The sequence below is a fragment of the Uloborus diversus genome, chromosome 10 (genome assembly GCF_026930045.1).
Source record: "Uloborus diversus isolate 005 chromosome 10, Udiv.v.3.1, whole genome shotgun sequence".
In the NCBI taxonomy this organism is placed as follows: Eukaryota; Metazoa; Arthropoda; class Arachnida; order Araneae; family Uloboridae; genus Uloborus; species Uloborus diversus.
In genome coordinates, this window is record NC_072740.1 from 95,662,376 (window position 1) to 95,806,554 (window position 144,179).

Consider the following 144,179-nt stretch of genomic DNA (forward strand, 5'->3'; position numbering starts at 1 on the left):
AGCTAGTTTGAGTGATTACCGAACTTTCTGTAGCGGTCCCCTAGTTTACTTGCTTTTTAACTTAACTAATAGCTACTGTCAGCAAACGGTTTTGTTGCCTAACATTTTCAAATAATCACTTTCAAATAAAAATAGAAATATAGTGTTTTGTTCGATCTCAGTTATAAAATAGTAAAAGACACGTAACAAATTAGTAAGTCGAGGACCGTAGCTAAGGTTGAAACGTTTGAGGGTGATCGGCAAATTCAAAGACGGTTCTGACGCAAAAGCACGAATCCAAAAGATCCGATGAAATAATCTAATGTTTTTTTTATTAAGACTATTTCTATAAGCTTTGTTCTCACTAAAAAGTATGGAACAAAATAAGTGTAAATGATTTCTTGATTACAATACTCAATAATTGCAGTTAATCTTAAAATCTTCATATTAAGGTTAATTCTAAAGCAGCCAATAAAATTTAAATTAAAAATTTAGCGATGAAAAAATATAGGTATAGTAAAAGCTATTCGTACAAATTTGTATACCGCCGCATTTTGTGTAAAATTAGCTCCTGACGTATATGTGCCCTATTTTCGTGGAAATTTTATTGATTAAATATAATTTAAAACACATTCGCGAAAATTTTCAGAATTAAAATATTTATATTTTTTATAAACTCTGAAATTAACTTGGGGTGTCATCTACCAGATGGGTGTCACCCGGGGCAAACTACCCCCTCTAAAGAACTTGAATTTAGAAAAAAAAGCTTTTTTTCTCTCAAGTTACAGCTTTCAAAAATTGAAAGCACACGATTTGATCAATATCTATTTGTTAAACATTAATAAAGGGGCAAATTAAAGATGATCCTTTTCAAATTTTTTAAAAGGGATTTTTAAGTCATCTCACTTTTTAACTCGTAACTATTGGAAAATTTACTTTTTAAATTGAATTTCTAACATTGTATGCGTCTTGAGTTTACAATAAAAAACAAAATGCGACATTTTCATAAAAAGGAATTAGTATTTCAATCTCTGTTTAGAGGTTTTCCCCCTTCCCTTGAAGGGAGAGAGGGAGTTGAAAAAATACAATTAAAAAATAAAAAAAAATCCGGAGTCGGAGTTGGAGTCGGGCGTTTCAAAATCCAGGAGTCGGGGTCGGAGTCGGCCATTTTCCTTCCGACTCCGCAGCCCTGCTGTAGACACTATTACAGATGCTATTAAAGCAACAGTAATTATATTCGACGCACCTTTTAGTTCAAGCATATCGAAAATCTTGACATTTCTTTAATTATCCTTACGATTTTTCCTTCCATTTCCACAAACTTTAGATAAACCGCCCGCTTATGTGAAATTATGTTTCATCAACTTCATACAAATTTAGAATGAAAAAGATGCGGAGTGGCAATATTTGTAGATTAACGATGCAATATTTCGACTGGTACGGTTTGGGAAACTTCCGCTTTCAGTGATGCTAAAGGGAAAGTTCATTCACAAAGCTAATATTTGAACTGAAAGAGAAAATGATACATATGAGCCCTGCGATTCCGTTCCAAAAAATTTCGTGTAGCGGGTTTGGAATTCGCGTCAGCTTCAAATTTCGTCGCAAAAAACTTGCTAGCTATAGCCATTTCGCGTAAATCGAATCGTTGTAGTCTGTTGTTTAAAATTGCACATTGAAGTAAAGTAAGCATTTTTAGTTATGTTTCACATTTCGGATAGTTATTAATATTTGATTATAAATACTTGCATCGTTTGGGATATTTTTCCTATTTCTTTGTTTTTTCTCTTTTACTGATTAAGTGTTGATATATTAACATAATAAAAGTCAATTATTAAATATTGTAAGTTTTTGAAGTTATTCGGTAAAATTGAAAAATGCTTTTATTTCATTTTATCAGTAGCGTAAAAAAGGAGATAATGTCCAGGTCTGGACTCGTAGCTTGAAGCTCAAAATCGATTAACTAGTTCCTACAAAACATAAGTTCCTATAAAATTAACTCCTACGATGAAAAACAAAGTTTTTCTCTTTCGTTAAAAAGATGTTTTTCATCATCTAAATCAATTTTATGCATGTCTATGTAAAATTTAAATCAAATTATGACTGCATCTATCGACATATTCAAAAAACCGAGTTGCACTTCTTGAGTTAAATATTCACTGTCAGGAAATTATTAAAAATTTGAAAGTTGAATTATTTCTATTTTTAAATCCTTTTTTGCAGCGAATATACGCAAAATTTTTTTGGATTGACTACTTGGCTCAGTAAAGGAAAAAAAGAATAAATAATTCTTTGTTTTATTCCATGTTCAAATGAGCCAATTTATTAATTTAAACCATTTTTTGACTTTTTTCATTCAATCCTAAAACGGTGTGTATATATATATTTTTATTTATTTATTTTTTAAAAATTAGCGAAGTAGCGAATGCAAATCAAAAGCAGTTTGTAGTTGCTACATTTTGAAAAAGTAGTTGTAGTTGTAGTTAACTACATTTGCACTTAAGTAGTTGTAGTTGTAGTTCGCTACAAAAAAAATGTAGTTTTCCCAACCACTGTATCAAGGTATGAAGTCGAAATTCTTTTCGTAAATATGTATTGCTTTTCCATGTAAATACTACCTAAATTATTTAAGTTTTGTCTTCAGTAAAGCATTATATTGCTAGTAAGAATAAGAATAATAACGTTGTTATTGCATGTGAACTTCGCAGATTTGCCATAAGAAAAAAAAACTGTAAGGCTGTAAACACTGTACACTGTAAGAAAGCGACGCGAAAAAAGGGGAGAGATTTGCAGTGCTGCCCTCTACCGCTAGACGCTTTTACTAGAAACTATCCTGCTGAGAAGGGTTGTAGGGTGGGTCGATTTTAACTTTTTTAAAAAATCTAAACTGCTTGTGGTGGGAGGAAAAAGTTGTGTATTAGCGTGAAATGCTCGTAAAAAATATCTTGAAATCAAAAGATATCCAGGTCCCCCGGCAGACACTTAGTTTCGACTTTAATGTTTAAAAATACGCCAAATAAAAATTCTACTACAAAGGGTTAAAATGTCGAAATTTTGTTAATACAGTCGAACTCGCTTATAACGAGCCCTGATTTAACGAGAACTCGGATTTAGCGAGGAAATCAAATAGGTTTGGTTGGTACAATGTTAACTCTACGGGAACATAACTCGCTTTTAACGAGTAAAGTCCGCGTAAAGCGAGCAAAAATTTTGCATTTCATAAAGTTCATGCTCCTTTCCACTTCAGAAAAGATTATGTTATTTTTGGAAAAATTCCATAAACATTTTGAATTTCCCCGAAAGTTATAAATAAGACAAAAATCCTGAGAAGAGCAGTCCTCGATATACTAAATGCTTCATCTAAAGTGCAAAAAAGCTTCAAACTAGTTTGAAGCCACGGACGCAAATGACGACGTTTTTCGGGTTACACTACACGTTCATCGAAAACAACAAAAAAGGGACAATAAAACAATGCAAAGTCGACTGTAATACGAACTTCTTCGGTCCGGCGGAGGACTTAAATATCAGACGATATGACAATAGTTTTTTCGTGAACAACCAGCTTCACTGCAATTATTTTATCAATAGGTGGTTAAAAAAATTATATATATATATATATATATATATATATATATATATATATATATATATATATATATATATATATATATATATATATATATATATATATATATATATATTTTTTTTTTTTTTTAAATTCAAGTCATAACTTTTTTAAAAACATGTTTGGCGAATCCTCAAGGACCTGCTGGTGGGCGTAGATATCATACGCTTTCAGAATTAATTTTTTTTTTTTTTCACGAACAAAGAGTCTTACTGGGCCACTATTTTCACTACTGGCGGTTAAAAAACTTCATGCATAAAAATGTAAAAGATTAAAACTAAAATGCTATTTTTTACAAGTTTGGAGAAACTTCAAGGTTCTGGAGGGGGATTTAAATGCATTTTGAAACAACAGTAGAACCTCTCAATAAGGGACATTAAGGGTACCAGACAATTTGTCCCTTAAATAGAGGTGTCCCGTCTTCGGAGGTAGATGAATTGATGCATGCTGTGCACTTAACCGGAACAATTTCGTGATAAACGTAAACCAAGCATTTAAGTATTGAAAATGTTTCTTACAAAAAAATTAATAAAACTAATGAATATTTAAACTGGAAAAAATATTAAAATTTTATTCAGCATTTTGTAGTATCACAGTTTTGTAACTGATTTTCATTAAGAGCAAGAATCTGAGAGAGTGTCACGCTTGTGATTCATGCCATCTCAGATTTTCTCCGAAGAATTACCAATTATTACTTACCTTGTTAGAAGCCCAAATCCAGAATTTTTTGTCCTGAAGTTGAGTTATTCAGTTTTTATGGGCCCCTAAAGGTCACCGCGCGGCAGCAAAAATTGAACGGATTTTTAAGACATGGTATTTGCTATGAACCACAATTGTTGCTGAGAACAATTTGCCTCCAAATACTTTTTATGCATGAAGGATAGAAAGTTCAAACTTTACAAAATGAAGGCTAAATTTGTGGCAAGCTGTTGTCGCAAGGTCAATGAAGGTCACAAAAAAGTGGCATTTTTGACGGTTTTTTTTTTTTTTTTTTGGTCCCATAAAAAAACTTTTTTGGACCACTTTTAAGGTCTAAAAACAGATTACACTTTTCAGTTGCCACGGCAAAAGTACTGTCGCTTGAAAGGTAAGTATATGCACTTTAAAAAAATGCTTAATAAACTAAAGCAAGTTTATTGTGCTTTTAATTACATTAAGCCGAAATAGAGAAAATGTCACGTTTTACTGATATTCAAACTGCTGTAACTCCTTGCGTATTGAAATCCCAACGTATCCCAACGTATTGAAATACTTTATTTTTTTTGCCCTTATTATGCCCTGTTATTGGTCTGACCAAAACAGTTAATTCCATTGAGGAGAAACGCTTTAAATTTTTTTTTAAAAATAATAACCTTGCCTATTTTTGTTGTCTTGGCTTTTTGCTTCTTCATACTATTTGCCCGAATTACTGGTATTTTAATAATATAGTTTGCAATATAAATTGATGCTATATTGCTGTGTGACACATATATGATATTTTTGACTGTCATTTAATTTATCATAAGACATTAATAACATTTGAAATTTGTATATTTAAGTGCAAAGTGATTTAGTCTACATTTTCAATGTTATTATGTTGAAGTTCATGATATTGCTTCAGCAACACATGTCTATGACGCACTTACTCATAAAGGACACATGAAAACTGCCAAAATTTCAGTTATTGAAATTAATAAAGAAGAATGTTCCATTGAAATAATTAAAATATCAGTTATCCAATCATACCATTCGGTCAAATTTGAAAATATTGATATGATATTCTGGAAGTATTTTGAAATTAGTTCAGGGAAAGAAGTTATGTATTGCAAACTTGAATTTTATATAACTGCAGTTTTCAAACACTTCGCTCATTTAGCTCAGAAATCAGAAAAAGAAATTTGTATGTATTGGCCGAAAATTCCTAAGTTTAGTTTGTCCTGCTGACAACTGTACTTGCACATTTGAAACTGCAGATGAATTATCAATTCATATAGCAAGAGGCGACTACAAAATTCCTAAACTTTTATCAGGAATGGATAAAGATAAAAATAAATTTGCAAAAAGAATGGAGACTATTACAAATTTAAAAAAAAAGTTATCCAATTATTAACTCTTCTGAAAGGGCTACTGCATCGAGTAACTATGCAATGTTTTCAAGTCAGGTTTCACAATATGGGTGAGCAGTAAAGCCAAAAAAAAAAAAAAAGTCTCTCGATTAAACCAAAATCAAAAGTAATTTCTTCTTGAGTGCTTCAACAAAGGACAAAAAGGGAAATAAATGTACAGCTCATAAAAATAAATGTACAGTTATAAAAATGATGAACTATTTAACTGTTCGGGGAAAGAAAAAATTTAGCCCAGAAGAATATTTAACACAAGAACAGGTTATGTCCTATTTTGGCAGAATGGAAGAGACGGCTAAATATTTCGATGCTGAAATGAACAGGGGCGGATCCAGAAATTTTTGTAAGAGGAGTCAGGTTTCAAAGGACAGATCTCCATAGTAAAAAAGTATCCTTTAAGCAGGTGTGCCCATTCATCCAACAGAGATGGAGCACCCCTTATATACGGAGCACCCCCACCCCAAATGAGACAAAAACCCTTTCAAACTGCCGCCCCCTCCTCCTCCTAAAGCTTCCAATGGAACCTGCACCATGGATCATATTAACTCAAATTTTCATCATTGGTTACGTTGGAAAAAGCACGCGCACACACACATGTGGTTTGAAATGGAAGAGTGCTCTGAAAAAACGTTAAAATCATAAGAGACGCTTATTCTTTTGAAAATGAACAAAAACTCAAAATAGCAATATTCCAGTAAACGAACCTAGTCTATATTTTGAATTATGATGCGCTGAGAAGAAATACCTTACAGAACCATGTAACAAAAAAGGTTAACATCGATTCCGCGTAGGGGAAAAGGGGGCACATGTGAACATGGTATATTTTATTAGGATAATGCCAAACAAAAAAATCTTGAAAAATTCTCAAATAATGGCAGTATCTACTTCGTCGCCAAACTTTTAAAGCAATAAGCCAGTTTATGTTTTTTTTTTTTTTTTTGTGGCCACTTTTTTGTTTTAGTAGCTGTGGTATGTAATTTTATAGCTGTCTTCTTCACGTGAAACATATTTTAAACTAACTAATAAGCTATACTTAATTATTGCAAACCATTATCTGAACATTCAAGTAAATTTTTGACAATGTTTAAACTTTTTCATTAAACTAAGAGTCCTTTATTTCTGAAAATTAGTTCTAAGGTAGATGACGGGGCACTTGTGAACCATAACATGTTTAGATCACATGTGAACAGTTCCTATATCCTCTCTGTTATATTAATGTTAGTGTAGGGTTATTTTAAGCGCTAAAAAGGTGCAAATATTAAAAACTATTATTTTACTACAGTCAGTTTGTAAATTTTTTGTTAATTATTATTACATTACTATTAAATATTTATTTATTTTATTAGTTTTCATTTTTTAAATTATTTTGTTAGTACATAGTTGGCCAACAATTTAGTTATATAATGTTGACAAGGGGGAAAAAACAAAACAAAATATTTTCCTTTAACTAAAAACTGAGGTTTAAAATAATTTTAAAATCAATCATCTTATTCTGCATGAAGCTTAAACAACAAGAATAAACTCTGCATATTAAAATACTCTTTGCGTTGTGTAGTCTTGTAAGCTTTTTCTTGTCTGCTACGAAAACTTTAAATTTGACAGTAGGTAGAGTTATATAGTTCGGAATTTTTTTTTATATTATTGAGTTACTATACAATTTAAACTGACACAGTATAGGTTACAAAACCTTCAATGTAATTAGTTTATGCATACATAATTCATATTAAAGAGTTTTTCGTTGAAATATGATGTTTTTCCTGAATTTTTCAATCATGTTCCTATGTGCCACAGGCTTGTTCACATGTGCCCCCCTATAGGGGCATACGTGAAAAATTGAGGACATTTTTTTAAAAAATCCGCAAAGTAAAAGAAATATTCTTTTTAAAAAATCTGAAAAAAGTCCTGGGTACAAAGAAAAAAATGTATTCAATCACGCAAATACTTTTGCTCTGAGAAATTGATAATATTTTTTGAGAAATCAATAAATGAAAAATGTTGTTCACATGTGCCCCCTTTTCGCCTACTATCTTTTCAAATCTAAAAAATTGAACTTTAAAAATGATGATAATAAAATTATTGTCACGGGGGGTCAGCTGACCCTTTGACCCCTGCCCTGAATCTGCCCCTGGAAATGGATGACGATGATGAACTTTTACATTTCACAATTGAGGCAGTGAGAAGCAAAGGCAAAATATAAAAAATTTGGAGATAACCAGTACTCATGGTAAGTGAACCTCTCCTCCGTCTTGGGGCAAGAGATGGTACTAGTAGCCTGGTAGTTGCTGCTATACAGCATGACTTAGAAAAAATTTTCAATGAAAGCCTACCTAGGATGTTATCTTTAAACGTGTTTTACTAAAAACTTGAAAATGTCCGCACTTACATTAGGGTGGAGTGGAAAAAAAATAAATTTTTGAATTTCAAAACGCCTGGGGTCCCAAAAGTTGCCTCTTAGCATCAACATAATCCCTTAAAATATTAGCCTCCTAGGATAATATCTTATAGTTTTAAAAACGCCTCAAAAAGTAAGAAATTGCAAAAAATCGATCTTTTTTGAACTTTTTTTACGACACTTAAAATATATAATTTTGAAAATGCTTAGAGGTGTAAATTTTAACTCTATGTAAGATTAATATCTCCAAGAAGTTTTACGTCGATAGAGTAATTCCTTCAAATTTTCTAAAAGCCACAAAATAAACCAAAAAACGAAATTTTTCTTTCATTTTCACTCGAACTTGCAGAACAAAAATAAGTCAAGTGCGCCCAATATAAATATTTTTTACACAGATTCTAAACTTATTTATAAGTTAAATATTTAATTTCTTATTCAGATAATTTATGCCTTTACATTTAAGAGCTTTTGCTATACATCATTTTTGTGTTTTTATACAATAATGGTACAATCCAATTAACAAGCACCCAACAAGAAATAATTTTGTTGACCAGTTAAATTTTTTTTATTATAAAAACATTTGTTAAGGAATTTTCCATTAAGCGAGTCCGAATTAACTAGACTGAACTTGCTTACAGAGCAGTCTTCTTTTTACGGTGGAGTGGGAAAAAAATGAATTTTCGAATTTCGAAATGTACAAGTGATTTTCTTTGCAAATGAAAAAGAGTGAAAAGCATATTGTAACTAATGTTGAATATCATTATACTCTGGCAGGAACCCGGCTCAAAAAACACAGGACATATAACAATTCCGTGCAGAGAAGCTGAAATTAAAGAGTATAACATTATGAATTTCTAAACAAGTAATGAGCAATGAGCAGCCATTTGCCAATTTGATTGTGATAGACCCAACACCATTACTGGTGTGACAGGAGGTGTGATTCGACGTTTAAAGTTAAAACTAAACTAACCCATTCAGTGGTTGATTTTGTGTGCTGTATGCAAATAAACTTACCTTGGATTGAAGCATTTGATGTACCTTTGAATGGAAAACCGAAAGAACACACAAGTCTTTTTAGTAATTATCTGAAAAGATATCAATACCAGCGAAAATTTACCACTACTAATGTTAAAATTATATTCTTAGAGAACGTCCCTTCAACTTTGACTAGAACAGATCTTAGCTCACATGCGCAATATATTCGTATGAAATTTGCCAAGATGTTTCATCTAGAGATTGCTCAAAGAGCAATATACACTGTATACACAGCGCGACCGTATATTTTCACTCTGATTCTCTGAAATGTACAATTTTAATAGACGAGCGGCAATCGTTATCTACCTGGAATGTACTACAGGACGAAATTTTTTAGTAGCAAGATCGCTTGAGCAATTTCCAGATGAAACATCTTGGAAAATTTCATACGAATGTATAGTTGATGGGAGCGAAGATCTGTTCCAACCAAAGTACATGGGGCATTCTCAAAAGAATCTATTTTTTAACTTCACCAGTGGCAGATTTTTGCAGGTTTTGATATCTTTCCTGTTAGTCACTAAAAATATTTGCGGGCCCCTTCGCTGTTCTGCTCAAATTTTGCATTAAATGTCTCAATTAATGAACGTTCATTTGCATACAGCAGACGAAATCTACCACTGTATTTGTTTGTTTAGTTTTAAGTTTTAACTAGAGTGCCTTGAATGATCAGAGTGACGACAAGCACACCCCCCCCCCTGAGAAGCGGGGAAGCGCCTCTGTTGGATGGGTCTCAGAAAAACGCTTTTTTTTGTGAATAATCAGTTTTGTACTGGCATTTCACCTTATGTCTCAAGTGCATAAATGTATGGACTATCAGTTTTTATCATTTTTGGAACTCTAAGCGAGAAATTGATTTAATTATAGAGCATTTATCTGGGGATTTTGGATTCCGATAGTGTTGGCGGGCTTTTTGGCTTCCCTAACGTTGCGGCAACCATTAGCCGTTTCAGGAGCGTTTGATTTTCGGGTTTTAGAAGTTAATTTTGCTTGTAAATGAGTTTCATCCCGTAATATTTTTACTCAAATGAAATACTTATCTGAGAATAAAATGCATCTTGTTTGTAAGAAAAAGAAATATATATTAGTTATTATATGGAAACTATGTTATTAAAGTTTATTCTATGAAGCTGCTTATTATTTATGATTCATTATAGAGAAAATTGAAACTGGTGCACATTTTTATTGTGTACAGACAGAAACCATAAAGGGGGGGGGGATGTGAAACTCAATTCCAATAACTCACAGTGTGAATGTTCAAAATTAAATAAGTTTAAAATTAATTTAAATCATTCATATTCATAGTGTGGGGTATATCCTAAAGTACGCAAATTCAACTCAGTATTTTTCATACTGTTTCAAAAAAAACTCAAGGAATTAGTATCTTTTCACGAAATTAATGTATCATTAAACCAACCCTTCGTAAAACATTCAACTTTACGCAAATTTGCAGTTACCTAGTTGTAGCATTCAGTTGACGATATACTTTTTATTTATTTTTTAATTTTTTGCTAATTTCTTCGAAGATAAAAGTTTTTTTTTTTTAAATATACGTTGCGATAACCATTGGAAGTGAATTGTTTATTTTGTTTAGAATTTATTTGCATTTATACAGTGAGAAACCATACATTTCAGTTATCTATAGCTAATAGTTTGTTTTGATCTTTTCATTTCTTATTTTCGTAAAAATTGGATATAGCAGAAATTAATTTAACTTATTCGTATGCATGTATCTGTACCTGGGAGGGAAAGGGAATTTAGTCACAAAAACAAAGCCAAGAGACGAGTTAGAAAACTTTCTTTTCTGATAATTTTTATTACTCGATTGGATTGCCATTTATGAGCTTATAGAATAAAAATTAGTTCATTGAAATCTTCGCATGTAATTCTTCTTGTACTTCTAAATAGAGTTTAAAATGTTGAGTGAGATAGTGCAAAAGTCTCGATCTCGATCTTGAATCGGGTGATTTGCCTTGAACCGCCCAGCTATAGATATATTATGTTTCCTAATTTGCTTCAAGAGGAACATTTTTTTATTGCACGTTACAATAAGCAATAAAAATTAATTATTTATTTTTCGAATTTTCTCTCGTTGAAAAACAATTATTATAGCTTTTTTTTTTTTTTTTTTTTTCCCCAAGAAGACTCATTTTTAACCCCCGACAAACAATGGAAGGAGGTTATAAGTTTGACGTGTCTGTATCTGTATGTCTGTCTGTGGCACTCTAGCGACTAAACGGATGGACCGATTTTGAAAAAAAAAAAAAAAATGTTCGAAAGGAGAACTAATCGAGAGTGCTCTTACCTAGGCTGCATCTTTGGATGACATTAATTAAACCCGTGTAAAAGTTTTTTCGCAATTTTTGCAGTGAAAACATAGTTAAAAATTTTTTAATTTAATACCAAAATAAAGAGAATTTTTTCCCGCGTCTGATAGCATGTGTTTGGAACTTTCATATTTCATAGAATTCGAATTATAACGTTTTTTAAAAGCAGATTTTAATACCGACTGAGCCTTTATTCACGCGATTGATAAACGAATTCATTGTTGGCGGACAAGGAAATTAAAAGCAATGATTTAAAATGATATTTTAACATGTTGCCAGTTTCTATTCAATAGCAAATAATATGCTTGACATTGATTTTTAATAATATAAGGCTTTTAAAAGGATTTTCAATTTTCCCTCTTGATTCTACAGTTGCGACTCAGTCGGTTTTTTTTATTTTTAATTTTTAAAGTAATGGTCTTCTCTGATTCGTTTCTCTTGTGAAAGTTAAAATTTGTCATTTACTTTGTTTTCATTCACGCACACATAATATGTAAAGAAAATGGTAATGTCGTTTATCATTTTCAATTCGTTTCTCTTAGAAATCTTATGTATGTATTTGTTTTTGGCGGATGATAAGTGAAAAGAAAGAATGGAGAGAAACTCAGTAGCCTCTGCGAAATGCTTCAGAAGCTGAAGTCACGTCTGCTGCCAAAACCGCGATAACGGTCAAAATTTTCTCTCCTCGCATCTGGACGAAAGTTGCGGCCGCGCTTGTCCGGGGGGGGGGGGGGGGGGGGGGGGGGGGGGGTGGGAACAACGCTGTTGTCGCCACTCTGTTCTCAAGGCACTCTAGTTTTAACTATAGACGACAAATGACTCCTCCTGTCGCACTAGTATTGGTGTTGGTACCGTCGCAACCATTTAACCAATAACAACCAAGTTGTCAAGTGGCATTTCATTAGCTGTTAGGAAATTAAAAATGTTATACTGTATAATTTCAGCTTCTCTGAGCAGAACTTTTATAAATCCTGTGTTATTTGAACCGGGTTCTTGTATTAATGATATTTGATGGGAGTTAATGTTTTTTGCTCTTTTTCATTAGCCAAGAGAATCACTTGTACGTTTCGAAATTCGGAAATTCATTTTTTTCAGTCTACCCTAAAAAGAAGGCGGCTCTGTTCGCAAGTAGAGTAGCTTTAATACGAACTCGTGTAATGGAAAATTCGGTAACAAACATTTTGGTAATCTAAAAATTTTAATTCGTAATAAAAAAAAAGTAATTTTTCTTGTTGAGTGCTTGTTAGTTGGATTGTACCGTCAATGTATACAAAAACTACAAAAATGATGCTTAGCAAAAGCTCTTAAATGTAATGTAATAAGTTATCTGAATAATAAAATAATTTTTTTAACTGATAAATAGGTTTAGATTCTGTGTTAAAAATATTTATATTGTGTGCACTTGATTTATTTTTGTGCTGCTAGGTCATGTGCAAATGGAAAAAAAAATGTCGATTTTTGGTTTATTTTGTGGTTTTTAGAAAATTTAAAGAAATGACTCTATCGACCTAAAACTTTTAGGAGATAATAACCTTACATAGAGTTATAATTTGAACCTCTAAGCATTTTCAAAATTATATATTTGAAATTTCGTAAAAAAAGTTCAAAAAAAGATCGATTTTTTGCAATTTTGGATATATTTGAGGCGATTTTGGAACCTAAAGATATTATCCTAGGAGGTTAATATTTCGAGGGTATCCTATTGATGCTAAAAGACAACTTTGAGACCCCAGGCGTTGCGAAATTCGAAAATTTATTTTTTTTCACTTCATCTTAACTTACATCCCTTTGCTTCTCACTGCCTCAATTGAAGAAAATGAAATTGCTGAAAAAGAAAATATCAGGGACGAAATCCACCTTTTCTGCAGAAGCAGAAAATCAATTATTTATCCATTCGTTTTATGACTTTGCGCTTAAGTATAAAAGTTTAAATGTTAAATATCATGTGCAAATTTAAATGAATATTAAATGTGTCACAGAACATTATAATATCAATATATATTGCAAACTATATTATAAAAATGCAGTAATTTAGGCAAATAGAATGAAGATGCAAAAAAACATGACGATTGAAATAGGCTAAGTTATTTTTTCTATCTTCTACTTTCTTTTTTTTTTATTTTTTTTTATTTTAAAACATTGGAAATTCAATTTCTATAGTATTATTGTTCTGATATTTCGGATTTATTTATAATGTAGTGGTAAGAATACAAAAGTCAAGAAATAAAAAAAGAATTTCGTTTTGCTACGAATTATATTACCGAAGCCAATATAGATGTACATTTCAGAAGTTGAATCGATAATGTTTTAAAATATACTCTGTCAAAAACAAAAACTAATTTATTTTACATACATTTCTTATTGGAATGTTAAAAATGTAATAGTTCAAAAATTAGTCGCTTTAATAAGGAAAAAAAAAGCCTTGAGAACAAAAATTAAAAAAAAAAGACACTTTTTTTTTTTTTTTTTACAGAAATTGTCTGGTACAGATACATTTAAAGTGCCGTGCTAAAACACATTCAGGAGTCTTAAATAGAACTATATGTTTGATTTTAGAAAAAAAAAGATTTTTTAATATAATAACATTGAAAATGCTGACTAAATCACTTTGCACTTAAATATACAAAATTCAAATGCTATAAATGTCTTATGTTAAATTAAATGACTCAAAAATATCATACATGTGTCACAGAGCAATATCACATCTCAGCAAAAACAACCCTGTTGTAAAAATTTCCCCGCCAAGAAAACCTTTAACTCTTCTAAATTTTTCTAATTGAGGTAGTTGCTTGGTAAGCAAAAAGCTTCCGCCAAACAAGGTAACCAATTTTAAGGATCTATCCATATTTTTGAGGAGTTGAAGGTGAGAGGAGGTTCTAACAGAAGTAGGTGTGATGAAAGAGGAGAACAGGGAGGATAATAGTTTGGCAGATATTTGGCGGGCAAACTAGATATCATGACTTTTTAAGGCTGAGGGGTTTTTGGTTTAGGATGAAGGCTTTCTTTTTTGTGGGGAAGAGTTAAAGGTTTTCTTGGCGGGGAATTTTTTACAACAGGGTCGTTTTTGCTGAGATATCACATCTTTTTGCACTGATATTATTACTTTGTCTGTATTTTTAAAATTGATAATTTCAAGTTATAAATATTCAATTGAAACAACGTTGTTTTGTGTTTTTAAGGAACAATAATGGCAAGCTTAATTTTAGGTCATGTTATTGTCTGACCAGTAAGATTCTATGTTCATTTGGTGAGAATTGGGCCGTTTAAATTTTATTGCAATCCTTGTAACCTCTCTGTAGCAAAGAAAACTGCTTGGATAATAAAATACAATATTTTAAATCATATTGTTTTCAAGTATTTTACAACTTCGCAATAAATTCTATTACAGCTTCTTTATTTGACGGATTATTCAACATTTTCATGAAGTTATTTTTTTTAATGTAACACGGATATCCACACACATATTTCATATATTTCAATTCATAATGTGTTGTTTGTGAAAAATGCATTGATTTAGAAAATAAGCAAACCAATAAATGTTATTTTTCGCTTTCAATTATAAAGTTAGATGTATCATATTCATATGCGTACAGTTACATATAATTTCGCCGACATTTAAAATTTCTTCCCCCTTAAATATATCAAAACTGAAAAACAGGAAGAAAGGAAAATTCCTATTGGTGAAACTGGGAGGGGGGGGAGTGGGGGGACTGTATTCTAATCTCATTCATTAATGTTTCTCTGCTTAAATATAAACAAACAACATAGAATCTTAAAACAGAAAGCCCAATGAGCTAAGTCCGCGCGTATGCGCAGTCGCTATGCCAAATTTGTGATATCCGCGATTTAAAATCTAGTTACAACTGTTGAACCTGTTTTATTAGTCTTGATTAAATTTCATTTCCAAAGACAACTTTTGAATAATTGTTAGATCTTAGATCTGTTCTAGCATTGCCATTGCAGTCAGAGATTAACAAATCCTATAACCTGAGAGTAGATACACATGCATTTAGGGGAAATTCATGATTTTCAAACTTTAATTACTCCGGTCCATGATGTCCCTGGGATTTAAATTTTTGTTTATGTCCTCAATGGCCCCCCAAGAATATGTATAAAAAATCATTACAATAGCCCCCCGGGGAGCTGCTGAAGAATCCCGGGAAGGTACAATTTGGGGGTAAAAACAAGGGGGGAAGGGGTCAAATGGCACAAAAGGCACATTAGTAGGACACAAGGAATGTGTGTGCGAAATTTCAGCTTGATTCGTCTTTTCGTCTGGGCTGTCAAAGAAAACGAAAACTTTTTTTGAACAGCGATTTTATAACTTAAATTCCTCCCCCCCCCCTGATGGTCCAGGAGATTGCATTTTGGTTTACATCGTCAGGGGTCACTAGAGATTGAGTATACCAAAAATCAACACCGGGGGTCTTCATGGGGCTGAGATACAGAGGGGTGAAAAACACAGAAAACCCCAACTTGTTCTGTCGTGTAAACTGTTCTTTGTCGCTTTTATTTTGTTTCGTCTTTCTTGGCGGTGTATTTGCTTTTGTTGGCTTCTGATGCTTGGTTCTCTTGGCGGCAGGACACTCCCGCGTCCCGTGATCAATTTATATTGCAAACTATATTATTAAAATACCAGTAATTCAGGCAAATAGTATGAAGAAGCAAAAAGAAATGACGACAAAAATAGGCAAACTTATTGTTTTTAAAAAAATGTTTGACGCGTTTCGCCTCAATGGAATTTACTGTTTTGGTAAGACTAATAATAGGGGATAATAAGGACAAAAAATTATTTCAATATGTTGTTCGGGCAATCAGTTACAACAGTTTGAACATCAATAAAATGTGACATTTTCCTATTTCGGCCTAATGTAACTAAAAGAACATTAAACTTGCCTCAGTTGATTTTTTAAGTGCCTTACCTTTCAAGTGTACTTTTGCCGTAGCAACTGAAAAGTGCAATCTGTTTTTGGACTGCAAAAGTGCTAAAAAACGTCAAAAATGCCACTTTTTTGTGACCTTCATTGACCTTGCGGCAAACAACTTGCCACAAATTTAGCATTCATTTTGTCAAGCTTGAACCCTCTATTCTTCCTACATAAAAAGAATTTAAAGTCAAATTGTTCTCAGGAACAATGTTTGCTCATAGCAATTACCATGTCTTAAAAATCCGCTTAATTTTTGCTGCCGCGTGGTGACTTTTAGGGGCCCATAAAAACTGAACAACTCAAATTCAGGACAAAAAAAATCTGGATTTGGGCTTTTAACAAGGTAAGTAATAATTGGCAATTTTTTTGGACAAAATCTGAAATGGCATGAATCACCTCATAATGCTAGGCGTGACAGTTTCTCAGATTCCTGCATTTAATTGCAATTTTGATTTAATATGTTACATGGATTTGTTTGATGTCATATAGTTTACAATGCAAAATACAGTGTGATCACATTTCAAGTTTTCTATAGCAAGCTTGTAATGGCCGGCACACTATCTGCCGGGGCTGAGCCCATATAAAGAAATTTATGAAGTTGAAAAGTATGAATGTAAGTCTCAGAAATTATTTTAGCACCCATACTTCTTTATTTGCATATGAATGTCAAGACACATTTTTCCCAGTTTATTTTGGACAACTTGTGAACCTCGAATTCCAATAAATTCGATAGGTCTAATGCATTTTTACACAAATCTTTTTTGTAATTTTACTCTGTGACTGTCCTTTAAATAGAGTGTCCCTTAATGATAGGCAAATGCATGGAGGTCACTATTCAAAGGGACTGGGACCAGAAAAAGTGTCCCTTAAATAGAGGTGTCCCTTAAAGGAGGTACTACTGTATATATTTTTTTTTAGCAAGCATTTGATACCAATGCATGAAATACACCACCAGCTCAGTCAATTCCAACCGAGGACTGCAGTTTCGTGCTTATTGGCACTCATCAGCCTGGCATAGGAGTGACTGAGCTGGAGGTAGAAAACCTCTTAAAGAAGCCAAGAGTTCCAAACAAACTGGTAGCTAATACAGAATTAGCACTGACCAGACGAGTGACCAAAGCAATGGTTCGGGTTAAACTCGAATATTGAAGGCAAGGCAAGCATATTCAGCAAGTTACCACCCTATATCCAGGGCTAAGGCAGAAATGCATGAAATACACTGCCAGCTCAGTCAATTCCAGCCGAGAACTGCAGTTTCGTGCTCAAAAAATCATCAAAAAAATTTTCAAAAAAATCATCAATAAATTTGATGAAATATGGACAGTAAAGCAATTATTTTTCACTGCACATTCATGAAATCTAGTAATTTATAACTTTTAAAATTTTGTAGCCAAATACAGAGGTGTGAAATTTATTAGACTCAAGGAGCAAAAAACAGGAAAATTGAATGTTCTGGCTTTAAAATAGCCTCTATATCCTTTGCAAAATCCTAAATATGTTTTTTGAAAATAGTCGAAGTACTGTATACATTATTTCGGTGCTAAATTTCCCCTCCCTGGCAGCATCGAATCTCATCTGATAAATTCTGTCATTATGGTCTGTTGTGTTTCGAAAACTTTTTCTGCAGCTGTAAGAGGTGTTAAGTATTTTTCCCTGTATTTTTGCACTAGGGCCACCCAAAATAACAAGTTTATGAGTGATTTTGTTTTGCACAGTGGTTTCATTGAACAGTTTTAGTGTTCGTTTTCATGTTTTTCCCTTCAAACATCGATTTTGGTGAATTTTTATGAAATGAGTAAGCTGCCTGATCTCTCACCATGCAACAAAGCATTGGATTTGAGTACGTTACACCAAAATACCTTTTCACAAAGGGAACTTGCGAAAAAACTTACTATTTCCCCAAAAACTGTCAGCAGAATCAATTTTTCTAACAAAGGAAACATACTAGTTGTTTTAAAGAAGCTGGGAAAATGTGACAGAAAATTCAAAAGGTCTCCAAGGATGGAAAGAAACTTATTTAGATGGACAAGACCAATAGAAAAGCAACTATAGTAAAGACCTTGCTAACAATCTGAAGCATCTTGTGTGGAGGTGGACCCACCATTGGTCCAGCGAAGTTTCATCGCAAATGGGATGCCTGCTCGAAGACCACACAGGAAGGCCTAAATCACCCCAACTATGGCAAAGAAAAGGATTCACTGGGTCAAATATGTTTAAGAGATGCTCTAGAGACCATTAAGTCCTTTTCTTTGCCGTATCTGGGGTGATTTTGGCCTTCTTGCGGCGCCTTCGAGCAGGCATCCCATTGGCAATGAGTCTTCGCTGGACCAATGGTGGGTCCACCTTCACACCATATGCTTCAGAATGTTAGCAAGGTCTTTACTAGTTTATTTTATGTTGTCCTTGACCATCTAAATAAGTTTTCTTTTTATCCTTGGAGACTTTTCGCATTTTTTGCCACAATTTCCCAGCCTCTTTGGAACAACTAGTATGTTTTCTTTAGCAGAAACATTGATTCTGCAGGCAGTTTTTGAGGAAGAAGTAAGTTTTTTCGTAATTTCTCTTTGTGAAAAGGTATTTTGGTCTAACATACACATAAACAATGCTTTCTTGCATGGCGAGAGGTCAGGCAGCTTACACATTTCACAAAATTCACCAAAATCGAAGGGAAAAACATGAAAACGAACAATAAAACTATTCACTGAAACCACTGTGCAAAACAAAATCTCTCATAAACTTGTTATTTCGGGTGGCCCTAGTGCAAAAATACACGAAAAAATACTTAACACCTCTCACAGCTGCAGAAAAAGTTTTCGAAACACAACAGACCATAATCACGGAATTTATCAGATGAGACTCAATGTAGCCAGGGAGGGGAAATTTAGCACTGAAGTAATGTATACAGTAATTCAACTATTTTTGAAAAACATATTTAGACTTTTACAAAGGATCTAGAGGCTATTTTTTAACTGGTATAACCGATTTTCCTGTTTTTTGCTCCTTGAGTCTAATAAATGTCACACCTCCGTAGACATGAAAACATTAAAAGAAAATCCATTTGTACATCATGAAAAATTAAAATATTTTGACAACCTAAAAGCTGAATCTCGATTATTTTAAGATATGTGATGATTGGTTAGAAAAAATCTATTATTTTTTTTCGGAATCGCTTTACCTCTCAAAAGTTGTAGTTCAATATTCTCAATTGGGGGGGGGGGGGGGGATTCTAAATTGACATTTTCAGTTTGCGCATAAGGCTGAAAGTTTGAAAAAATGTTAAAAATTGAAATTTTCAGAAAATAATAAAATTAGTCCTTTGTACTTTTTCATGATGCAATAGCCATAAATTGTCAGCATATAGCGTAGTTTGAACTTTAAAAATATTTTATAGCTTTTACATAAGATCTTTATATGCCATAGATTGGGTTTCAAATTTCAGGAGAATTTACAGCACATGTGCAAATGAAAGATCTTATGTAAAAGGTATAAAATATTTTCTTAGGTTCAAATTACGCTGTATACTGACAATTTATGGCTGTTGCCTTACAAAAATATATAAAAAAATTTTTTATTACTTTTTGAAAAGTTTAATGTTTAGTATATTTTTTCAAATTTTCAACCACATGCGCGAACTGAAGATGTCAATTTAGATTTTCTTTTTTAGTTTTTCGCCAAATTGAGGATACTAAACAGCTACTTTTAAGAGGTAACGCGATTCCAAAATAAAATAATCAATTTTTTCGAACCACCCTAGTGATGAACTGTAAGGGATTGTTCACAAATTGGCAAAGCGTGCTTGATTGTTCAGTGTTTCTAGGATGTGCTTCGAGAAAAAAAGCAGAATATTTGTGAATAATCCCTTATGGTTCATTGCGTTTCGGGGAATCCTTAATATACAATTCATAAGATCGCCAATATCTCTCCAAGGCCATAGCCAGGATTCTGTTTGGGGGGGCGGGGTCCTTAAATTTTCGACAAAAATACGAAAAAGGGACGTGTTGCTATGATTTTTATTGTGCATTGGTAGACATATGGTAATGAGAGGGGGGGGGGGGGCAGAACAGAAAAATTGAAAAAAAAGACAGAGGAGGGGGGGGGCGGAATTATTGGTGGCTTCAATTTTTTCTTTTGAACAGTAATTTTATTGAATTACCAAGAGTAAAAGTTACTTTATCAAAACTTTAAATATTTAAATGTTATGAGGAAATGTTTCCTAAGAAATTTTAATTTATTACTATACAGGGTTTCCACTCTTCCAGCAGATTAAAAAATAAGGCCTTTATATGGCTTTTTTACGGCACATTTTTAAGCTAGTTAGGGCCACTTCACGCCAATTTAACACACCAATTCTCTTTGGTGTCTTAAATTTTTTCATATATATATTTTTTAATTTATCATTCATAATTGATGAGAAATTTTGAAATGCGTTAAAAAGCTCTTTGTTTACTTGACAGCAGTGCTTTAAAATGTTAAACCTGAAGTGCTATGGGAACTATAGAGTTTTTTGATAGCTCATTTTAAAGACAATTATATGCGCATTAATTTAATATGTTATGTAATGAATAATTGTTGAGATTTTTTTTTCATAAAATGTTAAGTTCAAAAATTTTAACGATAATGTCTTTTAAAATTTTTGGACAAAACACATGATTTTTATTGTACTTTAATGAATAGAGATCATTTCAGAGTGGGACCATGAAAGAATCATCAGTTTCAGCAAACAATGTAGGACATATTACTGCAATTTGTGCAAAAACTTTTTACTAACAGCTGAACCCTTCATGGTCCCACTAAAAATGTTTTGACACTTTTATAAATATATGCATTAAAACCAAACAGTATTTAAAAAAAATAATAAAGTATACTATCTCAAAAATGTTTGAGTTTTTTTCTTTAAATTTTGTGGGAAAATTTTTTCCTCGAAATTATTCAAGTTACAAATTAAAGTGAATATAATTCTTTTAAAATTGAGCAATTTTAAAACTGTTGCTTTCATAAAACATGAGTTATAACATTTAAAAGCGAAATTAAAAAAAAATTTAAACAAAATTCCCACATTGTTTGCCACAACTGCTGAGTCATTCACAGTCCCCCTCTGAAAAATGTTGAATATATTCATTAAAATACATTTAAAATCATATTTTTTTCAAAAATTTCAAAAGACATTATTTTAAATTTTGTGAACAAAAATTTTCTTGAAAATAATTAAACTATATATGTAGTAAACTCCCAATTATCCGCATGGGCGGATTATCCACCAGCTTTCACACATTCAAAAAAAAAAAAAAAAAAAACCTTTTTTTTTTATTTTGCAATGATTAACTAAATGTAGATAACTGCACACATTTTTTACTTAACAAGTGCAAAACATGTTTCTAGACATTCCTATTTTTTTCTTCACCTTCCCTTCCAAAGGCATTAAACCATTCATAGTCCTCGAAATCTGACTACTTGAAACCTGATTTTTAGATCTACTTACTGCTTTAAATCTACACTATTCTTATTGATTTTTAAATCTACACCACTTACTAGCATATAATCGAGTGCCCACACCAATCTTGCTTAAAAAACTTCCCTCCCTTCCCCTATGCATTTTTGGTGTAACCTAGCTTGATCTGTTTCAGTGTTACTCTGTTTGCTCCATTTCTCGAAAGGGTGCAAAATCCATTGCTACAATGAGCAATTATTTTTTAGCTTTTACATACATTTTTATACAATGTTATCATTTTAGTAAATCTATTTATTAAATACAGTCGAGTCCCGACTTACGCGAGGGATGCGTTCCAAGACTCCTCGAAAGTCAAAATTTCACGTTGTAGAGAAATGTATGCATACAATTTTTTTTAGAAACATACCAATTTTTTTAAACACTGTTAAACACCCCTTAAACTGCTTAAAAGTATTCCTCTCAACTGTACATTACAGTTTCTTACCTAAATAAATAAACTTTAACTGTTTTTAAAAATAAAAAGCCATGTTCTTCAACATAAAACACTTTAAGTTATACAAAATGAATAATCAATGGGAGGGAAAGACATAAAATAAAACAACACAGCATGCACAGTATGTAGTAATAATAAAATGCTGCACTATAATAGTACTGTTACAGTAAATACAGTAATAAAATTCATGAGTTGAAAAATAAAGATGGTGATGATTTATACTCCTTTCTTTTGCAATACATTTTTAAATACGATTGCTTCGCCTTGTCTTTTATAGCATTTCCATTTATAGCAACAGCCTCTCTCTCTCTTCCTGAACTCTTTAATCCACAGTACAAGAAAAGCTTCCATTTTCATAATATATATTTACCTTGCTTAGACAATATTCTGCAATTTAATATTGAAACTAAGTTCTGAAGTTTATGTTCTAAGCTCTGTTGTTTTGACTTTTACGTATGAAAGACTCACTCATACTTATTTTCGTGCTAAAGTCGACGTTTTGTAGTTATTCAAGCATATCGAGAATCTTAACCTTTTTTTTTGGCAGGAACATTATTTTTCTTCCCTTTCTTCAAACTTTGGAAGAAACAACACACGAAAGCGTCATTCTATTTTATCAACTTTAACAATTAGAATGAAAAATAAATAAATTAAAGATGCTGAGTGCAAACCCCGATTTAGAAATTTTAGGACTGTAAGCACAACAAACCTGTGGGGGGCCCCTTGACTAGCAAAACTGAAGAACGTACTCATACACACACCTTTTTCTCATTGCAGAGGTTTCCATTTCCTTAGAAAAATGGCGTACCATTTAAAAAATTCTGATACCCCCCCCCCCAAAAAAAAAAATCAGTGGTGCAAACTGCACCACTAAATTTCTTCAGGTTGACCCCCATTGACATTTGCATGAATATAGGCTGCAGTAAACAGAGAGTGCAAGCATATTATGTTTTGACATTATCACTGAATACCTTGAACAAAGTCTTTTCCTTTCACAAACCGATCTCCAATTGCTTGTAAAAAGAGAAAAAGTGCTATTTTTTGGGGACCCAAAAATGTTTTCAAGTGTCCCCAAATTATCCTTGGAGAGGAAGTTCTGAAGCTATTTCAACTTCTGAATCAATGTATTTGTAATTTGAAACTAACATAAATAAACTGTTACAAAAGATTCAAACATCGTGAAATATTGTAAATTAACAGAAACAACATAGATGCCTCAAGCAGTGATAGTGCGCTCAGTACTATGCTTGATGTCACTCTATTTTATGCTAGATATCATCCCCAGATACTTTTCTACTGAACTCATAAGCGTTGTTAAAATAGAGCCAGTAATAGCAATTTAATTTTTAAACTTATGCTAGAATAAAAACTATTTAGAAAAATTTTATAGTGCAAAAGAAATGAAAACATTCATTACAAAAATTTTTGCGGCCCCCCAGCTAGGGGGCCCCAAAGCCTGTGCTTCATGGGCTTACACTTAAATCAAGCGCTGGTTGAGTGGTTATTTGATGCACTAACAACGCAATATGTAGACTAGTTTGGTATGAGAGCTTTCGCTGCTGTCAGTGATGCTAAAGGGATGTAATAACATTCACGAAATCAATATTTAGCAGCCAATAACAAAGTCGATACTTCCTTTCAAAAAAAAAAAAAAAAAGAAAAAAGCTTGTTGTCGACGAGGAATTCATGTTAGCTCTAAAATTCGTTACTTGTGGAAAAACTTGCGTTATAGCCTTTTCGCGTAAGTCGGATCGCATTGTAGCGGGAGTCGACTGTATTATTGATCTATCTAAAGCTATTGCATACACTAATATTGTTTTCTACTTACTTCGCAGATTATCCACATATTCGGTTATCTGCTGTTACCATGCCACCCTATTCCACAGATAATGGGGAGTTTACAGAATTAAAGTGCATGTAAGCACCTTTAAAATCAGTTATTATACACCTCAGTTGCTCCCATAGAACTTGAATTAAATGCCTTAAAACACTGCTGGCAAGTTCACCACTTATAAATGATAGATTTTTTAAAAATATACATAAATTTAAGACCTCAAGATCAAGGTTTCTAAAAATATCATTTAATCAAATTTAATAATGTGCAAGTTTTGTTGGTACAGAAAATGATGCGTGTAAATATTGCAATCGCGAAAGATAACGAGGACCTTTAATTGGCCCTCAAGTTGAACATGAAATTGTAATATGTATCACCAATCACTTTTCTTGAGCTTTGAAGGCCAGGAGTGCCCAAGTTTGTAAGAGAGGAGCAAACCTAGGAGTATTTTTAATATTTTGAAATACATGCCAAACTGACATTGGGTTCGGTATCTCATTTTAAACACAACTTCAAAAGACTTTTTTTTTTTAAAAATGCAATTTCAGGCTATATTTGGTAAGTAACACAAGGAAAAGTGTTTGGTTTGCGGACGCTCACCTAGAAATTTTTGAAGTCTAAAAACCGCGTTTGGGGCTGACCCCGGAACATTTTGTTACCGAAGTTTTAAAAACGTAATTTTGGGATATATGTTGACATGTTAGGGGTTGCTCTAACTCGGAAATTTTTGGAAGTTATAGGACCAATGATTGATGTTGCTGGGGGTTCAGGGGGGAGGGGAGGGCTCTAAAATTTTTGACAATAAGACTTTAAAAATGCCATTACAAATTTTTCTGGCTGAGTTTACGAGAAGGAGATGGAAATTTAAGAGCTTTCCCTTCTTAAAACACATTCCAAAGTTCTCTTTGGTAACATTAGACAAGGAAAAGAGGTTCCCCAGGGAAAATTGTTTGCAATTGAAGTCCAAGAAATATGATTTTCGATTAAGCTTGGTACGACGTCATAAGGGGCGGGTAAGCAGCTGCTGTCCTCCCGTAAATTTTCGAAATCAAAATTCTGAAAATGCAATTTTGAGTTACCTTTAGTGATATTAGGAAGGATAGCAGGGATAGGAGCCTCTGATCCGAAAAATTTTCAAAGTTAAGAGCTTAAAACCTAGTTTTTGACTGTCTTTGGTCAAAAGGGTAAAACCCCTTTTGACCAAAACCTCCCTGCATGATTCGACTCTCAGGGCCATTCTGAAGTCAAAAAATAAATAGGAGGTGTATGAAATTGAAGGTCTCTTTTTTTATATCAAATGTGTCTCAAATAAAGGGGGCTGCTGCCCCAGAAAGTTTAAGGATTTGTAGTCTTGAAAATGCGTTTTCTTTGGTAATGTTAGAGGGAGAAGAGGTATGAGGGTAATTTTAAAACCGCAATATTATTATATCTCTAGTTATGTTAATAAAAGGGCAGTTTGGGAGCTCGCCAACAATTTTTTTTAAAATTGTAGCTAGTGATGTAAAATACCCGGGTATTTATTTTTAGGGGTAAATACCAAAATGGGTATTTACCCGGGTATTTATTTCAAAAATTTATATTCAACTAAAATACTTTTCTGTATGTATTCCACTATGTATATATACAGGGTCTATTACAAAACTAACGCAATTATAATTTTGCAATTACAAAACTAAAGCAAATACAATTCTTTTTTAAAAGTAATTTATTGAACAGATTCGCAAACTCCTACCTTGGGCTTCTGCACATTTCTTACATCGTCTCTGCCAAAGTGCTCTGAAAGGTGTTTTTGGGGACCTCCCCTAAGGTCTTCGCGGCTGATTGGATCTCTTCTAGGGATGAAAATGGGTTCGTTTCAGGACTGCTTTAATCGGAGGGAACAAAAAGGAGTCTGTCGGGGCGACGTCAAGACTATAGGGGGCTGGGAGAGAGTTTTCACCTGGTGTTTAACCAGGAACTCACAGATTCGCAGCAGGCTATGGCAAGGTGCTTCGATACGAACTTGCCTCACACTTTTCTCATCGCTAAATCTACACTAATGCGAAATACAGCAGTAGACGACATGTTCAGTTCATTTGCAACCATCTTGATAGTCAATCGAGGATCAAAGTGCAACATTTGAGGAACACGAGCCACATTGTTGTCGGTTTTGCTGGTTGACGGCCACCCAGAGCGTTGTTCATCTTGAACCTCTTCCTGGCCCTCTTCAGAGGTCTTTAGCCACCTAAAAACTTGTGAATAGGACAGAGAAGAGTCTCCGTAAGTCTCACAAATCATTTTGTTAGTCTCCTCAAGAGATTTAGAGATTTTGTTGGTTATGCAACAAAACTAAATCGTGTACCATTTTTCCCGTGTCAGGGTTGATGAGCAGAGGTTAACATTAACTTACGTTTGTCCACTTCCACAGTTCGGATAACCCTGAGACTGGTTTTTCGGAAAACCTTATGGTCCCCCTCACCTAAACCAAGTAGTTTGATTATACTCAGACCAATAAAAGCGGCCTGGAAAAAACCATCGCATTACTTTCAGAATATATCTTGTATAACCAACCATATACAAAACAATAAATTTTTGACCAAAAATTGTATTTTGATCACATATTTAAAGAATTATTGTGTAAAATCTAAGCAATCAAATATGATATTCACATTAAATGTGTTGGATATGCCTAATCAATAATAATAGTCAAATTTCAGATATAAAAATCCATTCTACAAAAGGTAAAAAGCTTAATTGGTTACAAAAAAAAGCAAACTCTTCTCCAATTATAACATTGAAAAGAAAGATTCTTTGGTTCACGATATGTTTCTTTCATAATTTCATCAAGTCTTTTAATAAAAAATATTATAAACTGTGTAATACATATGTATATGTATCAGTTTTACAATTATTTCATATTTAGATTTTTAAAAAAATTCCCATTCATTTTTTACATTTTTTTTTGTAAAATACCCAGTTTTTGGATATTTACACAGGCCTTGGGTAAATACTCAGGTAAATACCCAAAAAATATTTACCTACCCGCTGGGTATTTACCCGATCCACATCACTAATTGTAGCTCTAAAAACGCAGTTTTAGAAGATTTTTGGTGATGTTAAGGGAAGGAGAGATCCCAGGGCCTGAAACCGCCAATTATCTTAATTTTTAGTTTTAAAAATGCATTTTTGACAACTTTTGGTAATGTAAAGAGAGGTGCAGGGGCACTTCCCCAGTTCGTTTTTGAAATTGTATCCTTTAAAATAGAATTGTTGATTATCACCTATTATGGTACGGAAAGGGGGGGGGGCATATTTGGTGTTAACCTACAGGAATTTTTTTGAAACTGAATACGATTGTAAAACCATTGTTGTTTGGTAACGTTAAGGGGACTGGCAGTCTTTCTAAATTGAAGCTCCAAAAATGTAATTTTGGTTGACTTTCAATGATGTTAGGGGAGGAGTTTTCGGAACCTCTCTTTCAGAAAATTTTCCAAATTTAAACCATGAAAACTAAATTAAAGATAATCTTAAATCTTTAATGATTTCGGCAAGACAGGGAGGGGGGTGGCAGAGAGACATTCATTCAAAACATTTTGAAGTTAGCTTAAAACGTAGGTTTTAGAACATCTTCGGTAATGTTAGTGGGACGAAGAGAGGTTTGAGGGCCCTTCTTTGGTTAATTTTCAGGGGCGCTTCAATGTAAATTTTTTTAGAAATTGAAAATTGCTCGAAAAACAAAAGTTTAGACGATCTTTGGTGATATTGGGCAGGGGGGGGGAGGTCTTGAGTTTTTTTCGAGTTGAAGTGCAAAAAAGAAATTTTTGAGAGATTTTTTATAGCATACAAACTTTGAAAATTTCGGGGGGGGAGGGTTTGACCCCCCTTTTGGCTACAGCCTTGTATCTCACTAAATTTTTAAGATATTTTAATAAAATTTTCTCATGAGCTGCCACACCTACTTTGGTTTTAATTATGAAGGACCGAAATTATGAGGGTTATGAATTGCTGTCTTTCACAGCTGCACAGGGAAAAATAATTGTTGAAAAAGTTCATATTCAAGACGGTCAAAATCAAGAACGTGCAAGTCTACAATAATAATAAAGTACAAAATATAAGAAGTGTTGAAAATTAAGGAAAAATTAAAAGTTGTGATGTGCGAGCAGTAGAATCACATTGCAAACAAAGGGAACGACGTTAACAGAAGCAGATGCAATCGGATTTGAAAGTCCAGATTTGTTTTTGGAGTAGTTCCATTTTCCAGTTTTAATAGCTTTTATATTCAACACTGCAAAAGTTTCCAAGATTTACAGTGCTCTTTCATCTACTGTCACACTTGTTCACTGCCCAGGAAATTTTTACGTTACTTTGAATGAATTTCCGTGACTTTTCACGAAAATATTAATTTTCCATAACCTTTTCCAGGTATGAAATTCATTATTTTTATTCCCATAACTTACCAGATTTTTACGATCCATACGAACCCTGATTTAAAAAAAAAAATTCTATTAATCGAATGTTTTCCAACTTAGAACATAGAAAACTTATCTATGATTTCTTAAATGCATTTAAAAATATATTTAGAGTCTTCTAAATATGAAATAAATCCTTTAGTCACCAATACACTGGCATTACACATCGTACTATACAAAATATGAGTTGAAGAGGCATACGACACATCAAAAATGCCAGGGGTGCTCACCCTCCCCCCCTCAACAGGAGAAATATTGCACCCCATAAAATTTTCAATAGGGCAGGGTGTGCCATGATCCTTCTCCCCCCTGGTGGGCACCTATGTAAATGCCACATGTTATCCTTGTTGTGAAACTTTTCACAAAAGATAGTTCTACACACTACCATTAGCCTATGAAAACATTGCATCCTGTTCAATGATGGAATAAATGCAAATAACTGAAAGTATCTCCTCTGCATTCTTTCCCTATTTTCAGTGCGTGGGTAATAAATGCTTACTGTTTGAAAAGCAAGCAGTTGAAAACCATTTACAAAGTGATAAACACTGCCCATTTAGTACTCAACAGTTGAAAAGTGATTCTTGTTGCTCTTCAGATTTTTTATAAATCCCCCCTTCCCCACTGGTTCAATTCTCAATCCTCAGGAGAACTTGCCTACTTCAAAACAATATTTTGCTACTCTTTTGAAGTAAAGAGTGAATACTAGACCATTATAACAGGCTAATGACTATAGTGCAAAAAGCCGTGATAGAGTGAAGGCGTAAAAATGGTATTGACCAGGGATGACTGTATAACAATGACATGATTATGATACAAAAGCATTTGAATTTATTTCAAATGTATGAAAGATCAAATTAAAAAATATATATATAATACATAGTTTATAGTTCAGTCACAATTATGCTCATTTTTAAGTACAATGATTAAAATACTTTGTTGATTCAAAGTACGAAAGACTTACCTAAAATGAAAAAAAAAAAAAAAAAAAATCCAACACATACTGGTATAAAATATTATTTTATACTGAAATAAGAAAAATACTTTGCATTAAAATGACTAGTTATAGTAGAAAACAAACATGTAAGCCCAAAAGATGTAAATTCACTGGGGAAAGGTTTGATAATGAGAATTATTATATTTAGGATTGATCAGTCTATCATTTGGATGTTCCGAGCTCCTTGGTAATTGTAGTAAACTTGAAGAGGTGGACATTCGAGGAGAACAGAAAGAGCAACATGGTTTGTTAGAAGTGCTGCAATTTCTTCTGACTGAAAACCTTCTCCACTGCAGAAAAATGGAAAGAAATGCAATGAAACCCCACAATACACTCATTGCAATATCTGGAAAAAAAAACAACAGCCATGAAACAACTACTATAAAAGTAAAACATATTTACTGAACATTCCAGCACATAACATGCTTTTATAACTTAAAACAGTATTTTTTATTTCTTGAGTGTACTCATTCTATAATGCATACCCATTTCTTTACAAAGAAACCTGAAATATATGCGTCTAATACTCTTATCGTCTGAAGTCTTTCAAATAACATGAAAATAAACTTAATGTAACTCAAAAGCATTTTAGAAAGTGTCCAGCACACAAATGTGAAATGTTTGAGAATATTGTGCAAGCTGTTCAATTACAAATGCTCAATTTTGGAGCCTATTTCTTACATGATATCATCTAATCTGTAATCCAGTTTGTTCCACACATTTTGAAGTATCAAACTGTCAGTAGTTTGAAATGCACCACCAGGGACCGGGGTTTGGAAGTGTGGAGGCCCCGGGGCAACGAAGGAGTGGAGGCCCCTAATCAGGGTTCGAAAAGATCATCATATTTTCGAAAATATCCGATACTTTGATATATATCTGAATATTTTGATATATATGTACCCGATATGTATATATCCGATATTTTCAACCCGTGAAAGTTAGAATATTTTGTAAAAATTTTATTGTAGGGGCCCCTTTGTTGTGGAGGCCCCGGGGCAGTAGCCCCACCTGTCCTCCCCTATATCCGGCCCTGTGCACCACAAAAGTCTTTTTGGGCCATTCCACCAAAAATATACAAGGATAATTTCGTATTGAACATGATGCTTCATATACTTCATAAAAAAATAATAGTTTAAAAGATAAATGAACAAAATTTTGTTGTTTAAGAAATCACATTTCTTCAGAAAAAAGAATTGTCATTATCTGGTTTCAATCAAGACATTTTAAAACCATTTGAACAATGTGCAAACGTCTTTTTAACAAAATAAATAATCACTATGAAGTTTAAAGTGAAACATACCTTTTGCTTGAAATGGATAATCATTTGAAGTAAAACCAAAATCTTCCGAAATTGCTCTTTTAATTACATTCAATATGACATATGCTAGTCTTGTTCCAATGTAATCATCATAGAATAACAACATCATATAGGAGCCAACTATGGATGACCCTAGTATAGTCAACTATAGAAAGTATCAATAAAATTCAAACATCAATAAACAATCATAACAAGTACAATAACTTAAAAGAAACAATAAATAGTTTTATAAGAGAAATGAAACTGAAAATAAAAATTGTTCTTTGATAAAACAAGGAATTTCAAATTAAATAAAGAGTTTTAAATACTTTATTAATACCTCAAAACGGAACAGAAGGAGTCATGAAGAAAGAAGAAGGGGAAAAAAACATGTTTCTCTCTCTCTCTTTTTTTTTTTGTTAGTTTTCATAACTTAAAAATGTTTATCAGCTGTGACACAACAATATTTAAAATTTAGAATATTTTCAAGAACAATAATGCACTCTAATTAAAAAGCAGAAAAAAAAATGGTTAAACATAGACAAAGAAGTGCCAAACAAATTTCAATTTATTATTTGCAAAAAATTTTGATGATAAAAATTAAATTATTTATGAATTACAATTTATATAAAAAAAATATTCCTGCTTCCTTGCAATCTCCATATTTTAGATCAAGTTAACACCAGCTTTTAAGTACTCATGTTTTAAAATGGCTTCCCATAGAAATTAAAACGTGAACAAAAATAATCCTTTTGAAACATAAGTAAGATAAAACACTTCAAATTTAGACACTTATAGTGAATTATTTGTAGATTTATTTATGAAAATAAATTTGTAAGATTAAGCTTTGCAGATAAAACAGTATTTCCAACTATTTTTTGGCCCAAATTTCCCAAACAAATTGCAAAAAACAATTAGAATGCATAAAAAGTCAGCAAGTAATAAATACATAATCCATGCATCATATTGATTGTTTGCATAATTATTTATTACAAAGTATGCTGATTGAGGCAATTATAAATCTGTACTCGTAAAACAGGGTTTTATGGCAGGGGTGCCCACAGGGGGGGGGGGGGGTATTATGGTGCAGGTTGCGACATCCAAATTTTTGGGGTTATTTTTTTAATTTTTTAAATTTATTTATTTAGTTTGTGTGTGTGTGGTATGTCATTGGTGTAGCACAGAACGTTTCTAATAAAACAATAATAATAATATCTATATTGTTACAAATTCTGTAAATAGTAATTATTTTTATGATTAATTTGTCGTAATTTAGCTAAATTTGGCGTTTATTAAATTATCTTTTATCCAGAATTATTGTAGTAACTTAACCTGTAAATAGTTCTTGTAATGAATATACAGCCCCCTGTACATTCCACTGAAGTATGCGGTCCCCCCCCCCCCCTATTTTTCATTGATAAGATTCGTGAATGAAAAAGAAAATCGAAAGCATTTCAAATTTTGTGAATCGAGATTTATAAATAGCCACGGCCAACGGTGGGAGTCACTCGACTGAGCACGGTTGCGTTGAGAGTGTGTATTAGCTCTGTTTATTGTGAGGCATTTTGCGTTGTGTTTTTGCATATTTGGATGTAAATAAATTTGAGTTTATGGTGTTATTTGATATTTGCTACAGTGCTGATGATTGATTTAGTAGTTGTAACTACATTTCCTGTACATAGCTGTAAATAAATCTGTGCTTTTCTCAAAAACTGTGTCATCATTTAAAAAAAAGTTTGAAGTTGTATCACAAACCTTTAACAATTGGCACCCAAAGTGGGGCTTCTTCAGGACTTTCTTGGAGTAAGTGTGACCTTGGACATTTTTTCATAAAGACTGTTTGCATTTGGACTTTATTTTTATGGTGATTACTCGCGCAATGGATGATCAATTAAAACAACTTCTTCATGCAATCAACTCTGTGAAGAGTGATATGGCAGCTAATCAAGAATAATTGAAAAATGAATTGGCGGCTAACCAAGAACAACTGAAAAATGAATTGGCGGCTAATCAAGAATAATCAAAAAATGAATTAGCGACCAACCAAGAACAGTTAAATAGTGATTTAACTGCTAAAATTACTACCAGTCAAGATGAAATGAAAAGTGACCTAACGTCGATGAGAATCATGATGGAGAATCAGCTAACCGCCATGGGAGATAAAGTCGATGCTCTGGAAGAAAAATTTGCTACTGTGGAAGAGCGCATTGTCAATGTGGAAAATAAGATGGAAGAAGAAGACAAGAAATTTACTTCATTTACGGAAGAAATAATTAAGGACATGGAAAGGAGATTGGCGACCACGGAAAGCAGCTCTGTACAGTTTGGTGCTCCCACATCGATTGCTAGACCATTCATTAAACTGGCCACATTTGATGGCAAAACCTCGTGGCAGGTTTACAAAACCCAGTTCGTGATTGTGGTGGAAGCGAACGGATGGGACTCCGCTACCAAGGTCTGCCATCTTGCGGCATTGTTGCGGGGTGATGCTGCGGACATTTTACAGACTCTTCCCGACAACCAGCGCCTGGCTTTCACCACCCTCACATCCGTGTTGGAGCTTCACTTTGGGGAGAAGTGCCAGAAAGATTTCAGTCGACTCCAGTTGAAATCCCGTTTCCAGAAAACAGGAGAATCCCAGCAAGAGCTAGCGGCCGACGTCGAGAGATTGTCTCATCTGGTGTTCTGTGACTGTCCTGCAGATGTTTGAGACAACCTGGCACTTTATCTACTTTATCAACGGTGATCGGAATCCTGAAATCCAGAAGGCTCTCCAGATGGCAGGATGTAAACGACCTGAAATCTGCTTTGGTGTATGCGATGAGATACGAGGTCCCCCAAGAAGCAACCCGTGTGGATCGCCATCTAATCCGGACTCTGGAAGCTGATGAGTCTGATTCCAGGTCGTCCCACCTCGCTGAACTTAAGAGACAACTCGGTGACTTGGCAAGACATCTGAACAGTATAACAGCATAAAAGAAACAAGAGCAGAAGTGCTGGAAATGCGGTAGTGAAGGGCACCTGCGAAGGAGTTGTCCGGCTCGCCAAGCTACGCGAGGGAAGGAAATCACCACCACAAGAGCTCTGCAGATTTCCTCTTCTAGTAGTGGCAGCAATGGACTTTTCATTTACGCACATGTAAATAGGAATCCCCGCAAACTGATTGTCGACACTGGAGCCAGCAGGGCCAGTTTTAAGGGAGGGCAGGCAGGGCTACTGCCCTGGGGCCTCCACAACAAAGGGGCCCCCACAGTAAAATTTTTAAAAAATATCCTAACTTTCATGGGTTGAAAATATCGGATATATACATATATATCAAAATATTCGGATATATATCAAAGTATCGGATATTTTTGAAAATATGATGATTATTTCAAACCCTGATTAGGGGCCTCCACTCCTTTGTTGCCCCGGGGCCTCCACACTTCCAAATCCGGCCCTGGGAGCCAATGTGACAATCATTAGGACAGATGTGGCTCGTGAATTTGGATTGAAACTGTTGTGGACATCGCCACGCGTAAGTCTCCAGACTGTTGACAGGTGACAAAATCAAGATTGAAGGTAAAGTGGACTTGGAAATAGTGTTTGGGAATGCCACCTACCATCATACGGCATTCGTCACTGATATCACGGACCCCTTCATTCTTGGATTGGACTTTTTAAAGAAATATGACTTCACCCTGGACTTCAAGACTAATGAACTGCATTCAATGAGAGAAGACATAGCCATCTTCCACGCAGAAAATGATATAAAATCCGCTCATCAAATAATAGCACAAATGGATTTCACCATACCCCATAGAACAGAATCATTAATACCTGGTTCCATTGAAGAAAGCAATAGTTTTCGATTTGGTTTCATCGAATACCCTAACCCAAGCAAAAAGAGTGCTGGTAGCATCTACGCTTGTGGACCTCTCTTAGGATATAATTCCTGTGAGAGTTGTCAACGTGAATGAAAGGCCAAAGAATATCCGGAAAGGTGAAGTGTTGGCAACTTGTACTCCAGTTAATTGCATCATTAGAAGAATCGATTCCACCATGACTGCGTCTTCTGAGTCTTTGACATTGAAGTTAATTGGGAGTGTACCATTATCAAAAGATCAAAGAATCGCTGCGGAACAATTGGTGGACGACTTCAAGCATCTGTTTTCATCCACATCGGAGGACCTCGGCCGTACAAATTTAACGCAGCATAGGATCGACACTGGAGAACATCCCCCTATTAAGCAGCATCCAAGACCACTACCGTTCACCAAGAAGGAAGAGAATGAGACCCTCCAGAAAGAGATGCAGGAGAATGACGTCATCGAACCCTCATCCAGTCCTTGGGTCTCTCCCATAGTCTTAGTCCGAAAGAAAGATGATTCCACCAGATTTTGTGTCGATTACTGACGGCTGAATAAAATCACGAAGAAAGACAGTTACCCTCTTCCACGGATAGATGACACCTTGGATACTCTTTCTGGACACAAGTGGTTTTGGACCCTGGACTTGAAGAACGGCTACTGGCAGGTTGAGATACACCCTGATGACCGAGAGAAGACAGCGTTTATAACTGGACAAAAGCACCAGCTACGTTCGAGCGTCTTATGGAGACAGTGTTAAGAGGACTTTCCTACGACTCCTGTCTGGTCTGTTTAGACAATGTCATCATCGTGGGACGCAGTTTTGAAGAACATCTAGTTAATCTTAGGAAGGTGCTGCAAAAGCTTAAGGAAGCCAATCTGAAGTTAAGCCCGTCCAAGTGTAATTCGTTCTATCGGGAAGTGAACTACCTTGGTCACTTGATCTCTTCTGAGGCTGTACAAACCGATCCCGAAAAGGTGTCTGCGGTCAAGAGTTGGAGTCGTACGGAAAACATCCATCAGTTGCGAAGTTTCCCGAGGCTCTGCACGTACTACAGGAAGTTTGTGAAGGGTTTTTCCAACATTGCATGACCTTTGCATAAGCTGACAGAGAGCAAGCAAAAGTTTGAATGGTCCAAAGAATGGGAAGATGCATTTCTACGACTGAAGGAGACTTTAACATCAACGCCTATTCTCTCAAATCCTCAGCCTGGAAAATCCTTCATCCTCGACACGGATGCGAGCCACGAGGGCATCGGAGCTGTTTTATCCCAAGAAACTGATGGCAATGAACATGTTATCGCTTACTGGAGCAAATGCTTATCAAAGTTGGAGCGAAATTACTGCGTCACCAGAAAGGAGTTGCTGGCCATAGTCAAAGCTCTAGAACACTTCCATCATTACCTCAACGGTCGAAAGTTTCTCCTTCGGACAGATCATGCCTCATTGACTTGGATTTTGAGATTCAAAAATCTGGAATTTCAGATAGCCAGGTGGATACAGCGGCTCCAGGAATATGACATGGAGATCAAGCACCGAAAAGTGTTGTCTCACGGTAATGCAGACGCTTTATCAAGGGGACCCTGTCCTGAGAACTGCCACAATTGTTCCCGAATCAAGAAACAGTATGGAACCACTAGCCCTACTGCCTATCAAGTGACAGTGACTTCAACATCATCAGAACGTGATCCATGGAGTGATGACCAAGTTTGAAAAGATCAACTTGAAGACCCAGACATAAAACCAATTTTGGAATTTATGGAAAGTGACAGTCGGCGACCTAGTTGGCAGGACGTTTCCATCTTCGGTCCTGCAACAAAAAGATACTGGGCTTTATGGAACTCACTCCATTTATGGAATGGCGTCCTGCAAATGGGAATCTGACGATGGCAAAACATCTAGGTGGCAGTTACTACTTCCTTGATCAAGGATTTCAGATGTGATGAAGGAACTACATAGTAGTGTGACTGGAGGACATTTTGGAGCTTTGAAAACTCTCAATAAGGTTCGAGAGCGCTTCTTCTGGAGCAAGGTGAAAGATGACGTGGAGAAATAGTGCCATTCTTGTGACGCCTGGGCTGCCCGTAAAGGACCGAAGAAAAGAAGTGGAGAAAATCTACATCTGTACAACGTTGGAGCTTCTTTCAAACGAATCGGGATCGACATCCTGGGTCCTCTACCAAGAACTGCTGATGGAAATCAATACATCCTTTTGTTTCCATCGACTATTTCACCAAATGACCCGAAGCATATCCCATTTCAGATCAAGAAGCTACCACCGTAGCAGAGACTCTAGTCCAGCATTGATCTCGAGATATGGAACACCTTTGCAGATTCATTCCGATCAAGGGAGGAATTTCATCTCTGCTGTGTTTAAGGGCTTATGTCAAATTCTCGGAATTGAGAAAACTAAGACAACACCACTACACCCACAATCGGACGGCATGGTGGAGAGATTTAACAAAACTAGAGCTAATCTGAACTTTTTGTGGTGGTTTTCGTGTTTATAGAGTCAAAATACTTTGGAAACAGCTATTTTTGAGCAGGATGCGTTTTTGGTGTTGACTAGGACAGGACGATATCAGAATTTTAATACTGTGATATATCGCTCACCAAATATCTATATTTTCAATATATTGATATATTCTTGAGTGGAGGGGGGTGCAAAAGTTATATTACAAAGCATATAATATCAAAAAACAACAAAAAACATTTCCAAATATAATAAATACAATTATTTCTCTAATTCAGAACTTTCCTGGAGGGGGGGGGGGGAGGAGGGCACACAAATGGTATAGCTTAATGCATAACAAAAGTGCTTCGCAACAAAAAAAGCTTTAAACATTCAATTCAATATTTTGTTTAAATCTTTCAATTTGAGGAGTCTCAATAATTTGAATATACTTTGAACTATATTTCATATGGACGTCTTAAATAATTCATTTTTAATCATTTAATATCTGTTGCTTTAAGACTTTTTACTTCTTAGCTGAGTAACATTAAGTAAAATACTAATAAGAAATCTTTAAAGAATGCAACTATAAATTTTGGAAACTATCCCACCATACACCCATTAAGCACACATAACTATAAAATATACCTTTAATTTATATGTCACTAGCTGCATTGCCTGACATTGCACGGTCTACCTCGAAAATAAAAATTTCGTCTAGTGACACATATTTAACAATCAGGATTGAAAAAGGAAAAAGAATAGCACAAACATTTCCTGTCAATGTGTAGGAAGCACAATCTTATGACTCAAAATTTAAATTTAAACACATCATTGGTTTTTTTCGTAATCATTCTGGATTTTCTGGCGACCCCCCCCCCCCCCCAAGGTGGTCCCCATATACCCCATTTTGATGGAAAAAACATATGTGAATTCCTGAGCATGAAAGGATTGCTGCGCCATGTTTGGAAAAAAATCTGACAAAAACTGGATTTACATAAGGAAAACCCCTTGTGGGGTGTATTTGCACTCTCCCCCCTTTCCTCATAGGTAGGCAAAACCCCTATGACAATTCCTAACCATCAAAGAACCACTGTGCCAAATTTGGTGAAAATACGACGAAAACTGTGAATCTGTATAAAGAAATCCCCTGTGGGAGGGAGGGTGGCCCCCATTGCAAACGAAAACTATCCTGAGTGAATTCTTGAGCATCAAAGGACCTGTCTGCAAAATTTTTGCAAAAATCCAATGTAAACTGGATTTGCATAAGGAAAACCTCCGTTGGGTGTTCCCCCCCCCCCCTTCCCTCATCAGTAGGCGAAATAAATCCCTAAGCATCAAAGAATCGCTGATTCAAATTTGGCAAAGATCCGACGAAAACTGTGGATTCGTAAAAGAAAACCCCCAGTGGGAGGGGGAGAGGGTCCGTTTGCGAACAAAAACTACCCTATATGTGAATTCTTCAGTGTCAAGCGACCTCTATGCAAAATTTTGCAAAATTCCGACGTAAACTTGACTTGCATAAGGAACATCTCCGTGGGGTGTTTTTGCACCCCACCCCCTCCCTCATAGGTAGACGAAAAACTCCCTAAGAAAATTCCTAAGCATCAAAGAACCGCTGTGCCAAATTTGGCAAAGATCTAACAAAAACTGGATTCGTAAGAAGAAACCCCCAGTGGGAGGAGAGGGGGGTTCTGATTGCGAACGAAAACTTCCCAATGTGAATTCTTGAGCATTAAAGGACCTCTCTGCCATATTTGGCAAAAAATCTGATGTAAACTGTGAATTTGTATTAATAAAATCATTATTTGGTTAATCAAAATATATAATACACTAGCTTACTACCCGGCGTTGCCCGGGTGCTTCTCAATGCAACATATCTTTTAGATAATTAAATGGATGAATTCTATCTAAATGACAGTAAAAAACAGGGGTGCCCACAGGGGGGGATTATGGCGCCATCAAAATTTTTGGGGGGGATTTTTTTTCCCAGAACTTTTTTTCTTCTTTAGAACATGAAATTTTTGAATTTTGGAAAGGAAAAGTATTTAAACTCATTCAACAAGAAATAGATGCATTAATAATACCTTTTTCACGTACTCTTCAGGGCCGTCGCCAAGAGGGGGGGGGGTTGCAACACCCCCCAGTTTTTCAGAAGTGGGGCCGCCAATTTCATTTTACTGATGAAAACGAACGAAAGAAAGAGAAACTCTTCGTGGTTTTAAAAAATTAAAATAGTAATTATAGATGAACAATTGCAAACATCAATAGTGACAAAAAGTATTTTTTCTGTAAAATTTGAAAAGAAAATGTAATATTTTAAAATACAATTTAGGGACATCCATGATTCTCCTTTATTAAGAGTATCTAAGTAAGGTCCGCAGCTAATGTACGCTTCAAACATTTTTATTATCGCAAAAAAAAAAAAAAGATTCAGTACAGTACACGCTTCACTAGGCCGCAGAGTGGGTATGCCTGCCTAGTCGGAAACTATGGGCTCGGCTCAAATTAAAGTATTGTGCATAGAGTAAAATTAGCATAATGATAGGGAGGAAAGGCGACAAAACTAACATGGTGCACGCCTTGTCTCTCGGCGGCCCTGGTTATACAAAACTATGCTTCACGATTCTTCAGTTAAAAAAAAAAAAAAAAAAAGGACAGCTTTATTAGAACAACCCATAGGATAGGGTTCACCGAAACATTACCATATGTAATTTTTTTTTTTTTGATGAAAAATTATGTCCTGAAAATCATTGCTAGTGGAGAAAAACGTATGGGTCTCCGAAATAAATTTGAAATAGAGAGAAAAAAAATAATAACAGTTAAATGTAAAGAGAGATTCAAAGTATTGTAATGAATACTCACACCAAAAGTTCTAAATTTTTGAATGTAAAAATCGTAAGTAAATCACAGCTTGATCAAGAGATGCAGACTTAATATTTAAAATAAAATGAAGTGGAATAGAGACCTAAGGTATCGCAGAAAATTACCACATCCGTTTAAAATGTTAAAAGTCCTTTTTCCAAGGCCGTAAACGCTTGTATTGCAAGAACGCTAAAATATTAGGGGGGAAATTGAAAGTTTTATTATGGAAAATCCAAGCAAATAATCGTGTTTGGCAAAGGAAAATTGAAGAAAATATTACCACAATATGTTTATCAGTAATTAAAATTGGCAATGAAGATAGGGGGGACGTAGCCAAACTGAAAGGAAGAGTGGGGAACTCCAAACCCTTCTTTTTACGTCCCCCAAACCCTTCCTTTTTGAAAAAATCCCGGAAAAATGTTCTCAAACCCCATCCTTTAGCCTAACGTCCTTAAAGATGGCCTACAACTGAGTATTTAGGACTGCAAATTCGAAAAACCATGAGAGTGCTCCCAATGTAACCTCCGAGATACGCCCTCTCAATTAAGCATTTATCCTCATTCAAGGTGGAATAAATTTCGTCTTTTGGACTTTAATTTTAAAAAAAAACGCCCTAAGTTGTCTTGAAACTGTGGTCCTCCAAATATTACCGAAGATCCTCAAAAATTTCATTGTTAAGGCTTCAATTTAGAAAATTTTTCGGGGGAGAGATCTCCAAAACCTTCTACCCCTCTAGCAGTATTAATTGCTTTAACTGAATTTCAATTTTGAAAATTTGCCAGGGGAGGACTCCGAATCTCTCCACCCATTAACATTAACAAAAATCTGCTAAAACTGCGGTTTCTACGGATCGAATTTTTTTCCGAGAGAATGCTTCTCTCTCTCTCGCCAACATCATCGAAAAATGTCTTAAATCTCGCTTTTAGTGCTTCAATTACAAAACATTTCTGGTCGTGAGCCCCTTCAAAACTCCCCCCCCCCCCTCCTTTCATCGAAGGCTGGCTTAAATTACGTTTTCGGAGCTTTGATTTCAAGAAACTGGCGGTGCACTAAATTTTAACAAAAAGTCTAAAGTCGCTTTTTTAAGACTTCAAAATTACAAAAAATTTCGGGGGGGGGGCACATCTCTTTCTCTTAATGTCACCATAGATCGTCCGAAACTGCATTTTTCGAACTACAATTTTTTTATTTTTCCCGGGGGAGAGCTCCCAGACCTCCCTTTAAGTGTTACAATCAGAAATAATTCACAATTGGAAATGCGTGCTTGAAGTTTGCATTTTGAAAAAGTACAGAACTATGACCCCTAGTCTCTTCCTCCCTTAACATCACCATACATCGTCTAAAACTGTGTTTTTCAAATAAGTCTTGAAATTTCCCGAGGGAGAGCCCCCGGACCGCCTCTTCTGTACACATAATTAAATATAACGTACGATTGTGTTGGGAACTTAAATTTGGAAAAATTATCGGCAGAAGCTATCCTGGAACTCCTCTCCCATTTCTCCCAAATTTAAAATATATTTTAAAACTGCGTTTTTATGTCTTCTCATTGCGAAATAATGCAAGAAGGTAGCCATCCGACACCCCCTAATTCAGACCGAATATTATCCTTACGATTATTCATATTGCTAGTACTTAGGTCTAGTAATATGACTATCCCTGCTAAACCACAGAAGCCAAATCTTCTCTCTCTCTCTCTGCATATTCGAACATGCGTTTAAAAAAATAAGGGACCGTCAAAAGGCTGGACAGCTGAAGAGCTAGAAGAGACCCCCTCCTCTTCTAACTTCTCAATGTATAATAACAGAATATTTTGGTTTCTAAGCTTTATTTTCAAAAGTATTTTGGGGCCAGCGCCTGAAACCTGACATTTCTCCGTACATCATTAAAAATAGACAAAATGCGTTTTTAGTTTCCTGATTTTCAAAATTTACTCGGAAATTTAAATTTTGAAACATTTTCGAGGGAGATTCCTAAATCCACCCGCTCACCTAATGTCTCGATAGCCCGAAAATTGAGTTTTTAAAACTTTATTTTAATAAATTTCTGGGGAGTTATTAATGCCCAATTTCCCAATAGGCAGAGTAGGCAGCTGCCTAGGGCGGCAAAATTTTTAGAGGCGGCAAATTTTGCTTTAACGACACATTTTTTAAATAAATTTGTTGTTCTTGAAAGTAAAATAATAGCATTCTTTCATTTTCCACAGAGACAATTTTTTCTTGTAATTTAATAATGATTACTTTCACACATCTTATGAGAGTCAAATGTTTTTCAATCATGGTATTTGCAGAATCGTTATCAAAATTTGCCGAATAAAAACTTTTTTGGGAGATCACTGTGATCGGTGATTTCATCGGGGCGCCTCAGAATATGAAACGCCATCATGTTTCATAAGTTTGACAGTTTGAATCTGGGGAACCCTTTTTTACGGTTTTTTGAGTCAAGGATATTTTGCTTCTTTTAGGGAGGGAAGGGGTGGCAGATTTCAAATTGACCTAGGGGCGGCATGGAGCTAAATTTGGCCCTGGGGAGTTTGTTCAAAAATTTCGGATGACCCCTCCCAAAACAATCGGCTGGATCCACCACTGCACAAAGGTCGGCTACAATTGCGATTTTAAAACTTCAATTTCAGAAAACTGCTTGTCCCCCAACAACGTTTTTAAGTCTTTAATTTTGAAAATTTTCCAGGGCCGAGCCCTAGGATCTCTTCTTTCCTTAACATTACCACAGATAGTCTGAAACTGCGTTTTTAGAACTACAATTTTGAAAACAAAGGAAAGCCCTCCTTAACACAACGGTAGACTATTTACAATTGCGCTTTTGAAGGTTCAATATTGAAAAATTACCGGGAAGAAGGGCCACCAAACCTTTTATTACCCTAACATCACCAGAGATTGTGTAAAACTGTGGTTTTAAAATTACAATTTCGAAAATTTTTCGGGGAGAAACTCCCCGGACCCCCTATCTATGTGACAATAAATTTCTGTTTCATGGTTCATATTGTATACATCTAGTAATGACTCCATCCCAAGCCAGAAAGTTGGTCCAAAGCCCATGTAATTAATCATACGTAAAAAAAAAAAAAGTGTAGCAAAATTCAAGGGTACCCAAAACTTGTTTACTCAAGGTCCACGTTTTAAAATTAGGGAAGTCAAGGCAGGTCAACAATCCAACAACATTTCAGTTCAAATGGTATTTGTTAGCGCTACTCCCCCCCCCCCCCCCGTGAATTTGACTCGAAATTACACACTCTAAAACCTGTTGTGTTTAACCCAATTCGAAAGCGAGAAAATTTTTGGGGGGGATTTTGCGCCATTGAGCTTGGGGGGGATGGGCACCCCTGGTAAAAAAACTGCATTCATACCACTCTAGGCACAAATCTTCAAAACACTGTAAATAGCACAGACATTCGAGTATTTGCAGAAAAAATAGCATCAAGTAGAAACGAAAAAGCATGAGGCATGTTATCGGGGTTCTGTCAACGATATTCTTTGGTTCTGTTGTGTCCACAGGCATGTTGTCTGCGGTTGAATCAGCCGGGCGGTACATCCAATGTCTTAATGCAGAGACAAATGATTGTCTTGCATATCTTGTGAGACAACCTTTTACGTGATGCTTCGAATACGAAAACCGGTTGGCTACCTTTGAAAGTTTTTTTTTTACCCCAAGACATTAAAGCATGCTATAGTACTCTTCACATACATTTTATTCTGGAAAAAAAAATTATGGAATGTCTTCCTAAAATTCAATGGCTTTTACCAGTTAAAAATATGGGTAAGATACGACACGGTTACAATATTTTCAGATATGAATGTCATCCTCAATGGCCCAAAAGCTAAACATGATGGCACTGTGATAGTCCACTGTACAGAAATTAAGGAATTCAGTTATTGTTATTAATATCCGTTAACATTCCGTTTTACAGATTTTCTGACGGTGTTTTTACTTTCAAGGTTTCACGTGTTAGGTGGACTTACTTTATAAATTTTTGTAAGTCTTCAGGTATGCAAGCACATTCCGTAGAAAACGTTCACTTAGTCTAAATAACTTCACAAAATGTGTCTGTTTGCCATTTCCATGGCGATTTAGTGGCATGCCATGGAGTAAAATTCGATAAGTGTAAGTTGCATAAAGAGACGTGCGTCAGCCACATTTTATTTTCTTATATTTATGTCAAATTTCTATTTTCTTAGGTAAAAATGACCATTCAGGGGTCTGTCCAGGATTTTTTACAGGGTCCATTTTTTGTGAAAAATAAAATAATTTTGTGAAAAGTGAAATAATTTTGTGAAAAATGAAATAATTTCGAAAAAAAAAAATTTAAATTGTTAAGTTGAAGTTTTAGAATTTAGAGCGGTCACAAACTGCATCATTTAAACTTAAAGTAGAGTGTTTTCCTCTTCTATGTTAAGAATATCATTCTGGGATGTTTTTCTAGTATTTGGCGGGGGGGGGGGGGGGGCGGCATCGCTCCCTCAAGTAGCAATATTTATCTACCATTCTACATTATGTTAAATTATACTAGAAATATTTCTGTACAGCATTTAAAATAATTGTAACAAAAAAAATTAATAAATAAATAAAATTCAGATGAGGGGGGGGGTTCAGCATTTAACTTTTTGACGGAAGACACTCTTGAAAAAGCACAGAATTTCGTTTAAAACTTATAAATTCAGTGAATTTAACAAAAATAAAAAGAGATTTAATTTGTTTACTTCTTAACAAACATCAAAAATTCAAAAAATCGGAATCCCATAGCGGATGCAAAGAGATCGCATTTCTCTAAGTGAAGGCATCAAAGGTATAAAAACGGCTTGTAAAAGAAATATTTTTGATAAAATTATTTTTAAATTGCATTTGAGAGTCCTATGATAAACATATCAAAAATATCTGTGGAGAGTTAAAGCAAAAATAAAATTAAACCATCGATTCAGCATTTTAATTTTTGACTAATAAACGAAAATGGAATTTTTCTTTAAAAACTTGAAATACGTGTTCTAACAAAAATAGAGACTTATGAAAGGATTCCGGGCTGTTGTGCCGTGGTCTGAGTGTATATTCTCCAAACGTTTCGGCTGCATCTGCGGCAGCCATCCTCAGTGGTTCCGAGTTCGTAATTTCCAGGGAAGAGACTTCTTGGCAACTGATGCAAGTGTCGAAGTGCTGTCAACATTTATAGGGCACGGGTCCTCTTGGTTCTGGACTGGGATTGGCTGGTGAACGTCTGTCTTCATCGCTTCCTGATTGGAGCTTAGGCTCTCCTTTTCCTGCTCGGGGATTGGCTGCTGGGGATTCAGCTGAAGGTCCGTCCTTGTTTCTGATTGGCTGGAGGTTCTTGTTGTTTTGATCCTTTTCAGTATGGGATGCCAGAGCTTGTTTATCTTTATTCCTTCTTCTTTTTTGTTGAAATTATTTGGATGTTTGAATATCTCGATGGCTTCTCTGTTCAATCTCGCATAATAATGGCAAGTCCTTGAAAGTATTTTTGTCTCTTTGAATTTGATGTCATGGTTCCCCTCACTAAAAGTGTGTTCTGCGACTGCTGACTTCTGAGTGTGGCCTAGTCGGCAATTTCTTTGATGTTCTTTGATTCTAGTGTTGACGCTTCTCTTAGTAGTTCCAATATAGGTAGATCCGCAGGAACAGGGAATCTTGTAAACACCTGCGGCGGACAAGGGATCTCTTGCATCTTTCACAGATCGTAATAAGTCGCTGGTTCGGTGGGTGGGTTTGAAAACAGTCTTGATATTGTGGCGTCGCAGAAGTCTTTCGATTCTATCAGTGACGTCCACAACGTAGGGGAGGTAGGCTGTGGACTTGATCGGATCTTCTTTAAGTGGCTGTTTTTTTATTTTGGGGTGGAAGGCTGTTTTGATCTCTTGCTTTGAAAAACCGTTGGATTGGAAAACATTTGTGAGGTGGGAAATTTCATGCTCGATAGCAGTCGGTTCACAGATTCTGTTGGCTCTCACGAATAAAGTTTTCATTACACCTCTCTTCTGTCGAGGATGGTGATTAGAGTCCTTGTGTAGATAGCGATCAGTATGTGTAGGTTTGCGATAAACACAATGGCCTAGGGATCCGTCATCTCTGCGACTGACTAAGACATCCAGGAAAGGCAACTTCCCGTCGTTTTCGGTTTCCATCGCAAATTGGATATTCTCATGTTGGCTGTTTATGTGAGTCAAGAATCGGTGAAGTTCGTCTTTTCCATGGCTCCATATCACGAAAGTGTCGTCGACGTATCTGAGCAGCAGGTCGGTTGTTTTTCCGCAGTGCTGAGAGCAACTTCTTCAAATTTCTCCATGTAGAAGTTGGCAATTACAGGGCTCAATGGACTCCCCATGGCTACACCGTCTATCTGCTCATAGATGTCATTGTTCCACTGGAAATACGTGGTCGTTATGACATGCTGGAATAGATCAGCGATATCCGGTGAAAATATTTCCCGTACGTTCTCCATGGCTTCCTTGATTGGAACTCTCGTAAAGAGAGAAACGACGTCGAAGTTTACCAAGATATCTGTTGACTGGAGACTGTAGGTTTTGAGCTTCTCTATGAAGTGGGACGAATCTCTAATAAAGGATTCCGTAGCCCTGACATGGGGTTTCAGCAAACTGGCAAGATGTTTAGAGAGGAGGTGAGTACGAGAGTTTATGGCACTGACAATAGGTCTCAACGGCAACTCTTCTTTGTGGATTTTTGGCAATCCATATAATCTGGGGATGAGCGCTTCAGATGATGAAATTGTCTCCTTTGTTTTCTCAGGTAGTGTTGATTTCATAATTAGTGAGTTGGTCTTCTTCAGGATCCTGGATGTGGGGTCACGACGGAGTTTTACGAAACTCCGTCAAAACCGAAACTTTTCAAATGTTTTCCAAGCCAACGGTTTTTCAAAGCAAGAGATCAAAAGAGCCTTCAAATGTTTTCCAAGCCAACGGTTTTTCAAAGCAAGAGATCAAAAGAGCCTTCCACCCCAAAATAAAAAAACAGCCACTTAAAGAAGATCCGATCAAGTCCACAGTCTACCTCCCCTACGTTGAGGACGTCACTGATAGAATCGAAAGACTTCTGCGACGCCACAATATCAAGACTGTTTTCAAACCCACCCACCGAACCAGCGACTTATTACGATCTGTGAAAGATGCAAGAGATCCCTTGTCCGCCGCAGGTGTTTACAAGATTCCCTGTTCCTGCGGATCTACCTATATTGGAACTACTAAGAGAAGCGTCAACACTAGAATCAAAGAACATCAAAGAAATTGCCGACTAGGCCACACTCAGAAGTCAGCAGTCGCAGAACACACTTTTAGTGAGGGGAACCATGACATCAAATTCAAAGAGACAAAAATACTTTCAAGGACTTGCCATTATTATGCGAGATTGAACAGAGAAGCCATCGAGATATTCAAACATCCAAATAATTTCAACAAAAAAGAAGAAGGAATAAAGATAAACAAGCTCTGGCATCCCATACTGAAAAGGATCAAAACAACAAGAACCTCCAGCCAATCAGAAACAAGGACGGACCTTCAGCTGAATCCCCAGCAGCCAATCCCCGAGCAGGAAAAGGAGAGCCTAAGCTCCAATCAGGAAGCGATGAAGACAGACGTTCACCAGCCAATCCCAGTCCAGAACCAAGAGGACCCGTGCCCTATAAATGTTGACAGCACTTCGACACTTGCATCAGTTGCCAAGAAGTCTCTTCCCTGGAAGTTACGAACTCGGAACCACTGAGGATGGCTGCCGCAGATGCAGCCGAAACGTTTGGAGAATATACACTCAGACCACGGCACAACAGCCCGGAATCCTTTCATAATTTTGACACCGGCCGTGAAAGCCTTCACTCTTACAAAAATAGAGACTTTTCATTTATTTGCATTCTAATAAACGAAGTTAGCTTGAAAAAAGAACAAAACATGATTCTTATATTGGATGTTAAAAGACTGCATTTTTCAAAGTGTAGACATTTAAGGGAAAAAAAAGGCAAGTAAAACAGTTTATTTAAAGTTAATCATCCTTGTTAGTATCGAAAAATCAACCCCACATAATTTTCTCCCAAAACAACAGTTAAACATCGTACAGCACCATAAAAACACAAATATTGACATGCTGGTGAAATGATGAGAATATTTTCTAATCAAGTCATTATAAAGGTTTAACACCAGACGCTAAATTTTGAAGTTGGTAACCCTATCTGAAGCGATCATATTTTTCCCCACCCTTACTATCCCTTTGCAGTTCTAAGTTCATTTCGCTGATATATAATTATTGTTTATTAAATCATCAGCGGCAGGGGCAGGGAGAAAAGTGCTTACCAGAGAAAAGTGCTTACCAACGCCTTTTCAGAAATGTTTACAACAACACCACTGCTAATTAGCTGTGATAAAACAAACCAAATTATTTAAAACTAAACTTATTTTCAGCTCTTAATTTCCTTCCAAGAAACACATAACAAGCATTATATTTATTTGGCAGTAGCAATTTATCGCTTGCAGGAGCATCACAAGAGTGCGGATTTTTTTTTCTTTGCAAAACTAGCAGATTTTGTATAAGCTGATCCCTCTAATTTGATTTTAAAAAAGGTTTCAAAAATTATTGGTTTAATATACGTTATTTTGTTTTCGGATTTGCTCTTTCCATTAACAATTTGTGAAAGATCCGTTCTTGTTAATCAGAATTTTGTGAAGGGTCCGTTTTGGTTGATCCGGATTTTGTGAAAGGTCCGTTTTGTTTGATCAGGATTTTGTGAAAGGTCTGTTTTGTTTGATCGGGATTTTGTGAACAAGGTTCATACTCCATTTGGATAAAACAATTCCATGACTTTTCCAAAACTTTTTCATGACTTCATAAAAATTTTCATGACCTTGTTACATGAAGAGAATGGTACTATTTCACATCAAACTGGTCATATTTTGAAAATGAGCGTTAGCAAAACTTCTATATGCCACTACACCATTGAAGCACTTACTTGTGATTGAAAAAAAATCCGTACACCAAAAAAACTAAACTATTCTTTATTTTCATCATACAAATTTAAGTAAAGTGAAACTACAGTGAATGGAATATAATTATGCTGAAATATCTAATATTTTTCCTATAAACAGGCAGAATGATAATGAATGGGACAAAGATTGAATAAACCGTTACTAAGTTTCAATAAATTTGCTTCAAAAAATGACTTTTATTGTCAACAGTTTATTTAATCATCCACATAACTTGACGGTATTTTGGTTCTTTAAAGTAATGCCACAGTCTTAAATCAAAATAAATAAATAAATAAGTAAATAAATAAATGTTGGGCACTACTGCTTTAGAGTATGGAACACCCCTATTTCTCTATTATTTCACCTGACTAAAGATCTTTGTTTTCTAAAACATTCAACAATTAAGATTAATTCTGATAAATTTAATAACAAAGTTTTTAAGACTCATGGAAACGAACTCGGATGCAATTGAATTGCGTTTTTTGAGTAGGGGTGGCAAAATGAAGAACGTATAAGTTCCCTGCTACAGAATATAAAATAAAAGAAGAGTTGAAAATAATGGTAAATTCAGAATGAGGGATATCCAAGCAGTAAAATCACATTGCAAAAAAAGATGCGCGGCTGCTACAGAAGTGGATGCAATGAGATTTCAAAATTTAGATTGGTTTTTGAGATTATTCAATTTTTCAGTTTTAATAGCTTTTTATGCGCAATACTTGAAAATGACTAAAGATTTTTAATATTCTTTTCGCTACAGTTATTTTTTCTTTGCCAAGGTCATTTTTCCATGACTTCAAATAAATTTCCATGACTTCGATTTCCATGACTTTTCCAGGTCTGAAATATGCTTAATTTTTTTCCATGATTTTCCAGGATTTCCAAGACCCGTAGGAACCCTGTGTGAAAGGTCCGTTTTGGGTGATCGGATTTTTGTGAAGGGTCCGTTAACGGACCCAAATATCTTCTGGCCAGACTCCTGTCATTAGACATTAATATTGGTGTCTTGCAACGATTTAAAATTTGTCTAGATTAAAATTTTATTTCAAATTTTTAAAACCTCACACTTGCCGTAAATGCTGTACATGATAACTCAAAGTGATGCAGGTATAAAGAACACTTATTTAAGTTTGCTGCTCTGGAGTATTCCTTTAAGACTATCAAAATTTTAAGTGACAGAGGCACAGTCTTCATGAGGGATAGGAATGGTTCCACTGAATAATAGTTGCCATAGATATAATTACAGTTATTATTTTAAGTTACATATTTTAAGTTACATAAATCAATAAAAATAGAGTACGTGGACACAAACTTATGTATCAGACTATATAAAACCTGTCACTTGAACTGCCTTATAGAGAAAGAAATAGGCGTGCACATTGTGGTCACTATCCGTGTAATTTTTTTAAATAATTATTTGCAGGCCAAGAAATCAAAAGAAACAAAAAGAAACCGCCTTGTATCTACGTACAACTGTATAATAGACTTTTGTTTATGTTTTAGAAAAGCTTGTTGCACATTCTGTTCCTCTTATCCACAGCTTCAAAACCAAGGAAATGTATTTCCATGTTTAGAAACATAATCCAAATACTAAAAAGTTGAATTATTCAAAATTTTCTAATTTGTAAATTTAACTCAAATCTTGCTCCTAAATACTGTCATTCTTAGTCCCCCTTCCAGCAGTAAATTGAAATACATTTTTGAGTGAACCCAACCTTAAGCATGCAACACAAAGCTATCTATATGGGAAATAGATAAATTTCACATACATTTAAAGTACTTGATCGCCTGCCCTTCTGACTTATTGATCATGATATAGAACTTAAGTCTTACTGAAGATTTTAATTTCTTGAAGTTTAAAGAATGATGTATTGCAGTTAGTGGTTATACGTGAGATACAAATTGTTTCACCGTATCCCTCCACTTTGAACAAAGTTGCTTCTTTTACACTGGTATGTATCCATTTTTATCTTACAGCATTTTTTCAATGACAGTTGAATTACTTAATGGTAGTTACAAACTTCCAATAATTTTTGATTGTTTACAATAAAAGTTATCCAACTGAGAGTCTTGTAACTGGGAATGGAGCTTTGCTCAACTAATTCCACAATGAATACTAAAAAAGAAAAAACTTTATAATGTGGTGTACTATTTTATCATGCCATTTTCAGTAGCAATCTCTTTGTGTCAAAAGTTGCCTCATGCCCGCTAACTGGTTTAAAATTATTGCTAGTCAGCCAAGATGCTCCATCAGGCGTACTATTGCTTCGTGCGTTAAAGTAATATAAAATTTTAAATGATTAAGAAATTTGTTTACACAAAAAAACAGAGACATTTTATGCATTTTAAAAATTTAAATTAATATTTCTTTGCATTTTATCAAACTTTAAACATTTACCCTTCCAAAACAATATAAATTCCACCGTATTAAATTTCCGTGTGGTTTGCGAGTCCAAAGGTGCACAGCCTTTTATTTCACCACACATTAGCAATCCTAGTATGGTAGTTTATATACATGTAATGAACCCCATGACTATCCTCCTCCCCTTGAAAGATAAATTCCATCAACACTACTATGCACAAAAAAGATTACTTTGCAATTCATTAGCCATATTAGTATTTTTACCCCTGATCTTTGATAACCTGGAGCGATTTCTGTTAAACTTAGGTGAACTGAATTAGGTAAATCATGGAATAGTATAAATAACACATACATATTGATTTGTTTAAGGATAATACAATATTAAAATAAATTTCCGCTGCAAGGATGTCGTTTTAATATAAGTTTAGTATTCTAATGCTAAAACTGTTGAAGATTGTACTTCGATAATAAATGCATTTTGAAAACCTATCTCATTTTAGGATTTCCTGTGCTGTTTATGTAGCAAATACACACCAAAATTTTGTTTATTGTTACGGTATTATTACTTGAAAACTTATTAGTGAAATGCGTATCTGAATGCAACAAGTGAATTTTCTTACAGCAACCCTGTTGGCTTTAAACACGGCACGACGCTGCTTTCCAAATCCACAAAACGCTCCTAGCACCAAAATTGGAGAGATGCAATTTTTTTGTTCGGGAAAGCACGAAAATTTTGCTCATGCTCAGGTCAACGAAAAAAGGCATGAAAATCCATAAAACTTCCAGGAAATCTGGAGGAATTGGCAGGCATGATCCACTCACTAAGCACAAAGAATTATGAATGAATAATTTGATCAAAGTAAATAAACAATAGGCTTTGAAATTAAAAAGAGAGAGAGAGAGAGAGAGAGATCAGAAAAAAAGGTGAAAGAACTTGCTTGGAAAAAATCAAAAATAAAGCATCTAGTTAGAAAAATTAAAAATTTTTGTTCAAAACTAAGTACTTTAAAGGGCCCTTTGCAACAGGTAACTAAAATAAAGCACTTTTAAGGACTCATGGGAGTTCAAAAAATATGGCATTCAACATTTTCAAGTATGTTACTGAATGCTGGTTGGTACCAGGACAATGGTGTAGCTAAGTTTTTCAAAAATAATTATTTTATTAATAAAAAGTACAAAAAACATTCTGAAGTAACAATTTTTCCCTCATGGTCTTTTTTTTTCAATTTCATGTCATTCATAAGTTAAATTGGTACATGTTTTACTGGTCACGGTATTGTACCCAGTGCTTTGTTATAACTAGGGCAGTAAATGATCAGAGTGTTGCATTAGGTCTCATACAATTTAGTGATATCTAGCATAAATAGGATCTAGCCCTATTAACTTCATACTTACTCCCTTTTTTCTTTTTTTATTGCCATGAACCTCCAGTAAGTAAGAGTTGACCCTGAACGGGTATATGTAGACCCTTACAGAATTTTGCATTAGAGCCTCAAAAAAAAGGGGGGGGGGGGGCGGATTTTTAGGGCGCAGTGGTCTATATCTTATGAAGAGAAAGATGTGTTTCAAAAATTTTTCATTTTAAAGGGTGGCTGGGAACAGCTTTATTGCAAAAGTAATTTAATAAACTATTAATAAATACCATAACTGTATGCAAAGTAATTAAAATTGGAAAGTAATTTACCATGTTAGGATGTGAAAGGAAGATCACAGTGACTAATAGAGTTCCTGTACACAATATACCCCAATAGTTCTTATCATTCATGAAAATTTCAAAGTTTCCTACAAAAGAGAAAAGAAAAAAGTAAGTTTTCTAAGCTATGTGAATTGCATCAGACTTCAAGTGATTACATAAACACATTTATAGGTGCAAGTTTGAAGTATGGCTAAGACCAGTGATGTAAAATACCCAGGGTATATCCCTGGGTAGATACCGAAAATGGATATTTACTTGAGTATTTAGTTTCTTATGAACTAACTCTATTCACACAAAATACCCACATTTGTGCATAAAGATATTGTAATATGTATATAGTACACTGGCCACAAAAAATTAAGGTACAACATGTTTCTTGAAGCTCACCATAAAAAAATGTCAGTAGCAATAAAATGCACAGTTTGTATGAATGATAATAAGGAACTTTAAAATCCATTTATGGAAAAAAAGTTGCTAGCAATTTTATTTTATAGAAAAGAGCATATTTTTACGAGTGAGAAAAAAAATGTGCAAATATCGAGCTTTTGTACTTTTGTACTAATTTTCAACTGTTGTTGGCAGTTTCGGTGAGAATAGTCAATAGAGTTTAGAAAATGTCTCAGAGATGTCGTTTACCCGATTCGTTAAGGTGGAGGGCAGTTGGATGGAAAGGGGATTGTTGCAGGCTCATGCTGCTAGACGTTTCAAGGTGTCTCATAGTGTTGCTCAGTGACTTTAGGATCGATACCAATCCAAAGATTCTATGTTCGGAAGACCTGTTCCAGGCAGACCACGAACTACAACATCTGCAGAAGACCGCTTTCTAGTTCTTTCGGTCCGAAGGAGAAGAACCACTTCACAATGCAGATCTCTATGCAAGATGACCAGTTGCGTGTGTTCCCCTAAATGAACCACACCGAAGGATCCACTTATGCAGGGCAAGAAAACATGTTTCCTGGAGTCAGCAGCAATGAGCTTCTGTGCTGTTCACAGACGAGTCCAGATTTATATTAGAGTGTGTTTCAGGGCATCTACTGATCTGGAGGTAACAACGCAATAGATACCATCAATCCAAAACTGTTGAAAGACCACAGTTATAGAAGTAATGGAATCATGGTTTGGGCAGGGATCTCTCGCTCGTTGGTCACATTGACCTGCATGTGTTCCGTGGAGGAACTCTGACTGGTCTGAGATATCAGGATTAGATCCTTGATCCATATGTCCGTCCATATGCGGATGCTATTGGTAATGACTTCATGCTGATGGATTATAATGCACTACCTCATCGAGCTCGGATTGTTGAGGAGTATCTTGAGGATCAAGATTTGGGACGAATGGAATAGCCAGCTCGATCTCCAGACCTGAATTTGATAGAACATCTTTGGGACTATCTTGGCAGACAGGTCAGTGCTTTAAATCCTCCTCCAAGGTCGTTACATGAGCTGGAACACGGCTTACTCTGTGTCTGATCTTGGCTTCTTATTTCGGTGCCGGACAACTTAATAAACAGCATGGAAAATTGACGCTGCCAATGAATTCAAGTTAGAGGGGGACACATTTCTTATTAAAACTCATTTTTGTATCGTTTCTCTGATATTTTACAACGTAACAATGTGATGTTCTGTTTTCTTCAAGAATGGACTTTTCCGCAATGATTGCTTTTTTAGTTGCAAATCGTTTTTGCAATGCACTTATACAAATTTCTATGATGCATTCAATAAAAACCATTAAATGCATATATCCTCCAAATTTTTTGTTTCTACATTCATTCATTTGCAAATTAGATGCAAAAAAAGTTGTACCTTAACTTTTTGAGGCCAGTGTATATTGAGTGTAAAGAAAAGTTTAAAAATTTGAACCCTTTTTACAAGTTCTTAATCCTATAGACCTAAAATAATTGATCAGGAAACAAATGTTGTACAAGATCATGCAGTTTTACGAAATAATTGATTAAAATATCCACCCTTTTTTTAGTAATAATATAATTGCCAACTTAAAAACAATTGTGGTCAATTCAGAGGGAAATAATGTTAAGTTTGGCTTTTAAATGAGGAAGCAAGACAATTGATAGTGGAAACCAGACTCAAATGATAGCAAGAATTAAAGGGGGAATTGTGATGCTATTTTAAAAGTTCTTAAAACCATTGAAGGAACAAACCATTGAAGTTCTAAAAATGACATTAAAAAAAAAAAAAATTAATTTGAATTCTGAAATTTTGAATTCAAATTATGTTTTTCGCAATCACAAACTGAGACAGGACCCTACTCACTGGAGTTATTGTTTCTAGAAACGACTCCCCCCCCCAAGTCTGCCTCTCCTCCTGGGCGGTTACTTGTGCATAGTTGTGTGTGTGCGTAGACCTGTGTGTATGCACATAGGTGTGTGTGAGTGTATGTGTGTATGTATGTGTGTGTGTGAACGTGCGTGCGTATGTATGTGTGTGTGAACGTGCGTGTGTGTAGGACATGGAGGCCTCCGACCAGGAGAAGCGGATAGCTCAAAACCGGAGCAGCCGCGCCGCGCCGTTTTGCCAGCAGAGGACGGTGGGCGGTGGTGCTGCAAAGGCTTCTGGTCCAAGTTGAAAAAGGCACGGACACCAAAAATGGTCAAATGAGAACAATAAGCAATCGTGATTGCTCAAAAAAAAAAAAAAAAACAAGAAGCAAATAAAGTAAAGGTAAGAAATATAACATCTTAATTTCAAATAAATCTTTCTGAAAGTAATAAATAAAACATATTACAAGTTTTTGTTCACTTTAAGAGAAAACTATGGATTCATTGAAACATTTCAGAGTCGGACTTTGATTTTAAATTGTCATCTGAATTGCAAAAGTTATCTACGAGGTTTTTTTTTCAAGGTCCGATCAATCGCGGAATGAAAACCAGAAAGTCAAGCCGATAATGGTATGGGTAGATTTGTTGTGCAGTCTCTCAAGTAAGATTGTGCAGTGCATCAGGGCGCTGTGGTTATTTCGGAGCACGCAGTGAACGAGGAAACATGCCTCGAACAATTGCATCTCCCGCCAAGTGTGAAGTGTGTGCTGTAATTTGATTTCTGAATGCTGAAAAAAAAGGGTGACTCAGAACAAACGTAGAGGAATGTTGTCATCAGGCATAGTCCTTCTGCACAATAATGCGTGCCCACACACTGCTGCTTTAAACAAAAATCTCCTGCAGCAGTTTCGCTGGACAGTGTTCGATCAACCTCCATACAGTCCCAACTTGGTGCGTCTTCCGATTACCATCTCTTTGGTCACATGAAACACTGGCCAGGAGAACAGGCGTTTTGCTCCGACGGCGAGCTGCAGATCAGCGTACAGAAGTGGCTGAAAGCTTAGGCGGCTGCCTTCTATGACGGAGGTATCGAAAAACTGGTACCACACTGCGACAAATGTCTTAATCAGAGCGGCGTTTACGTCGAGAAGTAGCTGGAAGGTATATGTACATATTCCAAATAAAAGAGTTTCCATTGTCTTTGTGGTCTTCGTTTGGCAATCAATCGGACCTTGAAAAAAAAAACCCTCGTATTTTTTGGCTAAGATATTCTTCACTTATAAATATATTTTTTTTTGTAATAGCTCTCTCATTAATTTCTAGTTCTTACTCCTTTTGTTTTGTCTCCCTTACTGTAATGTGTAGCTGCTTTCAGTATAGGATAGATATTTCAGCTTAGCCACTCTGTCAGGTTTTTAAAAATCTTTTTTGTTGTGAATTTAACTGAAAATGCTGAAAGTTTTTTCTTCTGCAGTAGATGTAACTGAAGCATTCAAAATGTGCTAAGCTACTTTAACACTTGTCTCTCACAAGCTTCTTCACCATATAGTAAACTTACGCTCTCTTAATTTTCCCACAATCTTATGATAGACAATTCTATAATGGGTCATTCCATAGAAATGTCAACCTCAGCCTCAGATTTTTTTTTTTTTCACAAAGCCCTAATTGTGACTTATCATTTCATTCAGAATACTTTCTAGTACATAAATCCAGTACCATTTTCAAAAATTTAATTCGGTGTTTTTCTTCTGGCATTAAACGTGTGAGGTTGTAGAAAAGCCTTAGCATACGCAAAAAACATGCGTTTAAGTTTTCTTGCATAATGTAAAAATTTTTGAAATTTTTTAAAAGAACTATGTACATTCTAAAAGATTTGATGCTGGCCCAATGAAACTGACTGTTCTTTCTACATATATTACAAGATTAGTATTTTAATTAGTTTGGTTATTCACTGAAAATAGCTGCGTTACATTAGTCACGAAAATGGTACTCTTTTCTGTTTAAAAACTAAACCAGATGATTGAACCAAACAGCACTTTTTATTTTCTTACATATGTGTCATATCTACTCAATAAGTGCAAAATATTTATTTTAGATACAGTAGTTATGAAATAATTAGTGTGACTAACACAGGGGCGGCATTTCAGCATTTCATTTGGGGGTGGAGATTTTTTAATATGTATTACCACAGTGCGGTCCCAAACACACAATAGCTAACAGGAAGTGGTCATAAAATCGGTTTAATATGAATAAAAAATTGGTGTTTAGAAGCAATTAAAATATTGATTCACTTTCTAATAAGTTATCACAAAAAACAACTTGATACTTTAGTTTTTATACCTTTTGGAAAAAGTTTTAATGCATGATTTTTGGAATTCAGAAGAGCAGGGAATCGTGTTACTAATCAGTACCTAGTGTTGCGCTGTTTTGCCAGTACAGCTAAATAGAAAAGAAAGTGAAAAAGCTCATGCCCTTTAGTATGCATGACTTTGTTTGAATTTTTTTGCTCAATGTGCTTTGAAAATAATTCTCTAACCTCCTGAGACATGCAAAAAAAATCTTTCTCTACTAGCTGAGCTGATTGCAATAGTTAAAAAATAATTGAAGTAACAAAGTTATGTATGATAACACTTTTTATATCTTGCTCTTCAAAATGACCCAGGCAACTTCAAAAATTGTGTGGGGCTTAATTTTTCATCATTGAATAATCTAGTCTCATCTGTGCTCTCAGCTTCAATGAGATGTCATATGCCTCCAGCTCTCTTATTCACTATTCCAGACTAATGAGTCCATAACAAGGACGAAACTGCAGTCTCTGGATGTGATAACCGGGCTGTTGGTATATTGATTGTAATTTTTCTTGCCTTATGCTAAAAAAAATTACTCATAATTGAAACATTTTATTTTTTGTTTTTAAAATCCAATCCAGATAATATAGAGCCAACCATACAGAAAAATAATTATCATCAAATCTTGAGTTAATTTCATTCGAAACTGAATCTATTAACTTCAAACAAAATATTAGAAAATCAATGTTTGACTTCACACCATCATGTGGATTTTTGTCATTTTTTTTCCCCTTGCGCCTTTTTAAAATTGGCTCGGAGGAGTTTTTTTGAAAAGTTTCACGATTGATTGAAATATACATCTATGTTTAATCTATGTTCAGTTTCAATCGTAGATTGAACTATGGTAGTATGTTGCACAGATCAATTTAGATTGAACTGTGGCTTGAATAGTTCGAAAATTAAGGGTAGCGGATTGAAGATGTTTTAATAGAGTAAAGCAGTTTTCAAAATCTTTCCTCAATAAAAATGAATTGAATAAACATTCAAACGAAGTCATACATGCTAAAAGGCATGAGCTTTTTCACCATTGAAAGAATCATTTCGCAATAATTCTTCCAGTCATCAAATCATTGCTTTGAAGTTATAGAGAAATGTTTTTATGGTTGTAACTCTTGAAGACCATCTTGTGTCACTCCGAGACTGCATAATTATAGAGCCCCATAAAAAGTATTTGCTGATATGGTTTTTTTATTCAATAATCACATGCATTTTAAAGAAGTTTCTATGAAAGCATATAACGCATTGAGCAGCTGAAACGTGGTTCTAGCAGAAGAAAGCGATGAACACTCATTAAATAAAAATGAGCGTAAAAGTGAATGTAAAATATGAAAGAGTTTTCTTGTGAAATCCATGCAGCCTCAACACTTTGCACGGGCCTCTCATATTGGACACCATTGTTATACTGGGCACACAAGTATGAAATATTTAGCCTATATGAGGAAATGTCTCCTTTAGTTAAAATTAACCATGGTTCTCTATCAGTTTTCTACGTTCTGAAAAGGCCAGAAAATACTTCAAGAATTTCTAAGTCATCATCCAAATGACGATAAACATTTTTTCTAGTCTGGGAATGTGTCGAGTTTCATCAAATAGTACCAGTGAGATTTTTTAAAATGAACACCGATTTCTGACTTTCATAAATTGAATTCATCCATTTTCCATCATTCTGCTCGAAAAATTTTGGGGTGCGACCTCCCCCTCTTGACCCCCCTATTTGCCACCGCCCCTGGACTAACGTAACATTTGAGCTGTGACTAACGTAATAGTTTAGATGTGACTAACGTAACATTTTAAAAATGACTGCTAATAATTAAAACTTATTTAATTTTAATGTATATTTTCATGAATAATTTTGAATAAGTAGACATTCTACATTGACTAAAAATATTTTGGGTGAAAAATACCAGTAATATTACAATGTACACCTTCTGTCTACTTAAAAAAGGATTTTTTTTTTTAAGGTCTTTTTAAAAAGAAATACTTTCAATTTAAAGAAGAGTTATTATTTTTTAAAAAGAGGAGTGAGAAAGCAAGATAAGTACTCTGCTGAATATGTATTCAACACAAGAATCCAAGCTAAAGAATTAAGGAAATAGAAAGACAATCTTAACAAAAGAGAACATTCCTATTTTTTAGAAAATATCTCCACTTTTTTTATCAAATGAAGTAGAGGTAGCTCGTTGGAAAACATTTGAAGATGTTACATGATACAGTGACAGTAAATGCTGCTGCAGCATATTACAGAAAATACATGAATGATCATTTAGAAAATTTAAACACTTTTGGGGACATCTGGAATTAAAATACACTCTGAAAAAATGTTTGATTTTTTTTTTCAATGCTACGTTCTAATTCAGAAAGTAAAACACTATTCTTTCAATGAATCACTAAACCTTGAAGAATAATATGTCATTTGAAAAGTACTACGGAGTTTCTTACGACGATAACTAGTATATAGGCAGAATACTAGAATTTGGTGAAACTATCAACTTGTATCAAGTTTATTTTTTAAAAGAGAGATATTTAGGATTTAATTATCCCAAAAATGATGTTATTCAGTTAGTAGAAGCAACTTTTTTTGGCTCATTCAAATTCAGTTAATTGTAGTGAATGATTCCACTTAATTTCTTATACTAATGTAGAAAAAAAGTAAAGAAAGAACTGTAATGCAACATAAAAAGGTTAATAAAAAGTGTAAAAGTAATGTAAGAGCAAGAGATTATTAATTACAAAAAGTTTTTTATATGTACGAATTGCTGATTATTCGATGGTTACATTAGTCACGTTACGTTAGTCACAAACCGTCTTCTGTAAAAGTACCTTTCTGGGTCAAAAGAGATTTAGCTGTAACAAATATGTAGTATATTTTTTAAAATGGACTGTTAACCTTCTGAAAATATATTAGCCAATTTTAAATGCCTGCGTAACTTACAGGAAAAATTGCCTTGTAACAATAAGCATTGTTTCTCAGGGTAGCAAAAATGTTAGGTTAGTCACAATGCCTTTTTTGGGGAAAAAATACCTATCAGTGATTACTTTGCTTCAAATTCTTGGTAGAAATGAAAAATAGTTACCTTGGACATTTTAAATCTGAATATTAAACCAAAAAAAAAAAAATTCTTTTTACTTCCGGTTTTAAGTAAAAAGAGCTAGAAAATCATATGCAAAAGTTACGTTAGTCACTATGGAATGACCCTAATGTCTTCAGCCAAACAGTTTATTTTCAAATGCTTCTACTCTTCCAAAACAAAAGGTAAACCTTCAAGTAGGAAGGATTGTTTAAGACTATTTAAGTGCACCATTGGTTTCAAAATCTGCGAGGTGAATTAAACCACCAACATTTTTTTTCAAATAATTTCATGAAATTTTTCAATCAAAAATAGTATAAACTGTATACAACATTTCAGAGCGTTTAAGGGGTGGGTTTTCAGGGTTCAAATACCCTCCGAAATCTTTCAAAGCTATTCCAAAAAACACTTTTTGTTGAAAAATTACTATTACTACTCAATTTTTAATTTATTTTTAAATTTCACTTGAAAACTGAAATTATTATTATTGAAGAATTGTACAAACACAGTTCTTTATCTGCAGTATTTATTTTAATTGTAGTTATTGCAAACATCCTTTCTTACAAAACAATACAGCTTTTTCTTCAAATTTTAAATGACTGATGCTAACAAAAAATTTAAAAATTCTTTAAATTCAAAATTGTTGAACACTTTATTTAACATATCTAATAACTCAAAAATTATGAATTTAAGTACTTCAAATGGAGGCATATGAAGTACACACAACTATTGTTTTGAGTTGCGCAAAAGACATCAAATATTTAACAGGGGTGAAGTTATGTTAATATACACATCAAATTTATTTCCTTCATTTAAGAGGTAAGCCTTTTTTTGCTCATGTTAATGCCCTTAAAGTAGCACCCCATCATTTAAATAACCTATTGTAACCAAAATCAATAGAATATCAAATTTGATTGATCATATAGATTTCACAAGATATAGTTTGGTAAAACCCTCCTCGAACCTGGTTACCACCCTGCATCAATTTTACACCTTTTATTTCGTATTTAGATAAAAACTCATCATTTATTCACTTTCTGCTTTTTCCCCCAAAATACCCAGCTTCTGGGTATTTACCCAGGCCTAGGGTAAATACCAAAAATATATTTACCTACCCACTGGGTATAATAAAAATATTTACCAACCCAATCCACATCACTGGCTAAGATAAAAAATATTTTCTGCTCACCTTTTCAAGAAAAAAATATGCTCAAAAAAAAAAAAAAAAAAAAAAAAAAAAAAAAAAAACTATATTACATATTACAGGTGTAAAATTAATTTTTGTTAAAATTGTTAAAAATGTATTGTGTATGACTTTTGCAGGGTTGCCACAAAAGTTAGAGTATGAAGTTCCTTGACTTTTTCAGGTTTTTCAGTTGAGTTCAGAAAAAAATCCAGGTTGATTTATATTATGATAAATTTATTTACATGGATCAGTAAATGATACATTATTTTACTCTAACATTGAAGGTTAAATTATTGTCTAACCTTCATCCAACCTTTATTGACAACCTGGGCTGTTGAGTGTATTGCATATTGTCCATAGATTTTTTTCACCTGAGCAACAGTGTTGGTCAGGTGAAAAAAATCACCTCAGTGTTGGGCAAAAATTTACAATCTTTTTAAACAGCACTTTATTCCATTAACACATTTTTTACTCTTTTAAACACTAAAATCAAGTTTAAAAAAATAATAATAAAGAAAGCCATTTCACCCAAGAATACATTAAAATAACTTTTACAAATCAAAATATTTGAAAAATTTGTAGTACAGAAAAAAATAGAATTTCAAACACAGCAAAGCAATTTTCTGCAAAGCATGTTTACACTGTTGTCAACTTTTTTTTTCTTAATTTTTTGAAATTTACTTTAAAATTTACCAAAAAAAAAAAAACCCTCAAACATTCTTTACAATTTTAGATATCTGTCACACCATTAAGGGACAAAAAAGTTGAATTAGAATCAATAAAATGCTAGCAAGAAAAGTAATTTCAAGTAAAAAATTATTTTTTTTTTTAAATTTGCTTTCAAAAATATTCGCAGTTAGCACTATAAATAATAGCAGGAAAAATTGAAAACCAACAATTCTGAATGTTTGAAATGTCTGTTAATTACTTGAATCTATTAAATTTATTGCCAACATTATGGAGCAAGTTTAAGGGACATTTCACAAGACAGTTGATTATTGTATAGAGGTCATTCTTTAAGAAGTGTAACTTTTCTGTCACATGATTTTTACAGTAAAAACTTTAAGGAACATTTCATTCAATAATGTTTTTAAACTTCATCAAACATTTATCTATTTAAACCTGCAAACAATTTTTAAAAAATAATTTTTAGTTTAATATATTTTTAGTTCACAGCAAGTGAATTCTCACCTGCATGGCATGTCACACACCTGGTGTTACTGTTTATGTTGCTCAATAACTTGTTTAATTGAAAGTATATGTTTATTTATTCATTATTTCTTTCACAAGTTTCGCAAATACTAATTGTTTAAGTATATTGATTTTTATAATATTGTGTTTTAGTTCCTTTTAGTAGGATAAGGAATTACGTCACACAATAAATTCTCCCTCCGTTACACAAACAGAAAATGCTATTTCTCATTAACAGATGGCAGTAATGACATCACATTTTATTTCATATGAGACAAGGGAACCCACATGTATATTTTCAGCCATAAAGAAGTTGTGAGGTTTTTATTGAAAAACAAGAAGATTATTGTTTTAAAAACCAAGTATAGTCATTAGGAAATCGCACTTCCGCGAACTTGAATTTTAGGGATGTAAACTAATGTAAAAAAAGAAGTGCACATGTTTTCATATGCTTAACATGTGCAGATGGTAGCAACGAAGAGAAAATTTCATTCCCCGCAAAATGTATCCATTTAGCCAATATTAATAGAAAATTCCTCACCTCCGAGACAGACCTTATCAATGTCTTAATTTCTGAGGTGAGAATATATGATGGAGAAGATTTTAGACAGTCTATTAAAATTATAAATTTCCAGTGTATTTTAAAATTTACTAATTTGGGAATATATTAATACCAAACTATTTTTAACACGAATTTGAACTAAAAGGAAAAAGGCCTTGAACGTTCATGAAAAAAAAAATATAATTTTAAAAACTGAGGCCAATTTAATATCAAAGTAGTAATTTTGTTAATTGTGCAAACAATGAGCTATTTTAATGATTAGTGGGAATCTGATATTAAGCTCACTTAATTAAAGTACGGCAAAATTTTTAGTTATCCTTTTTGTTCAAATGTGTGTTAAAACATAGCATTTGGTAAATTTGAGAATATATTGGCAACTTATAATTTTGGTGGAATGCCTAAGATTGATGTATTTCCCTCCATCATTTATTTTCACCTCAGAAATAAAGACAATAATAAGGTCTGTTATGGAGGTGAGATTCACTGAGGTGAGGAATTTTCCATTAATATAGGCCTATAGGATACATTTTTCAGGGACATTTTTTTTTCTCCATTGATACCACCTTCATATGTTAAGCATATGAAAACATGTGCACTTCTTTTTTTAGATTAATTTACATCCCTAAAATTCAAGTTCACGGAAGTGAGAATTCGCAATAACCACACTTGGTTTTTAAAACAAAATCTATCTTCCTGTTTTTCAATAAAAATCTCACAACTTCTTTATGGTTGGAAATAAACAAGTGGGCTCCCTTGTATCATGGGAAATAAAATGTGATGTCATTACTGCCATCTCTTAATGAGAACTAGCATTTTCTGTTTGGGTAAAAGAGGTCAGAATTTATGTGACGTAATTCCTTATCCTACTAAAACGAACTAAACCACAATATTATAAAAATCAATATACTTAAGCAATTAGTATTTGAGAAACTTGTGAAAGAAATAATGAATAAATAAACATATACTTTTAAATAAACAAGTTATTGAGCAACATAAAGAGTCACACCAGGTGTGTGGCATGCCACAGTGGTGAAAATTCACAAGTTGTGAACCAAAATTATATTAAAATAAAAATTATCATTAGAAAATTGTTGGTGGGTTTAAATAGATATATTTTTGATGAAATTAAAAAGCATTGTTAAATGAATTCTTCCTTAAAGTTTGTACAGTAAAAGGAGTGTGACAGAAAAGTTACACTTTTTGGAGAATAACCCATAAGTGTCTTGTCAAAGAGGAAAACAATAACACAACAATTAGCAGGATTTGCTGGAAAGTGCGTTACAAGGATCAAGGCGAGCAGATAGTCAGAATAAAAATTGGAGCAGGGATGGCACAGATTAGGGAGAAATTGCTTCTTTTTGCAAAACTTCGCATATAAATGCATTGTGGAACAATCAGAGCAGCAATTTCACACATCAAAATAAAATATTAAAAAGCAATTCCCTGAATTTTCCTGAAATTTCAATGATTTGTGATTTTTCCTCACCACTCTAAATCATCCTCATTTTCCCTGACAATTTCAGGGTTCCATAAACATGACAAACTCTTGTCTTGATGACTTTTTATAAGAGTAAAAACTTGTTTTCATATTTTAGTTTTAGTTTTTAATCAAAATATTTTTTTTCTCAGTCTATCTTAATGCTTTGGTCAAGATACTGCAACAAAATTTCCCCCCATAAATTCATTACATACTATTTCAGACAACACAAACGCAAGTATATTTCTGATATATTTTACCTACCTAAAGGAGTATAAAATGCAGTTGCGGTTAGTAAAAACCCAAAAACAAATCCAATGAGAAGGTAAGAAATTATATGGATCTGGAACTTTAGCCAAAGGATGAACCAAACAGTTCCAATGAACAATCCAATGACAGCTGCAATTTGAATAACACCTAAAAAGACCATAATAGCATTTTATCTACACAACCTCTTTATAACAAATCAGTGTTTGTAATTAATGAATCATTATGATATCAACTTATTTTTATATCATTGAAATATCAGCACAATATTAATGGCAATAAATGATAATAACAATAGTAAATGTATAAAAATATATCTTTATGAAGTTTTTACTTCATTTTAAACTGCCTAATGACTAAACACGATGACAGAATGTTTGAACATTTTTCTTAGGAGCATAAGACACAGACGCCACAGGAGTCTGTGGCAACAATAAAGGAAGACTTATCTAAAAATGTGTGTAGCTTGTTCACAAGTCATAATCAAATATTGAAAGTTACTTCCAATTAAACTATCAATATTAAAATTATTATTAAAAATTACCTAATGCAATACAGCTGGATTAATATTAAACAAAAATTTCAAAAACTCATTTCATACTAGTACAACCCAAAATTTAAAAAAAAAAAAAGAGAACACTTTTCTCATTTCAGAAAAATGTTGAATCTAACAAAATATAAGCAAATGATGGGTATTTAAATGAACGTGTGACCTTTTGTAAGTTGTAGAGTGCACATTGCATTTCATACACACTTACTGCAAATTAATCTTAAACAGAATAATCCTAAAGTTTATAGTGATGAAAGTTTATAAAGAATCAAAAAATTACAAAAAAAAAAAAAAAATCAAAACTAAAGATGTATCAATACTTTGTAGCATTATGTTTTATTATGTGATCCATCTCAGCTGTTTATATTCATCGCTAAAGATACTGTTCCATCAACTCTGCAATGCAGCTATGAGTTCCATTTTGTTGTTAGGAACTAGCTCTTGAGCTTTTTCCTTTGGTCACAAATTCTCCATCAGATTCACACCGGGAGAGTTATTTATCTATTCTGATACTGAAATCCATCTTTCTGTTAGTTATATAAGGGTCGACTTAAAAGTGTGACACAAAGTGGTATCTTGCTGAACAGGCACGGATCTGCGTACCCACAAACCCTGCAGTGCAAGGGGGGGGGGGGGTGGCACATCCTTAAGGGGCCCAACAGCCCAACAAGCTGAAGAAAAAATTGAAAATAATTAGCACTAAGACTTATTAATGTAACAGATATACACTGATGGTCTCTGGGGAGGGGTCTTACAGATTTTGTTGCAGGGAGGCCCCTCAAAATTTATAGATCCGGGATTGTTGCTGAAAGAGAAATGTGTCACTGCATAAATCTTCATAGGAGTATATTATGTAGCATTAAAGTGTAACTATCAAGAAATACCAAAACTCTATATGATACTTCGAAATTTACACATTGTTTTAAGATCAGCTGTCCTGTTCCAGCAGCACTCATGCATCCCCATACCGTAACAGAAGTTGAAAAAGTGACAGAACGTCTCACACAAGAATTCCGAGCACTACTTTTATCAAAAGATATTTTAAATAAAGATTTCTCACTAAATTAAGCTTTTGCAGTGTTAGTATCTGTCTCATGTTCATCAAAGTTTCTACTTTGGGGCACCAACAATTGAAACTAATGTTTATGTAAATGTCTAAGTGTAGACTTCAACACAACTACAGATTCTTTTCCAACAATTATTGAAATGAAAAACAACTTTTAAGCAATTATTTTGAATGATTCCCTTTAGTTTGCGATTCATGTTTGGAGTTGTACAAGTTTTTACCACATTTACTTTGTTTAGATTTTAGTTGGTTGGTTCGGCTGTATTCCTTTAAACTCTTTGAAACCATAAATCATGAAACTTTCATTTGATCAGAGATAAATTGCTGCCATATGTTTTTTATCCTACTCATACACTCCAGAGTACAAAATGTTTCTTTTACAAACTGTGCATGACGCTGACTCAAAATTTCAGAGGGTTTGGTGCCCTCTTTTTCGAGAGAAAGTTAATAATGATACATTGTACAACAGACATGTGGACATTTATGAACTCATTTGTGGCATACTGAAACAGCTAAGATTTCAAAGTTGTCTTCAAACACAAAAAACCCTCAGACATCCCCATTAACATATTGGCAAAGTACCACTTCAGATTTATAACTGACAAGAGCATTATGTGTCAAATTTCGGTTTATATTTGATCTACCTCGTAATATGGGTGCAACATTTTGGCATAGTCATTGCCTACTCGTTACTCCACATTAAAAGGTATCAGTTGCTTACTAGGTCACGCTACAGGAACAGGTGAATTTTTTTGTTCAGAACTTATTTTCAGAAAAAAAAGATTTTATTGAGAAAACAAGGCTCCAATCCACACTGCTAAAATCATATAAAATGATTTTAAGAGCATGAGGAGGAAATAGGACAGCTTGTTTGCCTCCTCCCCCATCCAGTCTTTTCAACTGAACATTACTTAATGTTTGTGAGGACATTTAGAGTCAAAACTCTGTCTGCAATTTCCTTCACCATCTAGGCTATTGTAGTTAAAAACTGCTCTCTAAGAAGAATGGCTTCATATTCTGTCGAATGCTGTTCCCAATCTCTTTGAATATCTTCCACATCGTATACCATCAGTAATTAAGCCAAAGGGTGGTATAATACCCCATCAATACAGTTCTCCCTTTGTTCTTATCTTTTTGTCACCCATCTGTATCTAGCATTGAAAAATTTTGGTTTTTATAACCTGTTGCATTTAAATATTGAAGAAAAAAGGCAATCAGTAAAATTGGAATTTATAAACAGCTTCAGAAGCAAAATAAAATTCAAATTAAAAGGAAAGATTTTTACCATAAACATCCTTTATAAACTTTTCCAGAAATAAATTAAAAAATATACATAGTGCAAATAAATTTTTACACTACTTTTTAGTCAGATTCGAATCTTTCACATATTCTATAAGTTTTAAATGTCACTTACTGTATTTGTTCAAAGCTGAATAACGTCCAATAAGTACAAGTCCAATGAAAAAAGAAGACAAAAAGGCAAAGAAAAGTATTGCTGAAAAAAGAGAGAGAGAGTAACATTTTCATCAATAAATTAAATCTCAAATTTCCAGTGTCGAAAAAGAGAATTTAAATCTAGACGTCACATAATACCTAGTAAAATTTTTTAAGGTGACAAAATGAAAAATCTGTGCTGCTTTTAGTTTATCAAATATATAAATTTTTTTTTTAAAAATAACACAAATAAAAACAATAACAAAAACATGCAGGGTAGTGCAACATAACAGGGCTAGAAAATTCTCTAAAATTTTACATGACCTGCCGGGCATGCTTGTCTAAAAGAGATATGCTAGAATTTTTATATGAACAGTTTTCATTATTGTATATCAATAAAAGCATTTGAATTTGTCGTACAGCATTAATACGAATTATTTTTACATAAATCATAAAAAAAGTAGTTTGAATAAATGGTACACAATAATTTGTCATTAAATTTAACAAAAGTTAAATTATATAATGGGAAGGATCGCTTCCACATAAACCGGAAACAGCAAACCATCTCAGCAGTAGGGCTTGAAATAAATTTTGAGTTCCAAGTAAGAATACGGCCAGGGTTCATACACTTGTAGTTAAAAAAAAATCCCCTGACTTTTCCAGGTTATTTTTTAGAAAATTCCAGGTTACTTGCTTCATTCAAAACTAAGTTTAAATAGCAATATTTTCAAAACAATTAAAATTATTTACAGTAGCAATACAGAAGAACTGAAACTTTTCCTCTTTAATTAAAAAAAAAAAATCTTGGACTTTTTTCCTTCTTTTCTCTTTCAAAATTTTAAATTTATTTAATATTTTGTTCAAAACTGTTTTAATTCCATTACTACTTGGTGAAAACAAAGTACTTTCAACTTATTTTAGCGTTTCTTTGATATCACGTGTCATGCATAATATTAGCGTTTCTCTGTAATCACGCAGCAATCTTTTAGCATCCACTTTTGGTTTACAATACTTCTTTTTATTTTCTTATTAGTATACAGAGGTGTGAAATTTATTAGACTCAAGCAGCGAAAAACAGGAAAATCGGATATTCGGGTTCAAAAAACACCTCTAGATTCTTTCTAAAAGCCTAATTTTGTTTTTCTTGAATAATCAAAGTATTATGATTTATTTTCCCTAAAAATTTCCCGTTTTTCTTGAGTTTCCCATCCCTGGAAACACTGAGTCTCATCTGATAACAACCGCCATTATGTTCTGTTGTTGTGTTTCGAAAACTGTTCCTGCAGCTGTGAGTGGTGTGAAGTTTTTTTTATTTGTGTGTTTTTCCTCTAGGACTATCTAAATAACAAATTTATATGTGATTTTATAATGCACACTGGTTTTTAAGGAACATTTTTAGTGTTTGTTTTCATGTTTTTCTTTTCAAACATCTGTTTTAGAGAATTTTGTGAAATAGGTAAGCTGCCTGACCTCTCACCTCGCAAAAAAATGCTGGTTATGTGTATGCTAGACAAAAATACCTTGTCACAAAAAGAAATTGCGAAAAAACTTAACGTTTCCCTCCCAAAAAAAAACTGTCAGCAGAATCAATGTTTCTATCAAAGAAAACATACCAGTTGTCCCAAAAAGACTTGGAAAATGTCGCAGAAAATGCAAAATGTATCTAAGGATAGAAGAAAACTTATTCTGATGGTCAAGGCCAACATAAGAGCAACTAGTAAAGACCTTGCCAACAGTTTAAAGCATTATGGTGTGGGGTTGAACCCATTATTGGTTTGGCAGCAACTCATGGCCAATAGGATGCCTGCTCGAAGTCCACGTAGGAAGGCCAAAATCACCCCAGCTATGGCAAAGAAAAGGATTGAGCAGTCCAAGATGTTCAAGAGACCACTGAACCCCTTTCCTTGCCATGGCTGGGATGATTTTGGCCTTCCTGTGTGGCTTTCGAGCAGACATCTTACAGTTGATGCGTCGTCACCGGACCAATGATGGGTTCAACTTCACACCATAATGCTTCAGACTGTTAGCAAGGTCTTTACTAGTTGCTCTTCTGTTGGATTTGATTATTTGAATAAGTTTTCTTTCCATCTTTGGCGACATTTTGCGCTTTCGGCCATTTTCCCATTCCCTTTAAGACGAGTGGTATGTTTTCTTTGACAGAAACATTGATTCTGCTAACTGTTTTCTTGGGAAACATTAGGGTTTTTCACATTTCTCATTGTGAAAAGGTATTTTGGTCTAACATGCACATAACCAGTGTATTTTTGCCTGGTAAGAGATCAGTCAGCTTAACCATTTCAAAAAATTCACTAAAATCGATGTTCAAAGGGAAAAACAAGAAACGGAACACTAAAACTGTCCCCTGAAACCAGTGTGTCACACAAAAACACTAATAAACTTGTTATTTTGGTGGTCCTAATCCAAAAGCACACGAAAAAAAATACTTCACAGCACTCACAGCTGCAGAAACAGTTTTAGAAACAACAACAAAACATAATAGCGGGTGCCATCAGATAAGACTCAGTGTTGCCAGGGAAAGGGAACTCAAGTAAAACGGCAAATTTTGCGGGGGGAAAATGTATAGTACTTTGACTATTCTGGAAAAAAATAATTAGACTTTTAGAAAGGATCTAGAGGCTATTTTTAAACTGAAATATTCGATTTTCCTGTTTTTCACTCCTTGAGTCCTCCAGAGGTGTGGATAAATTTCACACCTCTGTATAACATGAAATATATTGAGCAAAATACAAAGCTATTTTTCAGTATAAACATGATTAACTTGTTCCATCGATTGGCATACCATATAATGCATAATAAATAACAAAAATCAACATCCACCGATCATAGACCAGTGCCAATAATCATCAGTTTTCAGGGGCAGATCCACCGGGATGGGAACTGGGGAACATCCCCCTCCCCTAAAATCCCAAATGTACCTAAAAAATTTCAGAACAGAATACAGAAAAATTCTTCCTTTTTTTACACTTTGAACTTCAAGAAAGGCGCCAGGAAAAGCGAGGGGAGAATTGCAAAAGCAGATCCAAAGAGGAAAACTGTGGGAATGTCCGAACTCCCTCAAAAAAAATCCCCAAGTGTGCCTAAAACTGTTCGGAAAACAGGAGTACAAGAAAATCTTTCCGTTTTTTAGGACGTGAACTAAGGCATCAATAAAAGCAATTAGACAACAGCAGAAGCAGATCCACGGAGGGGAACTGAGGGAATGTCCCCCCCCCAAATCCCATATATACCTAAAAATTTTCACAGCAGAGTACAGGAAAATTCTTCTATTTTATAGAACTTGAAGAAAAGCTGCAGGCAAAGCGATTAGAAAATAGCGGTAGCAGGTCCACGGAGGGCAACTGGAGAAATGTTCCCCTCCCCCCAAAATATCATGTGTATCAAAAAAGTTTTAGAACAGAGAGCAAGAAAATTGTTTTATAGAACTTGAACATGAAAATAGGTTTCAGGAAAAGCGATCAGACAATAGCAGGCGGATAGCGGATCCATGGAGGGGAACTGGGGGAATGTTCCCCTCCTCCCAAAATCTCATGTGCACCAAAAAATTTTCACAACAGAGTACAGCAAAATTCTTCCATTTTATAGAACTTGAACTTGAAGAAAGGCACAAGGAAAAGCGAAGAGAGAATTGCAAAAGCAGATCCAAGGAGGGGAACTGGGGAATTTTCTCCTCTCCCCTCAAAAAAAATCCCAAGTGATCCTAAAATTGTTCAGAAAACAATGTATAGGAATTTTTTTTCCTGTTTTTTACAACTTGACGAAAGGCTCCAAGAGATTAGACAATAGCAGAGACGGATCCACGGAGAAGAACTGGAGAAATGTTTCCCTCACCCAAAATCTCATTTGTACTTAAAAAGCTTCAAAAGAACAGAGATCAGGAAAATTCTGTTTTATAGAACTTGAACTTGAAGAAAGGTTCAAAGAAAAGAGAAGAGAGAATTGCAAAAGTGGATCCACGGACCGCTCCTTGCGATGGGGAATGAACTGGGGAATGTTCTCCTCTCCACTCAAAAAAATAATCCCAAGTGATCCTAAAACGGTTCAGAAAACAGAGTACAGGATCTTTTTTTTACTTTTTTAGAACTTGAAAAAAGGTTCCAGGAAAAGCGATCAAACAATAGCAGAGTGGGATCCATGGAGGGGAATTGGGGGAATGTTTCTCTTCCCCAAAAATATCATGTCAACCTAAAAATATTCACAACAGTACAGCAAAATTTTTTTGTTTTATAGAACTTAACCCTGAAGAAAGGCGCACGGAAAGCAAGGAGAGAACCGTAAAAGTGGACTTAAAGAGAGAAGAGGGGAACTGGGGAATGTCCTTCTTCAAAACACAAAATCCCAAGTAAACCAAAAACTGTTCAGAAAACAGGGTAAGGTAAAATCACCAGCAGTTGACACTTAAACAATAGAACTGCGGTAAGAGTCAATCTGACCCAAATTTTCATTTTTTCAGAAATTTTTCAAGCGGAATGACTTGATACTTTTTGACTTTTTCTTAAATTGTATAAATATTAGCCTGAAAAGGAATTAGCCATTAAGAATTTTTATTTCCGAGATATTAATTCTTATACTTAAAACCGCGGTGAGGGTCAGAATAACCCTTCGCTTGGTAGATGCAAAACGAAACGATTCTTGGAATCAGTAACAGTCAAAACTGCTCCACAAGGTCCTACAGTAAGCACTGAAGGTTAAATGGGTAGTCATAGAACAAGACAGGTTACTGATAAGAAAAGCTAGCTATTTCTCTTTCTTTTGTCATCTGACAGAGCTGCATTTAAACTGCTAGTTGCAAACCATTTTTGGTCTCGGCTAGAGATGAAAACAGTTGGAAAAAAAACGGAAAATTTCCAAAAAAACCGGAAAAAAAACCTTTTTTTTTCCGAAGGAATAAATTTCCACTTCGGAAAAATTGAAAAAAAAAATCATTTTTTCAACTTTTCAGGTTTTTAATTGAAATTTTCAGCAAAAAGTGATTAGAAATTTCTCACGCTTAAATTCTGATGCAATTTCCTCCCCCTCCCGTTTTATGTTAAAATACAGTCTAACGTTAATGCAAGTTGTTGTATGACAATATAATTTGCATATAGATCAAAAAATGTTTAATAATACTTTTTACAAAAAAGCTTAAACCAATAACCTTAGTGAAGAATTTATTTTCCTTCTTCATAAAACAAACAAGCATAACTTTAACCATAAAACTATGTTTCTGCTGACTGAAAACCAAATGTACAGGGTGTGGCAAAAAAAAAAAAAAAAAAAAATGGGCAAGCAATTTTCCAAAAAACTTTATTAAAAATAAATAAACTAACAAAACACAAAAAATAATAATATGAGAAGACCTTTAGCAATCATTAAATTTAATTGGTTTCAAGCAGCCTTTTACAATAATACAGAGATGCAACTGCTTATTGAAATTTTCATTCAAGGGATGCAAGTCCTTTTATCAATCCTATTCCCTATGAAGCAATTGGTTTAGAGAGTTCAATTTTATGTGTAGTTTAGGGTAGACCTTAGACTCTAAAATGGGCTATACAGTGTAATAAATGGGATTGAGGTTGAGCGAGTAGAGCGTCCACTCAAAAGATGATATCTTGTCAAAAACAATGCGCTTTTTACCACTCATCTTTTTGGCCATATGAATCGGTGTGGAGTTAAAGGAAAATGTCCAGCCTCTACAATGCTGAAGTGCTCTTAGGCCCACAGAAGTACAGTAACTTCTAAAATGTCCTTCTGGTTCACTTTTTGATTTATTTTACGGCTCTCACCCAGAAAAAAAAATTTTGTCGTTTGTCCTGATTCCATCTCAGACCAAGCCTGACTTCAGATTTTGGCGATATCTAACACTTTTTAAGGTGTTTAGAGTGCCTACCAAGGGCGCCCTTATGCAAAATTTTAAGAGGGGGGGAACTCTTGATATTTTCCCCATGAAAACCGACTTTAGTACAGATTAGAGCAAATAAAATTTAACATTTTTGATAACTAATTCATTAATGGCTGGAGAAAAAATATGGAGTATTAAAAGGAAGGAAGTTCTTATTTCCAAAGGGGGCGTGAGCCCCCACTTTTCCCCCTATATGGGAGCCTATGGTGTCTACAGACCAAATCCTATGGTTCTGGGGAATATGAACAGGTTGAACGGTAAATCAGTGAAAGGTATTTCTTCCAGCATGAACTTGCGGGCCCGTCTCAAACGTTTCTGGCATCTTTAGAGTTATAAGAATGCCTGAATTTTTGGAACTTGCAAAACTTCTGTTTGAGCTTTTTTTTCTCCCTTAGTCGCACTTATCGGTCAAATTCCCACAAATGACTGATCTCGTGGAAACCCGAGGATTTCATTGAACTCACTTTTGGATGACATGACAATAAACTGAAATGTTCACTGTTCATTTTTGTACACTTTCCAGACATCGACTATCATTTCCAAGCCACTTGAAAGGCATGCCGTTTCAAATACTGTTTGTCGAGGCACAACAAGCAAACGAACTGTCATTCTACTTGGTTAAACAACTTAAAATAGCAGGTATTTTGCTTAAAGTTGTAAGAAAACCGAAAAACAATACATAAACTAGGTAACATATTGTAACTTATTTCCAAATAAAGTGAAAAACAAAAATAAATTAAATACTCATTAAAATGAAATTACCTTTTTCCCATTCGATGATACAATTTTTGTCCGATATTTTTTTTACCGCACCCTGTATACTGCCGTGCTAAGCAAAAAAGGGGACTTTGCAGTTGGGCTCAAGTTGAGATACTGTATTTTAAAGTGTGGCTCTTCCATATATTTGATTCAGATTTTTTTAAAGAATTTTTCAAAACAATAGCTCTTGATTAAATGACCCTAAAACATTTTATTTATTAAGTAAAATACGAAACAGAGAACAACTTGGTTATAATAACTCAAATTTGTTCAAAAGGGTTGGTATGACTACTTTTACTACTGTGCTTAGTATGGCCGTATGAATAAACTTAAACTCCAGTTTAATTTTGGTTCAGCTTAAGAAAAACCAATTTAGTTTTGATTTGTACTTAGACTGGATTGGAAAAAATCAAAACTCAATAGCTTTCATTTTCAGGTAGTAACATTGTATTATTTTTCTTCCAAAAAAAATATCAATCATGTTTGAAAGTCGAAAATTTCAGAAGTTTCAAAGGCAATCTAAAATAGAAAATGTACTTGTTATGATTAGACACACATTACCCGATATTATTGGTTGAGTGACGACTTGACTTATTTCTGGGTTTAACCATGAACGCCCCCTACTCAGTTATAAAACGAAAAGGTTTTTTTCTTCTAATTAATCTTGCCGTTATGTGTATTTCTGTCAAGCAGAAAACGAAGATGTGTGGATAGCATATATTTTTTAATGCTTAACCCTTTATATGTTACAAGAAACACAGAGCAATTAAGAAACCCAAATTTTATTCATAAAAAAAATCAAATTTTCCATTTTTTCCAATTTTTCCCAAAAAAAAAACCGGTAAAAAAAACGGTTTTTTTCCACCACTTAAAAATTTCCGGAAATTTTACATCTCTAGTCTCGGCAGAAAAATGTCAAGAAAATTTAATTTGCTTTTGGCCAAGGAAGCTCTTGAATACATGCAAGAGTTGTCGGAAAATGAGTCCGAAGATGAAAATTAAGACTATGACTTATTTAGTGAATATGCCCCGTCATCTAACAAAGAATGTGAATCATCAGATGATAATTTATCTGTTGATTTTGCGACCCAATCTGACAAGGATATGAATCACTTATCCGACAACCAATGTGTTACATCAAAGGCAAGAAGGAATAAATGTGAAATAAAATCCCCATATATTACACTAAAATTGAAAAGAAAATGGAGAAGTTTTTGGGATAGATGGATCAAAATGGAAAATTATTTCTTCCGAAACTAACGATTGTGGAAGAATTTCTCAACATAATGTTTGTAAAGAAGCTTGCGGCCCGACAGCATACGCAAAGCAGAATATTGAAGATCAATTTGCGTCCAGCTCATGGAGACTATTCATAAATGAAAGTATGCTTCCTCACATAAAAATGTATACAGAAGAAGTTCATAGACAGCTAGGAAACACTGATTGGACCCTAAAATTAGAAGAAATTAATGAGTTTATTGCAATTTTATATGCTCAAGGTCTATAATGCGCAAAAGGCCTTGACCTTGATAGTATATGGTTAACTGTTCTGGGTCCTCCTTTTTTTTTTTGTGAAACTGTAGAGTATTCTTTCATGTTAAAAAAAAATAAATAAATAAAATAATATATATATTTAATTACCTATTAAAATTAATATAAAATTAGATTAAGTATTTCTTAATATAAAATTAATTTTTCAGCATCTTAACTGTAGCCAACATGTGATTGGTCAACAGCCAAAAGCTAATTTAAATATCAATGGACCAATCAGGTGTTGGCACACATGTGCTGCACATGTAACTGCATTTCCAACTGTTGGTTTTCAGCAACATGTTTTGATTTTCACAATGTATTCAGTTGCCTTTTATCTTGCACGAAGCAAGTTGTGTTCATGTTAAATAAAAAGATTTTTACAGAAAGGTTTTTACTCTGATTTGAAACAGATAAGTTTCAAATCAGTTAGTAACTTTTAATTTTTAAAACAGGTTATGGGCCCAGGCCCATCTTCAACTAAACTTAAACTAATTGAAATTTTGGACTTGAACTTAAATATTTTTGAATTTAAACTTCAACTTTGAATTTGAACTTGAATGTGTTTAAAAGTAAACTTAGTTATTTTAGAAATTGACTTTGACATTTTGAAAATTGAACTTAAGTTTTTCTGGAGGCTTACTTTGATATTGCAGAATTTAGACTTAGCTATTTTTTATGCATTTACTTATACATACCTTGTTGAAACTTAAGAATATATTATTGAAGTATGGCAGCTAATGAACTTTATTCATCTACATTATCATTCCCCAAACCAAATGCTTTATAGGCTTTAAATCAGGGGGCTGAGCAGGCCAGGGAAGCAGGCAAAACTCCCATTGACGTTCCTCACACTACTGGGAGACCGTTTGGGTACAGTGCATTATTTTGCTAAAAGTGATCATCTTCACCAGGGAACATTATAGCCATAAATGAGTGCCGGTGATCAGCAACTATGCAGAGGTACTCAGTGCTATTCATAGGTCTATCCGCAGATATCAAAGGACCCAGTGTAAACCAGGAAAGCATTCCCCACACCATTATTTCACCGCCATCAGCCTGAAGAGTTGTAGAAGAAAAAAAAAATTTTTTTTCATGGAGAAAAAAAATCATAAAACTGGTAAAAATGCAGTTTTTCCGCCGCAAAAATAAAATTTTTTCGTTATCAAGAAACCTAACTAAATTTTCAAAAAGGATGTCTAGAGGATATATGGGTCTTTATTTATTTTTAGAAAAAAGAATTATTCAAATAGGTTAAATACTTTTGAAATAGTGTCCATTTCAAATGGAGTGTTTTGCCGTTTTTTTCCAAAATGGCGGATTTTGTGCAGAATTTTAGTAGGCTGTAACTGAAGAAAATTTTTTTTTCTTGCAAAATCCTTTTGGGATATTTCATATGTCTCTTAGTTTTAGCTATTGTAATTTTTTCAAAAAACAATCGGTGATAGTCATGTGACAGGCACGCCTCATCTGAAATGGAATGGCTCTTATTCTTTTTTCTTCTTTTTTGGAGCTGATAATTTGGAATGTTGTGAGCAAACTAAAACCAAATAATAACTACTTTCTTTAAAAAAAATTCCAGATTTTGGAGGGGGCTCGAGCCCCCTCAGCCCCTCCCTTATATATGCCCTTGTTGAAAAGCAAATATAGTTTTATCTTAGAAACTTAAAGGATATTTAATGAATATTTCCAACACATAAAATACATACTGTTATGAAATATGTCAACAAGGCAAGTCTTGACTTTCCCTTGTTTTTACATGCCCATTTATTGTACATTTTAACTGCTAATAGTGTTATTTATAAATTTTAATGCTTTCAAACATATTGTATGAGAAAATAAGAGCAGTTAAAGCAGAAGTAAGACATATAAGAAAAATAAATTTCTTGATTCAATTTGAATCCACAAATGTAACTCACTTGGTCCAAAAAACTTATGCCCAAAAAAAGAAACAATAAAACCATAGATGGAGAGTATAAATAGGAATGCCTTGCCACCAAAGGAATCTGAAAATAATAATACAATAATAATAATAGCAAAACTACTATTAAAGGCATATAAATTCACAATACACAGTTTAATAACATATTAAGCACTGAATCTGGGAATAAACCAGCAACAAAACCGGGGGCGTAGCTGGGGTGGGGAGATCCGCCCCGGGTGGCACTTTTTGAGGGGCACCAAATTACTCTTTTGATGTGGAAAAAAAAACGTATTTTTCAAATAAGAAAATAATGGTTTTAATATGTTACTGCAGCAAAATCTTCCAATTGTATAGCTTTTGGCTCACTACCAAATTAAAATTACTTTCTTACAAAACTTTCTGCTTTCTTTCAAAATCTTTTCAAAAGTCTTTCTTGATATCACATCAGTACAATTTCCTATTTTTTTTCTAAGGGAGCAGCAGTGGACAGTCACTGGACCAATGTTTTTTTAGACTGTAGAAGTTAACTCCAGGAGAAATGAAACAATGAAGTTTTCCTGGTTAAGAAAGTTTCTTGAATAACTCCTAGTGAAACAAAAACTTTTTTTTTAACTTCAGGAAAATGGTGACAAGAGTAAGAAAGGGAGGAGGAGGTGAAAAATGCTACACGGAACAATTTATTGCTCATCCCAGGGGTGGCTTTATATGTTGCAGAGTTTATTTTGATTTCTCATTCATTACAATTGTTCTCTATTTCAATAGAAGTAAAAAGGATTTCTGTTTTCTCGTTTTTGAGAGAAGAAAATGTATCCGACACCTTTGGATCACATGTAGTCTATCCTTTTAGAAGGTAAGCGAATTTCATTTTTCAAGATTTGGTTTGGTCCCTCAACTTGGAAAAAACATAGTCTAAAAATGTTTTTTAGTGCATTCAGTTTCAAATAATTCCGGTTGGAAACCTTTCCCTCCTCCACACGGCAGTCTAACAGCATGGAATATAGCTTCAAAATGTTTTTATGAGGGGGAGCTCTTGAATCTTTCATCTCTTTTCCTGATGCCATTGAAGATAGCTTAGAAATACGGTTTTAGACCTCAATGCTTAAAAATTTCTGGGTAGAACCCCGAACCCTGTCTTTTCCTCTAACGTAGCAAACACAGCCAAAAAGTACATATTTAGGCCTTTAATTCTGAAAACTTCCCCGGAGAAAACTCCTACCCTCTGCCTCTCTTCTAAAATCTCAACATTTAGCCTAAAATTATGCTTTTAAAACTTCGATACTTCAACATCAAATTGTGAAAACAGCATTTTGACATTGACTATCATTTAACTCTTAACGTGATCAGAGATAACTTAAAATGCGTTTTTTGGACTTCAATTTCGGAATTTTTCTAACAGATACCTTTATCTATCCCCCCCCCCCCTTCATCTAACGTCTACAAAGATTAAAACTGCGTTTTAGAATGAACTTCAGCTTTAAGTAAGATTTTGGGAGGCAAATCTCCCTCTGCCCCCTTTTGCTCCTAACATTATCATTATCAAACAAAGCCTAAAGTCAGGCGTTAATTACAGAAATTTTTGTCATGAGAGAGCCACCTGGCTTCACAACAATTTTGGTGCCATTAGGAGTTAGGGAACCCTTCAACGTCACCAAAGATAGCCTAGAATTGTGTTTTTTAAAACTTTGGTGCTAAACAATTTTCAAAGAAAGAAGCCAAACCTTCCCCATTCCAGTAAATCACCAAAGATACCTTTAAAATTGATTTCAACTAAAAAAAAATATTTCATTAAAAATCCTCAGCACCCATCTCTCCCCTAGCGCCCACAACTGTGTCAGAACACACATGCAATTGCGTTGCCAAAAATAGCCTAAAATTGCATATTTCAGAGCTGAAAATTTTCGAATTCAGTTTCCGACAATTCCCGATTTTCTTAACTTTCCCACAAAGTAGCCTAAGCTTCATTTTAAAACTTTGATTTCCGACCATTTCCTTGCTGTGCCCACTGATCCCCTAACATCAACAAAGATACACGAAAAGAGACTTTAGTTTTATAAAAAAATTGGGAGCAAACCCAAGCTACCCTTTTCCTTCACTTTACTAAAAATTATCTAAAATTCCAATTTTTCACGTAAATTTAGCATTTTTTTTCTCCAAGTGTGCGCCTCCCCCCCCTTCTTTTTTTTCTTTTATAAGTATGTAGAAATTAATTAACTTTTTTTTCTTAAATTAAATTTCTAGTTTTAATTTAAACACACTTGACAGTTTAATGTACTAGCTATTTCTCAACAAAAGTGCGGTAAATTGAGGAATCTCCCCAGGCGGCAAACACTGCAGCTATGATACTGAACAAAACTATCATTTTTAATACATATGTGAATTTATATCTGATGCTCTACAGTTAATCCTTGATGTAAAAGACAGATTTCAAAAAATGAATTGTGTATCAAATGACTATCAACTTTAAATACTAAATTGCAACAGCAGGTAAAATATCTAGATGTTAAGCGAAATGACAATAAAATGCGTAAATCATAATGACTTTAAAATGAAATCTAAAAAAAAAAGAAAATACAAGGTTCCCATAAGGTTTAATAGTACTGAAATATTCCAATCAACTGATTCCAATAATCAGGGCCGCCGTTACCAGCACTGAGGCTCAGTACCAATTTTAATTCAGGGTCCCCCATAACCCACCCCTTTATCACCACTGCATATTTTTATACCGTTGTTTCATTTCCTCTCACTCACACACTTCAAAATGAATAGTTTAAAATTGCATTCTCATGTGATGGTGCATTGTCTAGTTGCTTCTGAATTTTTAAGTTTTAATGTAGATTTAAAAACTTTAACTTGAAGTTTGCATAAAAATATATTTAAAGGTCAAATTATTGGAAAAACAGTTTCATAACCTTACGGGCTCCCTCAAAGCTCCGGGCCCTGACGCTATAGGTTCGGTATCCCCACCCAAACAGCAGCCCAGCCAACAATGAATGCAGCACACCATAGTCAATTCAGAGACCCTAACAAACTAAAATACCATTAGGGTTGATGGGCATTGGGTTCAATAAGTAGAATCATCATCTACTATGCTGAATTTCAGTAGGCAACAATTCACAAAAACTTGTCCGTTGCGGAAATAAAATTATATGATTTCATGTTGGCAGTAGGTCACCAATTATCATATGTAACTAAATCTCATTCTAGACATCATTAATTTAACAGGCAAAAAAATCAGAACACCATCGTCAATTAACTTTATGAACAGGAAGAGCCATTTAAAGAGGGAATCCCTCCCTCCTCTCTGGGCTTTGAAAAATTAATGTTTTTACATACACTCTATAACAAAAAAATAACAATAATGCACTTAGAAAGAGTTGTTAAAATTAAAGAAAATTTGAGATATGTAAGGACAACATTGAAATAAGAATGTGAAAGCAAAAGGAAAGCAAAATGATCATCTATTTCTGGAAAAATCCCAAATGGATAGAGGTTTTAGTAACCTCCTAGTCACTCTAGCATGAATGTCCAGTGCAATACAGGCAAGCATGGAGGCATAACAGCCTCACACTATGTCCTAAGTCATCTCGTACCGGAAATACTGTAAACGTACAACTAATTCAATCAAACTCATATGCTTACCAACTAACTCTACAAAGCAATCCCAGATATGCTCTCTGACAAGTCTGAGGATCAAGCAGGCCAGAGAAGGTGATAATATGGAAGAGAAAATTCTATGATCGGGGCAAACATGTCAGCCAAATCCGAAACTAGGGGCCCATACCTTGAAGGGGCCCAGCTTGGAATAGGAAAACTTGACAAGTTTTTTTTGAGAAGGGGGCCCGGCGACCTAACTGACAAGGGGCCCAACTTAGCTTGTAGCAACCCTGCCTCGAATCTCTAATACCTTGCTGTGTGTGGCTGAGCATTGTCTTGTTAAAAATGACTCTTGGGAGCTCTGCTATGAGTGCCAACACATGTGACTGAAACACAACACAAACGTACTGTTAAACTGTTATGGTGTTGTGGATTAATATTGAGGGTGACTGTGTATCATAAGCCATGAGATCCAATAGTATCATCTCATGCGGATGTGGTCTGCTTCTGAAAACGAAAGTAAGATTAGGGCTTTTACATTGTTGCCTCCATTTAGTGTGAGTGTCGTGTTCCACAGGATAAGACTGCAACTGAATCGATCCAGATTGTCTTTCATTACAAATTCAGATTAAATTTGGGCATTGATGATAATCCTGTACGCTTGTACAGACCCCATTTTGAACTCCTTAATAGTGCCTGGACAATGCTCCATAACACACAGCAAAGGTGCCAGGGGACTTCATCTTCACAAGATCACATTTTTTGGTGTGCTCATCCCCTGATTTGTCACAGATTGAGCATATCTGGGATTATTTTGGACTGTAAGTAGGACTGCCTACGATTCAGATCTAATTAGTGGTGCTTTTACAGTAAACTTGGAACAAGATGACGCAGGACATCCTACAAAACTTTTAAGCCTCAATCCTTGAAGAAAACTGAAAAGATAACAACGGCATCTTTAATAACAGCTACCAAGATTGTTTGAAAGGTGCTTCTGATCGACATAATATAAGACCCCGACAAAGAGATATTAAGTCGAATTATACTTTTCCATTTAGATTAAATGAAGGTCAATCCAAAAAATGGGTTTATTCGACAAAAGCACGCACAGTTTAAGGGAAAATATTTATCAGATATTTTTCACCACTTGTAATAAGAACATCATCACTGTATGATGAATTTATTTTACCTTCACAAAATAACCAGAAAATTTTACCTCCACTTCCTTCTAAAATCTTGAAAATTCCAAAGATATCATTTGTGATTTAAATGGGTAAAATCCTGTTAGGTAAGGTAAAACCAATTACACATACGTGTATTAGTTTTAAAGTGGGACATTTTAGTTTGGAAAACAATATGGAAAATACTGCAAATAAAATATGAATTTTCCTGCATCAAAATTAGCAAGCCAAGAGAGGGTAACATATATCAAAGTAAATATAGTACTACAGAATGTCAGAATGTATTAACAAGAACAATTAAATTTAAAACATACACGTGAACTTGCAACCATTTTCAGTAAAATCAGAAAAATCACATCCATATGTGCCTACAGGAATATATGGTGCTTCTTTCACAACTCCATCCACTGTACTTCTAGCAACAATATTATATATTGCTCCAACGTTTGGATATTTCAGGAAAGATAGTCTAGTGTCTGGATGAACTGAATACGATTGCACCTAAGAAAGAATAAAATAGACGCTATACACATACCTAGTAGATGCTCAAAAAAAAAAAAAAAAAAAAAAAAATTGAGTGCAAAGCATAAAAGTTTCATCGGCATATTTACTTAAAATCAAAATTGAGTCATGGCTTCCAGGTAGTTCTTTGCAACAATATTTGTTTTAAACATAAAATTTTACCCCATTTGGGAGTGGGAAATGTTTTCAAAAAAATTCTGAAAAAGTGTCATTTTAACTGTGAGAAAAGTAATTACAGTCATTCTTGTGCTTTCTATTACTTAAATTAAGTATTTGCTATTCATAAATTCATTTTATTAGCTAATACTAAGTAATTATTCAATATTTTTGTAAAAATGCTTTTTGTTCCCGACAAGTGATATAATCAAAAGAATATGACTGGATGCGTGTTGGAATATGATATGAGAATGGTGAATTTTCGTTTCTGCCCCCTCCCATCTTGAGAAATTCCTGTGTGCACCACTGATGATGAATAACAATTTGTAACAAAAATGTATTATTTATAAGCTTTATAACTTCTTTATTCTTTTGTTGCTGTTCAACAAGTCACTGTTGACATGTGTAAAAAATGTAGATGAGCAACATTTTCATCTTCAAATTTACACTTTTCAAACCCCAACCAATTCCTATTTCTCTGGCTTTGAGACAGGAATGATTTAGAAGAACCACTTTGTACTTGTGAATGAAGATATTTATGACTTTTCTCTACTTCTTGGGATGCCATGTGTTAGTACTGTAACAAATTTTTCTCCCTTGTCACATGAAAAAACAGATAAAATATGCATTGAGGGTCAAAAAATGCTTACATGAACTAGTTTTTTTTATCACCAATAGTGATATGAAAGTAAAGATGAGTAATAGAAGAAGTTAAGAGTATTTCAAGTAAGATAATTTGATTTTATGTAGTATTATACAGTTATTGTTTGTTGTTACAAATTGTTAATATTCATGAGATTTTTTTCATCATTTGAGTTTTCCTGTAGTTAGCATTAAAGATTAAATAAATAAACTCATGCACTACACATGTATTGATTTCTTCTGTTTTTATTTATTTTAAACTGTTTGACACATGAAATTCAATTGGTGTACCCTATATTCTATTAAAAAGCTATGGTAGTAAAACTTCATGAAGCATGACAATGTTCCTAAATAGGAGCCATGCCTCACATATACATATTTTTTTGAAAATTTCTAGTTCAATTGCTTCTTAAAGGGATTGACGACTTTTTAGTCAGAGTTAAGAAACTATTTTTTACATCTGGAATAAATTGCATTATTTGAAAGATTAATAAACTACTTTAAGAGTTTATAAATTTAAATACCATTCTACTAAATTTTTTGCATAAACTCAATAATCATTTTATTTTTTAAGCATATGAAATGTTTTTAAATTAATATTGAAGAGATTGTGTATAACTGCTTGGTCTTCATCTAAAAAATTAATTTTATTACACTTCAAGAATGAAATGTTTTATATCATGATCTATTCAATAAAAATTTGAAGTTGATAATTTAACATAGCCATAAAAGTTTTATTACCTTAATGCTGTTAACATTTAGTTCAAACAGAAGAAAATTTTAATAAATGAAATAAAATGATAAAAAAATACCTTAGTTGAATATTTCTTCAATGATGACAGATTGCTCATTTTGGAGATTTTATCAAAATATTCATCTTGTCCATAATCATTTTCTTTCAAAAACAAAACATAAGTATCATAGGTGATATACGTCGAAGCACCACACGGTGGAGATGGAACATTTCTTTTAACTCCCATGTTGGCATGCTGATATTCCAAATTTAATCGTGCCTTATGAACTAATAATTTTAAATAGGGAGCTACTTCAGTGGGGAATTCCATGTTACAGCCTCCAGGAATTGGTTCTGAAAAAGAAATTGTTGCTGTTAATTAAGTATAAAGAAAACTTGAGGATGACTAGCTTTGTTTCAAGCTCCTTAATTTAAAATTAAGATATACAATGCATTTTACAATATAGATGATGACTGCTATAATGACTGTTCAATACAGGAAAGGTTCAATCATTAAAAAGAAACTTCAAAAAGGTTTTTTTTAATGATAGTTTTTGAGTGTCTGGATAAGAGATGCAAAACTATAACTACTTTCAAAATTTGATTCATCAATCATTCAACTTAGAAATGTTTGGATATTTAATGATATTACCTAAATTTAATCTTCACTTTAAAAGTTATTTATAATAAATGATATAAAAACATGAGAGTATGAATCCCACACACGTATTTCCTTTGTGACGTTTTCAAAAGCCAAAAAGTATATTTTGTATATTTTTTTTGGGTTAATACTATCGAGTTCAATTTCAATTCCATTAAGTGAAAATGCTACTATAACGAAGACTCCTGAAATACTTAAATCATATTAACATAAGGTTGCAATAATTTTCGTACAATGAAATTTCGCTTTCACAAACTGCTTTCTCTGCTCTTTTCAACTATGCCGAAACAAGATTTGACCCGATTAGGATTTTGATGTCTGAATAATACAAAAAATATATATATAATTTACAAATTTTATGCATTCAACACTCTATAAAATAAAACTTCTAAACTTAAAGGATACATGCATTCTATAGTCTTTAAACAGCTAAGTCAATTATTCAGACAATAAAACTTTTTTTTTAATACTGAGCTTATAAGAAGAAAATATATTACCACTCCCATCCGCAGCTGTAACTGCTAGAAATGTAGAAACAGTTTGTGGATTATTGTTGAAAAGCCACACTTGAGCCTTAGAATCTAAGTTTTTCAGTTTGCAAAACAACCCAATACTTTGACCGGTAATATAATCTGGTGCTGTTGGTTTAGCACTGTAAGACAATAATAAACTTTCTGTATGTGCATGGGCTTGTATAGTTATGGAAGACACATCAAGAGGAATATCTACGACTTGAATAATCACGGTAGAATTTTCAAGGAGTTTTACAAGTTTGACAAGATCACCTTTCATAGAGAAGACCAATACATTTTCCTTTGCATTTGAACCTAAAAAAAAAAGAACTTGCATTAAAAATAAAATGCATTAGATATTATTAACAAATGATTACAATTGCAAGCAAAACATGCAAACAAATAATGTTAGCATACAGACAATCCATTTTTTTAGCGGGAAGAGGAAGCTAATGAAATATTAATCCTTTTAAACTAAGACAAGGTATTCAAAATATTAGCAGTATATGCATCAGTGCTGAGACATTTGTGCACATAGCAGCCCTGCAACCCCCGCGGTAAAGGGGGCTAGGGGGGGGGGGTGCTAGAGTTATGAGGGTGTATGCTCTGAAAAATAACACTACGTTAATATGAGGGTAGATCAAATATAAACCGGAATTTGACTCTAGCGCTGCTGTTGGTAAAAAAACTAAGGTGGTGTTTTTTGCCAATATATTTGTGGCAATGTCTTAAGAAGGATTTCTGTATTTGCACACTTTGGAGATCTAGGCTGCTACAATACAATATGAATGAGCAAGAAGTGCAAAAGTCTGTTGTGCAACGCATCATTATTAAATTTCTCACAGAGAGCACCAAACCCTCTGAAATTTTAAGACAGCTTCAGGTAGTTTGTGTAAAAAACACTTTGTACACTTGAGTGTTTGAGTAGGATAAAAAGGTAGAGCTAAAAGGGAAGCTGTAAAAAACGAACCTGATGAAAAGAGACTACAGACAAGAATCACTGTGGACAACATTGTTGCCATTTGTGGTATTATTAGAGAAAGAAACTAATGTAGGCTATTACTGTCGCTTTGTGGATGAAGCAGAATCTGCATATCGTAGCACACGAGAAAGTCAAGTGATACGTAACGTCATTTATCCCTAGAGAAAATATAAGGCCACATACTGCCATTTTAAGGTGGGAAAATTTTTAGGAACGTCATCGGACACCTTTGAAACCCCTCCGTACAGTCCAGATTTATCCATTTGCTTGGAACACTCAGCAAAGCTATAAGAGAAAAATTTCATGACAATGCAATTGTATAGAGGGGCTCTTACATAATTTGCTCTGCACATGTCCCACTTCTTTCTATCACGGCAGCTTCAAAAACTTGGCAATCTGATAGAAAAAATGTGTATCAAAGAAAAGACTGTGTAGAAAAGTATGGCAGTGTAAAATTTCTTTGGTTGGCATAAACATTTTTTAAAAAGAAATTTCGGTTTATATTTGACTTCTACTCGTATTATTTTTAAAATTTCTTATGGGGGAGGGGCATTTTTAAATCTTGTGAAGTCACCGAAGTGGGGCCACTGCTAAACATCATTAATTCAGAACTTTCCACAACTTAAGCAATTATGTCACAACCTCTATTGATTCACTGGTATGATAATAGTGTTAATATAATAATAGTTTTAAATGTAAGGGGGGAGGGTTAAAAATATTAGTGTAATTAAATTTCATTTTTTATCATAGCTACTACAGCAAGAATCGCAGCAACTTGATACCTAAAAATCAATAACCCTGGATCAACTGTCAACTGACTAAAACTCACACTATTGATCTCACCAAACAGGTGGCACTTCAACGAGGCTTGATTGTAATTTCATAAAATGATAGAATACAAAATAATAATCGATAATAGATAATTGTAGTTTCATAAAATGATAGGATACAAAAGCAGTCACAGATGAGCAGTAAATGTATATTTGATTTGAAGAGCAATTTTACCCTGCATTTATATTTACAGACCTCATTTTTCTGAAAAGGCTCAGATTTACAAGGATGCTTTCTTTCTTGCAATCCAGGTCGAATAAGACTCAGTGGAAAACCTGAGTTACATATTTGGGACAACTATGCCCTAAATACCCACTAAACATCTCAATTAAACTTTGTATGTCTTAGCTGAAAGAACAAAATAACTTTATTTACAATTGGAGTAAATCAATATGATCCTTGTAACGTAAAAATGTTCGACAGTGTTTTCTTCACTACCCAATTATTCAGATACTGTCAGCAATCAAATGTTAATCTAAGTATCAAATGAATACATATCAGAGGAACCCAAATATTCCTACGCATGTTCTAAAAATAAAAATGAAGTATTTCACAAAAAAACGCTTATTATTAATGGTTCATAAATATATTTTTAATAACGATCATTTTAGAGTTCATTAATAAATAAAACCAAATACATGAAAATGGAAAAGAAAATGTAAAAAAAAAAATAGATTATTACCAATTGCATCCATAAAATGAGCAAAAGTCAGAAATAGAAGTATGATAGATATCATTGCAGCACTTGAAACTAACCATGTCACCCAAACCGTCCAGAGGAAAACATAAACAACACTCGACTCAATAAACACACGTGATCGATGTTCGGATTGCCGTTAAACAAAGCAAAAATTCTTCATGATGTGCTAAAGCTGCTTGCAACTGCATAATTGATTGGACGATGAAGTTGAAGTTGAAGTTGAATAAGAGTCTTCAGACTCCAGGTTGATGAGAGGACTGCGTGAAAAACGCCTTGCCTCTGCTAGTTAAATTGAGCGAAAATTGAATAGAGGAGATTGACCAATCATGGGAGGATCTTAATATTTCTTCTTTACAAGGACTGGGATATTAAAAAAGGAGTGCTATCGATTCTTAGTGAATAGTGGCTTGAGGAAATTGAACGTCAAATTGTAAGGATTCTTATTAATATATAGGTTGATACAAAGCTTGAATTGAAAAAGTTACACAATATCATATAAAAGGAAAGATCAAATATGTATGCAAATAAGGAATGATTGTGGGAATTTATGAAATTAGCATAAACCTAAGAGACATGAAGAACGAAACCGAATCGAGATATAAAAGCAAGGAGAGATGAACAGAATATAAACAGGGCGAAAAGCCAAAAGGGATTACGGTTCTAGAAAAAACGAGGAGAGAACCGAACAATAATCTGGAGAGAAAGCGAGAAGGGGAGAGGCTAAAAAATCGTCAGAGCAATAAACAAGGTGTTTAGGGATAAGTTGGATGAGCAGATTTCTTTGATTATTATAACGATCACAAATGTTTAATCTGTGCCAGATAGTTTCGGGAGTATCACAGGAATTACAATTTGGGGATATTTCAAAGTTTAGTTTAAAGAGTTTGTCTTTCAAGAGGAAACTGTCAAGGACTAGTCGATTTAAAAAGATTTCTTGTTTTCTGTTTTTAATCCAATGGATGCTTGATTTATCAGGGATAGTTCTTAGTTTGAATTTGTTGTAATATTTTGAGTTCATCCATCTTTCCTTTAGTTCATTTTTATGAGCTGATTCGATGTGGTTTTTACAGTCTTTCCAGGTTGTTAGCGAAAGTATTGGAGTATTATGGCCCATGACGGCTTCTCTAGCTAATTTGTCGGCTAATTCATTTAAATAAATTCCTGTGTGGCTAGGGACCCAGGTTACAATAATTTTTTTGTTGTTGCTGGCTTCTTGTAAGATATTTCTTGTGGCTACAATGAGTTTTTCTTCTTTTTTCTTTTTGTTCTTTAATGCTTCTATTGAGCTTAAGCTGTCAGTAATGATAATGATGGGGTTTGATTTGTCGATGAGAAATTTAGCGGTATAATAGATGGCGATCATTTCCGCTGTAAACACTGAGCATATGTCTAGTAGTTTTATCTTCCTATTAACTTTATTACTGTTTACAATGCCAAAACCCACTTTGTCTTCTATTTTTGAGCCGTCTGTTGCCCAGATATCAAAGTTGCTGTGTTGTTCAGCATATTCTGTAAAAGATTGTTTAATTTCTTCTATGCAGGTTGCCTTTTGAAAATGTTCGGATTTTGTGATAAACTCTAGGTTATTTTCTTTCCATGGTGGTATATTAAGATTTCCCAGCAAGTTGTCTTGATTACTGACGTAATTTGATTTATAATTTTTTATGATACTGAGTGCTTTGACTTCTATGTCGCTCTTGGTTTTTAATTTTATATTGGTTTGAAAGTTGCTTCGACGATCACTTTTGTAATTTTGTTTTAGATTATATTTGACAATGTTCCAGGTCATTCTGTCTTCGTACGAGCCAAGGTGTGTGAGATGTCGTAATACATCGTTTGGGGTAAAAGAGTTGACTTTTAGGCAGCATCTAAGTGCCTTGTTTTCAATAATGGAGAATCTGTTTTTGTTTCTTTTCGTGTCTTTTGTCCTGCATATGTTGGCGTAATCAATTTGTGGGATAATGGTTTGTTTAACTATTGAGATAAGGTTATTGTTATTCATTCCGGTACTTTGTGCGCTGAGAATTTTAAGAACATTGATTGTTTTGATGATTTTTCTTTCGATTGTATCTGTGTGAGTTTTCCATTTGAGATTATTATTTATCCATAATCCTAGGATTCTGTGGTTATTATTCCATGGTATAATAGTATTGTACATTTTCACGTCGAAATTATTTTTTGATCTAGTTGCTGAAAGATTGAGGAGACAACATTTGGCAGGGGTAAACTCGAGTTTGTTTTTTGTTGCCCACTCTGTAAGTTGGTGCACTGTTCTATTAAGGGCTATCTTTGCTTCATCTTCTTTTTTGTGTTTGATTATGCAGGTGATATCGTCGGCATAAGCGTAGATGGAGCATTCTTTGTTTTGAATGTGATGTAAGTCGATTAAAAAACAGTTAAAGAGAAAAGCTGATAAAATTGAGCCTTGAGGCAAACCATACGCGAGGGATTTGGTGGTTGACATTGAGTTTCTCCAACTCACTTTAAAAGACCTGTTTGTTAGAAAATTATTTATCCATTTGATTATTTTTGTGTCAAGATTAGTTTTCAACAGTTTTCCTATTAAGATGCTTGTTCTGATGTTGTCGTATGCGCCCTTTATATCTAATGAGAGGAGGTAGATGGTATATTTGTCTGTTCTGGCGTCTTTTATATCGGTAATCAATTTGACTAGAAAGTCTTCAGTTCCTCTTTCTTTTCTGAAACCAAATAAAAAATTAGGAAAAATATTGTATGTTTGTTCCCACCATATCAATCTTTCAAGGATTAGTCTTTCCATTAATTTACAGGTATTTTGAGTAAGGGCAATCGGTCTGTAATTTTCTGTGTACTTGTTGTCTTTTCCTGGTTTGCAGATGGGAATTATTTTGGACATTTTCCAGACATTAGGAATGATACCGGTGGATAGACTATTGTTAAAAAACTCTCTCAGCAAATTTTTCCCTGTAGCTGGTAAATTCTTTAAAATTTTGTTGTTTATTCCGTCTGTGCCTGCAGCTGTGAATTTTAAATTCTTAATTGCGAAATCTAATTCTTGGGCGGTGAAGTCTTTCGAAATGCAGGGTCTGTGAGGAAGTTTAGTCCAAATTGTGGGAGTTGAATCTGAAGATGGGTTGGTTGTTCTGGAATAGTGTTCTGCAAATAGGTCTGCTTGTGCTTGTGGCTCTTTAATCAAATTGCCTTTGTCTTCCAGAACTAAATTACTAACGTAACTATGTCTCGTAGAATAACGTTTTAAATTGTTGACCGAACGATAAATGTCCTTGGTAGTTTTTAGGTTGTGTTGGATATTTCCCCAAAATTTGTTTTTTTCTTCTTTGATTACTTTTCTAAATTTTGCAAGTTTCTTTTTATAATTGAGCCAATCTGTGATGTTGTTCGTGTGATAGGCTTTATTCATCGCTGTATTTTTTTCCTTTTTGCTTATAGCACATCTTCTGTTCCACCATTTTTGATGAGTTTTTGTGTCTTTAAAGGTGATAGTGTTTGTATTTTCTTCGACGACTTTAAGAATACCTTGGTTAAATTTAATGATGTCTTCGCTTTGTGTTGGATTTATATTTGTTTCGGCAATAAAATTACTTATGTTATTAGTGACAATATTCCAATTTGTATATCGTTTTTTGATGAGTTTGGTATCTTTTGCGTTACTTTGTTTTAAAAAGGTTGGAAAGTGATCGCTATCTCCACTTTCTTTACTTCGAAACCAAGAAAATAAGAGAATTAGGTCGGTGCTAACTATTGTGAGGTCGAGGATTCCGTCTTCTTTGCCTCTATTGCGGCGGGTTGGTTCTTTACTATTGATTATACATAAATTTTTTTCAAGAATCCAGTCGAAAAATTTTTTCGAGCTAGGATGGGAGATTCTGTCACCAATGCATGTGTTTCTGGCGTTAAAATCTCCGGTAAAAATAATATTATTATCTAAAATGTTGTTAAAAAAGTTGATAATGTTATCATGGAAGTGTCCGGGGGGACGATAACAGTTAAAAATCTTAATAGATTTGTTCTCGACAAAAACTTCAACTGCGTTGAATTCTAGGGTTAAATTACTTGTATCATAGAAAAGTTCACGGGAAGATAAATTTTTTTGTACGTAGATGCAGACACCTCCACCTTTATGAGGAAACGGTTTTTCTTTTGCATATGAAATGTAATTAGACAATACTGGTAATTTGTCGTCGCTACTCCAAGTCTCTTGGAGGCAAATGATACTGGGGTTAGACCAAGATATAAGAAGTTTAAGAAAACAAAGGTTTTTGCCGACACTGCGGCAATTCCAATTAAGCAAAAAACAACCCATAAGAAAAACAAAAAAAACCACGTTAAGGCGTCGTGCTTCCTCCTGGTTCGTCCACATGAGGACTAGAGACTTGCATAGGACTACCAACGTCGTAAAAAAGGTCTTCTTTTGAGGAGTCGAAGACGGAGCATGAACTGAGTAAAATGTCTTTGTTTCGTAGAGCTCTATATTGTTCAATTAGTTGTTTTTCGTTATCACCCATAACATTTTCAGTGTTATCGAAAAGTCCGGTGAGAGCGTTTCTTAACGCGAAGAGTTCTGTCTTTATGTTTTTGATTTCTTCTTTTAATGTGTTTATTTCGGAGTCTTTTTCTTTGATGATATTTAATAAAGTCTCGTAGTTTTTATTTTCTTTTGATTCCGTTTTTTGAGTAGGGATATCAAAGTTAGTGTTTGTTCTTACTGCATTGGCGTAAGAGGGTTTTATTTCAATTATGCTGCTATTTTTCTTGTTAATGTACTTTTCGTATTCTGGGCAATTTTTATCCAGAGCAGAGTGATTTCCCTTACAGCGTAAGCACTTTGGAGTGATATCGCATGTGGGGTGTTCCCCGCCGCAATTGACGCACTTTTGGGTTCCTCGGCAATATTTTTCAGGATGGCCTATCTTAAGGCATTTTCTACATATACTAGGCTTGTCGATGAATTTTTCAATTTTAAAGCGTAATCGGCTTATTTTTATGTTATCTCTATTAGTTATGCCTATTTCTTTTATCAGAACGACGGGAATGGGTTCTGTAGAGCCTTTTTTCGTAAATCTGATTAATTGGCTGACTATGATACCGTCTTCGGTTAATTTTTCGGCGATATATTTTAATGAGGTTTCAGTGTCGACGTTTCTAATGATGTATTTGGTGCTTACGGCGTCTTCAATCAGTCTCGTGGCTGTGTTTACTCCTAGGAAATATTTTAATTGACTTACCTTGTCAACTGTGCTCTTTTTGTTGGTTGTTATTATAATGTTGTTATTTCTTGAGAATTGGACGTCATCTGTCTTGTCTGTGATTTTATCTATTTCTTCATGGAACTTAATTCCCTTATTTCTTGGGATAGGTGAGCTGATACCATAAACACACAATTTTATGCTTGTCACTCCATTATTAAAGGCTGCTTCTACTTTGTCCTCTAAACTTAAGTCAGCTTCGAAGACATTAAGGTTTCTTTTCACATTTTTTTCCGAGGTACGTTCTTCGTCCTCTGAAGGATTGGCCTTTCTTTTTTCGGACATGGAAGTAACTTACTCCCCACTAGCAGAATAATGAAACAGCAACATGAAAAAATAATGGAAAATGGAAAGGAAGAAAAATATATATATATATATATATATATATATATATATATATATATATAATATTGTGAAAACGAGAACTCAAAAACAGCCTAAATTGGGCAAAAAAACTAAGACATAAGACCTCAAAGGTCAATACAGAAAAAATCTATTGAAAATTGAACACCCCAAGATGGTGGTTTTCTACGCGCATAACCTCATACACCCATCATCAACAGACGAATTCTTGGACGATGAAGCACTCGCTTTTTCGGATGCCAAGACAAACGAGTGCGGCAAAACGCTTCGTACAATAAAACTTTTTTTTTTATGGAAAAGAGACCATTTTTTGCTATCCTGAGCTGAGCAGGTCATAGAACTCACAAATTTCATGGAAAAACGCATGACAAAATAAAACTTTAGTTTAAATGTGAAAAGAGCACTTCTTTTGTCACCAACCCCTAAACCGGTTAATCTATTCGGACATACCCTAAAAGTTTGCGTAAATGAGACTCTATTAAGCTCTCGATAAATCCTATATCCTCAACCAATGAAAATGCAAGATCAAGTTGGTTTTTACACGAAAGAGTTGGATGCATTGAATATTTGCGATCTCAACGAACATAATCAAGTTTAAACTTGACAAGCAAGAAGCAAGGAACGACGTGACCAAGTCTGATCTTACTGAAACTTTATTAGCAAATGAAGTTTTCTCTATTAGATTTATTTTGTTAAAGTTCTTCTTTTACATTTTAAAAACAGTTCTGCGCTCATGGATCCAGAACACAGACGAATCCTTGATGAAAATAGCAAGGATTTGTTGGATATTGATGTTGATTTGTTAAAACCGTATTTATTAGAAAATCGAATTTTTACTGCAGTCATGTTGGAAGATATCCGTAATGCTGCCGATTTGTTTGAGGAACTTCCATCTAGAGGTCCAAAAGCTTTCATGAAATTTATTAAAGTCTTGAAAAAAGCAAATTACTTTAAAGAAGCAAATAAATTAGAAAACGCATTGTTGCCTGAAAAATTTCAAGCTATCAGTTTATCCGATTGCTACGATATATCTTCCGTTCCTCTCGGGTACTGTCTGATTATCAATAATGTCAAGTTTGATGTTTCTTACTTAGAAGATCGTGAAGGCTCTAATGTTGATGCTGATGCACTTTCTAAAATCTTCCGCAAAATAGGTTACGACATTGTGTCAGAAGTAAATCTTCCTGCTGCTAAAATGTGGAATATTCTTAAGGAATTTTCCAAAAGGGACTTTACTGACGTTCACTCCTGCATTGTTTTTATACTAAGTCACGGTACAAGTATGGACAACCTTGATTATATTTATGGTACAGATGGTGTTTACATTCCAAAAATGGATATTATCAATCTATTTAATAATGAAACTTGTGAAAGTTTAATTGACAAGCCTAGGATTTTCTTTTTCCAAGCATGTAGAGGTAATGACTCAGATGGTGGTGTCCCTGTTGGGTTTGAAAAAAAACCTCGAGAATCAACTGATTCTAAGTCTGTTAAGCTCACTGGGGACATATATCCTACATGGTCAGATGTATATGTAGTTCACTCAACTCTTCCACGTTTAGTTTCTGTTCGAGATCATGATAATGGAACTTGGTTTTGTCAAGATCTAATTGAAGTCTTGACCCAATATTACCGCACTTTAGATCTTGAAACCATGATTCACAAAGTGAATTCAAAGATGTTTTTGAGGCTTTCCAATTATTGGAAAAAGCAAGTTCTTCATTCTGAGGGCTTTGGATTGAGAAAAAAAATTATGTTCAACTGCAAGGGAAAATAATTTTATTTTTGTTTTGAGAACTATGAAAACTGAATTTTTTTTGACAGTTATATTTTTATATATTAAATTGTGTATGTATTGTTGAATTATTTATTGATATTTTTACGAAAGTTGCAATGCATGAAAGTGATACACATGGGGTCAATTAAAATACATAATATTTATTATGTATTTTTTTACATATATCTTCAAAAAAAAACCAAACTATTATTCAAAGATATACATAATGTTATGCAAAATTTTCTTTTTATGTAAAAATGTTTTCTACAAACCATAAATTATGCATGTATTCTATATATGGTGTAATAACATTTCATACCAATTTGTAAGTGCAATAAGTCATGGATTTGAGTGGTTTCATACTTATTTTGATATATTGACTCAGCAAAATATATATTATGTATTTTTATATTTGTTCAAAACTGAAAATATATGCTGTAAAATATTTTACTTAATGATGTGTGAAATTTTATTTTTTTGAAGCATATTTTCAACTGATCATTAATTCCTTTCATATATACATTGAATAATTTATTTGATGCCATAAAGATAATGCATGAGTTTGATGGATTTAACGTCTATTTTGATATATTAGTTCAATAAAAATTCTTATTACTTTCATATATTTTTCATTCTAAAGTCAACCATGAATTTCTTTTAAATATTATAAATGCTATATGAAAACTAAGCATATTTCTGAAAACCATAAATATTTTCCACTGCATGTATTGTGACTGAATCAATAAATATGCTTTTAGTAAGACTGAATTGACCAATCATACATGCAAGCAAAGATTACACTGAACTAAATCTCCTACAAAATATAAACTTTATGTCTTAGCAGATTGTGAATATTTATTGAGTTTTTTGTCTAAAATAAAGAGTTTTAGGCATATAATAGCTGATTTTTTTGCATCAAATGATAAGCCAAACCTTAGTATTTGCAAGTTGAATAATATGCTCATTGCACATATTTCAATGTTAGAATTGAATTTAATGCAGCATCTAAAATTTTCTTTTGCTAAGTATAGAGAATAATCTACCAAAAGAAATCTCAGTTAAGAAAATTAATAAATTTGATTTAAATACAAAAGCACATTAAAACTGTCATAGCAATGCCTGAAACTTACAATTTGTTAGTCAATGGCCAGCTATTCTTAAAGGAAAATATAGTGAAATTGATTGATGCAAACCTTGCCCAAGTTTTTTTGCTACACCCTGTATATACAGATACAATACAACAGCTGTTACACCAAGTGTAGAGCTTTTTTAGCAGTGGTACTGAACGTGAATATACTTATTGAGAAGCTACATATTGTTAAATATTATTAATAGAAGATAATTATATTTTGGCTAAATGAGTGAAGAGTTACTTGAAAGATATAATTGGTTTGAAAGAAAAACAAAACTTACGTTTATGTAAGTTTTTGAGAAAAATTTTAACAGTCAAGAATATTAAAATTCAGTAAATTAAATTTCTTGATTTTGCTTTCTTTAGGTTCTTTTTTAACTTTAATAGTCGTGGAGAAATGATTTTCTTAATTAGTTTATACTAGTAGAGTAGGGGGAAAAGTCGAATATAATATTTAAGGATAGGTAATTGTGTTTTTCCTTTTTCATTCCTAAAAAAAATTAAGCTACCGTGAAAGTAAAATTACAGCATGCAACCATTTTTTAAAGCAATGAGCTATAAAAGTATAAATAAGGATCACTGAAAAAAACTATTCTATTTTTAGGCCTCAAAAATGAGAAAGAAAAATTAGTGGCTTTTAAGGGATTTTAATTCCCGAGTTCAGCATTTCCCGCACTATTCTTATGATTGAGCATTTCTACCAGGGTTGGCCGGATTGGACCCAATGGGATTTTTTGAAAAAAACCCATTATTTAGCCCACTTTTGGGTTTTTTAAATTTTCTGAGGAGCTTAAAAAAATTAATTAATGTAAATACTTTCACAATTTAAACTTATTTTTTATTTGTTCTTCACTACAGACAATGGACATAAAAATAAATTTTGAACTTTAATAGTATTTCTTAACTCTTAATGCCATTAAAAAAATACTCCAAAGATTTTAATTACATAACTCAAATTATCTTGACTAAGTCCTGTCACGTCCTGATTTTCTCAATATTTGTAGACTGTACAGAGGAAACTATTCTAGCTAAAAGGCTTTCATTTGAATTATTTTCTGCAAACCAACACGTTACAAATCTCGAATAAACAAGGTATATTGTTTAGAAATTAACAGGTGTTACAAATGGTCGGACAGAAAACAGAATAGGATGTATAGTTTTTTTTTTTCATTATCTTACAAAAAAGTTTAATATTTCTTACTCTGTACACAGAAGTAGAAAAACAGGCAACATAAAATTCAAGGAAATGTCTTGATTAAGCTGGAATTCAGTAAAAAGGGATTTAAACTACTTGAGGTTCTACAGTAGTTTTGCATAACAAAATGAAATACAATAAAGTAAAATTAAAAAAAAAAATGTAGTAATTAAAAACAAACACGCGATTTTATCACTCGAGAAGTAACTTTGCCTTAACTGTTGATAATCATGGAAACTAAAAAATCTGAAACTTCATCATTCTTGGGTTGCGTTGTCTTTTATACTTTTCTTCAGAAAACGCTGAATTTTTCAGCTTTTTTTACCCCAAGACAATTTTTGTGCTTTGTCCATATACTTACGCTACAATATGCTACAAGTACCCACATTTTCCCTAAAAAAAACCCCAAATTTCTTTTAAAAAACCCAGCTTTAGTTGGTTTTTTTTGGGTTTTATTTAAAAAAACCCAAAAATCCCTGGGTCCATGTGCTTTTTTTTAAAAAACCCGGGTTTTTGCCAACCCTGATTTCTACAGTTAACCCGAGATTGCTCGCGCAACCAAAATGAAAGGGAGTGCTCGCGCAGGGTATCTCATACCTGAGGAGTATTTTTTTAGCATTTTCGAGTTCTTTTTTTTTTTCAAAAAGGTTGAAAATGCAAATAAAAGAAAAGAGTATAACGATAAAATACTTTCTTAAAAGACTTGCATTCAATTTCTACATTTTTTTGCAAATGCATGCCATATGATCCATGCAAATGTTTTTGACACATTTTTTACACACAAATTTGGTTTTTATCTTTTATATTGGGGTTTTCAGTACAGCTTTTGTACGTTGACTTTGCTTTTTTAGCACGGAATGCAATGTCTTCACTAGATCCTAGTTTTAATTTTAAGTCTCTTGGAAGCATTGCGTATGCTTTAGTTCAGAACTATAGCAGAAATACTCGCGCAGGGTATGATACACCCGTAGAAGTCAATTCCAAAGAAACTAGTTTTAGAATGTCCCCACCGTTTATACCCCATCAAGGTTATGACCTATGGGTCAGCTACTCAAGGAATCGTCCACTTCCAAAAAAAAGGTGGGGAGAAATTTGATTGAAAGCGAAGAGATGGGTATGTCATACCCTACGCGAGCAATCTCGGGTTAAAGTCTTCATAAGGGCTAGATTATATGTCAGAATATGCAAGTATTTATATGTTTACTGTTAAGATAAAATGAGGGAGACATCAAAGTTTTTGATTTCTGTTGGGGGAAGGAAAATTTTTGGAAATTTTGTCCTGTGACATTGGTTGATCCCCCGAATTTGAACCTCGTTTTTGTGCTAAACTTCTCCACTAACATACCAATACATATTTTAATTATTTCAACTAAAGAGCATAAAATTCTTAAAGCTCTTATCAAAGTGTGTGTTTGATAAGTGTCTGCCATGTTGCCAAAATTTTGGTAGTGATCCGAACCTCTGCATATTTCCCAAGTGCAAAACTGGTGTGGGTCCCATTGCTGCCCTATTTCTATGCTGTACTTTTAATTATGCAGTAAAAATTGGATAAATATTTGTTAAATTTTTTTCTTTTTGAATTTTTAAAAATCATCGGCGATAGATCGGCCTTTAGGTGTTTTCCAAGGCCAATGGGCCGATGTGTTCTCCAAGTTAGCAGCGGCCGCCGATGGCTAAAATTTTGAACCATTGCTGCCAATGAATTTGTCGAGTCCTAGAAATCATTAGGTAGACCCCAATTTTTCCATTCAACATTATTAAATTCAAACAGTGCACTAAAAAGTTTTTAAAGGCTTTTTTTTTTCATTGTTGACATGATTTAAGTTTATATGTCCTATCTCCATCACTTTACAAAATTAAAATTCATAGCACTTAAATAAAACTTTATTCACAAATCTTAATGCTACAGTAAACATATGAATGTGTAAATGCAATTATTGCAATAAAATCGTCCCATACATTTTGATATTACTTTCCAGAAAAGTTGTTGTCCCTCATTTACCCTAAAGTTCTTTAAAATAAGATTTATGGTACTTTTTTAAGAACTGACATCACAAAGTGTAGTTCTTTCAGTCTGGTCTCTGTGATAAGTAGTTTAGAGATGAAGTAGGGCCTTATACTAATAAATGGCTGTGAAGAGATCCAGATTTATTATATTTTCTTGTGCAAAATTGGTACTTTCCAATTAACTCAAACTTCTGAACTGTTTTATGAATAAAATGAAAGAAAAAAGTGCTAATTTTCTATATAGTAGAAGGGGAATGAAAGGTATGGAGAAGGGGAAAGGGGCATGAAAGGCATTGTTTTAATTTTTTGCAACTTATACTATTTCATAGTCACGCCGAATTTAGCTCCATGCCGCCTCTATGCAAATTTGAAATCTGCCTCCCCTTCGCCCCTAAAAGAAGCAGAAATTCAAATACAAGCAAAAAAGTGTTCCCAACATTTAAATTGTCAAGCTTAGGAAGAAATGATGACGTTTCACATTCAGGGGAGCCCCAATGGGACGTCGCAACGATCTCAAAAAAAAAAAAAAAATCTTTATTCGGCAAATATTCCTGATGATTCGGAAAATTCAGAGATAATATTGCAACATATTCTTTTTCCATTTTTAAATTTTAAAAATTGTTTTTTAATAATAACTAACGTTCCATCTCATCAGATGTTATGTACGTATGTATGATATGCATGTAATTTCGTGTTTTATCATTCAGTAAAGTTTGAATTTTCCTCCTCGCAAAAATGTTAGTTTGATGCCCCTCCGTTTACTTTGTACATCGTTCATTGTTCAAATATTGCTCTTGGGTAGGTTATCAAGCGATCACATAAGACCAATTTAAATAAATTTACAATCCTTATATATTAGTTCTGTAACCTGTTTTTTGTTTCTATGCGAGATCTTCCTCAATTCTTGATCGATTTCTTTGATTTACATCTTATTTTAAAGCTTATCGTGAAAGCTAATGACGAAAAATAGCCCCACGGTATAAAAAATGTTTTTTTTTTCTGTCAAAAAAAAACCTGTTTTAAACCTCCATACTGAGGTTTTCGGTTAAATTTATAAGTGTAACTTGCGCAATGACCAACAGAGCTGAATAGCTCGATCGGCAGAGCGTTCGAATGGTAACCAGAAGAATGAGTGTTCGGGTCTGGCCTGATCGATCTGCATCAAAAAGTTAGACAAATATCCTGCATTATATGAACACATAAAAACGATAATTAAAATAAGTGAGGTAATAAAATAGATGCGATTGATATGCTCCCTGCCTTTATGAAAACTTTGTGCAATATGTAGCTATATCGATTCGTATTTGTAGAATTTTTTTTTTTTTTTCGGTTGTTTTTAAAGCTTTGGCTCCTGTCAAAAAGCTAAAGCATAATGTAAGCGAAACTATCAGTATCAGGTTTAAAATTTCTCACTAAAATGGAATAGTTTTTTGTTCAGAAAGAAAAAATAAATCGTATACTGAAATGTAGATTCTTCTAATGACAGTTTTTGACACTTTGTAAAAATAAAAAAAATTCTACCACGAATTCAAATTTTTACATCCTATTCGACTGTATTCGAATAGGATGTAAAACATTAAAATTATTATCAACTTCATTAGTAAGAAATCATTTCCTACTCCTCTGCTTTTGGGGGGGGGGATGCATTTTGTCTATGTTCGAAAAATTACACTTAAAAAATGGACTCAGTTCAACTTTTCTCCGCAGTCACCCCACCACTTAGCTGTTAGCCTTTGGCTCCATCATCCGGGGGGTCCGCGTAGCGTGCCCCCCAGCACGACTGGGTGCGACGGAACTCGGTTCAACTAGTTTTGGTTTTGAATTTTAAATGTTCAATTAAAAGAAAGACATGTGCTGGTCTTCTAGCCGTAACCGTTAAAGCAGCCTGCTATGCGAAATTGTATCAATTTTCAAAAATAAAAACTTATTTTCAATCTAATTTATTATTTCTCTAGAATGTTTTTTTTTTTTCATTGCTACACAAGATCTTCCTCATTCCTTAATCAAATCGCATGTTTTACAAATAATTTTAAAGCGTATCATGCTGGCCGGCTAATGACAAAACATAAATGCATGGCCTTTTTTTTTCTCACAAAAAACTTTTTTTGGCTGTTTTTTATTACACATTGCTTCAATGAATGGCATTCGAAAACGAAGCCACAATTGCTCGGTTGATTGGAGTGTCATGCTGTTAATTAGAATGGCGCAAGTTCAAATTTCTCTTCAATCGTTCAAATATCTCTTTCATGTTTCTTTTTTTTTCCGTCAGATGCTCACGTACGCTGGACTGTATTTGCCACAACCCGTTTTTTCACATGCACAATTACTGCTTTTTCATGAGTCACTCAGTCACACTTTTAATGATATTTATGTTTTCATTGAAAATACATACAACCAAAGCAATGATCACATCATCACAACGTTATATTTAACGAGGTTTTGTTGCTGATGTTTTCAAATTACATATCTTCTTTTTTGCGTTTACTTTAATCCGTTAACTTTTTTCGATTCTTCTTCATAATATTCTTTCTTTGAAGTTTTTAAAGAGTGAAATGCCACATGAAACAATTCGAAGCAACAGTGCGGAGTCCCGCATGGGTCGACTAGTATGTATTTATTTACAATTATCAATTAAAAGAGCATGGCCCTGTAGTTTCATAAAACATGTTCTCTTTCATTCTTTGAAGTTTGAAAACATTTCCTTATAATGGCACTGCAGGTGAATTACTGAAAAAGGTTTTAGACTTGAGTTAGACCTATAAGGGAAAATATAATGATAGAAAATGGGGAGATAAAGAGTAACCAAGACTTGTCTTGAATGCTAAGCATGTTAGTATGTTTCACATAGGACAGCATCTTTATTTTCAGAAAAAAAACTAACTTCTTTTGTTGTTTCATTATTTGTTATCATTTGATCAAAAAGACATTTTGATTTTAAAAATAAAAGAAAAAAAGATTACATTCCGAATTAGTTCTAAACTTTTTTTTAAAGTTATGTATTTGTGCTCTTTCGATCAAAACTGTGTTATGAAATCGAAACTTTAGCTTAATTATTTCATGTCTATATAGCTGAATCTTTGATGAGCACTGAACTTGTTTGTTAACTGTTTTATCAATTGTCTTCTTTATTTATAACAGCAGTCTTTATCCTGCTATTTTTTTTATCTACGGAGCAACAATTTGAATAACTGCCTCTGTTATTACGTTCACTCACTTGTGTTCTTACCATTCCTCACTTGGTATTTCGTATGTAAATTGCAACTGGATTACTTTGCAAAGAGTTTTTCTTTTTTTTTGTAACCCAAGAACATTTTCAGTAACTACAGATGATATCCATATTATAATTATTTAGATAATATTGATTTGTTATTTAATGAAGTTCCAAATCTGTTTTAAAATAAGCAAAATGAATTTATTATTATAAATGATAAAAAACAAGAAGCTAAGTATTTTTCAAAATGAACTTTTACGTTTCTAATCGTAAATTGTTCATTGTGTCTGTTTCATTTGTTATTAACTGTTGTTTTACTCCCCCCCCCCCCCGAACACACACAACACTCTGCTACTAATTTAAGATTTTGAAAAAATGTTAGCAGCTTTGTTTATAATCTACAAACTACGATCAATCTCATTTTTCAAGAAACAAACTCAATGAAGTTTCTTTGAAGTACCTAATAAAACACGAGCTAATATTATTTAGAATTCAATATTCTCATTAAGACATACCTGCAGTACATATTTATGTGGGAGTAAATTTTGAAATTCAACCCCTCTCCCCCCTTTGGACATTACAATTTTCTTCAAATTTAAGTACCCCAGGCCAGTTTTCTTAACCTTTGACACCACTGAAGTCGAGCACAGAAACAATGACACTATCACGTGCATCTCAGACTTTGCATTTTCTATGATATAATCTACAGGTAGCATGTACTTACATTAGCATCTTATTTTTTAGCATTTTTCAAAGACAATTTAAATTTCACAATTTATACCTAATGTCAGTTTGCTATTTTTTAAATTTTTAACCTGTGACACAGATGGGAAAAAAAAATTCTGCTACAGTGCCCAGGGGCATGCACAGAAATTTTGGTGCCCGTCACAAATAACTTTTCCGGGGCCCCCTCCATATTGTTTACCTCCATATTTCACCCCTAGTTTCAAAAATATTGGGCCCCCATCAGGCTTGGGCCCGGCCAACAAGTGTCCCTTGTATTACTGTATTTATTACTGTCATATTTTTAGCTCTAAATCACTGTTAAAAATTTCCCCAATATCAGCTTATTAGTACAGGATGCTGTTCGTGATTTGTTAAACAAAAGCTAGATATTCACTTTGATGACATATGAGCAGCAAAATAGTCCAAGCTTCCTCTCATTAAGATGAAACTAATGGAATAATAAAATAAACAAAGATTTCAAGCTTTAAAATAAATTGCACTATTATGAGTCTAAAAGTGTATTTAATCCATTTAAATTCAAGGGTTTGTATCGTTTTTACAGTCATTTTCGTACTATTTGTTCTTTGAACTGAACAGTTTTCAAAACTATACCTTTGTTCCTACAAAACATTTTGATGCAGTATGAAGAAATCAAACTGGAAATATAGAACAGGAATGAAATGTTTTCTCAGAAATCCGTTTTTTTTAAAAGCCTTTCGGTTGTTTTTTTAAGATTGAATTAAACCCGTTGAGAAATTATGACCAAAATTTAAAGAGGGGAGGGGATAACTTTTAAACAGATTTCTTGTGATCTTTATCGTTTCAAACTCGTATGTGAAAAATGAATAGTTTCGGAAACACACAAACATCTAACACAGGCGTGGCAAAAATAATGCACTGCCTTTTAGATTTCAATCCTTGTGCACCCTGAAAGTAATTCTATTCTTCTGAAAGTTAAAAGCTATTTTAACTATTGCTACCTTCAATCTGCCCATTTTCATTTTTATTTCTAGAGTTTATTTATTTTTCTTCATTTTTTTTTAAAAATTATTGGTAGTTTTTAATTGCCTAATTTTTATTATTCATTTTTTGCATGTAAAAGTACTTTTAATGCTAGTAACATTGTCATATCCAATTCGCATTCTGCTTGTTATTTTTGCAGCAATTTTCAATCCACTAGGAGTTCAGCTTTTCTTTTTTCTTTTTCAAACTGGTGCTTTTATGTCTGATAGGAGGTCCACGTAATATATCTTGTTTTGTTTCGAGTAACTATATATGTATATATATGTGTGTGTGTGTAATATTTTCAGTGAAGTAAAGACAAAGATGAAGCAAATAACTTTATTTCACAACTTGTACTTATCCTTGCTGATAAGGTTTCAAAAATCACATTAAGATATTTGATACAATGATCAGAATACTTACAAAGTAACATTTCATACTTCTTCAGTCAAACTATGCACCATTTGATTCTTTTAGAACAATGATTAAGAAAATCCAATGTAATATTGATTAGCACATTCATACGTACGCTTCTGATTTTTTTTAAATATCAGAAGATAATAAACTAACATCATACACACATGAATTACCAATAACATTAAACAAGTAAAACATTACTTCAGATTTTGTGTCAGCTGGAAACTAATAAGGCACACTATATGAATTACTCAGAAGGGAAACAGGATGTTCAGTAAAAGAGAAAATTCATAGTTTTTAGTAAGAAGCATTAGATATCTATTGCATTCTTTTGTTTTATGCAGTAACAGCTAAGAAGAATATTTATTCCATTTTAAATTGACTAAAATCAGAAAGCATCAACAAAATGGACATCTTTCTGTGGCATCTGCAATCCACATCTGATGCACAAAATTTATCAGCACTAGTTAAAGGGAAAGCTTTTGCACACAAAACTACTTCAATAAAGATATGTTTTTAAAGAAGAATCATAAGCAGCAGTTAACTGCAGATGTAAGAGAATGAATATGCTACTTGAGTTCTTTAATATAAATTACAGGAACTTCATACATTAGTAATGAATCATAATTATTTTAACCATATATATATATATAAAAGCAAGTTAATGAACATGCAAAAACAATTTTGGAACAAGAACAGAAGTATGAAAATATGAGAATTAAAATCGTTGTACAATATGTGTTTTGCAACTGAAGTAATGAAACTTGTGTAATATTCAAGGTTCATGTATTTTTTGTTTAAGCTTTTAAGTACACTATAGACAAACTCAAAATTTTTCATTCAAAGTATTTTTAACATAACTAATAAAGCTATTAGATAAATATCACAACTGTTACATTGATAAGAACATCTTTACTTCCAGTAAAAATACTCACAAAATGTTATGAATATTATAACATTCAACTTTCATATTCAGATTCGAAATTTAAAAACAATCACTTATTTGCATTTCACATGATTTACTACATTGATTACATTTGTTACACTAGTTATATTTCTGCAGAAATATATATCTAAAATCATTTGTGAAATGAAGTTATTCATAATTGATAAATGTGCATTTAGATGTAAAAAATGAATTTGTTCAAAAATAAATCAAAGTTATTCCATGCATTTCTTCTCTGATAAATGCTAGCAACTGCTAAATATTTCAAACCTGAATGAACATTGATGACCAGCATATGTATGACACAATGAAAGACTAAAAATTCATAACCAAAGATTGATTTTAATTATGAAATGTTAAAACTACCACATGCAATTTTATCACAAATATGCAAAAAAAAAAATGAGATTCTAAAAAAAAGTACTGTACACCTAAAATTTTAAATAACTATAATACAAATCTTAAAACTATGTCTATAAAATTTCTATCAATAACAACAATGTAAAAGCATATTGTAATATATATGTATATATATATATATATATATTTACATTAAAGTACCATTCAATAAAATAAAAGCAACAAATAAATTACTTGTAGACAGATTTTTTGAGAAGCTAAATAAAGGAAATCATATATAAATTAATTTTCAAGGATGGAATCAATAAAAGTAAAGAAATACTGTATTTGTCTGATGTTTAATCTGGACTTAAGCTGCAAATATTCATAAAAAATATGCAGCATCTGAAGAGTTTAAATTAATAAAAAATAATATCACAAAATACTATCTTCTCTTTAGAGAAATTCATCATGCTTGTAAGGAACCTCTATTTCTGACACCTTTATTACACACATTTGGCATAACTCAATCAATACTCAGTAGGTGGTTTACTTTACAGTTCTCACAGCTACTGCAGCAACTAAAGCAGCACCACGACCACTACCATCTTCAGACAACATAAGTTCAAACTAGGAAAAAACTTAGTAGTTTAGTTCAGAAAACAAATAAATTGAATTATTTACAATATATGATTCATGCATTACATATTTTAAAAAACCAAGGCTGAAAATAACAATTAATGCTTAAGCGATGGCTATTTATAATTTGCGCAGGTCTAACTATTGAAATTTTTCCAGAGGGGAACTAAAGGTATATACTTCATGCATATTACCTCAAAAAAAAAAAAAAAAAAAAAAAAAAAATCCACATTTACATATGTCATAGTGGAATGAGAGTGTTGAAAGAATTCATAACATAGCTCAAGCAACGGAATGTTTTCCAAAAACATCCTGCATCAGTTTCATATAGTTGACACTTTTTTTGTGCTCCTCGTGGAAACTATATTTTCATATTTTTGGTAATTTTTACACTTAATATAGGAACTAAAGAGCAACCCAAACTAAACTTGTTAAACTTTTGACACATGCTACTTCTAACCCCTCCATACATATAAATCAGGGTTTCCGCTACAGTTGCATTTTTCCCAAAATGCGAAAATTCTATCCAAATTGCAAAAATAGAACAAGTCATTTTCGCTTTTTTGCTCCAACATAATAAGAAAAAGGGGAAAAAAGATGCACAATCCAAGAGAGAAAGCAAGCATGGCGATATTGAACTTAATCATATTTATAAATCTTAGCTAACATGTATAAATTGCTATGAAGTTCAACAATATTTTGTCTTAATGGGCATTATGTCCCCCGAATTTTTTGGGGTTATTAAAAAAAAAAATTTCTCCTTCAATACTAAGAACAATTCTGAGTTTTTCATTTCAAATTTTTGAAAAATTTTACTTAATGTGCATTTATTTCTTCAAAGACGTCAAGGTTGAATTTTAGCATTTTGCTAAAGACTTTTGCCTGATTTTTGCTTTTTTGCAAAAGAATTTTTAAACTCAGCTTAAACCTCGATATAAATACATGAATTTCTCAAAACTAGGATTGGGGGGGGGGGATGTTTTGCCTTTTGAGTAACTAAAACTATTTCTGAAAACTACTAACCCAAAGGGCAATGACCCCTCCTAACTCCCTAAATGCCAAATTTGAATTCATGACAAATGAATTGATTTATTCAAATGTAGGTAGGATTAAGCATTTGAAACACTGTGCAAACATAATCAATCACATCCCCATGAAACAAGGCAAAGATTAAATTTTTAGAAAAATCAGTTTTTGTAAATGTTCAAAAGCAACAGTAACTAGGAAATAATGCATATGCTAGCTGCCAGTCAGGCTAGATTAACCACTTGAGGTCATTACCTGGACCTTGTCTTACCGAAGTGCACCAGCATTGGCGATGTACTTTGAGAGATTTGCAGTTTTAACACACAAGACAAAAAACAACAAGACAAAGAATCCTGGTTGCTTTTACCTGTACTGTTGTTCTTAAGATTATATTTTAAAACTCATTAATCTTCACAAAGAAACAATTCTACTTTTAAAAATTGTTAAATTCCAAAATTAGTTAACATTTCATGCTTACTTTATAGTTTGGGTCAGTAAGTTCTTCAATTTTCTTTTCCATGAGATCCCTGAAATGTGGATGATACCTGTAAACTGAGCCATCAACACCAACAGTTGTGTGATTCCTTTTGATTTTGTTCAGTATTGTTGCCACAGCTGGAAAAAGCAAACGAAAATATGAAAACAGTTTTATATCTTTTATAGTAAAAAAATAAAACTTTAAATGCATTTTCAAAGAAAAAACATAAAAATTTACTTTTACTTTGAGTTCAAGCAGAGAAAAAACATTTAAAATAATGCCACATGAAGTGTTTAAAAATCAATATTCTACTAAGAAGATTATTTTTAATAAACATAAATTAATATCTGTATCTCAATACACACAGTACTAATTCACCTCAAATTAAATGCTCTTACAGTTTCATTAATAGCATCCGGTATTTAAAGCTGAAATCTACGAAAATCATATCAATGGCAAAAGATAAGTTCAAAGCAAAACCTATATTACAAGTAAAAGGAAGCTTAAAAATCTCATCAGTTAAATGGTACTGTGAAGGGTGATGGGAGGGATAATAAAAAGTCGTTGTTTTGGAAGGAGAGAAATGCACTTTCCAAAGTAAAAATGCTTTAATCATACATACCCTCAGATTGGTGAATTTTTCGTAAACAGAAGGTAAATTGGGAAAGAGGATTTCTCCTCCTAAACAGGTAACATTTTAATCTTTAAATTTCTTGACCCCAGCAGATAGTTAAAGGTAGACATTAATTCATAACACCTTTCAGGTATGTAATTCGGTACACTTGACCGTTTGCAATCTACCCATGACAAGAGACAGAAACATTAAAAAGCTATTGTTAAAGCGATTGCCCTCGACGTTGAAATCAAGAAATAAATTTTTCTACCAGTTTGAAAGAAAAATACCGGAAAGGATGAGCCTCAGATATATAGCACAATAATGCTTCATAGGTTTAGAAGTGGGAGGTTTTTTTACAAGACTGAGCTAAAAGCAGAGGACTATGTTAACCACTCAATGCATCTGCCTGTGTCTGTCACGGGTGAAAGTTATCAGTAAACACTTCATTTTTACACTATTTGATGAGAAACAACTATTACCTCACCCTCCATTAACTAGTCACCCACCTTCCTACACAACTTACAGCAATATGGTAATTTTTTGTTAAATAAGTAAACAAATACATAAATAGATCATTTTTTGCCAGTTTTTCTGAAAAAAAAAATCTCTTGAGTGGTTGAGAGACTTAGTACAGATGAGAGTATTTCAGGCTGACTAAGTAAAAACAGAAAATGAAGGAATTGGCTCTAAACGGCGAGAAATAGAAAGCAAATATGGAGGAATATGACAATAACAGTATAACATCAACTTCCATAGTAGATTAACCAGGAAACCACACAATAGAGTAATAATGAAAGATATTAAATAAGTAGCAATCGAAAGAGCATTGTATAACACAATGACGGATGTTATAATTGCTTGCCCCTGCGTTCTCGTAATATGAGGTCTTAAAGTTAGCCAAAATTTTAAGAAAGGTCGACCAATTTAGGGAGCTTCAGAGAGAAATGGAAGACATCTTTTCACATGATTTGTAGATTGATGCAGGCGATGGATCAAGAGAAATTTCTAGCCAAGTCTTTAAATTTTATGCTTTTCTTAAAATTGCCGCAGATTTTAATATCTTATATCTAAATAACGGGCAGACAAGGGCAAATATTTGTTGCATCACAAACATGCCTCAATATGCTCTTTCAATTGCTACCTATTTCAAGTTTTTTCATTATTACACCATTTGTGTGTATCACACCTTTGTCACATGTCTGAAGTCACTTGAAGAAACAAAAAGCCAAACGTTGGAAGTTAAAAAATGCAATTTGTTACTACATAATAGTTAAATATAACTATGTTTAAAGACTGATACTGCAGTTACTATTTGAATAAAGTATACCCGTACAAAATTAATGATTTTGGTGTATAAATTCAGTATAACTGGGATGTTTAATTCAAATCATGTCAATAAGGCTCATTATTCTGCTGTGTTTTTCCATAAAATAAAATACATGTTTGTAAGTGTTCACAGAGAGGGCGATACTACATCAGTTTTGGTCCCTTGTGACTGAACTTCGATCCCTCCTGAATCAGTTGGTTTTCTCCTCCTTGACAAGGAAGTTTTAGTTCTTTGTCGCTGAGGCAAAATATGTATGATTGAAGGGTGCTGACACAAATGAATAAATAATCTCTTTATGTATTCACGTTTAACTAAATGATTTAATAACAAATGCTCTCCCAACCTTCATTGCTTACGAGAAGCTTGTTTTTTCAACATGTAATATGAGATTACAGACATTGGATGCTACATTACTGAGGAATTAATTATATATGCTTAAAAATATTTACCAGCTGAAACAAGATGAGCTGCTCGGGTTGAAACTCTGGCACAAACCAATTTCATAATTTCACAGTCTTCATCTGAAGCATCGGAGATACCCATTTTTTCAAGCACTGTTCTTGTTTCGGTATTTTTCTGCCTTGGATCACTAAAAAGTAAAAACAAATAAATACCAGAACAGCAAAACATATCTACAAACAGAGCCATATTTTTCAAAATTTGATCCACAAACATTAAACTTTTAAAAATATGATAAAAAATCAGCAGTATTTTAGGCTCTAGTTTTACCCAAAATAAAGCTGCTATTTTAGCAATTCATTTTTTAAAACCTTGTTTAAAACTGCAGATATATTAGGCTAAAATAGAAAAACATTCCAGCACTTAATGGGTGACAACTTCTCTAAAGCACAATAAAAATTTATGAATTTATATTTTTTGAATTTTACCAAAAACTTTATAAGTAATAGTATGATTTTTCTGCATTTTTTGCAAGTAATCTACAAAATATATTTTAGGTGGGTGGATTTTACTTTTTCTTAGAATATCCCTAATACTTTAAACAGTTTATAGAAAGGTATTCCTAGCATTTCACACTATACATAAAATACAAAGGTTTCATGTGAAAAGGAACTCACACGAGCTGAGCTCTTGCACTTCAATTTTATGCAAATTTTAACATTCTAGATATTTCTTGGTGCTGCTTACCTAATATATGGAAAAACCCAGAGCCGTGTCCAAGGGGAGGGTTTTAGGGGTTAAACCCCTCCCATTGAAAAAAAAAAGTATGTCAAATGAAGGAAACGATTGACTTAAATTAACTTTAATGTGAAAGCCTGCGTTTAACGTCCCCCCCCCCATTTCTCTCTGAAGTTTTTCTGTAATTTTAACTCAGTAATTCTGTATTTTTTTTCCCTCTAATCCAACTCAGTTGGACCTAAACGCTTGCATTTCTTTCTCTTATAACTTAAAAAATTTTACATAACATTCAAATGTTATGTAGTTTACAACTGTTAAAGCTTTGCCGACTGAAATAATATTTTGGAAAAACTGTGGTGGTAGAACCGTTGAATTATCTATCAATACAAAGCATTAATATTGCTTATTGTAAGGAGGTAATGATGAATTCGGAATGTGTTACAGCTATGAAGATGTATTAGTGATTATGTTTAGTAATGTAATTTGCATCTACAATAAGCTCGTTCTAAGCATTATTTCAGAACATAGAATCTGATATGCATTCTCTTACATAAAAAGAATTCATGGAGAGTTTTTAATACTTGTTGAAATAAACCGCATAGTTAACATTAAAAAGAAACAAACAAGGTTTGATAAAAGTGAATCTGAAAAATGAAGGAATACTTTGGTCACTTGAGCAGCCAGAATTATTCTTCTAGGGGAAGGGGGGGGGGAACAGCAGTACTTACAGGTGCATAAACGCGGTACTGGGATTGACAATTTGTAGTAAAAATAAAGGTTGTGAGGGATTGAATCCCCCCCCAGGTAAGATTAAAACCCCTCCCTTTATGAAAATCTGGACACAGGTCTGGAAAAACCTATTTCAAAGCATAAATGGACAGCTATTTAAGCAGGCTCGTCAGGGCATTCAGGGGTCATACAAATTTGAATGCCAGTCATTTGGGCATTCAAGGGTACATGCCCTCCCCCTCCTGAATTTTAGAAACACAATAAAATTCGGCATTTTTGTGCATATTTTATTGTTTTTCCTATAAAATGCATTACACACAAACCCTTTGCCCCCCCCTTCCATCCGGAAACATTTGCACTAATGGGTCAATATTTAAGAGCAAAAATAAGTTGTAGGGATTATAGGGCTCCTGCACTTCTTTTGGTAGAAATTACAAGCAGGAGGAGATGTAATGACTAAATCCACACAGCGTTCAAATAGTTCATGAATGAAATCTAAACAATTAAAGTAATCTTTTAAACTCATTAATCATTTTAACAAGTAAATATTTGAAATACTATTTCTTTTCATTGCTTATGAAATTAATTTTTAAAGCTTATGTCCTAGTAGGTGCCTTATTCTATTCGGATTTAGAGATTTTTACTAACACCCAAACAGCTTCAGAAAATTTTGGCATCTAAAAGCCTATACGGGTCATTCTCCAGAAAACGTAACTTTTGAACGCAAATATTTTTCAATTTTGAAACCTTTTGTTTTCTTTTTTTCAGTTCTTACATGAAAGTGTTACCTACTAGAAGTAACCATAAACAATGGTCCAGCTAAGTTCCAATTATTTTACTCATGAATTAAAAAAATGAAATTATACCCTGTTCACGGAAATTTAAAAAAAAAAAGAACTTTTAATGTTTAAAAATCGAGGCCAATTTAATATCAAAGTAGTAATTTTGTTAATTGAGCAATCAGCTATTTTAATGATTAGTGGGAATATAATATTAAGCTCTCTTAGTTAAAGTACGGCTTAATTAGTAGTTTCAAATATATGTTAAAAAATAGTATTTAGTAAATTTGAGGATAAACTAGCAATTTATAATTTTGGTACAATACCTATTGATGATGAATTTCTCCTCCATTTATTTTCACCTCAGAAATAATAACATTGATAAGGTCTGTCACGGAGGTGAGGAATTTGCCATTAATATAGGCCTAATCGATACATTTTTCAGGGAAAAAATGTTTCTTCCTTGCTACAAGCTGCACATAAGCATATGAAAACATGTTCAGCTCTTTTTTTACATTAATTTACATCCCTGCAATTCAAGTTCACAGAGGTGAGAAGTCAGAATAACCACACTAAGTTTTTCAAGCAAAATCTATGTATCTTTTTGTTTTCCGACAAATATCTCACAACTTCAACTATGGCTGAAAATAAACAAGGATGCTCCCTTGTATCATGGAAAATAAAATTTGATGTCATTACTGTCACGTGTTAATGAGGAATGGCATTTTATGTTTAGGTAATGGAGGTGAGAATTTATTGTGTGACATTACTTCCTGTAATACTAAAACAAACTAAAACACAATATTAAAAAAATAAATATACTTTAACAATTAGTATTTGAAATACTTATGAAAGGAATAATCAATAAATAAATATATACTTTTAATTAAACAAGTAATTAAGTAACATAAACAGTCACACAAGGTGTGTGACATGCCACGGAGGTGAGAATTCACATGTTGTGAATCAAAAATGTACTAAAATAAAAATTACTATTAAAAAATTGTTAGCAGGATTAAATAGATATATTTTTGATGAAATAAAAAATCAGTGCTAATTAAATTGTTCCTTAAAGTTTTTACTGTGAAAGGCATGTGACAGAAAAGTTACACTTTTTGAAGATTGACCCATATACTTCAGCCCCCCTAGGATGGTAGTTTGTACCTTCGCCTGGCAACAAGCATTTATAAATAATAACAAAGAAATGTACGAGATATGTCCCGAAGGAATGGTAAATATTTTTAAATGAAGTAAGGAGAAAATGTTTTAAGAGGTGCTGTAGATAAATCAGCATAAAAATCAATCAACAATAAAACTGTTTTACTAGAATATTAAGATAAAAAGACATAAGGAAATCTTTACCTTTCTATGTTGGAAATATATTTAGTTTTGAAACCATAAGCTGTGTTAAATTTTTCTGACAGCTTCCCTTTGAACAGTACTCCATCATTGGCAAGTTTAACAAAGATCCTCCTAGCAACTTCACCCATATACATGCCAGATATCATTTTCTCGAACCTATTATAAGAAAATATATTTAACTGCCCAAGTAAGTTCGATGCCAACTAATGATAAATACACCAGCAATGAAAATTACACAAAACACACAGAAAAATTTAATAATCGTAGTAATTTTCAGAAACATGAAAGAACCAGTAGTTTAAACAATTCACAACTCCAATAAACTATAGGGGACGCTGCAGCCACTGTCTAATGGCAGATGAAAAAGGTAAAACAAACATATGCCGTGATTTATAACTTGCATCTACGCTTCGTGAATGGCAGTAATTTTTCAACGTGTTTGTGGGAAGCTTTCTTTTTCATTCTTCTGAAATTACATTACACCATAAACTGTCTGAAGTCTGTAATTTACCCCAAAGAAAACACGTTGAATGGAATGTTTTACCTTTTTCTTTAGTATTGTTAACCACGGCAAGGTAGTGTATTCGAGCTCTGGAGTTGTGAATTGAAATATACAGGGTCCGCAGACTTCCTATTTTTTTCTTACTTTTTAAAAATGTTCACTAATTTTCCTGTTTTTTCCCTTTTTTTTTCAATGCATAATCTTGCTTTCGCCTTTTAACCCATACTACTATATTTTTGTGCACCTTATCCACAGACAGTGGCGGATCCAGACGATCCTGTTGGAAGGGGCGATAGAGTAATGCATAAAGGGGGGAGGGAGAGGGGACTAATGAAAATAAAATTTAGAAAAAAGTTTAAGAACCGAAGCATGTTTTTTTATATTTTTTGGAATAATGTGTATCGCTCAAAGAGTTTGAATGAAAGTTATAAGTGTTTCGAGTACCACACACACAAGAATGAAAAATTGGAAACAAAAAAAGTTTCCATACTAGTCTTCTGGTTCTATTATCTAATCTAAACCTTTCAACTTTTGATTTGTTTGAGGACTCGTGAAGTGTTCCCAGTAGCTATTCAGGTTCTCAATTGTACTTTTTTTCCTTATAAAAGAAAAGTTGCAGTATCAAAATGGCATCTCTTTTTACCAGTTTTCGTACCAAACATGATGAAAAACTAAAATTGCTTTTGTAAATAAAATTTGAAGATACTTATGGATTTCTTTGTTGTTCAGTTGTCTTTGTTGTTCAATGTTTGCGTCTAATGCCTCAAAAATTGTCCTAAAGTTTAGAAAATACCCCTTCAATCTCCAGATTTGAACTTAATATAACATATTTAGAGATATCTAGAGGCTAGATTACGAAAATACGGCTTTGAAACGAAAATAGAGCTAGAAACAGTAAGATGCGAAGTGTAGTTGAACACTTACTCAGAAATTAAGCAAAAACATGAAAGAAAAAAGAATGAAATCTATTCCCAAACTTTTAAAAGGCGTTGTTCATACTGAATGATATTCTACTAAATAATAACTTAATAAAAAGTTAAATTATTCAATAATATGTAGACATTTTTTTAAGTGTACAAAGACTTTTGTGAGATAAAATTTCCGGCACTTTTTGATTTAAAAAAAAAAAAAGTTTTAATATATTTTTTTTTAAAGTTTATGTAGTTTAGTTGAAAATTGATCAAAGATCTTACAATTAAATACCTATTCTGAAATATTAATTCTAACCAATGGATAGGGTCCTATTTCATTGAAAGTTGTAGGTGTATGAACAATTTTGGGAGCCACTGTATATATATATATATATGTAAGTATGCAGGGGCGGACTAGCCAGGTCCTCGACTGGGTTAACCGCCCGGTGGGCCACTTCAAGCATTTTTTTTATTAAACTCAATACATTTAAATTCACACCTAACATTTTTTAGTGTCATTAAAAAATAAATAAATAAAAACATGCAATTTATTTTAATCTATGTAAAAAAAGCGTTTGGAAACAGGTTTATTTTTTCCCCACCCTAAGCACGGCCCAAAGTAAATAGCCGAAGTTCACTAGGTACGAACGCTTTCCTCTCTTTTATCAACTTTCTCTCTAGTTTTTAGAGTTCTAGGGGCCATGGCTCCCACATTGAGGAAACGGGAGGGGGCCAGAGAAATTGGGGTCCGACATGGCTTGGAAAAGCGCCTGGGACGAAAAAAAGCGGGTTATAAACTCGTATTTGCACTTCTGTTAACAAAAATTGAAGGGACTTGCACCATTAGACAAAGCGGCCCTGGCACTGATATAAATGTGTGGATCATGCTTTGGGGTTTGATACATGAGCATATGCAGGGGGAGGGGGCGGGCAAAGAAGGGACAGCTGTTGGCCCGGTTCCAATCCTGAAGAAGGTCCGAGATTTTTAAATGAGGGGTGAAATAGATGTAGGGACTTAGGGGGTAAACAAGATTGAGGGGGACCCGTAAAAGTCATTTGTGACGAGTCCCAAAATTTCTGTGCACACCCCTGGTATTCACTGGTTGCAACAGATTCAACTAAATGCTGTCAGTTGGCAATATATTTCACTGCTCTATTGTAAATTATTGCTATACGAGTATTTTCATCTCCGAATCGCATACGGGAAAGCTAAAGCACGTCTGGACTACGATAAACTGCATCTGAAACAGAACAAAATTTCGACTTTGAGACGCTCCTGAATACAGGTGGATTTAGGACTGAGTTCCGGGGTGCTGGGGAGGGCAAGGTTTAAATCTTTTTATTTATTTTTTTTTTGAGCTACATTAGTTGAGGAGTAATTTATCAAAAGGGAACATGTCAAATTTTTTGAAAAATTCGTTTTATGATATTTTCTAAATCTTTCAGACGACCTTTATCAAACCACTTGCTCTCAAGAAGTCCGAACGTGGAAAATCCTATTTTATTTAAGGGTAAAGTGTGGCTTTTTGATCAAAAGGTAACAAATCCGTCCTCTGAACGTTTTATTTTGAACAAAAGGGGACATATCCTGAAAGAATCTGTAGTACGAAGACTTTTAGATCAAAAAGGAACACATGTCCAAAATCCTCAAATTTAATACACTACTTTTAGGTGCTACAACGGGAACCAAATGTAAGATCAGACCTCTGCTTTCTAGTAAATAATGTGGGAAAGATACTAGCCTTTTTACCGGACACCAATGTTATTTGTTGGTCTTACCAAAAATGAGTAAGTCTGGACTTACTTAGTTCTTGGTTTTTGCATCAAGGCCCTCAATTGTTTTTCAGATTTAAATATCAAAAAATTGCCAGACAAAGCTTCGAACCTTCGCCGTTCCCTTAAAGTCACTAAAGATAGCTTAAAATTTCACATTTTAAAATTTTCGTGGGAGAGCTCTGTAACCCTTTTATATGTACTATAGCCAAAAATTGATTTCAGTTTCAGAAAAAATGCCCTGAGGGAACCAGTGTTTCCCCCAGACCAGAAAAGGGGCAGTGCGCTCTCAGATAAAAGGGTACTGTTTAGAGAAGTTTTGTAAGACACAAAAGGTGCATCTTTTACTTTTTGGTTTTCTAGTTACATACAATGTTATAGTAATTATTTTTTAAATATTGAAAACCTTTTTGATGTTTAGTTTTAAAGGTAATGCAAAAAATATTCAGAGATATTCTAATCAGATTCTTGTGGATAAGTTATTGAAACGAAAGAGGGACATTCAAGGACAGACTTATGTGAATCTTTACCTTTTGAAAAAAAAAATAGCTTTTGTGCAGTTTTGTCTAAACTTTTAAGGGGCAAGGAGAGATGATCAAGTTAAGGCTCAAAAGTTAGCTTAAAAGCAGAAGGGTACAGCGTCCTCCTAAAAAAACTGGGGGGAAACACTCGAGAAACCAGTCTGCTTTTTTTTAATGTTTTCAAACACATTATAAGATTATGTTTTTAAAATTTCAATGTCGAAAAATTAAGAAGGAGAGTCGCCGGATTCCCTATAGTAACTAAATGCTGTTTAAAATTGGGTAGAGTATACTTCAGTTTTTAAATGCTTTCAAATAAGATCACTGAGCATCCTCCTTTCTCAAGCACGATCAATGATAGTTTTTCGTTTTTTAATAGTTCAAAATCGAAGCGTTTATGCAGAGAGTTCCCGATGCTTCCCTGTTCCATTAATTTTACCAAGGGTAACCTAAAATTTTATTTCTAAAACTTCCCATTTTGGGGAATTTTTGGGAAGAGCCCTTGACATTCTATTGTAAACAAAGATAGCCAAAAAACGACTTCAATTTAGAAAAAAAAGTTAAGAAAACAAAATTGTGGGGGAACCCTTTCTTTTTCCTATTTTCAACATTACCGATAGTTGCAAAATTACCCTTTTTGACATCAACTTTGAAAATATTGCTTGGAAGGGAACTCTAGAACCCCTTCCCCCCAATTCTTTTCGCCTTATGCCTATACAGATCAACCAATTTCAAAAAATTTCCGGGGGAATTTACCCGACTCCTCCCTTTCCTCGTGTCCTTCCTATGTTGTCAGTATAGAAGCCTAAAGATGTGCCTTTTCAGACTTACACCATTAGTATCCTTTGAAGGCACATAAAAAAGTTAGCTTTATTTTACGTTTCACAAATTTTCTTTTTTTTAAACTTTAAAACTTGATTTAGAAACTTAAAGGGAAATAAGAACTATAGCGGTAGTTTAATGTCTTTGCTCGGCTCGGAAGAATCGAGATCCGGTACTGGTTAATTCAACTTTAATTTACAGAGGTGGGCCAAAATACTCTTTTGCCGACTGAGCCAAAGTCAGTCAGTCCGCCCCTGTATGTATGTATATATATGTATATATATATGTATATATATATATATGTATATTTGTATATATATATATATATATATATATATATATATATATATATATATATATATATATATATATATATATATATATATACATATATAAAAGGCAATGTGCAAAGTGTCGAGGGACAACACAACTATATGGGAAATCGTTGGTGTACCAGAAAGAAACATCCAAATGTATTATTCTTTTTTGAATGCACATTTTCAATACTTACAAATGTTTTCCTTTATTAAGTGAAATTTCATCAACTTGATAATCATATTCTGTTCTTAGAAAGTTAAGGCATCCATTATCTCCAAATGCTCCCCACTCAGTGTTAATTATTACTTGCTTTGGAGGGTTATTGTCTCCAGTCCAAGTTTCAACATTTTCTAATCTTTCCATGTAACAAGCATTGGTTCCAGTACCTTTATAAAAGGAAAAACTAATCTGAAACTGTAGTGAAATACAGTTCGAATAAGAAAGGGCAAATAAGATATTTAATACAATGATTAAAAAGTAATCTAAACTAAAAATATTTATTAATAAGGCAAAAAGATGAGCAATATTAAATTAACATGAAAATGAAGAAATGGATATAAAATTTCCTTTGAGACTAGCTGATACTTAGTCATAAGCTAGTATATATAAAATCTGTGACTATTACATTTCAGTATGATTTTTTAAAGAGATATGCACACTGGCTATAGATTTTCAATTCATGGCTTACACACAACATACAAGACAAGGTCCTTCATTTTATTCACAGGTACAATTTTTCTAGTAAATATTAAGACTAAAATAGTAACAAGAACCACTTTATTTGAATAGTAGTTTGTTTGAAAAAAAGGTAAACTAAATAAAATTACAGAACATTAGTATGTATTAAAAACCTGTAGTTTTACAAAATAATACTTCTTTTTTAGCAGTATACTTACCAACTATTAGGCCCACTCTACAATCCTTATTCTTATGAGCACAGGACATAAGTGTACCAGTTGTGTCATTTACAATAGCAACACAATCTATATCAACATTCTAGAAGCATAAGAACAAAACCAATAAGCATTTAAAACCTTATTACCATGCATCAGAAAAGAGAGTTGGAGCAAAGACTGGCAGATAACATAAACAGGAATCCCAAGAGGTTTTTTGCATACGCTAATTCGGGGAAAGTTCGAAATAGTCATATTGGGCCACTGGTTGATGAGCACGGAATTTTAATTCAAGACGATAGTGATATTGCTAATGTTCTTAATAACTTTTTTTCGAGTGTTTTTAACGATAACTGTATCTCAACAGTTGACACCAACAAGACACAAGCTATAGTACAGCTTGAGGACTTTGTATTTTCCAGGGATGACGTTTTACTTCATTTGAAAAAAATTAAAGGGACTAAGGCTCCGGGGCCAGATGATATTTATCCAAAAATTTTAGTTGAATGTGCAGAGGAATTAGCAGATGTAATCGCAAACATTTTCAATGCTTCTTATAATTCGGGGACAGTGCCAGAGGACTGGAAGCTGGCTAATATTACACCGCTCTTCAAGAAAGGGTCAAAAGGGAGTGCGGGAAATTATAGACCTGTGAGTCTAACTTCGGTGGTTTGCAAAATTTTTGAAACATTGATGAAAATTAAGATAGTAAATTTTCTAGAGACTAATAATCTATTGACTAGTTTTCAGTACGGTTTCAGGAAAGGTAAATCTTGTGCAACTAATTTATCACATTTCTATGACAAAGTTACCATGGTTTTGGACAATAAGAAGCCTGTAGATGTTGTTTACATTGATTTTCAAAAAGCTTTCGATAAGGTACCGCATGTTGCTCTACTTAGCAAATTAGCTGATATAGGAATAGGAGAGAAAACTTTCATTTGGGTAAAAAACTGGCTGACCGGAAGGAAACAAAGAGTAGTTGTAAGAGGAAATTATTCTAATTGGAGTGAGGTCTTAAGCGGGGTTCCTCAAGGATCAGTGTTAGGGTCTGTTTTGTTCATTGTCTTTATGAACGATATTCACAAAAATATTTCTGGGAACATGAATTGTTTTGCTGATGATGTCAAAGTTATGGGGACTGTAGAAAATGATGAACAAGCAATTCAGCTGCAAGAGGATCTAGATCATATTACGGAGTGGGCTGATAAATGGGGTATGGCTGTTAATGTTGGGAAATGTCAAGTGCTACATTTAGGGCATGGAAACAAGTGTACAAGTTATTATTTGCAAGGTTTAGTCATTAGTCAGGCAGACAAAGTTACTGATCTGGGGGTCTTAATAAGTCAGGATTTAAAGTTTAGCCAACAGTGCAGCATTGCTAGCAACAAAGCCAATAAGATGCTTGGGTTTATCAATAGATCTGTTTCAAATAAATCTAAAGAAGTTCTTCTGCCCTTATATAGAAGTTTGGTAAGACCCCATTTGGAGTATGCTGTTCAGTTTTGGTCTCCTTATCTTAAGAAAGACATTAATGTATTGGAAAGGGTTCAAAGGCGGGCTACAAGGCTAATAAGTGGACTTTCCCACTTAGATTATGATTCCAGGCTTAGAAGGCTAAAAATGTACAGTCTTAAGCAAAGAAGAGACCGAGGGAACATGATTCAGCTGTTTAAATTTATTAAAACGAAAGATGTTACGGGGCTAAAGTTTAGCACTGAAAACAGGACAAGGGGTCATTGTTTTAAGCTATTTAAATCTCAGGCTAACATGGATATTAGGAAAAATTATTATTTTAGCAGGGTAGTGGAACCTTGGAACAGCTTACCGGAAGAGGTGGTAATGAGCAAAGGAGTAGACAGTTTTAAGAGGGCCATTGATCTTCACTGGGGATTGTAAATTGACTAGGACCAGTCTAGCTGGGCCCAGAGCCTGTTGCTGGTCATCACTTTTGTATTTGTATTTGCATTTCATTAAAAAAAACTTTTAATAAACATCATGTGATATTTAATTTGCCTTCTTTAGACAGATATGTATAGTAGGACATGTTTTAAACATTATTAATGATAGTGGGGACCAGGAAGCAGCTTCTGTTTTCTGCTACCATGAAGTTAGAGCACTGTCATCTTATTAGTAAGGGTAATATAGTATGTAAAGTTGCACAACAAAAGGCAACTTCCGTCTGCAAGCAAGAACCTAAGGCCTGGTTTACCAATCAGTCCAAAATTATAGACTATATAGAAAATTAAAACAAAATATAGTATACATTTGTTTATCACAATGTTTGAAACAGAGTGATTGGACATGGTGCATAACAGCAGTGGTGTTCCCATAGGGTATACTCCATATACTCTCTAACATTTTTAGACATGTAGCGTACATGCTTAAGCTTCAAAAATTTTCATATTGTGACATATTATGTATATGATCACATACACATATTGTGCATAATGGATTACTGGGAGTCTACCCTCAAAAAAATTGATGGGAACATCACTGCATAACAGACCGGTTTCAATAGACTAAAAATTTAAATTGAAAACATCGACTCCATTTTTTGGAAATTCTAATTAAGCTGAAAAATACTTTTCTTACCCCTCTCCGTTTCACAGCTTCACGCAACAGTTGCACAACATCTTTTCCTTGAACACCACAGCAATTGAAACCTTTTGTCCAATTAACAAGAATAGCGCTAGTAAGTCCCTTCTGCAAACAAGGGAAACTGAAAGTGAAGCCCAAAGGCAATGTTCTATGAGTCAAACCAAGCTGCTCTAAGCAATGACCTAAACATTCTGCTATATGATCAAAAAGCTGAAAAAAAAAAAAAAAAAATTGAGCTTAAATGCACAAAGTATCTATCATAGTTACTATTTTCACAAATGCTGAAAATGACACTGAAATTATCCCATGTGGTATTAATTAGCACATTAAATACAGTAGACCCTCATTTTACGCAGATTTGATTATACACTCTTTAAGATTCGACACCTTTATTTTATGCAGATGAATTGATTTTACGCTGATGCGGCAATGCAAACATAAAAATTTCCCTTCTTTCAATACACAACTTCCTGAGCTTGCAGATAACCCGTAATACACTGCTTTTTGGAGTGCTAATAGGCGAACTTGGGCCACTGGAGGCATTTTTTGTGATTGGTTCCACAGCTCTTTCCAGAAGTTATAAAATTCACACAATTCCGAGCCCACTGGGAGAAGAGCTTTCAGATGAAACAAAAGACAACGAAGCCAAAGAGGACACTGACATCGATGACACACAACCAAAAGCTTTCACCCTGAAAATTTCGAGCCATTCCTCGACAATGGCAAATGATCTTTATGATCTGTTAGTCAAGGAAGATCTTGTCATAGAAATGATGTAAGTGATTCCGGAAGCGTTAACCCCCTCACTAAGAACTATGGAGAAAAATAATTAATGACTGCCGAAAGAATATAACCAGCTCTTAATTCATGTTCTTTATGCACATTGTGCATATGTTCCTGAAAAAGTGAACATTTAACTTATTATGTATACTTATCGATCACTAGAATGCAGTATTTTCCATTCATGGAAAAGTAACCCCTATTTTAACATCACTATTAAGTCCTAATTTACATGTAAAACGAGGGACTACTGTACATATTACATTTGACTTTAGTAGAAGGGGCAGAAAGTTTAGTTCAAATGGGGGGGGGGATGTACTTATGTTCAACCAAAAGATGAGTTGAAGATCACTGAAGTTGCAAAATTAGTAAATTATGAAAACTATAAAAATTTCAAAAACTTTTAACAGGTTGTAAAACTTAAACCATTTTAGATTCTCAAAATTCCTTTATATGCTTTCTTAAATGCATAGAAAGAGCAAATATGTGAAATTTTATCAAAATCCAAACCTGGGATTAACCACGTTTTTTTTTAATGGTTAGTTTTAAATGGTATGAAGGAACAACTAAAAAATAATAAATAAATTATTAAAACAATGAATGAAATGAGAATGAAAATACCACAAAGCTTTCAAAATGATTAAAATATTTTTGGGATGCAAAAGAATTTCAATCTCAAACAAGGTACGCAATTCTCTGCGAGGCACATGCTATGCTGGCATACTTTCAAGCCATATGTTTAAGGTGGAAATTGCAGTGGATGAAGATCAAGGGAAGAAAATAAGGACTGAAAATATCTAAGAAAAATCAGAATCTTTTCGGATTTATAAGAAGTAAGGGATCACTCTGAGGGGTGAAAAAAAAATAGAGAAAAAGTTTACAAAACAAACATAGAAAGCCAGAATTTCTGTAAAAGCCAGAAAAAAAATCACTTTTCTGTATAATGGTACAGTGATATATGTCCATAAAATGGTATATTTTCATATAATGGTGCACCATATTTATAAAAAGGCGTAATATATTCATATATATGAATATAGTGTAATAAATTTTTAATATGGCCAATAACTGGGATAAAGTTAGTCCAGTTACTGTCAATTTTTGTTTGTGCGTAGACTTTTTCTGAAAATATATTTGAAAACTTGTTTGTAAAGAATAAATAATTAAATACATTAATACTGTATCAAATTAAGTATTTTTTATGTATACCAAAATATTTTATTTATTTAATTTCAAACATACAGATATAGAGTCATGTGTGTGTATATATATATATACAGTGGTGGACAAAATTATAGACTCAATTTTTTTTTCTTTTGTTTCAATTATAACATGACTCAGTTTAAATTATTTTCATTGAAGTGAATATGAATAGTTGAAGAAATAGTTCTAAAATTAGTACATCTTATCAATTAAATTAAAAAATTCACGAAATTAGAAACTTTGCAAATTTAATATTTTATCATTACGTGAAACTTGGACAAAAGTATAAACTCAAAGGTAAAAAATCCAGGATTACGAGAAAGTTTCGTTCGATAATGTTAATTTAACGCCATAGAATGAATAAATGTTGCCATCAGTGTTTGCTAAAAGTTTTATTTTTGGAAATTAATGAGAAACATATAAATGCACCGCTGGACAAAATTATAAACTCATTTTTTTTTTCCATTTTTTCAATCATAATTTAACTCAGTTATTTTTTTTTTGTTCCAGTTAAGATAAATAACTGACTTAATAGTCCTAAACTCAGTATAACTCATAAAATTTATAAAATAAATAATTTAATTAAAACAATTCTTAACTTTAATATATTCATAACACATAAAGCGTGCACAAAATTATTAACTCAAAAGTAAGAAACTCTGAAGTTTGGTAGAATTTGATTCAAATACTTAATAATTTAATATCCAAAAATGAACCAATGCTGAATTACAAAATTACAAACTTACGATACTGCGTAAACGCAATTATAAGCTGACAAAATAAAAAAAAAAATTTGAGTTTAAATAAGTTACATTTGCAATTACTTTAGCAAAACAAAGCAGAGATTTATGAAAATGTAATTTTGCTATTAACATGGACAAATTGAAAAAAAAAAAATCAATATTTGAAATGTTTTAAAAATTAACACTGCATTAAATCTAGCCATCAGTGTAAACTACTAACTTTTAAAAACGATTTTGGCCACCATTTTTCTGAGTTACCTCGAATATGCGGCTAGGCATAGATTTCACAAGAGTTTCCAACAGCTGCAGTGTCATATGGTTCCATGCTGAAAGTATTGCCCTTTTTAATTCCTCTGTGGTTTGGTAGTGGTGCCCATCATGATAAACTTTGCGAACCATGGTCCCCCAAAGATTTTGGATCGGAATAAGATCCGGACTACGAGCTGGTCATTTGATAACTGATACCCCAGCGCTTGAACCATTCTTTTGTACATTTCGCTGTGTGTACACTCGCGTTATCTTGCTGAAATAACCAGTTACCTACAGGAATCAGATGAGCAAAAGGTAAGAGATGATCTTCCAGTATTAATTGGTAATCTTCAGCGTTCTGTCTTCCATTGAGAAACGCCAATCCTGCTTTACCATGCTGAGAGAAACCAGCCCAAACTATTATAGAACCTAAATCAAAGTTTCGGCTAAATATGTGTTGTTCTTTTTTTCTAATGTCATGCCAATAGTATCTTAAGCCATCTGGATCATCCAAGTTGAATTTTTTTCATCGGAGCAAACAACTGAATTCGACATTTTTTCCCAAGACATATGTCGCTGTGCAAATTGAAATCTTTCAGTAATATGCCGAACCTCCAGCTTTGGCTGTGATTCATTTTTCTCCACTTCATATTCTGAGCTTGTTGTAGAACTCTTCTAACTGTCCTAGAGCTCACCTTGAGTTTTAAAGTCTTCAGAATTTTGCTGGAAGAAGCTCCAGTGTTTGATGCTGTGCGTAAAATATATCTTCAATCTCTCTCAGTTTCGAATGCCTTCCCATCCTTTTTCTTTTTCCATAACTTGGGGGATACTTCAGTACATTTTTTACTGCCCCTTGGGAGCATTTAACTACATTGTCAATTTGGCGCTGGGTTTTACCAGCAACTCTGTAGGCCACAATTTTTCCTACTTGTTGCTCTGTAAGTTTTAAACCTTGAGGCATTTCAAAATTCTAAAAATAAAATTCTACCAAAGTTCAGAGTTTCTTACTTTTGAGTTGATACTTTCGTCCAGGTTTCATGTGTTTTTCGCAACTTCAGAGCTCGAATACGCTACCTTGCGATGATTAACAATATTAAAGAAAAAGGTAAAACATTCCGTTACACGTGTTTTCTTTGGAGAAAATTACAGACTTCAGAGAGTTTATGGTGTAATGTAATTTCAGAGGAATCGAAAAGAAAATTTCCCACACGCACGATGAAATATTACTGTCATTCATTAAGCTTCAAAACAAGTTATAAGTTACGGCATCTGTTTGTTTTACCTTTTTCATCCGCCATTAGACAGTGGCTGCAGCGCCCCTATTGTTTATTGGAGTTGCGAATTAAGATATTAAAGTTAAGAATTTTTTTAATTAAATTATTTATTTTATGAAGTTTATGAGTTATATTGAATTTAGGACTATTTAGTCAGTTATTTATCTTTACTGGAAAAAAAAAATTAACCGAGTTAAATTATGACTGAAAAAATGGAGAAAAAAAAATTGAGTTTATAATTTTGTCCAGCGGTGCATTTATATGTTTCTCATTAATTTCCAAAAACAAAACTTTTAGCAATCATTGATGGCAACATTTATTCATTCTATGGCGTTAAATTAACATTTTCGAATGAAACTTTCTCGTAATCCTGGATTTTTTACCTTTGAGTTTATACTTTTGTCCAGGTTTCACGTAATGATAAAATATTAAATTTGCAAAGTTTCTAATTTCATAAATTTTTTAATTTAATTGATACGATGTACTAATTTTAGAACTATTTCTTCAACTATTCATATTCACTTCAATGAAAATGATTTAAACTGAGTCATGTTATAATTGAAACAAAAGAAAAAAAACTTGAGTCTATAATTCTGTCCACCACTGTATATATATAAAGGGGCCAATAACTATTCCATTTTCCTATAAATTATATAAAATTGAAATTTTACCATAAAATTCAAAAAGTTTGATCAAATAATTTAATTAGTTTTTTTACAAAAGCAATTGCTTGAAACAAGAAAAAACAAAAAAACTAGGAATTTCCAATACGTTATATCTCCAAGGTGTTTTTTTTTTTCTACTTCAATGCCATACTCCATCAATACTTGATCAAATTTAATAAATTTCACTTTTAGCAAAAACTCAACAGAAAACTCACATTGCGGTTTTTTTTTTTTTTTGAAAAAAAGTTGGTGTATTTTGTTTTTTCTTTAAGCATTTCTTTAATGTACAGCGTCCCACGAGTGAGAACGTGTGGCTCAGATGGTTCGAGCATTGTGCTAGAAATGCGAACCTGAGTTTGATCCCGCAGTGTGTTGAACTTTTTTAAAGATTTTTTCCCCTTGCGTTGATCTTGATCAAGTTTCCGAGAGTATGTAATCTAATTTCAGTGCAGGATACTGAACCACTTTTGTATTGTTCCATTAAAATTAGAAATGAAAATTCTTATTTTAGCAAGGTAAATCACAGTATCATAAATATTTCTTCTTTTTGGTGCTTTGTTCATACTTTTTAAAACTACAAAAGTACGGCATTAGGTTATTCTATTTTTCACTGCCATTGAAGAAAAATAAACAACTGATATTGCAACTGTTTTTTGAAAACATACTATAAAACACAATTGGATTTTAACCACTGTCAAGTGGGAATGTTTTGAACAGGTCAGCTAATAAAGTCTATAAGGATTACTGTTTGCTGCCATGATTTGCTAATCCATTAGTTGCATAGCTAATACTACTTTTCATTTCTCTGATACATAGAAAAAAGGTTTTGATTTTAATGTTTACATTAATACACTGTATTTTAAATTAGGAGAACTAGCTTCACATTAATTATCTTCGATGGTGTATTAGAGTGGAGAAAATACAGTCAAACTTGCTTAAAACAAGAGCGAAGGGACTGCTATGTTTGCTCGTTATAAAAGAGTTGATACCTACTAAAAAAAATCATAAAAATTCACTTTTTTTGAAGAGCCTGTAGATTACTAAAGAAAGTTTCTTTTGAAATGTCTAACTTTGTTTTGCCTGCTATTTTTTTTTTTTTGGATAACACTCATGACCTAAAAAACATCATCACATGCTTCGAAAAAAGAAAACAATTTCTGGCACATCAAAAACCATTGAGCATCTTTAGGATTGTTAAGTTAAAAATTCTTCTCACTTGTCGTCACTTTCATTACTATTGTTATAAAAAAAAAAAAAAAACAGGTTGGGTATACAGAATATACTTATTCCTTTGAAACAAGTAGCTTTTTATCATGACTGTCCATTTGTGCTTTCTTTAGTAGATGTTACTTTATTTTCTCCTAGCAACTCATTTGAAGTTTTATAACTAACTCTTACTTATTCAAACAAGTTATAAAAATCAAAAAATAAATGTATCGTCAACAAATGCTACATGAAATAAAATTAAAGGGACTTCAGTATTACAAATAAATACCAACCTGTTCTCCTGATCCAAGCATGATTGATTGTGGAATTTCATAAATTTCATTTATCATATTAAACTGATCTCCATCCAGATCTATGCACAACACGCGAAAATTTGTGCCACCCAAATCAAGAGCAAGAAATTTTCCTTGTTCTAAAAAGATAAAATACATATATTTCACAATCATGGTTTAAAGCAATACTTATGTGTTTCTAATACAGATATTTGTTAGGTTTAATTAAAATGTACACACACTCACATCACTTCACCTTAATTTCGAATATCATCAAACATTTGATTTTCAACTAAGTAATTAACTTTTAAATGCCACAAACCACACTTGAAAACAAAAATTATTTACAGTTGGTATTTTGGCTGTTTAGGTCTAATTGTTACTATTGAGTTTCACTGTTGAGTTAAATCTTTGGTTTAATGAGATATCTATATTCATAGGTAATCCAATTATTTGTTGCTTAGTGAAACTTTTATAAGTTCTTGTTTGTTTCCAATGGGGCTATGTAAGAAGCCATCTGGCCTTGACCTAGAGCACACCCCAACAAGGCATCTGTCTTTCATGTGACACCATTAAGGGGCTGATTCATGACACGTAAGTAGTTTTTGACGCCCAGTTTCCACCAGATGGAGGCACCTGGGTTCTCACCTGAGCTACAAGTTCTTGTTTCCCAGTTTCTTTTGTAGGTATGTGTGAGTAAAGTAATGAATTTTGATGGAATTCATAAATTTGAATTCACTCTAAAGCTAAGTATTAACGAAAGGAAAGGCTTTCATTGGTATATGAAAATATAACCGCTGTAAAGTAAACATGAATAAAACATGAATGCATTTGGATGTGGCAGCTGTGTGTTAGCAAACACTGATCATGGTAGATGGAAGCATTATATAAATCAAAAGCAAAAATAACCATGTTAAATTAACTATTAAATCTTGCATTTTCAGGATTTTAGAAAAAGAATGGGACACAGTTTTGCTAAAATTTTAGGACAACAGATATCAAGAGCTTTAAAGGAAACAAAGTAATTTTTTCAACCTCCTTCTTGAAAAATATGCTGTTAGCTTTTTTTTTTCTTGAAAGAAAATCAGGAGTGATTCCAAATTTTGTTTTAACATAAAATAGGCTTGTATTGCGAATAGCTTTCACGCTCTCCCCGTTTATTTTTTTGCATTTTAGTATAGAATTTCCCCTTTTTTTATGATCATATAAAAGATATCACACATGAAAACATGTCTTACTAATCAAATAAAAATTTTTCAGCTGAAATATTGAGACTATCAATCACTAGTCTTGAACTCCCTTACCCAATTCAAAATTTGTAAAATATCACTATAAGGGTGGGAATTTTGTTTTCTAAGGGATAAAAATTTCCTAAAATCAGACAAATGTTGAATTTTACTCGCTCACTTTCCTATTCAAACAAAAAAAGGAAGGCCAAATGACTGGCAAAAAAAAAAATCCAAAAACAAAAATAAATCAAAAAAATACAAAGAATTACACAAAACAAACATGTGGTTTTGAGATGGAGAAATATGTCTGTTACCCCTCTTCCCCCTCCTGAAGGGTGCAGGCTACTTTGAATAGAGCAATACTTGTTTGATTTTACTATTTTTTGTCTATATGCAATTGCAATGTGCACAGTACAAGTTTACAATTTGTTTTTTAACTTCCAATACCACCTTTATCACTGGGAAATGATTTTTTTTTAATGTGCGCCAACTTGAATTTTTTTTTTCTTTTCAAGAATATTTGAAGCTAATGTTTAAATTTGGATTTTTTATTTTATGCATTTGTAGCAACAAGTCGAGTTCTGGATAAAGTGGCTCCTAATAATTTAAAAGGTATTTACAATTCAATTTGGCACTGGCTATTAACCGTTTAACCGCCGAACTATTGACGGATGATCAAATTTGAGTAATTTTTTGAAATTATATCTATTTATGTCTAGTAAATACAGAAATAAAATAAAATTTCCAGAAAAAAATTTTTTACTATGTTTTTCAGCGTGTTCCATTTTTGGAACATTGGCGCTTTGCATGAAGTTTTTTTTTCAGAGAATTTTTTTTAACTAAGAGGTTTTGAATGCGGTTTTTAGCATACTTTATAAATTAATATTTTAAACTAATAAATTAATACTTTAAAAATAATATTTTAAATTGCATTTATGCACATATCAGAATTCAGAAAATCCAATACAGAAATATCTAATGCCCATGATATGAAAGGAAGAATTGCATTCCTTCATTGTATCTCTTGATAAGATGAGGTTGTGGCACATCTATCTTGCATTTCTGCGCATTTGAGTAACATTTTACAGATGCAAGTGGCTCATGTATATGAAAATTAGATGCTAATGTAACCACTGCATTATCATTCCAGCTGCACAGGTACACTGATCCATCAGATCGATAATCAAAATTTCCTCGAACTTCTTTAGAAAGGGCTTTTTTAGATTTCAGTGGACAATGGCCAGTTCAGTTTTCACGAATTGTTCCTGTTGCTCGTACACCTTTTTTGATAGCTGAGAAATTAAGTCATATGATGTAAAAAAGTTATCAAAGTATACTTCATGCTTAGACGTGTCAGTCAAAACTGATAATAGATCATTTACAACTCTGGATCCTAATTGCACATCAGGGGATCCTTCTTTTTTGCCTGAATAAATCTCCATCGAATATGGGTATCCACTTGAAGAGCACAACATCCAAATTTTGAAGCCGAATCTTATTGGTTTTCATCTAATAAACATTTTACATGAATGCCGACCGTAGTAGGGAACCATAGATTCATCTATGCTCAATTTTTCATGAAATACACCAAATTGTTGAAGGTTTTTCCACAATTCTTCGTAAATAGGGTACTTTTCTTAGTTTGTCATTTTGTTTTAATTCATGGTTGTCCATCAAATGAAAGTTTTTTATTTTTCGAAAACGATTTTGAGGCATAACTGTTGGTACAATTGGCACAGATGTATCTTCTGCACTGCTCCAATACATATCTTCAGAAGGTACAGAATGGTACCCACTCAATAGCAGCAAACCAAAAAATTGTAGGATTTCATCTCTGTCAACATCTATTCTTCCTCAGTGATATTTCCTGGTTCATCAGGGAGTAATTGGCATATATCTACATCTGGCAAATCCGAATCTGACAATGTCTCTAAATAAGCCACAGCTTGTTCTATAGTAAGAAATCTTGTAGACACTTTTTAACATTTATGAACAGTTGGTATACATCAAACAGAATTTCGTTTCGCTCGAAAACAAAGCAAGCAAATTATTGAACTGCATTTAAAATATGAAGAATAAAATGCTCACTAATATTATTTTTTATTATCACGTAACAATGTAGCTTTCCGAGCAGGTGTGGATTCGTCGCCATATAGTCCGTCAAACAGAAGACTGTTATTATTTTCTTTGCTAACGAAACGTCATATCCTTTCAAAATATAAACTTACTTGGTTTTGCCAACATCTACATCAGAGTACATTCAAAATTAGAAAAAAAAAAAGAAACATATTACAAAAAATGAAATTTCCCCTTTGAAGTCGAACGATTTACTTCTTGGAAATTTGACTCCCGAAAACGCCAATGTTCCAAAATTGGAACATGCTATTTTGAAGGGGTACACCTTTCGGAAATATCATTGTACATTTCTATAAGCATTTTAAAATCATACATTAAAGTATTTTTCACAACTATAATAAATATCATCACGTTTTCTGAAAAAGTCAATTTTTGGTAAATTTTATCAGAAAAAGTTGCAAAAAGCTAAAAAAACACTCATCTTTGAAAAATCGCAATAAATAATTTAAAACATATAAACAATCAAGCAGGAAATCAAAAAATACTTTGAAATAAGACTAAACTGTGTTAAAAAAACTTGTTTATTTTAACGTTATTTCTTGGGAAAATTTTCACTTAAATATGATGCTCCATTTTTGGAACATTGGCGGGTAAACGGTAAAAATTTAATTTTTCTGCACATGTGTCATTTTCAATTTTTCTAGGGTGTATAATGCAAACTTCATCGGAAAACAACAAAAAACACATATGAAAAAACAATCATTTTTTAGAGTCAAGAGGGCAATTGAACATTTAAATGACCGCCTTGATTTTTTGGTATACCATTCATCCTTTTATACCGTTAGATCATCGCCATAAACGAACAGGAGTAGCAACATAACACCTGCTTTTCTTAACAAATAAGTGCTTTCTGCCACACACATCTCTGCACAAGGCTTCAACTGGAATACCGAGACGTGACATAGAGATGTAAAATTTCCGGAAATTTTAGAATGGTGGAAAAAGTTTTTTTACCGGCTTTTTTTCGGGAAAAATTGATTTTTTTATGAATAAGAATACTGTTTCTCAATCGCTCTGTGTTTCTTGGAACATATAAAGGGTTAAGCATTAAAAAATATATGCAATCTACCTATCTTCTTTTTCTGCTTGACAGAAATACACATAAAGCTAAGTTTAATTAGAAAAAAAAAACCCTATTTGTTTTATAACTCAGAGCTTTCTTGGTCATACACCAGAAAAAAGTCAAGTCGTCATTCAACAAATATTATTGAGTAAGGTGTGTCCAATCATAACAATTATTTTCTTTTTTAGATTGCCTTTGAAACTTGAAATAATAATAGTAATTTTTGACTTTAAATATGATTGATATTGTTTGAAATAAAAATATGATTTCCCTCCCTTACAATGTAACTTTACTGTCTGAAGTGAAAGCTATTGAGTTTTGATTTTTTCCAATCTAGTCTAAGCCCAAATCAAAACTATTTTTTTTTATTTATTTTCAACAGAAAACCCAAACCAAAACTGTGTAATGGTTTCTAAAGCTAAACCAAAACTTAAACTGGAGTTTCAGTTTATTCATATGTTCGTGCTAAGCACAGCAGTAAAAGTAGTCACACCTACACTTTTGAACAACACTGAGTTATTATAATCAAGTTTTTCTGTGTTTCGTATTTTACTTTCGTAATTTACTTTCATTTCATTGGTCATTTGATCAAGAACCATTATTTAAAAATTCTGAAAAAAAAAAAAAAACATCTGAATCAAATACATGGAAGAACCAAACTTAAAATATTTCAGCTTGAGCTATACTGCAGATTGCACTTTTGTGCTTGGCACAGCAGTATACAGAGAGCGGCAAAGAAAAAAAAAAGGAAAAACTCGGACAGAGATTGCATCATCAAATGGAAGTAAAGTATTTTCTGTTAATGAGTGTCTTATTTCTGTCTCTCACTTTATTAGAAGAAAATAATTTACAATATATCTCCTAGTTTATGTATTCTTTTTCAGTTTTCTTACAATTTTAAGCAAAATAAATACTATTTTAAAGTTGTTTAACCAAGTAGAATGAAGATTCATTTGCTTGTTGTGTCTCGGCAAAAAGTATTTGATGCAGTATGCCACTTCAAGTGACTTGGAAATGATAGTCGATGTCCGGAAAGTGTACTAAAACGAACAGTGAACATTTCAGTTAATCGTCAGGTCATCCAAAAGCGAGTTCAATGAAATCCTTGGGTTCCCACGAGAGAAGTCGTTCGTAAGATGGAAATTTGCGACTGATAAGTGGGATTAAGGGCAAAAACAGCTCAAACAGAAGTTTTACGAGTTCCAAAAAGTTCAGGCATTCGTATGACTCCAATGACCAGAAATGTTTGAGACGGATCACAAGTCCAAGATGGAAGAGATACCTTTCCTTGATTTACCATTCAACCAGCTCATAAGCCCTAGAACAATAGGATTTGGTGTGTAGACACTCCAAGCACCTAAGAAAATGTTAAACATCGCCAAAATCCGAAGTCAGGATTTGTTTGTGATAGAATCAACACAAGCAGCAAAAAATCTCTGGTTTTTTGTGGATGAGGGCCATAAAATTAATCAAAAAATGTACTAGAAGGACATTTTAGAAGCTGTTGTTCTTTTGTCGACCTAACAGCACTTCAGCACAGCAATGTAGACAGGACATTTTAATTTGATTCCAGACCAGTTCATATGGCCATAAAGACAAGTGGTGTAAGGGCGTATTTTTTTTTTTTTTTAATGTTATCCTTAGAGTGAACGCTCTAATCGCTAGACCTCAATCCCATTTATTACACTGTATGGCCTGTTTTAGAGTCAAAGGTCTACCCTAAACTACACATAAGTTTGGACTCTCTGAACCAATTGCTCTATAGGGAATAGGATTGATTAAAGGACTTGCGGCTCTTGATTGAAAATTTTATCAAGCAATTGCACCTCTGTATTATTTCGAAAGGCGGGCAGTGTGAAACCAATTTATTTATTGCTAAAGGTCTTCTCGTAATATTTTTTGTGTTTTGTAAATTTATTTATTTTTAATGAAGTTACATGGAAAATTGCTGGGGGAGGGGGGGAAGGGGTGGCGCACCTTGTGCTTTGGTTCTCACAGTCAGCAGAAACATAGTTCTGTGATGAAAGCTATGCTTGTTTGTATTATGAGGAAAGAAAATAAGTTCTTCAGTAACGGTATTGGTTTATATTTTTTTGCAAAAAGTATAGAATGTTTTTTGATCTATATGCAAATTATATTATCATAGAAGAACTTGCATTGTCAAATTTAGACAGTATTTTAACATACAAGGAGGAGGTGGGGGGAGGAAATAGCATCAGAATTTAAGTATGAGAAATTTCTAAGCAGTTTTAGCTGAAAATTTTAATTAAAACTTCCTGAAAAGTTGAAAAAATTAAGTTGAAAAAATTCATTTTTTCAATTTTTTTGGAGTGGAAATAAACTTTTTTGAAAAAAAAAACGTTTTTTTCTGACTGGTTTCATCACTAGATGTGAGCAATAAATAACGTGAACAGACATCCCAATTTTTGCAGGACAGTCCTGCTTTTTATCTCACAGTCCCACTCACTGAATGCCCTGCTTTTCCCTTAATGTCCCGCTGTTCAATCCCAAGTTACACTAAGTCGGAAAACTATAAAATTAAACTAAATTTTCCAGCACTTTTTTGCACATTCATCATTAAATTTAAAAGATTTTCTTTAACTAAAATAAACTTTTTGTCATAATTCAAGGAACTTTTAATTCTTGAGAGGTGATGAAAATATGTTAAGGAAAATTATTTCCAGTAAATATGACTGACAAATTTGTGGGCATAAATTTGCTGTATGCTTTCGTTATTGACACCATATTGAGTCATTTTTCCAACTTCAATTCTTTACAGGTATACCTGAATAATATCTCATTTATTAGTTATGCTCTTATTTGAAAATTCAATAATAATTGCTATGATTTCAGAATATCCATATATAGCAACGTTAAAAGAAGCTTAATTTTTCTTTATCTATATCCAACCAATTGCGGATTACTAAATTTGCACAGGACTACCTCTTAGGCATCAGAATTGGAATTTTAGAGCCCTTTGTCCACTACAAAGCTAAAAGGGAGCCTTTAGAGTGTGAAAAAACCATGAGTGCGGGAATTAAAAAAAAAAATTGCTTTTAAGAAGTCAATAATTTTTTTCTTCTCATTACAGACGTGTATATTTAATTTATCTTGTGTCCAAGGATAATAATAGGACGAAAAGAATGAATAATAGAATATTCAAACCTAAAATCTGTTTTGATTAGCACAGAAAACTAGGGAATTCAAGATTATTTTTTTCAAAACACTTTACAAAAAAATGTACTCTTATGTACTCTTTGAAATTAATATCAATTAGTCATCAATGGTCTGTATGAAGACCTTGAATGGGAATTAGCTGCATAAACCTGCAAACTTTGGATCCTGACCCCCAACAAATCGAAAAAACTCGCTAATTACATGCCTGTGTAAACAAACAAATGATAGAGGTTTAAAAACCCTTTTTAGATGCTTTTTTGTGTTTTTGCCCCACTGTGGATCAAGGGGCTTCATTCAAAAATATTTTTTGTCTGAGATATGAAAATCTTCAATTTGAAGACACATAGATCCCATGAGGAAAAATACTTTGCCCCCCTCCCCCCCCCCCATCAGTGATATGTCCTGATTTTTAGTTTGAAAAGTCTGGTCACACTAGCAAAAATAAATAAGACTTGACAGAAAAGTTTATATCAATTTAAGAGGAATTAACACTCTTTCTGTGGAAATGCAGCATAAATAAATGAAAATTTTAGGATATATAGGACAGTTCAAAATAATAAGAATTTTAGGACAGTTTTAAAAAATAGCAGTTTGAGGAAATTTAGGTCAATTCTGACCACTGATTTTTAGTGAAAATGATGAAAATAGAGTCTTTACATGGCATGAGGATCTATTTTCAGAAAGTTTTTGTTTCCAAATAGAGCACATCATCGTTTTGATATCCTAAGAACCAGGGAGAAAAATAATAATTTAATCATTTTGCGTACGATGAAGTCTGCACTAATGCTAACAATATACATGTAAAGGTAGAACACAAGGGTAGAACAAAAATTGAAATGCGGTTGAAAGAATGTGCAAAGGGACTAGGGTTGTAATTTGGCCGACTTGTTTATAAAAAAATTGGGAACCCAGAAGAAATAGGACAAAATCGAGAATGTTGGACTAAATGGACAAACTAAAAATTCACTGATTTTTCACATGTTTGATAGATAAAATCATTACTATGATGTAATATACCATATTTTCCTGCGTATAATCTGCGGATTATCTGCTAAAAAAGGTTAAGTTTATGAGGTGATGATTATACGCAGCCGTGGATCCTCTGAGATTTTTTCCCCCTTAACACCAACACAATGAACCTCAATATTTACAGTAGGATTCACCAATTGAGACCGTACGCCGACTGAATGTTTATTTTACGAAGCATGCATGTTTTTCTTCGCTGCCTGCCTGTATGTTGGTTATTTTACGTTGCTTGAATGTTCCTCTTGGCAATTCAGGTCATGTAAAATACGCAACATTACAGTGAAATAGGTAGCCATTTGCACAAGATTAGACCATTTGCTCCTTTGTATTGACTCTTTGTTTTTCAAGTAATTAGCGTACTATAATCAAGATTTCAAGAAGAAATCATTATATTTTAGATTACATTTCAAATTAATTTTGATTATGCCTTCAAAGTAATTACTTTTTCACGTTTTTAATTTAGTTGCTCAAATGGTATGTTAAATTAAAACTTTATCTTTTTTGCTTCGTATTATCCGCGGATTATATGCCGCCGCGGATTATAGGAAGCTTTTTTTTCTTCAGGCCGATTTTAGGACCTGTGGAATATAGGCCACCCGCGGATAATACACAGGAAAATATGGTAGCTGTTTCACTGCCAGGGGAACATTAAGGACAGTATCTGCAGAAATGAGTTTGAGAAATTTGAAAAACAAAAAAAGTTTCGGATTCCTCACCAACAATAACTAAACGCTGGAATTCGATTTTTTCTTCTTTCTTTTGGTGTTTTATTTTCAGCGGAAACCAAATAAGAAAGCTTGAACAAGAAAGCTAAAGTACAATAGATGACAAAATTGCCAAAAAATGAAAAAAAAAAAAATGATACTGCCCTTCACCTTCTTTCTTACACAATCATATAATGATGATGTTTTATTTATTAATGATAAAATATTTTTTAAACTATTTAACTGAAATAGAATAATTGTACATTATAATAATCTAACAAATCTTAATTTAATAAATCTACAAAGAAAACCTTAAAGTAGTACCCATTTAGTACAACTAATTTTAAACAATTTTTTTCCTTCTAAGTACATCCATTCAAAGTAATTTTGAGCTGGTACATTTTGCACCACTTCAAACTTAATATATTTCACTTAAAAAAAAAAAAAAAAAAAACAGAAGGCCCAGTGCGACACTGTCCTGATAAAGGTATGAAATAAGATCTCCACTTGTGATTAAAAAAAAGTTGGTAATATCCTACACTTAGAGTGCAGCATCAATGTTAGAAGTTACATTAGTGGTATTGATACATCACCAACAATAGCTAAATGCTGGAATTTAACTTCATTTTTTGAGCAATCACGATTTCTTATTCTTCTCACTTAACCGTTTTGAATTCCTATCATTTTATTTTCCCGCCAGCACCACCGTCGCGTCAACCGGCCTCACGATGCTGCTCCTCTTGCGAAAATTGTCTCCAGGTTGCGTCCATATCCTACACACACACACGCCTACACACACTCATGCCTGCGCACAGACACAAACTCACACACTCATGCCTCCACACAGACACAAACTCACACACTCATGCCTCCACACAGACACAAACACATATGCCTACATACACACACGCGCGTACACACAGCACTGCATACACATACATACATTACACACGCACCTACACACACATGCTCGTGATTGCGAAAAAGATAATTTGAATTCAAGATGCCAAAAATTCAAATTAATATTTTTTTTTCCTTCAGTGCTTTATTTTCAGTGGAACCCAAATCAGAAAGCTTGCATAAAACAATAGATGACAAAAATGCCAATACTGCCCTGAACCTTCTTCTTAGGCAAGTATATAATGCTATTACGTTATTTATCAATGATAAAAATATTAAACCATTTAACTGAAATAAAATGATTGTACATTATAATAATCTAACAAATCATCCACTATAATATTAAAATGTGTTCGCGTCTGTCTGTCTGAAGATCTATCTTCTCGAGTACCGCTGCGAATCAAGAGTCAAACGAGATACCGATCAATTCGAAATTTTCCAAAGAAAACAATAGGAACGATTTCGTAATTGTGCGACTTTAATTAGCGAAGATATTAATTAAAACGTTAATTAACATAACGTTATTCAGGAATTTTTATTTCTTTCCTGTTGCCATTTTGCATATGGGTGAGCAAGTAAAATTCTAATAATTATTTTAAAAGAGATTTTTTTGGCTGCTGTCCAAATCTTAAAACAACGTTTCCATCTAGAATTTCATTTTCATTGTCTGTCTTTTTTTTATTTTTTAAATTCAACGTTCTTAACTCTTTTCAGCATATGAAAGTTGTTTCTTTAGCTATGTTTATTGATTGTAGTGTACGTTTATCATTCACCGACCTCATATTTTGATACATTTAGGATGTGTGACTAATTATGTTTATTTTGTTGGACTTTTTCCCGTCACATGGATGAATTTTCGAATTGTAATATCTTTTTTTCCTTCCTGTTGAAACACAGTTTGTAATGTTAAAAGAACATGTTAAATTAAGATTGTTTGGATTTCTTTAAGTGAAACAGAGTTGAACAAAAATTATTGTTTTTAAGGATTTTAACTAAAGCTAAATTGGAATCTGATGACTCAGTATTAAATTTATGCTTATTGGTATTTATTTATTCTTGGTGCTTCAGTTTCACGTAATCAACCAAAAAGTGTGTGTGATTTTATGTAAAAAACTGATTGTAATTGTACATAAATTAGTCTATCAGATGTAATTCATTTTAACGTGAGTACAGATTATAGTTGATAATGCATATATTTCTTCTTTTGTGCTTATTGAAAATACTCTTAACTTGTATCATTGATAACTATGATTAACGTTAAAGAGATTTCTGCCAAAAATATGCTCTACTGGTGTTTTGCAAACCTTGCATTACGCGTATTTATTTATTCCTTAGCGCTTTAGAAACTGATGTCAGAGTAATACAAAAACATCAATTGGACATCTCTTTCATTTTTTAAGTAGCCCGTGCAACGCCGGGCACGCAGCTAGTAATTTAATAAATCTACAAAGATAGCTGTTCTTGCAATGTTTCGGAAGGGTTGGGTTGAGGGGGGAAAAGCAAGATAGAGGGGTAGGGGTCGAGAGTTGATGTGCTATTTATTAGTACATACATTGTATATTAACATCATGAAAAAAAATCAGCTTTCCCTTTATTAGTTATGACATGAAAAGCGTATAATCACAGAAGGTAATAATCTTGAAATGTTTTGGAAGGAATGTCTGGAAGGAGAGGAAGCAGTGGGGGTGGGACTTTGCTTCTTTAATGTATATTCTAAGTACTAACATCCAGCTAATACAAATATAAAACACAAAGCATGGCATTTCCCCTTTTTTGCTGAAATAAAAATGCACAAAAATGAAGCATGATCCAAAAGAGGAAGCAAGTGTGGCGATATTCAACTTCATTTTAGAATAAATCTTAGTTAAATATGTTTAAATTACTAATAAGTACTGTTGAATAATTTAATTCAATAACACTTAATTGCGATGGCCATTAAGTCCCATAGTTTTAGGCCTGGATCTATAAATTTTGGGCCCCCTTGCAACGAAATCTGTAGGGCCCCCTCCGCAGAGGCCAGCAGTGTATATCTGCAACATTAACAAGTCTTAGTGCTAGGTTTTTTGCTATTTCTTGGGCTGCTGGGTCCTTTAAGGATGTGCTGCGGGGCTTTTGCCACTTCCCACCTTAATGACTATCATTTTTGGAAAAAATGGAATAGAGGGTCACTTTTATTTTTCAAATTGACTGATGTGAAGAATGAAGTTTTGGAAAAGAAAAGTGGGAGAGAGAGTTTTTCGTAACATTTTTATCAATAATTAAAACAAATAACAGAAGATAGAGAACTAGGAAAGAAAGGGGGAGGATGTGATGTCCCTGAAACTTATCCATTAGCTTTACTACACCAAAGATAGTAGTCTAGATGTGCATTTCTGAGACTTTGATTTCAAAAAAATTCCGTGCTGGGCTCTCGAATCCCACTCCTTCTCCTATCGTCATCAAAGATGAGGATAGGAGAAACCCTTTCCTCCATGAACATAATCAAGGATAACAATGATGTTTAAAGTTTCAATTTTAAGGAATGATTATGGGATTTTCCCCGAGCCTAGAAGACCGCCTGAAATGCGGTTTTAAGACTGCAAAATCCAAATATTTCCAAAACTGGGATCTGAAAATTCTCCTCTTCTAATATCACCAAAGATAGTCTAAAACTGTGTTTTTAGAGCTACAAATAAAAAAATTCTATTCCCCCCCCCCCCCTAATATATTCAGATAACAATTGTGTTTTTAAAGTTTCAACTTTGAAAAATGAACGTGGATTGCCCCTAAACCTTTCTTCTCCATAGTTCGTCTAAAATGCATTTTTTAGGCAACAAATTCGAAAAAAATTTTGGGGGAGAAACCCCCATTTCTGAGCGAATATAATACCTATGATTAAGTTCACTCGCTACTACCTTTCAAATTCCTAATCAATTTGATTGTTCAATGAAAACGAAAAAAAGTTATTTTTAAAAAGTAATTTTTTGCTCCTTTTTAATAAAATGTTATTTATTGATTTTGATAAACATCAGCATAAATTATTTACATCAGTGTTTGATCATTTATTTTAAATAACTAGTTGATCAGTCAATAAAACTAACAATTCAGTTCAGAATAAATTATGAATTATTTTAAGTTCCATAATATTAACTAAATATTTAATAATAAATGTGGTTTATTATTGTTATTGGTACCTAATTAATTGGCTAGGGCTGGTTTTCCCTGGATGAAAAAGCCGAATTTTATTCCCAGTCCAACCGTGGGAATAAACTAAAATCATAGAAATCTCATATCTTTAAGTCCAAAATTGGAGCAGTAGTGGTTTGATCCATCCAACTGGCCAACCATTGCAGGAGGCCAGGGGCCAAGGAAGTCCAGGGGAGACGTACTTAATAAAAAGGAACATTGAATATGTACATAAAAATGCAACAGTTGCATGAAACATTTCTATTCTCTAAGAATAATATACAAAGAATATTGAAGAAAAATATGCTCTCTAAGTTGAGTAGTTTGAATACTTTTTAAATAAAAAGAAACTTCAGTTATTAATTTTGTAACAATAAATAGTGAGTAACTAAAATGCAAAAAATTAAAGTTCAAGACTTG

The 144,179-nt window shown here is 33.4% G+C and overlaps 3 protein-coding genes across 4 annotated transcripts in view; 1 reads left to right on the forward strand and 2 right to left on the reverse strand.

Annotated features, from left to right (window-relative positions):
• Window positions 1–29,473: 29,473 nt before the first annotated feature.
• Window positions 29,474–89,256, reverse strand: LOC129231493 (transmembrane 7 superfamily member 3-like). 2 transcript variants are annotated; one of them, XM_054865821.1, is made up of 10 exons: window positions 89,134–89,256; window positions 86,624–86,953; window positions 85,545–85,819; window positions 83,727–83,913; window positions 78,633–78,719; window positions 68,506–68,586; window positions 65,473–65,625; window positions 53,090–53,187; window positions 30,901–31,063; window positions 29,474–29,946 (listed from the first exon to the last, which is right to left on the reverse strand). In XM_054865821.1, exons 1-10 carry the CDS (start codon window positions 89,186–89,188, stop codon window positions 29,708–29,710), a joined length of 1,668 nt encoding a protein of 555 aa, XP_054721796.1. In that variant the 5' UTR covers window positions 89,189–89,256; the 3' UTR covers window positions 29,474–29,707. The 2 variants fall into 2 exon arrangements, with proteins under 2 accessions (XP_054721796.1, XP_054721797.1); XM_054865822.1 differs by having other exon boundaries at window positions 29,701–29,890.
• Window positions 89,257–95,395: 6,139 nt separating this feature from the next.
• Window positions 95,396–97,032, forward strand: LOC129231860 (caspase-7-like). The gene has a single exon (XM_054866243.1). The coding sequence runs from the start codon at window positions 95,494–95,496 to the stop codon at window positions 96,535–96,537; it is 1,044 nt and encodes a 347-aa protein (XP_054722218.1). The 5' UTR covers window positions 95,396–95,493; the 3' UTR covers window positions 96,538–97,032.
• Window positions 97,033–106,135: 9,103 nt separating this feature from the next.
• The window catches only part of LOC129231784 (hexokinase-2-like), a 45,804-nt gene continuing 7,760 nt past the window's right edge, over window positions 106,136–144,179 (reverse strand). The window contains exons 3-10 of the mRNA XM_054866151.1: window positions 130,360–130,499; window positions 123,941–124,156; window positions 121,349–121,448; window positions 120,646–120,838; window positions 115,606–115,761; window positions 112,048–112,187; window positions 109,656–109,792; window positions 106,136–108,142 (exon numbers count right to left, since the gene is read on the reverse strand). Coding sequence (XP_054722126.1) covers window positions 108,062–108,142; window positions 109,656–109,792; window positions 112,048–112,187; window positions 115,606–115,761; window positions 120,646–120,838; window positions 121,349–121,448; window positions 123,941–124,156; window positions 130,360–130,499 — 1,163 coding nt within the window. The 3' untranslated portion in view covers window positions 106,136–108,061. The remainder of the gene's footprint in view (window positions 108,143–109,655; window positions 109,793–112,047; window positions 112,188–115,605; window positions 115,762–120,645; window positions 120,839–121,348; window positions 121,449–123,940; window positions 124,157–130,359; window positions 130,500–144,179) is intronic.

Bases quoted from the DNA above. Each gene is read 5' to 3' on its own strand.
- LOC129231493 (XM_054865821.1), bottom strand. From the start codon at position 89,188: ATGATATCTATCATACTTCTATTTCTGACTTTTGCTCATTTTATGGAT. The intron at 83,914-85,544 runs GTATTTTTTTAT...ATTCTTTCTTAG, and splicing joins TGAAGAAATATTCAACTAAG to GTGCAATCGTATTCAGTTCA. The intron at 31,064-53,089 runs GTAAATTACTTT...TACTTTCTATAG, and splicing joins TCCTTTCACATCCTAACATG to TTGACTATACTAGGGTCATC.
- LOC129231860 (XM_054866243.1), top strand. From the start codon at position 95,494: ATGGATCCAGAACACAGACGAATCCTTGATGAAAATAGCAAGGATTTG.